Below are 144,179 nucleotides of genomic sequence, written 5' to 3'. Positions count from 1 at the left end.
CTACTTTACTTAAAAACAACTTTTGGGAAATAAATATCAGTAAGTTTATCCAGCAGGATTGGCCCATGCAAGGAATCCATATTCAAAGTCTAAAGAAGTCTGTGAGACTCCTCATGTGCAAGTAGATTACCCACCAAAGTTATCAGCCTGCCAGGCTGCAGGCAAGCTGCCTGCCAGCTGCCTTGCCTCTCACTGTCCTGCCTGCCAGGTAACAGATCACGTCATGGGACTCTGGACCGTGTTGTGAAACCATCAGTGCCTCCTGTTTATTCTGCTGTAAGGCAAGCTCGTGCTTTGGCGAAGGGGTTGCCCAGAGTTTCATGCTGCCTCTATCCTGCAGCATAGGTTTTATTTGTTTGAAATGGTGCTCTTTCCTGTCAAGGGGAGGTTTTCAGTGATTGCCCATGCAGCATAAGGAGAGCTCCGCACTTCCAACCCAGCAGTGGCAAGCCAGAGTTATTCACGTTATGCCTTTGTACAACTCTTAACTACAGGGTTTTTTACGGGCCGAGCTTCCAGAGGACTCATTGACCTTTGAGGCATGCAGGAGAGTGGGTGACTTGAGACTTTATTTGCAGTTCATATCAACAGGGTGAACTTCCCTCCTTCATCGTTGTGGACCAAAAAAAAAAAAAAAGCAGCATGGCAATGAGAAGGTGGTTTCGTCTCTTCTCGTTACTTAATTTATCAACCCATCAATCCCAGACTCTTAAAAGCTACTGAATCCACACGGCCTTTCTCCTAGCTAGGGTACAAACAACTGTCTCCAAACAAAATTATGTTAAGAGAGCATGAGATGCAGAAGGTCAGACATGGGTAGTCTTGGGCAGCAGAACCAAGCGGAGTTAGCTGCAAACTGTGGAAAATACAGTCACGGTCCATGCAGCTGACAGTCGGTCATTTTGGTCATTCATCTAGGTTGACAATTTGGCGTGCAGTAACCTGGTTATTACTGCGGCTTGAAGTTCTGCGTGCAGCTTCGTATTATTGAATCCTGGCAATCCACTCAGAGCTGGACAAAGTCACCCTGGAGTGAGTTTTTAGGAAGGGTTTGAAGGGGGAAAAGCCTGGTGGTTTGGCAAGCTAGGACCGGGTTGATATTTCATGCAGTTGGTTCTGCGTTGGGACAAGACTGAAGGCAGGAAACAAAAAAGCTGCTGATGCAGGCAATTCTCTGCAGTATAGAGAGCTTGCGATGGGATGAACTGGAAAGCGTACAGGGCCTCCAAGGAGGACTCTTGTCTGCACAGCACTGGCCTTGATGTCGGTCAGGCTTGCAAGCGATGGCCTTGCTTTCCTCTTTCTCTCCATTTTGCCTTCCTTTGGCTCAACTCAAGTTAAAATGAGGTACACAGAGGCTGTATGGCAGCTAATGAATAATATTTACCTGCTGCAGGATCAGAGCAGGAGGCTGTGCTTGATAACTGAGGAAGTGTTCTTGCTGCTCAAGGACACTATTTCTAGCGTATTCCTAGTATTCCCCCATTTGCTAGTAACTAATTTGGACTTTTTTGTCCTTCCAGTCTGTAACGCGTTTGTGAATATTTTGTTCTCATTTTCTCCAAACTTTCTTCTTGCTTCTCTTATTTTTTTACCCCTCTACTTTTTGCCTCCTCCTCCATTTTTCTTATGCTGGCACAAAGTTCCCCCAGCTCCTACAAATCTCAGCCATCCCACAGCCTCCAAAATCGACGGTGAGCGGAAGCAGAGCAGGGCTGTCTACATTCCTGCAAGCCCAGGGCTTGGGAGACAGCATGGATATGTGCCAGTGCTAATAAATAGGGAGCTGTTAGTGACTGTGTAAAGCAGGAAAATTGCAGAACAAGATAAGACTCACAGAATTCCCATAAGCTGATTTTGGATAAGGATATTTACCAAGTGGAAAAAATAGGTTATCCTTCAATGCGTATCTCTCTATCCAGCCATATGGGTGTTGGCGCAGGCGCTACTCTGTGTGTAAAAGGCAGCAGGATCGTGTGTTGAAGTGTATCTCTGACACACGCTCGCCTCCTTTGCACCCTGCCCAGCACAGAAGTTGCTTTGCAGTTTTGCAGCCAGGCTAGGGTTGGGGATGACTGTTCCCAGCTCTGGGGCTGGGGCTGCACCACGCCTGCCAGACTAAACACCCTTGTAGCTCCAGCTGGGCCCAGCGCGCACAAAATCCAGTGCAGTGGCCAGGAGAGACTAAGTGGAGTGGTTTCCCTTGCAGGTCTAGTAACTGCAAGGCTTTATTGCCTCCTCTTGCGTCCTGCAGAGCAGAGATCAGGTGCCGTGATCTTACAGGCTTGCATTGCAGCACGGCAGATCTCCTGGGCTGGACGGCATCTCCAGGTAGCTGAGTGCTGTTGGGGCAGGGCTGATCCTGCTGCATCAAAACTGGGAGGCTCTAGTGAGCGCCAGCCTCCCCAGTACAGGTGGGGTGCATCGACTGGTGCTGGCACATCAGCCAACATTTACATATCGGCGCTTTGCATTCCCTAAGCTTTATTGCTATGGTCACAGCAGGAAAGAGGACTGGCTGAAAATAATGTGACTTTTGTGGTAATTGATGTGCAGGTCTGGGCAGAGAGCAGAGGAACTGCTTGTGATGGATGAGAAGAACGCGAGGAACTGCAGAGACAGGGCAAACAAAAATCAGTCTTGGGCGGTTCAGGTCATCCTGCTGTAGGACATGGGACAGACTAGCTACCTTCTCCAAGGCCCTCCAGCCTTACCTCCTGCTATTGCAGTTCCTGTTTGTTGTAGGAAACCACCTCTTACTGCCAGTCACACTTGGATTTTGCTCTTTCCCATCTGCGCAGGACCCCAAGCAGCACACAGAGTACAGTTACAGTGCACGGAGCAGCTGCAGGATGTAGGTGCAGCGGGGTTAGCCGCATCCCCAGCCCCAGAAGTGGTGCTCAGCTCCATCCCCCTGGCACAGGAGTGGGGATCAGTCCTCAGGGCAGCAGCATGCGGAGTGCTGGATCCAGCTGGCAGCAATGCTTCCTCCTTCCTGACTCACCACTGTACTCCCTGTGCTTAGCTCTTGCTGTTCTAGTTGTTGCTGATCTACACGTGTTAAAATTAATTTTTCTCTTGGTGCCTGACTCTAGGCAAGGTTATTAGGTAGCTGGGTCATTGCAGTATGTGACTGTCAGCTGCTGAAATCATTTGCATCGGGCTGCGGGTTGGTAACCCACTAAAGACCTCGTTTGGAATGATGACTAATCAGCATCAAAACTCCTGCAAGCTTCATTTTAAACACAGGGAATATTGCCTTCAAAAAGAACAAGAAAACTGCATTTCCGTGTTGTAAAATGATTGGCCTTCATGTGGCAAGAGCCCAGCTCATTTCCCCTCTGGTCTGCATTCTGGAATCATTACCACACTTATTTCCAGTGGTGCAGAAAGCCTTTTCCATATGCCTCCTCTTCAGCCAGTAGTCTGTAGCTAATGTTTAATGTTCCCTAGGCAGGAGGAGATGAGGAGAAACCAGCACCTCTACTGTGATGACAACCACCTCAGAAAACATAAAACCTTTCTGCAAAAGCAGTCGCCAGGTCTGAGAGCAAATCCAGTCCTGCAGACAGTACTTCAACAATGCCTCCGAGGAGTCTGCAGCCTTGGGACAGTCTGTGCAAGGAGTTCACAGAAAGCTCCAGCGTCCCAAAAAACCTCTTCAGTCAGAGTAGGATTGTACATTGTCCTGGCTGAGGGGACAGTGCTCAGCACTGAAGAAGCTGCATAAAGTTAAAAATCCATCTGGACAAGCAATTGTTTATGAATTCATAACAAAACATGCTTTGCATGGATATTTGTTTTCACTCACATTGAAGAGCATTTGTGCCTATTAAGACGGGTGAGCAGAAGCCTCATCTTCTGCACTCACATAACTTCCACCACAGCAACTTTTAACTGGATGCTGTCCTGGCATTTCGCATTCCAGCCTGACAACAGTCTGCAGGTTTTGACCAACATGTTCTAAAAAAAAAAAGTCATTTACTGGAAAAGGACAGTAAGCAGCTCATAAAAACTGTTTCTCAGCATCAGCTCCAGAAAGGAATCCCTCCCAGAAGCCCGTCTTGCTCTCTTTGTTAGAGCTGATAGGGACGTGCGGGTTGGAAGGGTATTCATAGCTGCAACGTGGCTTAAAAGCAGAAGAAAATAATACTCTTGTGGGAAAAAAACGTTCTCTAGTGGGCTGGGCACAGGCAGAATTAGGAAACAGGCTGTGTTGTCCTCAAACAAGGGCACTCCATGTCCTCCTGCTTCTGCAGCACTCACTGAAGGTCTTTTAAGGATGACAGATCATACCAGTGAGAGGTATTGCTCAGCTTGCACATGTGGAGGATACCTGAGATGACCAGGCCCTGGTCATACTGACCTATACAGAAATGGCAGACTGGTTCTCAGAAGGGCACTGTGGGTTCCTGCTCCAAGCCTCACCAAGCCAAGGATATTCCCCAAAGCATCTGCCCCAGGCGTTTTATCACTCCGAGGTTTAAGTCTCTGCCCCACTTTTGTGTCTCTGCCCCAGCAGGCACTCCAATGGAAGAGCCCAAAGCTGCATTTCTTTAGAGATGCAGTTTTTTGGACAAGGGGTGGATGGTCAAAGAGGCAGGAGAGGTGGCCATGTGCTCACCAGCGTGCAGCCCAGCTGCCTGCCTCCAGGCACTGGAGCTGGCTTGGGCGGGTGGTGTCTGCAGTTGCAGCTCTCCTGACTTCAGCATCTCCTGTGCTCCAGATGGAGACAAAACACAGTGTTAAGAGCTACCAGCACCAAATGCTCCAGATGGAGTAAGAAGCTCCTCTGATGAACAGAGTAACACATACCTGGCCCACAGAGACCTCATCTCGTGTTTCAACTTGGCAGTGTGAAGAGTTTTGATCTCTTCCTACACTTTTTGTTGCTGTTTTAGCATTATCTGTCCTCACTTTTCATATTTTTGGTGTTGGCCTTGTTTTAAAGGCCTGTACTGCAGGTTTCATTTCTTTATTAATGCAATTATTTAAAGATTATATTGAAAGAGCTGTTTTACAAAGAGTCGGAAATCGCACAATGTGAAAAGTCCTGATGAGCTCCCTTGCGAGGCTGGCTCCTCACCATCCCGCTGATCCAGACGTGCTCTGCCCACGGGGACATGACACCGAACGCTGGCAGATGTATCCCCGCTCTCCTTCCCCAGGCCCACAGCTATACCTTCCCGATTTCTTTTTTCACCCCTGAGGCCCCACGGTGAGGGCGGCTGCTGTGAGCCCAGAGGCCCTGCTCATACATGCTGACTTGCTGCAAAAAGGAATGCTGACCCCTCTGAGCTGAGGTGTTGCGGTGAGTTGACCCAGGCTGGACACCAGGTGCCCACCAAACCGTTCTATCGCTCCCCTCCTCAGCTGGACAGGGGAGAGAAGATATATCGAAAGGCTCGTGGGTCGAGATACGGACAGAGAGAGATCAGTCAGCAATTACTGTCACAGGCAAGACAGACTCAGGATGGGGAAATTAGTTTAATTCATTGCCAGTCAAAATCAGGGTAGGGTAATGAGAAAGAAAAACACCTTCCCCCCACCCCTCCCTTCTTCCCAGGCTCAACTTCACTCCCGATTCTCTCCCTCCTCCCCGCCAGTGGCGCAGGGGGACGGGGAATGGGGGTTGTGGTCAGTTCATCACACCTTGTCTCTGCCGCTCCTTCCTCCTCAGGGGGAGGCTCCTCACACTCCTCCCCTGCTCCAGCGTGGGGTCCCTCCCACGGCAGACAGTCCTCCACCAACTTCTCCAACGTGAGTCCTTCCCACGGGCTGCAGTTCTTCACGAGCTGCTCCAGCCCGGGTCCCCCCACGGGTGCCGTCCTTTGGGAACAGGCTGCTCCAGCCTGGGTCCCCCCACGGGTGCCGTCCTTCAGGAACAGGCTGCTCCAGCCCGGCCCCCGTGGGGTCCCAGGTCCTGCCAGCAAACCTGCTCCAGCCGGGGCTCCTCTCTCTCCCCACGGGGCCACAGGCCCTGCCAGGAGCCGGCCCCAGCGCGGGCTGCCCACGGGGTCACGGCCTCCTTCGGGCAACCCCCTGCCCCGGCGTGGGGCCCTCCCCGGGTGCGGGTGCAGATCTGCTCCCCCGTGGAGCTCCATGGCCGCAGGGGCACAGCCGGCCTCCCCGTGGGCTTCCCCCGGGGCTGCCGAGCATCCTCTGCTCTGGCGCCCGGAGCCCTCCTGCCCCTCCTGCTCCGCCCTGGGGGTCTGCAGTTGTTCCTCTCGCACATTCTCGCTCCTCTCTCCCGATGCAGTTGCTACGTGCTGTCTTTTTTTCCCTTCTTCACTCCGTCACCCCAGAGGCGCTGCCGCCATCGCTGATGGGCTCGGCCTTGGCCAGCGGCGGGTCCGTCTCGGAGCCGGCCGGCACTGGCTCTGCCGGACACGGGGGAAGCTTCTGGCAGCTTCTGAACTCCTGCAGCCCCCCCAGCACCAGCACCTGGCCACGCAAACCCAGTACGGGTGTAGAGTTGTGGTTCTGTTTCACAGCCCGTGGGTTCTGGCTCGCCCTTCTGTGCTGCCCTGCTATTGCCTCTGGGCTCCGACTCAACCACAAACAGCATCAGATCAGCCCTTCTCATCAAAGCCAGGTGTAAGCTGTACAGTGGATAACAAACTTCCCCTAAAAGGTCAGCTCTGGTGAGCAACAGAAAGTGTGTGGAGTCAGGTCAAACTCAGCAAATCGCCCCCAAATCCTGGGGAATACAACTCGTAACAACAGATTCGAGTGCAACATTTTAAAGCAACATCACTTGACGCTTCATTTTGAATGTGAAGTTAAACAATAAAAGGAGGCTGCAAGTGTTGAAAGTGTTCAAGTCAATGCAAAATTAAACATTTATTTTTGCTCCACCTATAACTGATCCTTTTCCTGTTCTGTTTCACCAGCCAAACCTTTATTTTCCCGTCCTGTAACTGGGAAAAAGAATCTAACTCCCCCCCTGGGGATCAGCTTCACAGACCTGGGAGCTGGAAGCTGCACTGTGTGTAGCACATACCAAATAAACCCTTTGCCCTGCGATGCAAATAAGCCTGTAATGGTTTTACATCCCCAGCTGGGAGGAAGGTTTTTCCACATACATCCATCTTCCTGGTGCACAGTTCCTCGGGTTTAAATCTCAGCTTGAGACCCTGGCATCATGATGATAACCTCTGAGTGAGCAAAACAGGATTCTTAAAGCTTCTCCTACCAAGTCCCACCCTAGCTAATGCCACCCAGCTGCTGAATCCTTCAGGCCTGTGAGTTGGATAATTCCCCTTAGCACAGCCCAACTTGTTTTGTTAAGACTTGTAATATTTTGCACGATTTTTTAAATTTTCAACCCTCCTCCACAGTGTCACCTCCTTGAATACACCGCTGTGTGTTTATCTGTTGCCTTTCACTCTTTATTGGGAGTATTTAGATGCTTTGGGATATAGATGCTCGGTGCTCATGTGCCATCTAGCATGGTGGGGTGCTGGTCCTCACAGGGGATTTCTCAGAGCCGTGATTACGGACGCAGTAGTGGTATCACCAAGGGACACAGGAGAGTGACAAGCTGGGAAAGGCCATGGCAATGCAAACCCAGGTTTTCCACAGGCAAGCCCTTGGGTGACACATATGCTGTGAACCGAGTGACCTTCAACGACAGCTTTACCTTCCGGACACAGATTCGCCGGGGGCTGACAGTGCCTCTGTCCCAACCCGCCCTTGGGATTCGCCCTTGGCGCCACATGGGTGGCATGGGTGCGGTGGCTGCCTTCACCGCAGGACGGACGACCCCATTCTCAAGCAAGACCTCTTCCCCAGCCGGGAACTGGTTGAAGCCATCCAGAGGAGAACTTTGATCTTTATCAGCATGAAAATAAAGACTTCTTGGAGGCCGCCCTTCCCCAGGCTCCCAGCTGCTTCAGCCAAGCAGAGCTGCAGCCATCGCCGGTCGCGCTGAGCATGCCGAGGGAGCGCGAACACGTGGTGGTGGGGATTAGGAAGACACAACTGCTAAAGCAACAGCCTGTGCAGGTCAAGCCCTGGGTGTAGGCAGCTGCCTGCGGTGTGGGCAGCCCGGGCGGCTTATGGAATCACCTGTTGCATGGGGGGCAGCTCCTGTCGCACTCTTGCACACCCACGCGTTGTGCAAAACTGACTCTCAGCTTCACTGCTATTATTAAAAGCATAATTTATTCGGTGGCACACATGCAAGAGTGTAGTATTTCCTCACTTGCCGTATGAACAGCATGATTCAGCTGGGGACGGTCCACACTCCTGCTTACACCTTCATCTGCTTTCTCTTCCCTTTTCCTTGTAAAATGCTCAGCGTGGAAGAAAACGGGCAGAGGGGGAAGTCACACATGGTCGGTCCATGATCTGTTTAATCAGGATGGTTGGGACCAGAGGGCTGCAGCTGTCTCTAAGGGACCACAAATGCAGATCTACCTAACAGGGTCCCAGCTGTCAGCAGATCATCGCTGAGTTCTTCTTTACTGCTTGTCTGGCCTTGACCATGAAGTAGTTGATAGGAGCTGTTCCCTGCTTCCTCCAGCAGCCTCCTGCGAGTTCACAAGCTGCTGGGCAAACACTCATTGTTTGAATGTTATTGTCTGTGCTAGCTCTCTCCTAGCAGCGCAGTTATCTGCAGCACGTACAATATGCCAGCTTTCCCATAAAGCTGCCCATGTTTATGGTTTTGTCAATGAAGACTCTCTCCTACGACATTTCTGTACCTTAAGCGTGTATTGGCAGAAGGATCATGGATGGCAATATTCCATACTGGGGGATCGGGAAGGAGAATTAGACAAGCCACCAATGCAGACATTGAAACATCCACACATCGAACTGCTGGTCTGGATAAAGCGGCTGTCCCTGATGAGTTGGAGACAGGCTTTAAGAGTGTGATAAATACCCATCCTAAAGTGAACAGTCTTGGGAGTCCGTGTGAAATGAAGTGCAGAAAGCAAAGGAACCACAAACCAAGGAATCTTATTGTGCCACGATGCATCTCTGAAATGCTTTGCCAAGCTCAAAATCCTCTGAATCCTCATGTCTTGCAAAGCAAGGATGCTTTCAGCCGTGGCAGCTGACCTGCAGCCACCCGTGCAGCCAGGTGGAGCAGCTCCCTGCTGCCTCTCCATGTGGGAGGATGGGGATGGGGCCACTTCTGCCGCTGCCCACCCAGTCAGGGTGACAGCAGAGATTGCTCTGACAGAGCAGATAAATAGATGATACCAAACGCACAATGAAAGAGGACTGTGTCCCTGTCTGCTGCTGGAGTACTCGCAAGAAAGGTATGAAGGGTAATGTAGGTCCACGGCCTTGGCTCTGCCCAAAGCAAGATGTGCAAGAGGACCTGTTGAGGTCAGATTGGCTCTTTCACAAATAAAAATATCCATCAAGGGAAAGTGTAAGCATCCTTTCTTTCTCGTAAGAGAAACCTTGATGCTGGCACTCAGAGACACAGCAGGTTTCTGCAGCTCCATGAGTCTGCTCTGCTGCAGCCCTTGCCTGCAGGGCTCAGCATGGCTGCCTCCACCATCACAGTGCTGAACATGCCTTTTCTCTGCTGGCAGAGAAGAAAGTGTGCTGAAAAGCAGAGATGAAGGCTTCAAATTCGAAGAGCTCAAGGCAAATGAGAATGTCGGGGGAAACTCAAAACATACTACAAGGTGCACCTACTGCACTGGTGTTACAGCTACCCTCAAGCAGGCACAGAAAGGGGATCATCTGCCAGCTCAGAGGTCAAAACAAACCAAAAAGAGAAAAGGTCTGGGTTAGCAAGACAGGGAGGAGAAAAGTATTTAATCTTGAGCAATCAAAAGCACTTAGTTCAACCTGAACATTGCTATGTTTCCTAACCCTATATTTAACTCCCCTTACACCTAAGGTCACTTGTCATGGAAAAAATGCGTTTTAAAAACTTCAGTTGGAAATTCAAAAAGTTACAGAAAGCCTAAGGTGAAACAAAGGGGAAAGTAAAAGATGTTGAAACAAACATGTTTTTCAGCTGTTTCCGTTGTCAAAATCGTGAGTAATTTCAGTTTTCCCCAGACGCATTTGCACATTCATTTTGTGGAGGGGACATGTGTGGGCTACTCATGGGCAGCAGCTCAGGGGCTATCCAGCAGAAGAGAAAATCATTAAAGAGTTTAAGAAGGAGGAGGCAGCTCAAGCCTGTACCTGTGCCTTGGTGCACGTGATGAAACAGGTTCCTGACTGCACTTGAACTGATTGCATATTTGTTATGAACTTATAATCACCCGACTGCAAATAGCAGTGGGTGCCGTGGTTCATCAGCCCTTGAGCGCGGCATCTGGCTTGCACCCGATAAGCCCCCTCCGGCTTAGCTTTTGGAGTATCCAGCACCGGAGGCAGTGATAAGAAAAAGGAGCCTCCTTGCCATGGAGCAAGGCAGGCTCAGCAGCTCAGAGGCTGTTGGTACCAGGGGCAGCCAAGGGTGATACCAAGCAGGGGAGCCTGGGTTTTTTGGCTCCTATGTTTTTTAGGGCAGGATGGTGCCAGGTACACCTTTTGGGGCCAAATCTCCTGAGTGTTTATGTGGGACTTGTCCCTTGGCACTGGCAAAGTCAGGGGTGGCTCAGCTCGCAGACAGCAGTGCATCGAGGGGGCAAAGGGTGCGATGTACGGCACCCTTTCTTCCCACCTCCCTGCCAGGACGCCTCCCAGCCTGCGGACTTTGTAGCGGTGTTTTGCAGGCTCCCTGTATGGGAGCATTTGGACCTCAGTGTACAGTACTTTGCCCCCGGTTCTGAAACGGGATATAACCTTTCCGACAGCTAAAGCATGAAGCAAGCAACTGGTTTAAGGGGGATCTTTGGTTATGAAGAGTTTTGGAGAGCAGCTTTTTGATTCACGAGTTAATTACTGAGAGGACGGATGAGAAGAGCAAGCGTGGCCATGCAGAAAGGCTGCTCTCCTGGGCTCTGGCATGCCAGATCCTGGCATAATATGCTTTTTCTGTTTCCCTTCCCAGAGGCATCGCCGCTGCCAGCCGTGCATCCCTGGACTCTGGGTGCCTGGTGGCGAGCACTCAGGAAAGATCCCGTCCCACGCTGTGACAGCAGCAGTGGTGGTGACTCATTTTTCAGAGTTAGCATCTACCCCCACAGCAAAGCTTCAGATGCATTAGAAAAGCGGTGTCAGCAATTAGCAAAAAGCGTCTCTCATCTAGTGTGACAGTCTCAGGTATGGACTTTACCTTGGACTGTATCCACTGCAGAGCAAAAGAAGTCAAGACCTTAAAAAAAAAAGTAATGGCTTTTTATATCAGAGGCATTTTGATCCTGGTAAGATTTTAAGTTATCGTACACTAAATGCCAGAAGTTCTTTGAAACATTATCTTTCAGCTTCAGCAACACTATTCAGTAGGACTAACTCCTGCCCATGGTACCGAAGTGGCAGAGAGGAGAAGTCACTGGCAGCAGCGTCTGTCTCTTCCCTCCGTCTGACACAGCGATCCTGGGAGCACAACCCACAGGCTGGCTCCCACACAGCGGGGAGCTCCCACGCTCCCGTCCTGCTGCTGGAAAACCCTCCCCCAAAACCCATTACATGCACAAACCTGGGACACAACCCAAGCGCTGCCACCCAGTTTCCCCTTGTGCAGTCTGAGAAGCTTTTTCTGCCGTGTCCCCTCCTTAGCTCTACAGAAGGCACTATGCGGTGACCGTGGCTCCTATCACACATAAGGTGTCTGATCCCCAAAATAACATGCATGTGTCAGCTAAATAAGGATGCACTCTGTGCTGTTTAAGGTGGATCTTCCTGATACTGTAGGTTGGTTTTTGGGTCAGAAATACAGGTGAGCAATGCCCTGCCTAGCACCCAGTACCGAAGCAGATGAGCCCCTTGCAGTCTTTACTGTGCTGCGCTCCTGATGCTGCCAGACAGTAGGCGAAGGCAGCGTGTTCAAGGGGTGTGTAGGCTGATGCTGTGATGCCATTTGGACATGGGCCACAGCACCAAGAACCTGCACAGTCCCTATTCAGAGTATCACTCGCATCCAGCATCATCCCTGCAGCACAGCAGGGGCCACCCCGGGCTGGGGGACGAGAGCCGGTGAGCGCTGCCTTCTCCTCTTTAACTCTTGCAAAGATCTCCCACAGCACAGCAGGGAAAGCTGGTGGTCAAGCAGCACTGCTTGGCCTGATGTTCTGCAGAAATGCCACACGACTTTCAGGCTGCTGAGGCTGAAGTTATCACAGCAGTGATGATGCTCTCTCCCTTTTTCTTTCTTTTTTTATACTGTACTTACTGTTTCCATTTAAATAATAACCCCCCTGTTACCGAGCATAGCCAGAAAAATCAAACACTTCGCTGAGAAGCGAAGGCCTGATTCTGCCGTAGGATTTGGGATGTCAATAGCAGTAAATCAGTGGCGTTTCCCTAAAATGAGCTGCCAGAACGAAGACTGGGCGTTTCAGCTGCGTCTGTGATTCCTTTGTTATGATTCACCTTCCACAAATATCCAAATAAACAAGTTTGCTGGCAGCAATATTCTGATGAGAGGAAAAAAGCTGCAAAAAAGTCACTGAACTCTGATTTCGAACAGAGAAACCTCCTCTTGACAGTTTGATCATTGAAGATGCCCTGGCTCGTGCCCTGCGACCCTCTGCGCCGGAGGCAGGTACCCGCAGCGTGCGCTTGGCGCGGCGCACAGTCACACCGGGAGCATTCACAGCGCGCTTTTGGCACGTCTCAAGGAAATGCATATTTCTGCCCTGCGCTGTCTTTTTGAATCTGTGTGTAGAAAAGTATCATGAAATGCTCTTCCAATATTCTCCTTCATGAAATGCTCTTCCAATATTCTCCTTGTTTTTCCTGATCCTGGTATCTGGAAGCAGAGGATGTTGTTAGCAGGACTTCACCACTGCAATAAAGATTTCTCCCTTATCAGAGACTTCCACAGACTCTTTTATTTCTTGATAGATTCTATGTTCCTAAAAAAGATAGCTAATTTCCCAATTATAGTGTCCAATGTATCAATAGATCTAGTGATTTCAGTAGATCAAGGGATATCTACTGTTGCTTTTCAGTTATGCGGACAAAATCCTTAGAATTTTTGTGCATGTTACATAAATCAAAATTATTATTTTTATGCGTATTGAACATGTCTCTGCCTGCCGTCACGTTTTTAAGAATCAATAATGATCATCTGAACTGGCAAAGAGCTATTTTTGGAGGAGGGAGAAGTAAATCACAAAAAATGTTCACTAATATATACGGTTATAATATACATATATTTCCCTCTCTGTTCCAAGAAAAACAGACATTAACTAAACTCTTCACTTAGCTCATCTCTATAATTGGCCACATATAGTTTCTGGCTTTGGTGTCAACAGGATCGTCAAGACAAGGTACAGAGTCCCTCCCCAGGATTTCGGCGCGTGCGGCAGTGCCAGGCTTACAGTGTGACAGTAACGAAGCGTAATGCGGCCTCTCCACCCGCAGCGAAGCCACCACGGTGGTGTCTGCGCAAACGTAGCACAGTTGCGTGAGACAGCAGCTCGCAGAATATTTGAGATGCTGAAATATATCCAGAAGACAACTGCTTTGGACAGGCTGACAAATGAGCCTGGTATCTGTCCTTCAGCAGATCTCGTGCCATATATTAACTCCTGTCAGAAATGGCTCAGGGCTGATCCCCTGGGTGCAATGCTCTGATTTTTTGGGGTTACGCATTTGGGTCACGCGGGAAGTCCGAGGCCTGGAGCACGCACAGCCTGAGGTGCGCAGCTCGCTGCACCGCAGCGGTCTGCTGGCTCTGCAGCTGCCTACCGGAGAGGGGGTCCGTGGAGGGGTGAAAAGACAGCGGAGAGATAACTCTCTCCCAAATTCAGAGCTATAGTTTTTCTCCTTTTTCTCCCTCTTAAGAAAGAATCCACTGGGCATTTCTGGGCTTGGGCTGTTCATTTGCATTTATACATGGTTAAGTTGCTACTTAATAGGCATTTCAGAAAAAGACAAGAAACTACAGGTACTTTGAAATGTACTTAGCTGTCTCAATCCTTTCACTAAAGCTAAGCTCAAAACTAAAACTATTCCTTCCCATTTTTTCCAGACAGTGCACACTTTCAGGATACAGAAATAGCCCAGCATCCCTTTTCAATACTTTATGAGTTGCCAATTGATGCTGACTGTATTCTGTGTTTAGAAATCTTCCAGAGCAGCAGGATGTATGTACCAAGCCCAAGAAGTCTGTTTGTATTTCATACACATAGTTATTTAGACCAGCTGTGCTTGTGAGATTTCCTCGTATTACTGCTCTTGTGCAAAGAGACGCAGAAATAGTGTATTTCAGAAGGCTACTAAATGGCAGTGTTTGAAGTCTTGACGGGGGAGCAAAGCTGCTCTAATTTGGATTTCTGGAGCTTTTCCTGGAGCCCTGTGGATATTTCGGGAAGTCATTCAAAGGAGCAGTTTTTGGGAAGGGAGATGGTTCACGGGAGGATCTTTTCCTCCCAAACCAGTCCAGGTCTTGCAGTTCTGAAGAAAGAGCAGTGTGTTATCTTAGAGTTGTGTGCCGACTATTTCTGTACTGTTTCAGAAGGTACGTGCCCCGAGGAGTGCCGTGAGAAGCCGATGCGCTCGGGGAAGGGGTTCGCAGGAGCCCACACGCTGGCCTGGTCCCACCCAGCGGGGAAACGCAGCATCCTTCCCTGCTGACACATGGCACCAGGAGATAACGTGCAGAAATAACAGCCACGAAAGAAGCTGGAGAAGGGGCAGGAGCAGATAAACGTGCAGAGACTCCGCACAACACCATCCTTTCCCTAACAGAAGAGAAGTTCGCATGGAAATGTGCTATTCCCTGCTGTTCACCTTCCTCTAATTTATACGATGTCAGCTTTGCTGCCTGCATAAGGGCAGAAACGCACAATGAAAATATTACAATAGCCATTATAGACTAATGCAGAAATGATTATTAATTGGTTGTGGACCTGCTGTTGAGGCATGCAGCCCCAGGCTGTGGAGCTCAGCCGTGCTGCTGGCTGCCCTGAAGGTCAAATCCTGCTCCAGCTGCAGCTCCCCAGCCACGAGCCGTGCCTGCTGCTGTGAAGAGCAAAGGAATTTGTCTCTTCCAAAGCTCTTGAAACTAGAAACTCATCTTCTACAGTGATTCAAAATATTCCAGGAAACTTATTTTTGCGTACATAATTATTCTTTGCTTTTTAAAAAAAAAATCAATTAAAGTGGTCAGCATTTTTCAGAAATGTAATTGCAAAGGATACTAAAAATGTTGGTCTCTTTTCTCTAAATCTTCAGATTTGCTCCAATACAACCGTGTTCATTTGGCCAGACATCAAAAGATTTTGATTTCCCTAATCTTGCAAATTTAGTGAATTTTGCCTGTTTAAACAGCAAATTATTTTTTTTTCTTGTTCTTTGTTGGGCAAGCAAGGGATGAGCAGAGAGGCTTATCATGCCCTGTATCCTGCCTGCTGCAGTCAGCAAGCTGCAGATGACCTGCTGAAGTGGAAGCAGAGGGACGCAGGCGTATGTGCGAGGGAGTCGGAGCTGCCCCATGAATGCTGTCGCTGTATGAGCCGTTGCCTGCGAGCAGCTCTGCCTGCTGCATTCCTAAGACACAGAAAGGAGGTGGAGCGGGGCCTTTCCATGCGGGTATGGCCAGGCGACTCCCCAGGTTGCTCCCTCGGTGTGTAGGAGATGTGGCAACGTCTGCGTGTATCTCGGCGCAGAAAGCGGCCGCCTGGACCAGAGGAAAGATGCTCCCCAGGGCATTGCCTTTCACCTCCAGCGCTCTGCAGCCAGCACTGGTGCAGATAATAACCTCCAGGCAGGCAGGAACTTTCCAAGTGGGGCAGAGTGTGCCTGGAAATGCCCATCGGGCTCAGGGTCCAGGTGCGGAGCTGTGCTTGGGGATGGAGTCATCGCAGCCCTCCTGGGACTTGCTTTGAGAGACCTTTTAAACCCTCAAAGCAAATAGGATCCTCACTTTCACGTCTCTGTGAAAGGATGGCGGGAGGTGAGCTCTCCTTCCTTGCCAAATAGGTATATTTAGGAGACCAAACCCCATCCAGTCTGGGGTGGGAGCGCAAGCCAAGCTGTTCACGAAGTGATGCCCTGTGTCATTTGTGACGCGTTATGATTATGAGTTACTAAACCGAGCTCGACTGAGTAACTAAACTAAGCTCGACTGAGTTAACGGTTACCCACATACCTTTCCTTCCGCCGTTCCCTGAACAGCCATTTCCCCTTCGCGCTGCAGACCTGCCCTCCACAACCCAGAGGCGTTCGAGGTGAGGAAGAAGAGGCCATGCCCGTCCCAGTCCCGCGGCGTATCTCGGCGCACGCCATCACTGCTTCTCCCCCGCTTCCCTTCGGGGCGGCTCTGCTGACCTGAGAGCAGCCCGCGGGCAGCGCGGGCAGCGAGCGGCTGCCCGGACCGGCAGCACAGCACTGCTTCTGCTGCTGCCCAGCTGCCTTCGCGGGCTGACCTACCCCGTGCTCTGTGCCGTCTCATGGCCTTTTTTTTTTTCCTTCCCGAACACCTCCTGGGCAGGAGTAGATGGGGTGCATGTGAGAACGAGACAGCGAGGCAGGCTGATGTTATGGAAAGGCAGTGCTCTAACCCAGGAGGGGCAAAGGAAAACTTCTTTTGTTGTTTTTGGATTAGTTCACCCAGAGTTTCTGTTTGTTTTTCTGCCAAGGCTCCTCTTAAATGTCTGACTATACACTTTTCAGTGGTTATTGAAAGATCATTGCTTCCCACAGCTCAACATTTTTTCCACCCAGCTCGTTAGCACTCAAGTGCCATGCAGCTCTGACAAACTCCTCTGCCTCTCCGCAGCCTGCGTGCCGGGCCCCAGGGCGGCTCATGGATGTGGAGAGGGGGCCAGCGAGAAGGAGGGCATCCCTGCAAAAAGCATCCTTTTCCATTTTTTCCAGGTACAAAGCTGGGAAAGTTCACAGGAGAAATCAGGAACAGCATGAGGGGCTAACGGCACTGAACGCTGTGCTAACCGCTGGCCGGGCTGCGTGTGAGGGAGCTGCTTCCAGCTGGGAAATTGCCGTGGGGTTAATGGAAGGAAATAGCAGAGCAGAGGTGGTGTCGGGAGCAGGGGAACACCGTGTGCTTGTCCTGCCGGCAGTCCTGGCGCGCGGCTGTGGCGCGCTTACCCGTGGGACGTCAGCTCCGCAGTCCGCACTGCCGCAGCGAGCCGCTGCCGTCCTGCTGCCCCAGTGCTGGATGTCGGGGTGCTGGGTGTCGGGGTGCTACGCTGTCGCTACCGATTCCTGGTGCACATCAGCCTCTTCGCAGTAGCCTTGTCCTCAGGCTCAGGTTAGGCAAGTGGCTCAGGCCGGCAGCTTCTCCTGAGCTGCGAGTTTGGGGCAGTAAGTTATGATGCTCTGGGAAGAGTCTGCTTCACTGGGCTGTCTCAAAGGCAAAGAGGGACAAGATATTTTGCAGGCCTGGAGGGAAGATGCTGTCCTGCTATAGTTTCTTCCTTAGCCAATATAATAGATGCTGAACGCTCTCTTCTTTGCTGTCAGCCTCACAGGTCCCTTAATTTTAATGGTGACAAAGAAAGCAGAGGCCAAGCAACGAGCATGCCAGGTACATAAATCCTGACTGAGAGCAAGTGCAACATAGCACGGTTTGAAATCTTATTACAGCAGACCCCCCTGACCCTCATCTGTCTGCAAGGAGCACCAGCAGTGCGGAAAGGCAGCTGGGGAAATGGGATGCTATGGGTGGAGGGAGCCGAGCAACCCAGTCCTCCGAGCTGGCTACCATGCCCTGTGCTGCAAGGTCAGGGCTGGCCCCAAATGGGGCTGGTGAGACACTGACTCTTGCGAGACATGAGCCAGGATCTACTGCCCATCTCCTGGAGGCAGCTGGATTGACAGCCTGGCGTAGCACGCAAGGCTGATGTCCCTTTTCTTGCCTCTGACTGCAATTTCAAAAGTGCTTTGTTATTTCTGGCTTTCACAACAGCAACCTATGTTCAGTCACCAAATGAACTGGCCTCCTTTTGTTGCGCTCAAGTGCTTTCAATCCCTGTGCCCTGCAAGGAAAAAGGCTGGCTCCCGTAAGAAAAGAAATACACACAGTAAATTCAGAAGCATTTTAGGCATCCCGGCAGTGCACTAAGATGTTTAAGATGCTTTTGAGGAAAGCTGCCCTCGTCGAACTGTTTCACCACACTCTGTTTAATGCAATTTCTGTCTTCCCTTGAATAACGTAATAACCACCGTTAGTCTTGGTCTCTGGTGTGTGAATAACAAACAGCAGCGATGGTCGGAGGCCGGCTCTGGTGAGGAGGCACAGTGCTTCCACTCTCATCTCCGCAGGAGAGGAAGTCAGCAAGCACTGCCAGCCCTCATAAAATAAAGAATTCATGCACCCCACTGTGCACACACTGCATTACTCATTGGACAGACATATATGCATCCCCTGCCCAAAACAGTCAGCAGTCGATATTACCCCCCATGTGCTGAAATGCACCGTCAGCTGTGAGAGGGGCTGCAGCATTCGGGAATGGGGCAGCAAGAAACACAGCAAAGGAGTTTCTTCCCTGGGGAAGGCGAACAGAATTGCTCCAGCCATCGCTGCGTATCAGGATGAGAACTGGAGGAGAAGAGGTCTTTTCCCAAGCAATATTTTGTTCTAGTGGTCCCCGGAGCAAGGATCATCTAGGAAAAAATAACCATATGGTTAGGTGGCCCACGCAGTATATAGGTAACAGTGAACCATGGTGGTAGGTGACAGGAGACTAGAGCATGAGGGGAAGGGTATTAAAGCAAGCACCCGGGGCTGTGGCAGAGCAGCCAAGAGAAGAAAGAGTCATTAATAAACATTTTTTCCGCTATGTTGCAAAGCAGGGTTTGGAAACAGTCATGGAGGAATGTAAAATGTTTTAATAACAGCCTCTCATCTTATCAAGGGGATTTCCCCAATGAATCCCAAACTCTTTACCAACAAGGTTAATACCCCTTGTGCCCGAAGAACAGATAAGAAGACTGAGGCTCGGCTAGGGAAAAACACCTAGCCGTCCGCTACGGAGAGAGCTCTGCCTGAACTGCTGTCTGCCCCGTATCACACTCCCCATTGCAGAGGTCCATGTAGCAAAATCCTCCTTCTCAGCGCATAGGGCCCAAAGTGCGATGAAAATAGCAGCATTCCTCAGCTACACAGTCCTACTGTTCCCTGCAGCCCGGCTGCCACCGCCCTCAGCACCGCGAGCCGTGACAGTGGAAGCACAGTGTCACGAGGAAGGCGACAGGGCAGCACATTGCATACCCAAAGATTATTCTTTGCGTCTTTTGAGACTAACATGCACACAGAAATGTCCCTTCTGACTCATCGGAAATGTCCACTGAATTATCTGATTATCCTTAATATTACAGCTCAGGTGAAAGTTGAAAAGAGGTAAAAGAAAATCCTGGAAGCTTTTCTGTAAAACTGTCAGCTTTCCACACCGCTTTCTTCACAGGCCAGGCATGCCGTCCCGCAGATGCCCAGCCAGTTTTGCCAATAGTCATTTCCAAGCAGAGGCAGCACCTTGACCAGCACTGGGGCGAAAACGCGCAGCATCCCTGATGCTAACACAACCTTGGCCGATTCAGCTGGCGGGCAACGTGCTGCGTCCGGCTAATAATGTCACGCAGGGCAGTAAGAAACCTGTTGTGATAATTCCAGCTCCTTAATCACCAGCTGCTTCTAAATTTCTCTGGATCATGTCTGAAATCAGTTAGTGTTTGCATAATCCTGCTGCTGGGCTGGAACTTGACAGCTGCAGAGAGGGCAGGTCTCACCAGCTGCTGGTGCGCGCAGCCGTCACGTTCACCCGTCACCCTTAGCCCCAGTGGCTTCGGGGAAGATGCTGCTCAGCCGCTCACGCAGCGTGAGCCAGCCCCACCGGAGCCTTCGGGCACCCTCTCAACGGAAATGGGCAATACGAGAGATGCTGTGCTTGCTCCGGAATCCCAAGGAAGGAACGGTATGACCCAGTGCCCTCTCTTTTATTTCTGGGGTTTCCTGACGGAGTGCAAAACTCTTAGGCTTTCAAAGGGTCTAAACTTGCTTGGGTGTTAATGCAGGGGAGAGAGGGAAGGCAGCAAAGTGCCCTACTTCTCGCTTTCATTTTCTTCTTGGCCTGACAACACACTGCTGCCACTAGCCCATCTCCTTTCCCATTCTCTTCTATTAGCAAATGCACTTTGACTGGTTGAATTATTCATTGCAAACAATTTACCAGGCCACATAAGGCCAGCTTTTCTCTGCCTGTGAGTTATCCACAAATGAAAATGTACTTTTTTATTGACGTATTTGTTGTCGGTAACTGTTCAGTAAAAAGCCTGTACTTGAGGTGGTGAGTTGTTTGTGAGCTGCCGTTTGCTTGGACTGGCCTGTCTCTGGGTAAGAGGTTTCTGGGAGAGAAGAGAAGGGAGCAGCCAGGCATGGAGCAAACATGGAGCAGTGACCCATTTCTACAGGAAGACATCTAATAACCATGGTCCCTTCTGTCTCAGGAGTGCCCTGATTTGTCAGAGCAGCAGCCGCTGTGAACGTTAATGCTAGCAAAGCCCCGTGTGCACGAACGTTTGCACAAATGGGACAAGACGAGGTGACGCACTTTGTTGAACGTATCATCTCAAGTGAACATTTTGCAGCATTAGGCCAGGCCAATTGCTCATACGCATCAGTTTATGCTGTAAGAGAGATTTGAGTCGCATGAAATTCCCAAACTCGCTAGACTCATTCTGCAATATCCATAGCAGACCTATCACAAGTTTAGACAGTCTTAATCTGTTACCAAATCAACTGGATTTTCTCCAAGTGACACGTTTTACTAGCAGCTCAGCCATCCACTATGACATTTTTTATTTTTAAGATGAGACTCAGTGCTGGTTGTGCAAATTTTAACCATGTCATCAGGTCTGGAGGCTCTTTGTGGTATAAAAGTATAAAACATTCATCTGCTGTAAAAGAGAAAAAATTTCCTTGAGGCAATGAAGCAGCCCCAGTTTACACCAGGGAAACATTTCCAGTATATGCCACAATATCATCCAGCTATTTCTTTTATGGAGATGTCATAAGTCTTGGTTGCTGGAATACAGTGTACTGTAAAGAGCATTTCTCACCAAGGAGGGTGCCATGCTCCAGGAGATCAAGACAATGCAGCCTGCAGTGGCTGCTAGGTCCACCTGTATCACTGCAAACAACTAGACGCCATCAAGGATGCTTCTGTGACTGACAGCCTGAGAACAAACTGTGTTATGTTGTTGGAAAAAAAAAAAAGATGCATTATGAGAAGAGCTCTTTGCACTTCAAACTCTGTCCTGGTTTGGCTTAATGTAATGAAACTGTTCCAGTTTTTCCTATTCTTACCATATTTTTGTAACCATGCTGCTTGTCACCTTGCAGAAGGACTTCATTGTCTTTGTACATTTTCCTCCTTACACAGAAAAAAAGTTGAGGGCAGAGAGAGAGGAGGAGCTACAGTGGGTTGCTCGCCATGGCCCGCATGCACTACAGACAGGCTTGCTACCTTCCTAATTCTGCTGTGTCGCTGTAAATCCTGCTGGACGTCACGTTTTATTCACGAATTCAGGGTCAGCCTTGAGCATTAAGCTTTCATAGGCATATCTCATCCTGACATCTCCAAGTGGAGGAAAAAAAATCATTGCTGTGCAACTCTGTTCTGCAGCAAGATAAATGTGAGCTTTCAATTTACAGTTGCTCACAACCCTGCCCACAGCTGCACGCTGCCCGTTTCCTGCCTCCACCGCCTTTGAAGAAAAATCTCCTCATTTGCTGCATGAACAGGCCCAAGGGTTGAAATTGGGCTGCTGACTGCCTGAAGTTCCATCTCCATGACCTTGAGAGTGCAAAGGAAAAAATGTTATCATACTGGAATTTATCCCCCAAACAAGCTGAAGTATCCTCAAAAATGGAGAATTACTGCAGAAAAACTATAGGGAAGGTACCATACTACCACTGCAAGGAATTTCTATGGATTTTTGCTAAAAAGTGAAATGAAATGAGATTTTAAAGTGATGGTAGATCAGTATTAACTAATTCTGCAGATGCCAGTATGGTCATCTTCTCACTAATGAGCTGAAAAGCTTTAAAATAGACTGCCAAGTAGTGAAGATTCTTTTTTTTTTTTTTTTTGGTCTCAGTGAAGCCCTTTTGCTGAAAACTTATCAACCTCTTGACTAGTTTCACTTTCCCTCAAGAACATGGACTGTTGGAAATGACCAGAACTGTCTCCTCTCCAGTTTACCCTCTCCATGTGCTTGTACTAGGCAGCCGTGCAAAAAAGCAATACAGGGAGACTAACAAAGTACTCAATCAGCATTCCTAATTCCTGAAATCCAGGAATGAAATAACAAAGGGACTCTGAGTCATCGGCCCCATTCAGCTTGGGGCAGTCACTCCCTACCCACTGCCACCAGTCCCACCAGTGGGCTGAGGCTGGAGGAGCTGAGCTTTCCCCGTCGCTGATGGTTCGTGGCTGCCTGACCAGCTCCATCACCGGCGTAATTGAGAACAGGTTATTAGTAAAGCAGGGAAATGACAGCGGAGCTGACAAATGGCTCTCAAGGCAGGTGATTTGTTAGACCTGGGTAAATTTCATTGTTCCGAAAAATTTCCTTGGATAATGGGACAAAAAAAAAAAAGTCGAATTGTTGACTGCTGGTGGCTCGCTCTGGTTTGAGGGCACGGTACTTTCCAGCCACCCTCGCAAGATGTGGCAGCCTCTGTCTAGACTGCTGCAAACCCAGACTTTGTGCTGGCGCAGTCTGAAATCTCGTTGTCAGCCTCAGGTCCTGCTTTAAAATACTTTTCTCCTTTTTCCGTGGAAACTCCTTAGAAAACAAAATGGCTCCCTGCTAGGCCTACGAGTGACTCAGATCATGCTCAGACAGCTTTTCTCACCTTACACAAATGAATTCATGGTAACTTGAACTTGAGATCCATACAGGATCGTCACTTGTGCATACGAAGCAGAAGTTTGCTCTAGAAAGCTGAGGGAGTGGAAGGGGGAGAAACAAGCAAACAAAATCCAGCACCTCTCATTCTGATGTAAATATATTCCAGGATGCTCAATGCTTGGAAGAGGTTCAATGGAGAGCCACAAAAATTACTTGCAATCTAGAAACATACCTTCAGCATGAGAGCATGGAGCTGAGCAGTCTACTTATCCAGGAGAAGAAAGGAGGGTGACTCCATCACAGTCTGCCTACATGAGGACTCATTTTCAAGAACACGCACTTTCAAAATTGACCTAAAATGGGAAAATTGAAACTAAGATGCAAATATCTAGTAATGAAGCTTGGTCATCATGCAGACAATTCAGAAAGAAGGTAAATTTTTCCATCACATTAATAGCAAGAGCAAGAGTGGCTGTTGGCCTTTTACAAAATATTCTGCAGCACAATCAGCAGTGACAGGATGCAGGATCTGCTCAATAAGGATGTAGAGCCCACATTAATGTCTTCCAAGGGATGTCATCCTGTATCCTTTCCTTTTGCTTGCAATATATCCATGCGCAGCATTACCGGCTGTGAGTGATGCCGTCTATTTGGCTCAGGGAGTTCTTGTCCATTCAGCGTCCTCCTTTTAATAGCAATAAGACTTGCATAATTTATTATTATTAACAGTAATGAGACTTTTCTTCACATGCCCCAGAGAGCAAGCCTTTAAAACTGCCCCTTTGAAACTCCTGGAGCCTTTAAAACTGCCCAGGAGACTATGCAGTTCTTAGATTTACACCCTTCTCCTGCCGGAGGTCAGAAAAAGGTACCTTTACGTTTCACTTGCTGTTGCTTATTGCTGTACCTCGTCTTTATGCTGGGGCTGATCTGGATGATCTGCAGCACTGATGACAGATTTTTACTGTAACACTGTGAGCAAGGACTTCTCAGGAGCCAGGCCATCACAGGCAGGCTGATGGTACGAGCCTGTGCAGGTAGTAACCACCCCTAGGTAAAATGTGCCAAGTCTGAAAATAGGAACAACTCATTGTGTTCATCAGAACATCCCAGAACTTTGGGAGTGACTCTGGACCTTATTTGGGGTTGAAGCAAGTCATACAAGACTAGAGAGAGTGTTTATTCCAGCAACCTTTCCAAGATGGTTGCATCAGATGAATTTTTCTTCAAATTCACTGTTCCTAGGACCTGGAGCCCAAAAACTACACGATAGTGACATAGCAATTTCTGGGATGAAATGTTACAAGCGGGAGAAAAATTGTTCACATCCTATTGCAAAATGATGCAGCATCTCTAGTAATGTTGAACTGTGCTTTTGCTATACAGCTCTGAGCTGCTTTTCCAACCCACATTCTCTGGAAAATCTCTCTGCTCAAACATCTTAGTTTGTGGTGACATTCTTTGCTGGACCTGCTCTGTCTTGACAAGGATACAGCACCGGCCAGGAATCAATTGGCTGAGACGAGCACTTGGTGGCTATCTTAGATCTTGCCAATACAATTCTTCTTTGTTGAATTCAGCTCTTTAAAACTGGGTTTTATATTGACTTCATGCAGTAGCTATAAGACCTGAAGAAGAAGTGTGTGGGATGATGGTGCTACAGAGAAAAGAAGATAGCAATCTGCTGTCTGGTGGGTCTTGGAGCCAGCACAGGCCTCACCGTGGCATTAGTGGGACCAGGAGGTGGTGGCCAGGGTACACAGTCTCACTTTAGCCCAGCACCCACAGAATGGCACAGAAGCCCGTGGAGCATGTGGGCTGGGATGTGGCACAGGGAGCTCTCGGTGGCTTATCCCTCCTTCCCATTTGTGGTTCTCCACAAGCAGAGCTGCCGGGTCAGTGCCAGGCAGTGTTGGCCACGATCCCATGTGCTCCTCTACCTGAAGGCGGTTCGTCTCACTGGTCTGGATGTGGCTCAGGGTATATTTAGCTCTGTCACAGCCACAGGCATCCCTGAGACCCATCACTCTGAGCCTCAGGCTCAGCAAGATCTTCCTGTCACTACTCTTCCTGCACAACATCAGCTTTTCCTCTAGGACTTGCCATCGCAAGTGATGCTGATGTGGCGGTTCAGGCTGCAAGCGCCAGCCATGGTGCTGGCCTCTCTGCAAGCCAGCTTGTTTCCCATGCCTGGATTGATCCCTGAGATACCTTCCCAGAGCACTGAGGGACTATTCGTGCAAAAACCAGAAGTGTTTTAACACTTACGGTCTTGGTATGTGCGATGGCAAAGGCACAAAGACAGTATTACTGTTATGCATTACACAGACTTACACTAACCAAATTATAACAGCTAAACACAGACCTAGCTGGTAACTGGACTAAAGTGTCTCCATTGTGAAAAAGAAGGTTCAGATATAAAAACTTACATTTTGGTTTTAAAATTTGAAATAAAGTTCTTAGGTTGCAGTTTGTTGCTACATGATTTGGTTCTTTTATGTTCTTTTTAAAAAGGAAAAAGGAGTCTAAGATGCAAATAACATCTCCTGATATGGAAAGCAGAAAATACTCCTAACACATTTGCCAAGGTCAGCTCAGAAAAGGAAGCTGCTTCTAGACTATAGCGACAAAAATTAATACGCCAAAAGGTAGAAGCCTCCTTCTATAGTTAGTCTGTTTATAAAAAAGACTGAGCATCTTGGTCCTCTCTTCAGCCCGGAAACATCCCATCTGACCTCAGTGGGAGATTCTGGGTATTCGGTACCCTTAAAACCTGAGCGAATGTCTAAATACGGACTCAGGAGCCACTGTTTGAACCTGTTATGTAAAAAACCCCTTGAGGTCTGTCATTTCAAGCAATGAGACAGCAGAACAGTAATCTACAGTTTCCATGTCTTCACGTAAATGAAGTCTGAATCTATTCTCCCTCTTCTTTGTTTACCGTGCAAACTGCTCCCCCACAAAAAGAAATGAGCTTCTCAATCCCAGTGTCACTTTATTTAAAGCAGTGGGCAAGGAGTTTAGCCTGGGAGGTGGTGAGCACGCTGCAGTGCTCACCGACCTCCCAACAGGCTCCTAAACAAACAGAAACCCAAGTGCTGATCACGGCAATGCACCCACGAAGTGATTCAGCAGCAAGCTATGTATGTTCAAGGATCAGCAGCCGGGCAAAGCACCATAATGAGTTTTACTTTGTGTTTGCTGAGGGCCAAGAGCACACACAGCTACTTGCGGTAACTCAGCAGAGCTGCAGGATATCAAGAAGCTGCAAGATGCGTCCAAGTATTTACATTTGCAATGGATGAGTAAAGGACGTGTGCCCATGAACACTTGCAGCTCCCCAAATGGGAGTCCACCTTACTCAGGATGGGTCAAACACGCTGGTTATCTTCCCGTTGCCGCTTAGAGCAGCCCTAATGACAGGCTCCAAACCAGATCATCTCCATAGTCTTGTCTGCAGAGATACCTACGAGGGCAGCCAGCGGCTGCTCTGGAGGCAGAAGGGGCAGGTAGCTGCTCTGTGGCTGGGCCTGGCATGTTGTGCACCTGCAAATCGGAGCATTACCTCATCTGTTTTCTGGGTGACAGCGTCAGGCAGAACGCCTGTGCTCCGAGGGTCTCTGAGGATCTTCCACTTACAACAAGGTAGAGACATTAAGAGGCAGGACAACACAGGCAAGGATGCATTAAAAATAACCAAAAAAATACAAAAGCAGAAGTGTGACTTCTTTGTGTATTTTTGTTGTCCTGTGATCATCCTGAAATAGCACGTGTGATTCAGAAGCAAGCCAAAGCCACAGTCGCTCTCCTGACACCTCCCTACCAACCTGCTAATCTAATCTAAAGGCAAGTTATACTCACAGCCTAATCCAGTTACAGCTTTAATTTGCACGTTTCCTCTTTGAAAGCAGCTCTTTTATTTTCTATATAGAGCTGAACCTCTCCCAGATGCCATTTGCAAGCCAGGGGAGGTGCTTTGCGTCAGAGCCAAGGCAACGCGGAGACCTGCAGGAGCCCTCCTGACCCACCGCCACGCTCTCCACGGGAGGTGCAGGACAGAGTCCTCCCACCAGCTCTGTTCGTCAGCAGTTCCTCAGCCTTCCCCAGCCTTCCAGTTAGCTCTGGGTCCAGATGGGGCAAAAACTCCAGAGCTTAACAACGGTCCTTAGCTGAGCTTCCCGCTCCGCAGGCAGCTGTAGCACAAAGCAGGAGTAGCTACAAGGAGCTGGGTGTTACTGAGGCAGTGCTGTGGCTCTCAGTTTATAGAACTTGCTCCTCATTTGCATCCCCGGCACCTCATTATAAAACACAACAGTCTACCAGCGACTCTCTTCTCCCAGTTCCTTCCCCAACCCTTCGCTGCTTTCCAGGTCAGTGGCATGGCTGTAGGCGTGCTTGCGTAGCTCCCTCAGGGCAGAGCAGCAGCATGCCATGGAGCAGAGCTGCATTTCTCATTCTCTGTGCAGCAGGAAGGAGGTATGTGCATAGAGATGGCTGGTGATCCATTCTGAACCTGGGCTAAAAAAATCCCGACTCTTTGAAAAGCATCAGGTTAAGTAGCTCAGCTCTGTGTTGTCTGCTCATCCCGGGAAAAAGATGTGGGTGTTTCCAGTTTCTGTGGATGGCTCTCTTATCGTGTTATCACCTTCTTTGATGTTATTTGTTATGCTGCTGTAGAAACTGGTGTCATCCCAGCAATCACGGGCACCCAGCCCCTGTGAGGACGTGCCGTTGGGGCTGTGATAGCCTGGGCACATACTCTCGGACTTTTGTCTCTGTTTACAGATCTTCGGCTGTGCTTGTCAAACAGCGAAGTATCACAGAAGCGTACTATTTAAGAGACCTTGTAGATGAGGTCTGCCAGCTGCAGACAATGACAGAGACAGAGCACGGCATACAGCCTGCTTTTATGAAAATATTTATTATTTACCATTCCAGCATTTCCTGCAGTTTTGGGCTGTTACGGCAGAAAAGTTTCATTAACGAACAGCTCTTTCATGAGACTGTTCTGTTCTCTAAGAATTCTCGTATGTATAAAAACACGTAAAATACGAGGAATATCTGCTGGAGACCTGGCTGGGCCTTTGATACACCTAAAACTAACTGCGGAGCAAAGCCGTGTTTGTGTAGTCTCTACCGGCTACAGTGCTCTGAGAGCCCAGGTGCCCGCTGAGCTGGCTCTGTCCCTGCAGCCCTGCCCTTACCCCACTCCTGCCCACGCGGCAGGGTCTACCTGCCACCGCCTTCCCACCCGCGGGAGGAAGCCTAAGCAAGGCTTCTGCCGCAGCAGTCGGGGCTTTAATCCCCAAGTGAAGCTATTTGCATCTCTTTGGTGGGGTGACACAAGCTTACAGCCAGGCGTAGGGGTGTTATCCGGGACGAGAGGGTCCGGCTTGTCAGCAGCGAAGCGAGGAGAAATGCCAGCGCCGGCCGGTGACTCCGTTAGAGCTGCAGACGGAGGGCTGGGAGCGGCTGCAAAAGCCACTGCAGACATCTCGGGTCCTGCTGCTCCACCTGCGTGGCCCCCGAGGCACAGCTTACTGGAGGGGAAAGCGTCATCTCACGCCAGAGCTCCTCCGTTCGGCAGCAGCTTGGGTTGAGCAGTGCTTTACAGCTAACGATGCTCTTTCCTGGTGGCAGAATCAAAAATGACCATTACCCACGGAAAAGAGATTTTTTACCAACTGAGGAGAAGCTTGTATTTTCCTGTGCAGAAAAATGGAAGGGTTTCATATTCACAAGTAGAAAAAAGGCAAAACAAAAACCTGGAAGTGACAGTTCTGTCAAAGAACCATAAGCTTGGCTTGGCAAGAAAGTTCAGCAACAAAATTTGAATCTCAAACTCCTGTGCTAAGATGACGTTTAGTAAGTCTATTGTTTAGAATAATGACTTTAGCTTCCTTTTCGAAAGCAAATGCCAGCCAAGACTGGGGAAAAGGGTTTGGTAGGAAAAGTAACAGGATAATTCAGTCATGGCCTCCCAGCAAAACATGTTTGTGTTTACTCAATAGAAGCAAGTCGTTTTCTGGATCAATATTTGGACTAGATCCAGTTATTCACCGTTTAGCCAAGACATGGGACAAATCCACTAAGAACTGTTATTTATTTGGAAATTGGTAGCGGTTGTTATAAATCAGCTTCAACTGGCCCAGATTCAGGTTAACATTTAGCCTCTGGGCTTTTTTATTTATTCTCCTGAATTCCTTAAACCCATTCAGTCCCAGCTCTGTGCTTCCAAGGCCTGACCTGCTGTACCTTTCTCCACCAGGTAACTGTGAGTGTTGCTGGGTGGCAGATGCAGGTCTTGGAGGAGCAGGAGGTCAGTAAGCTCAGGACACTGGTGGTGGTGGTGGGTGTTGCTGTGAGACACACTGACTTCTCTGAGGAAAATATTCTCAGCGACTCAGCTCTGATCTTTAAAGTCCCTCCAGCTATTATATCAGAGACTTGGCATACGTCTCTGGTTAGAAGTATTTGCCACAAGAGATTAACCCTTTCCTACTCAGCTTGTGTATAATATGTCAGCTAAAAATTATTCTGTAGTTTGCAGCAGCAGCAAAATGATAAGTGTAGTTAATACAGCATCTAAAACCATACATTTAATAGAGATTCACACGGCATGGCCAAAATCTTCAAGAGGCTTTACACAGATGGAGCTGCCTCCCTGGAGGAGCTGCTGGTCTGGAATAAAAGCAATGGTATTTATTTGGTCTTTCGCAGAAGTGAGTGGCACGGGGGAAAGGAGCACACCGTCTAATCCCAAGTGATTAGTTGCCTGGGTTTGATGTGAAGTCGTCCTTAACGAGCCTGTTCAGGACATGGATGTCAGAAAGAACATGCTGTCTGGAGCACTACACTGAGCCTGCTTTATTCTGTGTCGATCACAAGGCAGAGCAGCAAGCCCAAATGGCTCTGCCTCCTGAAACCTCAAACACGATGATTCACATGTGTTGGGAAACCAGAGTTTTGCGCAGTGGTAAGAGGCTGCACTGCAGCTTGTACAGAGGTAATGGGCAGAGTTAGGAAAGTTTCTCTCCCACAGGAATTTGACATTTCAACCTTTCCAGTCTTTCTGTTTAGGGGAAGACTTACTGGCTTTAAACAAACCTTTCACACTAATGATGCATTTAATATTGTGCATCTCTGCTCATGCAGTGTTTCCTTATCATTCACAGAATCATAGAACAGTTTGGGTTGGAAGGGACCTTTACAGGTCCAACCATCTAGTCCAAGCCCCCTGCAATGGGCAGGGACATCTTCAACTAGATCAGGTTGCTCAGAGCCCCGTCCAACCTGACCTGGAATGTTTCCAGGGATGGGACATCTACCACCTCTCTGGGCAACCTGGGCCAGGGTTTCACCATCCTCATTGTCAAAAATTTCTTCCTTAGATCTAGTCGAAATCTGCCCTCTTTTAGTTTAAAACCATTACCCCTTGTTCTATCGCAACAGGCCCTGCTAAAAAGTCTGTCCCCGTCTTCCTCATAAGCCCTCTTTAAGTGCTGGCAGCTGCAATAAAGTCTCCCTGGAGTCTTCTCTTCTCCAGGATGAACAACCCCAGCTCGCCCAGCCTGTCCTCACAGCAGAGCTGTTCCACCCCTTGGACCCTTTTTGTGGCCTCCTCTGGCCCCGTTCCAACAGGTCCATGTCTCTCCTGTGCTGAGGGCTCCAGAGCTGGACGCAGGACTCCAGGTGGGGTCTCACCAGAGTGGAGTAGAGGGGCAGACTCCCCTCCCTCAACCTGGTGGCCACGCTGCTTTGGATGCAGCCCAGGATATGGGTGGCCTTCTGGGCTGTGAGCGCACATTGCTGGCTCATGTCCAACTTTTCATCCACCAGTACCCCCAAGTCCTTCTCAGCAGGGCTGCTCTCCATCCCTTCATCCCCCAGCCTGTGTTGATACCAGGAGTTGCCCGGACCCAGGACCCAGTACTTGGCCTTGTTGAACCTCATGAGGTTCACATGGGCCCATTCCTCAAGCTTGTCCAGGTCCCTCTGGATGGCATCCTGTCCCTCAGGCGTGTCAACCGCACCACTCAGCTTGGTGTCATCTGCAAACTTGCTGAGGGTGCACTCGATCCCACTGTCTGTGTCGTTGATGAAGATATTAAAGAGTACTGGTCCCAGTACAGACCCCTGAGGGACACCGCTCGTCACTGATCTCCATCTGGACATTGAGCCATTGACCACTACTGTCTGGATGCGACCATCCAACCAATTCCTCATCCACCAAACATTCCACCTATCAAATCCATCTCTCTCCAATTTAGAGAGAAGGATGTTATGGGAGACTGTGCCATATTGCCTCCTTTCAAGTTACATTCATGCAACTGCAAACTGTGGGACTCTGAGGGTGGCTCTGAGCACCACCTGATCAATTAGATGTCATCTTCCTTGTGGCAAAGGACTGAGCTCTGCCTAGCAGTTCCATGCCATAAGCTGTAGCTCCATGGGTCTCAGATGCCATTTGCAACCCGGGAGAGGTGCTTTGCATCAGAGTCAAGGCAACACAGCCCCGCAGCTCGTGCATGATTTTCTGCCCCGGGTGCTACAGCGACTGAAACCACTCCTGGCAGACCCGACTTCCTTCCATTGATTAGATGAAACAAATAAAGTTAGGCAACTGCTGTAACAAGGTATCTGAAGGCAAACAGGGCTGCCAAGCAATTAGTGTCCAACCCATGACTAATTAGTCCCTTGGGTACATCTTATTACAGAACAAAGCAGGAGGTGTCTCTGTCTGGGGATTATATTGGGAGCGTGTGATTCCGAGCCGATCCGGGCTGGCGCGAGGCGGGAGGCGCAGGGCTGTTAGATGGTCATTTCCAGGGCACGTCTGGGGAGACACCATCTCCTGCTCCCACTGCAGTGATGACGGTTCTGGCTCATGCAGGCAGTTTGTGCTGGAGGGGAGGGCAGGAGAAGGGCGCTCCGTGTGTCCATGGTGCAATATGGAGAGCTGCGGTTCTTATTCTGGATTAGCTGTAGAAGATAGAACACAGGACTAAAGGCAGCTTTGTGTAGACTGTTAGACACGCTCTCTAGATCTTAAAGACACTGATACACAGTAAATTTTACAATATAAATACTGCAAAACACTTACATGTTGGTTTGGGGGGTAGTCATGAGAAATACATGGTCTGCTTCTAATAGATAACATAAGACATTTCTTAGCTAAAATCAGCCAGACGTTCAAAGCTGACCAAATGTTACCATTAAATTCTGGATGCAAAAATAGGCAGAATCTGAATGGGGACCGAAATCCTGCTCAGTAACTGTTGGTAAATCCCAGCAAACCACGCTGCTTCTGTGTTGAAAGGAAAATGCAGGCGTGCATTGGTTGGCTTTGGTAAAGCAGAAACAAATTTGCTTTCTCAAATCTGCTGACATGTTTATCAGAGTAACGTGAATGAATGCACTGCACTCGACAGCACAGCACGCAGTGGCAGCAGAAGATAGAAAATGATCTGGAAAGAGATGACAAACTATTTGGCTGCACACGGGGCTGTTACTGGCCCTTCCTGCACAAGGAATTCTGAGGAAGATGCGACCCAGCAGCAAAGCTGGCCGCTGACTGCGGCACTGGGAAAAGAGCAGCAGGGGAAGTTTGGGGGAAGAGACCGGTCACCCAAGCCCTGCAGCACCCAGTGCACCGCTTCTGCTGTCCACGTGGCCCTGCACCTCTGCAGAAGCAGAGAGGGTCTTTGGCCTTAATGGGTATTTATTTTTTAAAAGCCTGAAAAATCTTTTCATCCCATTTGCTTTATTGCTTATGTAGAGTTTGGCCTCCGTATCGCCTGGGTGGAACAGAGAACATGCAACAAAAGGGGCGGGAGCTAATGATGAAAAATACCCTTTGCTTTCAGCTTTCTGCCTCTGTGTTTGCGGGAAAATAACAGATTTTCTTGGCAAATATCAAGATAATATTTGTGACTGAGCTTGCTCTGGTAGACATGAACTGTGCTGTGCCTCTTAGGCCTGTTGCCCTTTCAGATGATTTCACCACTTTACAATTCAGCTCTTACGATAACATTTAACACACACTTGTTAAACCATTCAGTGCAAAGGCGGCATAAAGTCCGGCGAAGGGTAGCACTGTGCACAATCTGGTTCTAGATAGTCTCCCTCTTACAAAAGTGAAAACACAAAAGGCTGAGGTGGTGTAACTTTTTAGGGTAGGGAGTAGAAATTTATTGACAGTGCTAATGTGATTTAGCAAATTGAGCAAAATAACATGTGGAACTATTTTTTAGTTCTCTTGCGTTGTGTGGGTTTTACTTCGTCAGTTGTTTTAAAAAGCAAGCAGCGATTTCTGGGAATGCTGAGTTTAAAAAAAAAAAGTGGCGGGGGGAGGAAAAAAACTTATCAAGCATTTCTATAGCTTAGTAAACATGATTAATCTGACTCAGCAAGGCTGAACCAAAGATAATTCATTGGCCAGTTGATATTCAGAAACGTTTTTGTTTAAATATGGCTTGAAATGCCACAAAAATTGGATCGAGTTCTGAAACCCTGACACCTGCGAACTTCTTATTGTCTGTACATCTGGGCTTATGGTCAGATCTATATTTAACGTCTTAAAAAAAATAAAAAGTGCTGGTAGAAAAGCAGAGAGTCATCAGGGCTTTTGCAGGGCTTAAAGGAATGCGGAGCAAAAACCAGTTTAAAATTAAAGTGCCTGGCCCAAAATATGTTCTTCACATTCCCTTTTACCAGCTCCTCTGCATAGTTGCATGGTCTTTCACAGATCCACTGCTGGCAGGGTGAAGGATGGGACTCCCCTCGGGTATCTCTTAAACCTACCTTTAGACGAAGGAGTTGAACAAAGGATATCCATCAGTATAAGACACCACGCGGCTCTCGGGAGCAGCAGGCACAGGGGCAGGTTGCTGCTGCCGTAAGCGTGACGTGTCACCCGAATCCGCGGAAGTGGGGTTTGGCAGGTGAGTGACGTTCCTTGGCCCCGCAGCCCACCCGCAGCGGTACCCCCCATCCCTCCCCTGCGCCAGGGCGGCCCCCGCTGCAGCGCGGCGATGCCGCAGCTCGGCCAAAGGGCCAGCCGGCACTCAGCAGCGCATGCTCGGGTCTGAATTCTGGAAAATGCAAGGCTTACGTAGCTGTGGGCAGAACCATTGGTCATTTTTGCGCTACCCAAGGTGTTCATCCAAGTTCGGGCAGGGTGAACTTCATTGCCGCTGCAAAATGATGGAGCACCTCCAAGCAAAGCCTCTGTCAGCCCATCTGACCCTGACACCCAGGTCACTAACTCCTATAGTTTACTGAATATCCTTTGAAAACCTTTTAAAGATTTTCCTTCACCGTGTCCAGAGTTACAGCTCACAGTTCCCAGCAGCTATTGGGGAGGAGAGGGCAGATGGGCGCAGACAATAGCAGCTGTTGGAAGGGAGACCTGTTATAAGGGCACCTGTGGAGATGGATACGATGTGGAAAGGAGCCCATAAATTGCTGAATGGTTCTGAGACTTGATTTAATGTGTACAAAAGAACCTGAAAAAGGACTGAATATCCCCTGTCTTCTCAGGACACTGGTACATAATAAATAACTCCTATAAAAATGTTTATCTCTATACCCAGCAGTAAGAGCTTCTTGATGAAACAGCATTTTCATGAAAACATTTCTGGTTCTCCTCAAGAGCTAGGGGGAGGTTCACCTGAACAGCTGAAAATGTAATTTGTCCCTCTTTGCCACCAAAATGGTCAGTTTTAATATTTGAATGAAATCCAGAATTCCCTTTCCTGGTTCTAACTGCCATCTGTAAGGATTTTATATGTAGATGATGGCTGCTTTCTAGCTGCTCCTAGAGACCCACATGAGGGCATTCAAGGAAAAACACTGTTTTGTTGGCAGTTTATTGCAAGTTATCAAGTAGTGATCCCAAGATCTGGGATGCAGTAACCTCCCACAGCCGTCTGTCTCCAACAGAAACATCTTTGGGAATCATGAATGACTGTGAGCTGGTTTTTAGCAACTCCAGGCTCTTTCTCAGCTCTACCTCCCTCCAGCTTTCCGTGGCGGTTGGAAGTTGCTGACGTGCGTGGCTGAGCAGAGCAGGATGCCAGCAGCTGAGATAACAGAGGATCTGCCCCTGGCCCCGAGGTAGACAAGGTCCTCAGCAGCCCAGATGAGCTATAAATCAGCAACCAGGCAAATATACCAAAGATTTCTGGTTAAGTGGAGCGAGCGCTGGACTGGAGACTTCTGCGAGGGTTTTCTGCACAGGGGTCCAGGATGGAGCTGGGCTCTGACAGCTCCAGCACAGTAAAACCCTCCATGGCAGCAGTCGGGCTGGTGGAACATGGGCCTGACAAGTCCAGGATGAGCAGCCCCCACGGGCACTTTTACGCTATAAGCTTGCTTCTGCCTTTGCCAGGACACTGGCAAGCAACGTGCCGGAGCAGGGACTGCACTCTGCCCAGGACCGAGGAGCTGCTGCACAGCAGCTAAAGAGGTCAAGGTCCTCACAGCACGGACGGGGATAGATCAAAGGCAAAGGAGAAGGTGGGAAGCTCGTTAGGAGGTGAAGTGTGGCCAGCAGCTGCGTGCACGGCAGTCGCTGCGCACCACGGTCCGTGCAGAGCTCTTTTCTAACACCGACGGCTCAGAGGGGGAAAAGCTCTGCCCTGGCCCTGCCTGAGGAAATGTCTGCGTGGCTGTCTGAGGAAACCCTGCCTACCCCACCAGTATACCAGTTAGCCCTCAATTCATGACATTTTGAGTATTTTTTTCTGGCTGGCCCTAGTAAGAGAGCATCCCAGCAGAGAACCGGCTTGTAATTTTAAACGGATATAAAAATGCACTTCTCTAAATACATATGATCTGTACCACCTAGCCTATTTTCAAGCAAAGACAACCACACATAGAAAGATGTGACCAGGATCTCTAATTAGAAGATAAAACCTTGCATTAAAGCTAGGTGCTGGGTGGAAATTGCTACAGTTTCACATTCTGTTTGTGGCTACCTTCTGTTATCGCCCTGCTTTAAAGTGCTGCAATTACTGTCTATTTTAATGAACACTGCCAGAGCTGATATAAATACATCACCAGAACATCTTGTGTGCAGTACACTGAAGTCCCTGTTCCTTCCAGAAGTGCTGTGGTGTTCATTTGCATCACAGATTCGTGACCAGGCACATCTAACAGCATGCATCAAAGTGCTTCTAAACGCGGAGTCAGATCCATTGCGCCCAATGAGGCTCTGCAGGCAACTCTGCAAACCCCGGGCAACTCCAGAATCAGACCAGGCGCAGCTGTACCTGGGGCTGTCGGTGCGTCTCGGGATTGCTGTGGAAACACAACCACTCAAACCGCTCCATTTTTCCCCACCGGGGCTGCTCAGCCTGGGCGGTGCTGGGGACCCCTGCCCGAGGAGACCCTGGGGACAAGGGTGTCTCTGGCGCTTGCTGACACTAGGATGCACCCCCCAGCCTTTCATGGCTGAGGTGGCTGCAAAATGCCGCTGTCTCACCAGCTTCCTTCCCACTGCCAGGGTTTCCTAGCCCTGGAGGAGGCGATCGGGGAGCAGAGATGAGCTTTGCGCCAGCAGCTGGAGGGTCCCCCCTCGAGCAAATGAGATCTCCGCAGTTCCCACAGGGCTTTATCTCCTTTTTGTTTCCTCCTGCAGTCTCTCCATCTTCCTGAGGTGTTTGATGCCGAGGTCCAAGCAGGGCACGTTCCTGATGGTCGTTTCCCTTTTCACCACTATCAGCAAGGGGAAAAAAACGTGTGGGTTTTTTCCCCTTGTGTAGACCTGGTGAACTCTTAAAAGGCTTTTTTTTTTTTTCTCCAGGAATGGAAATCCCTGAGGAATCTGCCTCACCTGCATCATTCTTGTGTTGAGGCAGAATTAGTCAAATTTTTTGCAGCTGATAGCAGTTTCTCAGAAAAAGGAGCACGTTCTGGACAATTTATAGGCTTATACAGAAAAAAGTAAATCAGTCCTTGTTCTAGTCTCTAGCTGTTTGGAATGTGTTCTCTTTTCATCGCATACAAACAACTTCCATCACCGCTAATATGCAAATAAAGATATTTGACCTCAGCCTTTCCTACAAGGAGAAAACTCTCAGCCATGCCACATATCCTCCAGCCAAGGCTTGTTGCATGTCAGACCGTATTTTCTTCCTTAGCCTGAATCCTTGCAGGCTAAGAAACCCACAGGCTCCTGCATACCCACACTTATTAGAGAAGGGCCAGACCTCTAAGGATGTTTCAGCTCGGCCTTTCCTCAGGTGAGTTTTTTCACAAGTTATTTTCCGTATCACGGAAGGATTATAACTACAAAATTGTAGTGATAGAAACCGGGACTCAACCGTCGAGAGCTGTTTAGTCTGTTGTTAATATATAGCAGGCAGCTCGCAGACTCCGAAACTGCTGCTAGATTCCTGTCTTTACCCAGGCATTTTCTGCATACCAAAATTAACTGTGGTCAACAAAAAACCCTGGATTGGTCGACAGTGAAATCCTTTAAGCAAATGCACAGATGAATCATTGTGCCGGGTCTAGGGCAGGGGGGAAATCTGAATTTAGGATGTCTGCAGGCCCGGAGGAGGTGTGGAACCTGGGAGCTCTGCAGATACCTCCTTGGCAAGGCCAATGGTGCTAAAGTGGCTGGTATTAAATCTTGCTGTCTCGACTGTATGATGTGGCTGTGCTCCCCAGCAGAGCTGCACTCCATGGTATGACACAGAAGAGATGTGAGGTCCCTGCGAGGCAGCGGGAGAGCCGTTCGGTGAGTGAAGCTCTCGGTGCTCTGCCACAGAGCATCCATGGGGTGGGTTTTTGCATGAAGCTATGAAAAATTAAAAAATTAAAGGGCTGTCCATCTACAGCAGTACCCTTTCTCATACCTCATAGGTAAGACAACTTACTCAGCTATGGTGCATTTGAGAATGGGATGTTGGGACTGGGAACTTTCCATCTGTGGGCTTTGAGAAGGGCTCTTAATAGGGCTGGGGGAACTGTGCTGGAAGAGGTAACTGCAAGTGCTCAGCAAAATGCAGGCTGGGAAAGGACTTCTGCCTATATACACTCATGGCGGGACACAGCACAGCGGGGAGGGGAAAGCCATTTCAGCAGAGGATAAGGCTGACTCAAGAACAGGCAGAGATGGCCACAAACTCATTTAGGCTGGAAAGCAGAAGCTAGGAAGGGTCTTCAGAGCAGGAGGTGCTGGATGCCCTCCAGCAAAAGCGGAGGGAAAGCCTGCCTGCCCCAGGTCCTGTGGGTGCCTGTGTGTTGCCAGACCCCTTGGCTCTGCAGCCTCTTATTTCTCCAATGACAGTCACTGGGAGAAGAAAACATGTGCGGAGCTTCACCTGTTCCTGGCATTGCTAGTAATGCAGTAGGCGCCACAGGGTTTTTGAATGTTCCTGTCAAGAATGACAAAAAGCTTTGTTCCTGGAGCAGCTGGGGGAGACATTACCATTGACAACAAGCATCGCTCTATGGCACTTGGCTTCACTTCCCACCCCAGCCTGGGTTCCCCTCCGGGGTCCTGCCAGTCACCACACTCCATCTTCACCCCACTGTACTCCTCCTCGATCCACAGCCAGGGTCAGGGACATCCTCAGCCTCCATGGATGGGTGGCCGCAGAGCGACAGTGGCATTGCCCATCTGAGGGCACAGGGTGGGGAGCCCGCACCCTGTCACCTTCCACCTGGAGGCCGGCAAGAAGAAGGTTAATAGTTGCAGCCTGGTGTGATTTAGAGATGAACATCCTCTTCTCCAGTCTTGACCTATGGAAAGAGGAAATCTCATGTTTCTCAGGCATAGGTGCTCATGCAACAAGCTGGGGCTATTACTGCAGTGCAACGAAGTGCTGCCGCAATGGGGGATGTGGGGACAAAGGTCTCCAAATGCTGGCGGTGGCACAGAGATTCCTATTCGCAGTGAAACGTGACTGTGGATTAATTCTGGTCCAGCAGCGTGCTCTGAGCATTTCAGAGTCATGAGTCAAGCTCCAAACATCATCAGGTTGACTTAGAAACACGGCATTCAAAAAAATAATTAAGAGGTTCTTTGGTTTTTTGGCATCTGATGCCCAAGCTTTTAAGTTACTCTTGGGTCACAGTCTTCCCTGCAAAGCCACAGCATTGCAAATTGACTTTTTAATACAGTCAAGCTGAGATTTTCACCTCCTGTCCTGCCTCCAGGAACCGGGGTTTTAACTGCACCATTAAACATCACAGGACTTTCAGTAAAATCATGAGAGCTGGCAGCAGTCCTGACAAAGCTATAAAGGATATGCTTTAGAATGTGGCTTAATACTAAATCCTAAACCTCTGATCTTGAGTGGATAAAGCCCAAATCTGATTTTTCTATTCCTCTTGCCTCCACGTTTTAGCACTTTATGTTATGTTGCCTGTAAAAGTGGTCAGAGCTGATCCAGATGAACAAGTGGGAATAAGACTTCAGTGAATGAAACCTGCAATGGGGAAGAATAACTCTGTCTTGCAAATGGAAGCAAAAGGCCCATTAGTTGAGCTCTGGAAGAGGCTCTCCCTTTTCCAGGGTACAAAGCGGAGCCAAGTTTCTGCACTGAGCATGGGGTGCGGGTTCCTGACAAAGCCAACGCTGGCTTCGAGCAGGGGCAGGGGCTATGAAAGCTGAGCATCCTGCCCATTGCAGCGCCTCGACTAGAGGGGCTGGGATTGCCCGGTGCTGTCTGGGAGGACGCCGTTAGTTTTTCTGTTCCTGTAGGAGATTGTGGTAAATCCTTCAGGTTTGTAGCACTTTCCTACATCCCTTTCTCACCTAGCACTGTGCTGGGGTAGCACGCTGGTTTGTTCAGAAGTAAGATGAGATTTCTGGAAATAAGTTAGTTGATAAAGTACCATTTGACCTTCCACAGACTGTTTCCCCCCTCCCAGGCTGTTTTGCTTTCTGGGGTCCTGTTTGGGGCACCCCTCGCATTTCAGTCTAGAGGTTTGCATGCGTTTTCTCAGCTTATTTTGACTCTTTTCTACTGGGGTGCTGCCTGGCAAATGCTCTGTTTGTAACTCTGTTTATCCCAAGCCCCTGAGGGAACTGCAGTGCCCGAGATGCTGTTTGGACTCAGGTTTCTGTTCAAATATTTTGCCTGTGGTTTCTGGCTGTCTGAACCCCTCCAAGGACCCCTAAAAACCACCAACTCCAGCTGCTGACAGTGGGATGCACCAACACTTCCCCCTGCACTTTTGAGTCCAGGCAGCAAGTTCATGCCCTGTCTGCCTCCGTTTTGCAGCCAGTCTGACAAATGCCAGCACAAGGGCCCTCGAGCAACGCAGGAGAGCCTGCCAGCCCCTGTGTGTGGTGCCTTGGCTGCTGCTTTGTTACCAGGATGAATTTGACCAACAGCTCTGCCCCAAAGCACTTATTTTTATTCTTGAGGCCCCTACTGCCATCCCGCTCCTGGGGCACCACTTTGGGACCCTGCCCTGTGCTAGCTTGGCAGTACACATGCCCCAAAATACTGGGGAGCAACCCGATGCACATCTCCTCCTGGTCATACGACACTAAAATCGGCAAGAACTGACAAACAGGGGAATTCGCAGGGAAAGCTGTCCCCCTACCCCCTATCTGTTAAGCTCATTAAAGGTGGCTTTTAGCATCAAACTAGACATCCCGTGAACAGCTAAGAAAATACTGAATGTCAGCGTGAGTACTTGGGTGCGAAAGTGGGACCTTTGGGGACACCCTCTTGCAGCCAGCCTTTCCAGGTGCCTCCTCTACCCCTGATACCTGGGCTGCGAGACCAGCTTCTGTGGAAAATGTTACCCGGAAAGCTGTTCCATTAAACCGATACAAATGTGCCTTACCATTTCCTGCTCCAAGCGGCTATTCTGTGTTAAAAAGCAACTGGAATGTTAGGAATTACTAGGAGAGGAACAGAAAACAAAGCAAAGCCTCCCTACAAATCCATCTCAAATATCATGTCTGCTTCAGGCTTGCTGTCTCGGGCAGGTGTAGCAGAGCTAGAAAAGGTACAAAGGTGGCCAGGGAGATGATCAGCTTCCAGGCAGTGCACAAGTAGACGCACCGAGGCTCTTCTGCTAGAAAGGAGAAGCAAGGGAGACCACACGGGTCTATGAATTGCAAAGGGCGTAAAGGAATGAATATTCACTCATAGTACGGGCCTTTGGAGGCATAGACAAAGAGACAGAAAGCAAACAGCAAAAAGCAATAGCGGAAGAAAGGATGAAGGAAGAAATCACTGGTGCTGTGGGGACGGTGCCGTGACCGAGCGGGGCCACACGCCCGTGCCGGCGTCTCCCCTCCCCGGGATGCGCTGCGGGGACTCTCTTCGGACCCCGTACGGCCGCTCCTACATTTGGCTCAGACGCCACCGGAGGAGCTGTTCCGGAGGAGCTGTTCCGGAGGTGGCTTCGGCCGGCCTCAGGCACAGCAAAACCCTTTTCCCGGCTGCACAAGGCCGAGAGCAGCCCGGTGGCCTCGGCCGGCAGCCGGCTGCTGCCACCTCCCGGGCAGGGGAGCGCCGGGCGGCGCCGGGCGGCACCGTGGGCCGGAGGGGCGGCGCGGCCGGGCGGGCGCCTCTCCCGGCGGGGCGGCACGAGCGCCCGCCCCGAGGCGCAGCCGGGCTCCGCGCCGCAGCTCGCCCTACGCGCGGGCCTTACGGGTACTTAATCCCGCGGGCTTAGTGCTGTGGCGGAAAGCGGGGTTTATGCCTGTTGGAGTGAACGGGCTCCGCGCCTTCCCCCAGCCTGTGCTCAGCGCCATGCTTAGGAGTTTCCGCTACTCCTAAATTCAGCGCCCTTCGGTGCGAAGCCTCTTCCGTCTCTTGCTGCATGCAAAGTCACCCAGCCCTGTGCAGGAATCAAGCTAGAAAAAGTGTCGTTTTTATCATTAAGCCCTCGGTTTTAATGTAAGGAGTACTTAAACATAAGGTACAGATTGCTGAAAAACGTCTATTTGGAGAATAGTATCAAGGTGTGCTCTGAACACCAAGGGGATGCTGCACGCTCAGCTGTTCTTTCAGGACTGAACGGCTCCATCCCTTTGCAACCTGGTTTAAGAAGTTTTCTTAGTGAGTCTACCATCTTTTGTCAGCATTTATAGTGAAGGTGCAACTGAAATCAGGCATAGTGCCATTTGTGACAGTGTTCCTTGTTAATCTTCCATGGCATCCGGATTATTTGCACAAAGGGCTGATGTCTTCTCCGGAGTTCATTAACCTGGAAGTCAGTTTGCATTCGTTTCCCTTTGGACATACTCAGACCCAGGTCTGCTCTGACAATTTTGCCTATAATGTTAAAGGCAAAAGAGATCACAGCAAAGATTTTAAAAAATATCTGCTGAAAACCTCCTGCTGTTTTGGCTGTGCTTTGGAGCCAGCTTTGTGAGCAGCAAACTGCCTGCACGGCCAGGCCGCTGCCCCACTGCCTGTGGCGACTGACGGGGACCACAGCCTCCCCCAAAATGCCGAGTTGGCAGCCCACACAGCCGCACAGTGCCACACCGAGAGGCTGAACTTGCGCCAAAAATCTGTTGAAGGAAGGGAAATAACCAGAGGTGACATTTGACAGGTTAGTTTTTTATTCAATGCATTGGACTCGTACATCACCACTTCGTTAACTAACAACATTTCACACATTCCTATAAAACCAACGCTAAGTCCAGTCTCTTGTTAAAGACACTCGGTGTAAAATGTAAAGCAGTCTATCAAATATTTACTTTAATAAGTATAGCCTAGAGCCCAGTAACAGGCTGTGTCCAGTGTGTTCGGTGCTGGGTTGCAGCAGTGGGTGGAGAATGGATCAGTGACACACGGTTGGTGCAGGGCTTCGTTAACAAATGTCCAGACCCAGCTCATTAACACCTCAGCCACGTTTATCGGACTGCTGTAGTGCCCAGCCTCCCTCCTGCAGCTGCTAGTTCGATAATGCTGGTGCTCTGAGCATGGGTGGAGCTGCCCCTACGAAATCCCTAACACAGAGCTACTGCAGCACTGGAAAACCCGATTTGGGCAGGGGCAGCCTGTCTGTGCTCCACACTGAGGACAGCCGCTCCGGCGGCATGGCACGCCTCACCCCGTCCCCGCAACTGGGCCGGCAGCAGCAGTCAGAACAGCACAGCAAACCAAAGAGAAATGCCAGGTACTCAGGCCTGACTATCGGGGCAGAGCGAGAAGTTTTCAAGATGGAGGGGCCTTACACTGCAAACCTGCAGGCAGGGATGCCTGCACACACAACAAATCGAGCAGTTGGGTGGGGAACATGGGCAGCTGGAGCATCCCTGCTGGTGCCACTGCTGGGGCATGACCCTCAGCCCCACACATGTTCCGCTCCCCACTCTGTCTCCTGCATGGGCAGGCACAATGCCCTCACCCCTGTCCCACCCGTGGGACAATGCAGGGCAGGCTCCATGGTTGCGGCTTGGAGCTGGTCCCCCCTCCCTCTTGGAGTCAACCCAGGCAGCACAGGGTGCCCCAATAGTGGGACAGGGCTGATGCCAGCCCCACAGCTCCCCGGCAGAGCGCTCCCAGCAAATCCATCTCCACTCACCCCTCTCCACCACCCCGCTCACATCCCGCCTGCCCTGTGCTCTGGCCCTAGCCCTCATCTGCCTCGTCCCTGCCCTCAATCGCTCATTCATTCTGTGTGTAAGGAAGGAGACGGCACATTGCCGAAGTAGCTATCTCAGGGGAAATCTATCGAGCTTTATTGAGCTGCCCGTTACGGGGCCTGGACTCTTATGGGCAGTCCCCGTGACGAGCATGCGGCGCTAAGGCATGGTGACTGTCCGGCCGGCGCTCCTGGCTGCTGTAAAGCGCCTCTTATTCCTCAGACCAGAGAACCGCTCATCCAGCGTCAGGCTGGTCTGCAGGGGAAAGGGAGAGCGAGTCAGTCCCGCGTCTCGTGGCAAAGCACGGCCAAACTTTTAGCAGGGTATCGATTAGAGCCCATCAGTCAGGATGGCGCTTCACAGCCAGTTAGTCAATTAAACCACTCAGCACATGGAGACACGGAGCTCGACAGACTGTGTGCGGCTGGAAAACCTCCAAGCAGCGCCCAGCCCCAAGACACCAGGCATCCTCGGCAAGAGCAGGAGCAAGCAGATGGCATTTGAGCACAAGGCATCAAGTAAAACCAAACCGTCCAGACAAGAAATGCCAGCAATGAAGAAGGTGGAGCAGGATTTCTGATCTGCGCCAGGGCTCCTGGACCGTATTTCAGCATAAAATGTGGCACTGAGAAGGTCACCAAAGCAAAGAGAGAGGAAAGCCCAGAAGTGCTGTGTGTCTGTGAGGAGTGGGGAGCACCAACAGTGAAACGATGGCCCCTGGCCAGGCCTGCCCACAGGAAGCATCTCCCCACTCCGAGCAAGCACATGGACAGGCCAAGAGGGGCCAACAGCGTGGGGAAAATTGGGCTGAGCCAGTAGTTGCTGAACAGTCTTCTCAGGTGCCTTCGGTTTTGAGAGCAACCTAGCCAACATGGCTACAGGAGTCTCCTCCTGGGTCATGCTACATAAACCCAGCTGGCAGCCCCAAAAACCTGAGCATGGCGTTAACAGCTTAATGGCAGGGCTGCGGCAGGGTGCAAGGCACCACCGGTCCCGTCGACGGTCCTCTACCTGGTTGGCCATCGCACGGAAGTTAAATCTCAGCAGCACTCCCTTGGGCTGGGGCTTGGCCACCCGCGGCGGGGGCCTCTGGCTTCGCAGGAACGGGCGCTTGGATCCGGGCCTGGGGAAAGCACAGACCTGCAGTCACTCAGGGTGCTAAGGCAGCTCGCTTCCTACCATCTGCAGAGTAGCAAGCAGTAAAGAAGACACCCGCACACCCCGTACACCTCATGGCATGTCTCACAGCAGCCTGGGCAAGTCTGAGGGTGCCAGGAGAGCTGCCCTGCAGGCAGAGTTCCAGCATGGGGACGGTGTCACGTCAAGGCTATCACAGAGTGCCCTCGGCGCCCAGGACATGCCAAGGGCCCTCACCCACCCTTCTTTCTGTCCCTAGCTAGGTGTCGGGTCCTGCAGCTCCACCGGCTCAGCCCAGGGGCGAAGCTGCCCGCCTCCAGCCCCTGCGCTCCGCTTTACATAGCGAGTGTCCGGTGTCCCTTCGGGGCGCGCGGCGCTTCCCCACACAACACCCCACAGCGAGCACAACCGGCCTGCTACCTCCCGTGCGCTGCCGGCGCTTCCATTTCTCCTTACTCTGGATAACAAACGAGCTGCACGGTAATTACCGTCTCCTTTCAGATACACCGGGAAGGGAACGAGACATCATTTGCAAACCATTTTGGGTCTGAACCATTCATTGCACACTCGTTATAGAAGCAGCAAAGCTGCAATAATGCTAAAGGGATTTGCAATGGCTTTTGTAGGGCTCCCATCCTAACAAATCACCTCATTTACTTACGCGCCGGTCTGGCCCGCCTGGGGATTAGCCACAGAAACCGTCAGAACTGCTCCGGGGCTGGGTTTCACTTGCCACCTGCCAAGACAGGGAGATGTATCCAGCTTCGATTCAAGCGTGAAAGAGCATGTTGTGTTTGCAGCATGCCTTTGTTCACCAATTACCTTCTCATCCTTGGTGGTTTCCCTTCTCCATTAGCATCCATCTGCTGTGAAATATATTTAAAAAAAAAAAGACTTAAAGAATTAGTTCTCAGAAACAATGATTCCTTTTCCAGTATTTAATTTTGTGATCTGAATAGCTCTTTACTTGCATGTTGTCAAGCAACTTGGTAATTTTGGGTTTCCCGCTGGCACAGAAATATGTACGGGGTGTATGGGGTGGCTTTACTTTGCCCTGCTTATGCTGCTGTATAAGCTGCAAGGTTTACTCTTATCCACCTGCCCAGGTTTTATTTTCCAGCTGCCAGAATATTAAGCTGCATCAAAAATGGCCTGTCCTGCCTGTCCTAGGAATATATTAATTGCTAAAGTCTCCCAGTTACTTTTGGAAGCAAAGACACAACTGGGCAAAGGCTGGTAAAACTGAAGCTTGTCACCATCAGCAGGTTGCAGAAAAAAGTCTCGATACTGACCCCTCTCTGAAAGTTGGCTTTGGAGAATCGCTGCTGCATCCGCTTCTGCTGGAAGGCTGGTCCCCTATTTAGCAGGAAAGGCCTGCTGGTAAAGGAGACAGAAAAGAACGTAGGTGAGTATGATGCCAGGTCTCTCCTAAAGTTTAATGCTGAAATACCTAACCTAGTGTGGTATTAAAAACCAGTATGAGAAGCCAATGAGGCTGTGTGTTACCAAGTTCAGCCCAACAGGTTTTTCTGCCAGCAAAGGATTTCAGAGGAACTCGTTTTTCTGCTCAAATGAAACAGCAGCTTGTGTTTGTTCCGAACTCTGCTCATTAAAAAAAAAAAGTAAAAAATCACAGAAGAAAATTGTAGGAAAAAATCTGGTCAGAAGGGACCTCTGGAGGTCATTCAGTCCCTGCTATACTCAGAGCAGAGAAAGACGGGATTGCAACGGGGCTTCCTTTCAAGCTCGGAGAACACAAGGACCGCACTGAGACAGGCACCGAGACTGCGCCCAGCGCCTGGCAGCCTGCCTTCGGCACAGCTCCTGGGGCGCAGCGTCTGCTCCTGCAGCCCGTCACGGGGACAGACTCCTTCTCCCTGCCTGTCCCTTACGGCTGGAATCCGTACTTCCTGCCTTTGTGAAAATAAATGTTATTTCACCCTTCAAAAGTTTTTTCCAAGTGACAGAGGAAAAGTTTAATAAAAATACAAAGGTCACATTTTCCGTGCTTTCTAAAATAGAATGACAGATCTAATACCTGAATTATTAACTATCAGCATGAGGTTGTTTTATTTCCAGGTGCTTGCCTAACATATCCCTAACGTTGCATGAGCCCATGGCTGTAGCCACTCCCAGCTTGCACAGATTGGGAGCAGAGCCCCAGGAACTGCACAGGAAATCGCTGAAAACCAAAAAAGGCTGGAGTTACCAAAGATTTTACCTTCTCCCCAGGGCGTGGGTGCTGGCAGCAGCTGCTCTGAATCTCTTGGGGCCTGGGGGTGGCCGGCGCCGTCCGTCCGGCTGCCCGTTGCTGCTGGTTTTGGCGAAAGCATCATTGTTCTTGTTGCCCTGAAAAGGCAGTGAGAGCTCAGCAGTTGCCACCCGTGCCGCAATCTCAGCGTGCAAAGAGGGAACGAGCATGAGGGGCAGCACGCGACCGTCCTTCCTCCGCCGACCGCTGCTGCCTGAAAAGCCAGTGTATTTATTTGGCATTTTCTTCAGCTCTATCTAGGGGGAATCCAGCCTGCTCCGAAGTGCAGGCGGTGATTGCTGACACCGCAGCGGTTCCCTCACCGCTCTCGGATGAGTTCACCGCCACCTGCAGTTGCTTCAAAGGGGGCTCAGCCCCCCGCCGTGTGCTCTGCATTCCCCCCATTCTCATTCCCAACTGTTTTTCCTTTGCAACTTTTGCAGTCTTGCAACAGATCAACCCTGCTCTGCAAGTGCTTTTTTTTTTTTCTCCTTTGGTATTTTCTTGATAAGAAACCAATCCCTCACTAAATCTATCAAAATCTGGTCTCCTCCATGGTCTTTTGTCTCTACAGCACAAATATTTCTACCCAGCAGTGTTGCTGTAGTCTGAACATTTGGACTTAGTTGACACTGTTGTCAACAACCAGTACGTGTGTCTCAGTTCCTGGGCAAGAAACTACAAGTACCAGGAGGAATGTTTCATTCTAATGGTGCAGGAATACCAAAAAAAATTAGTCCATAGAGGGCAAATCTCGCACAAGCCAAGCGTTATAGCTTCGCTCAGGTTTCTTTTAGGTCATTGACTCTTTCTTGTTTGGACACGTACGTTGTCCAGTCCAAGAAGCATGAAGCACATCAGAAGACCCCTCAGCAGTGTAGGTCCTCCTGCAGGTACTTGCACAAATGGCCACAGACTCGATGCCATTTATTTCTGTGGGACAACCACCATCACTGTTACTACCCACTAACTGAGGTGTGTTTCCATGTTCTTCCCTCTTGGTTTATTTCTGCAAAATGGAAGCTACTGTAGAATTATGCCTCCTAGCAACTGCTTATTACTTTCTGTTAATACCCAGCCACACTCAGTATCTGAGTCATCACAGTCTTTATTTTCAGCAATAAACCACCCTCCATGCACATGCATGCTTAGTTTAGGGCTCTCTTATTTATGCCCCCAGGACACAGCCATTTAATGTGCCATCATATTCACCACTTCGGTGTTTTTTTAAAAGCCTTGTGAGTATAAGTGACCTCCTAATTGAGTGGATTTCCATCAGTGTGGAAAAAAACAACCCCCTCTCACAGAGGACACTATCTATCCGCTTGATTTCCACCTTTTACACCAAACCAGTTTAATATTAGTGACACTCAGAAGAAAGCTGTAAGAATTACTTTAATGGTGAACATATACCTTCCTTACCATCTCTTGAGTCTTAAAAATAACTCAAAAACCAAATGAAAATACTTCCATCTTTTTTTAAAGTGTTTTTGAGCACAGACAAGACCTCAACATTTAGACGTTAAAAAGGGGAAGCTATGAATGAAAAAACACACATTTTACACTGAAACACATGGGCAATCTGACCCATGGCTGTCACAGGACTGGGAATCGGTGTCTTGGGCGGGGGGATACCCACTTGCTAGTGAAAAGTATGTCTCTGAACCAAAGCCACCTGAAGTCAACAACAGTCCTTTGACTTCACTGAGCCTTGGAAAGTGCTCTGGGTGGAGAAAAAATTATGGTGAATCTTAACATACCTCCTCTAAATGATAACAGTAAGATGAGATGACATGGAATTTTTTTTATGGAAATATTTTAAAATCTTTCAAGAACACATTTTTTAAAAATCTTTTTTGTAAAACCCATGGGAACTGATTCTGTAAAATTATGCCAAGTCATAAGCCTATAAAACCAACTGGAAAATTGCAATTTTATATGCATATGTGTCTGTACTCACCTATGCATACAAATGCTGTGCACAGGCATATGAAAGATGATGCCTGTAATTTTTTTATGTAGATTGCTCTTTGGGGTGATCCAGGATCATAAAATCCATCAGATTTCTACATGACGTTTGGAAACAACTGTACCTTCCTTACTCCCCTACCTCTTGAGCTGATGCCTGGCGATTTAAAGGGCTCACTCCATTTAATGCAGCAGCTGCTCTTCTCCTGGGACCAGGCACAGTATTCCTGAATTGTCTCCGATTGTACTGTTGTTGTCCGAACCCTCTTCTAAAACGGTTAGGTCCTGCAAAAATAAACTGTTATTTTAGCATCCTTCAAAACTCGATTTATGATTACAGTTTTACAAATGGATTACAAGGTTAACTTAATATGATATAGGAATATCTATATAAATAGTGATGCAAGAATCATATTCATTTATTCCAGAAAAGTAAATTCATTTTGCAGAATATTAAATAATTTCTCTTTCCAGTGTCTCACTAACATTCTTGTTACGTGTAGGACTGACAAACACATTATCTGATTTGAAAGAGTATAGAAGAGAAAAGCCTTCCACAATCCTGGTTCCTAATAAAGGCAGGAACACTCGCATCAGGAAACCTGTCAATCTATTGTCAGAGCTCACATTGCTATGAATTAACCGTGAAATGGAAAAAGCCTTTTGATACAGATACACAAGTGACTCAAGCATCTAGAAGCCAACCCCACAGCAGCCTGGAATAGCTCTGAGTGCCCACATTATAGCACTTGATAAGTGAGGACTGGACCATAACTTTATTCTAATTTTTTTTAGCTTGATATATCCTTACTTACTGCATATATATTGAAGGGGGCACCTTCTGCTGCTGTTTTATGTAACTGCAGAGTACATACACACCAACAACCCATCTCGCATTTAACGCCTTCCCCTAAGCCTGTTTATGACTTGGAAGTGTGCTGAAGTGTCGAGCGAGAGGGAAGCACTTCGCCAGATGGAAGTGCACTGCATTAAAGCCTAATTCCTCCTCGTGATAAACTTCTGCACTCATCACATTTCTCCGAGTCGCTATGCCAGTGAAACGTGCACCCATACTCAGAGGGTGTCTAAATCAGGCACGAAGCGGTGCTCGGCGGAGGGCAGCAAGAGCGCGGTTAAACCCTGGACCATGTAGCAGAACCTCACTGGTACAAACCACAGAGCAGTTAGACACATGTATTGATCCTATACCATCGATTCCTTCATCACGGCAATTTATAATGACTTGGAGCAATTAGAAATGAAGTGTTCTGCGGCAGCGGTGACGCTGCTGTCAGGGGCCACCACCGCAGTGATTAACAAAGGCTCCAGCCCCAGGGTGTAACACCGGTCGGCGCCAGCGTGGGCTGGTTATGCTGGAATACGAGGGAAGATGATTTGAGCTGCTCTGGCTCTAAAACAAAAGGGCACCAGGGCACGCCCGTGGGAAGCACCTCCCGAACAGCACGTCGGGTGCTCTGCTCCCTGCGGCCGGAGGTGCTGGGCGGGAGCGCCCACAGAAATGCAATGCTGTTCACAGGCTCTGTGGGGCCATTCCCTCTGCAAACGATGCCCTCTCACCGCAGAAATGCAAGTGTGTAAATGCTCCGCTCCTGACAAACACCTGAATTTTGGCAACTGGTGTCTTTTTGACCAGACGTGGTCTCGCTGTGTTTAATGGTCCTTTTTTTTCCCCCTGGTTCTGTCCCCACACTTTGTTTTCTCCTTTCTTGTTCCCTTCAACAACCACCCTGGGCTTACCCCTCTCTCTCGCCTCTTTGCCTGACCACTCTCCTGCGGGCCACCAAGCCTTGCAACACAGCCCTCCTGCGCCCTGGAGAGGGCATCTCCTCTGCAGCAACACAGACCGAGCTCAGCTGCCTTGCCTGGGTATTTCGGCGGTGCGGTGGGAGGGACTGATGCAAAAGGCAGCCCCGAGTAGAAAATCATGCCCCCGTCAGTCAGTTCACATTAGCGAGCCTCTGCTCAGCGGTGCGCTTAGGCACACCTCAGCCAGCGTAAATAACGAACGCGGAGCCATCAGCCGCCGAGGGGTACCCCATGCACGCCAGCTGGGGACCAAGGCCTCGGTCTGTCATCTGTACCCTGAAGTGTGACACACGGGAGGCTCCATCTCTGCAAAAAGTCTGGCAGGTATTTATGAAATGAAAGAGCATTTGAATGAACCCACAGCATCAGCAGCTGGGGAAGACCCCCGCTGTGTTTGGGCACACGCTCAGAGCCTGATGCTGAGCACATGGGGGTTTGCCAAGAGGCACCTCTGCCCAGCGAGTCCAGTTTGGGGAGAAGCCCTGATATCTGACAGGCTCTTTTTCTGAGGAGATTTGAATTTCAAATTTCATGTCATTAAAAATAATCTTTCCCCCTCCGGGGAGATGGTTTAAGCCATATTCCAGGAGGGATAACAGCACTTCGCTTGCACGGATTCTCTTGCTGGTTTAATCAGCATAATACCCTTCTCCATCCTCTGTCATTACAGTGCTGGGCTGTTCTGATTGTCATTTTGATAATGGTTATCACGTCTCAGCCCAGAAGGGACTGCATTTCAGCAGGGATGGAAGTGAAATGGGCCCCTGAAGAATTATGGGCTAAATTCCCAGTCATGCTGAGCTTCCCAAAATTGCTACTGACATCAGCTCCACACAGCATGGTGGGTCTCTGTCCTTGGCAGGACTGAATTCAGATTCAGTTAAAACCTACGAAATACTAAGACTAGCAGAAATAATTCTATAAATGAACAGAAAAGTTCTCCTTTCTAAGAAACAGCTAAAAAAATATATTTTGTTCCACTTATTTGACTCCACATGCGGTATTGCTTGAGTGTGGAAGAATATCAAAGCCTGTATTTTTGACAGAAAAATCAATTTGCAAAGGGTAATTATCATCATTCTGTTTTGAACCGGAACGATTCTCAGTAAGGCAATATGTGGTGGACAAGAATATGAGAGTGAGAGGCAGATCAGAAAGAAGCAGGATTGCTCCCAGCTATCCCACTGTCCTGGTGTGCCACTGGCTCTCCAAGGGAAGACTGCAAAGACATTGCTGCAAAATGTCACTAAAACCTTCAATGAAGTGATTTAGCAGTAATTTTTTTAAAAAAGCAAAATTTTTATAAAGATGGATTTCACGCAGCAGATCATTTTGGTTTTGTAGATAAAACCTAGTGGCACCAAACATAGATTAGTGTGTGATCACATGGTATTACAAAAAAAATCATCATAAAAATAGCATGGTTGGCAAAAGTGACAAATTAGCTCCAATAACTGAGCTATCAAAGACAGTTACTGAAGGGATAATTTAAGTGTGTTCTGGGAGAAAGAGGATTAGGAAGAGGCATAATTAAAATATGCAAAGTCAAAAGGGAATAGAGAATAGATATTAAGTCACTTTGAATTAGTAATTCATGAGAGGATGGAAGGGAGAGAACTGGATGAATTTATGCTCTGAAAGGGCCCTGATATTCTATTGTTGCAGGGAGAAAAGCTACTCAGAGCCCAAGTACATCTTATACGCGCAGAGGAATTAGATAGGAGAAGGATTTAAGAGCTGTATTTTGTTACACAAATGTGTTTCCAGCTTGGCAGGGCTCCACCGTCCCAAGGCGCTCACCTACCTTGCAAATTCCTCTGCATCCAGGCACGGAAACGGGGCCGCCCGTACCCATACGCAGAATTCCTGTTCTTGACCTGCTGCCTTCGCCTGTCCCCCGCAGCGCTGGCATCTGTTTGCTCTTTCCTGTGGCGTTTTATGATGTCATCTAGATCGAAATGGCAAAGGGGAAACCCATAAAACCTGCACTCTCTATCAACAGCGATTCCCAGTTTTGCTGCTTGCAATTGTCTGCAGTAAAAATGGAGCTTGTGGTTCTGTGAGCTATGCTGGCCGGACAATAAAAGATTAAGCTCAGCTCAGAAAGTATAGGATCAATTTACTTGGCTCCTGCGGGCTGGAGATTAGAGTGCAACAAATTATTTAAAAATGTGCTACCATCCAGCACGTATCCACCACGCGCAGGACAGAGATTTCAGAGCCACGTCCCACTGAGGGATCCAGTCCTGCAGTTATCCCACAAGCGTAAGGGAGCATGTTTTTGCTGGGGCACCAGGAGCTCAGAGCTGGGCAGAGAACATTTTTTGAGAAAGTCTGACTTGGGAGGCTGCGGGAGAGGTGGTCAAAGGGAGGAGAATGGGCACAAGAACCCATGGGTGCACCCACGCTGTGATGGGTGCTCCAAGGGCTTCCCCCACCATGTGTGGGACAGGGGCACTGCCCCATGCAGAGGACATGTCCCTGATGTATAAACACCACAAACGCTGTTCAAGTGTCATGCAAACACCAGTGGGATGAATGTCCCTTAGCCCCTGAAGTTGTGAAGGGGTAAATTGAAGCTTGGTGCAGCGAAGACTGTGACGTGAGGGCTGCAGCAAAGGAACCTCATTTCTACAGGGCGACTGTCAAGAAAGTGGACATCATGGTCCTGCAAATACTCATGGTTCACCAGGTAGTTGTAGGATGGTTTCCTTTCAATTCCCATCTCCTGGAGTCAGCTACCAGTTGTAAAGCTGGTTTTAAAGCTACCACTAACTGTCTTTTGTCAGTGCTTTACAAAGACGAAGCAAGTTTCTAGCTCTTGGTGGTATGAGATGAAGCTTAAAGCCATAAAGCTCTATGGCTCAAAACCCAGTAAGCAAATAGATGCAACATGCACAATGAGTATCAGCAGTACTTTGTATTTTAAGTTCCACAATCTTCAGGACCTGACTCTTGATTTTCTTACTATCTGAGGTAGATGCTCCTGCTTAATTACTCAATATAGCTAACCTAGAAAGAGCTGGATAAGGATGTTATCAACCACAGAAGCAAGAACCTCTTAGCTTCTGCCGTTGTCCGGTGTGAAGCAGAAAGGAAGACTATCCCAAATACAAGAGGACTGCGCAGCAGATGCCTGCTCTCCCTTGCAAAACTTGGGTTCTCCCGTATAGACCTGTCTGCACCACACTAAGGGAACCAGCTCTCGTGCTTCATATTGAACACATCAATTCAATCTCCATGCTTGCCCCGCTGCCAGAGCAGCAAGATATTTTGGGAACCCTCCACAGCTCTCTGCAGACAGGAGGGAGAGCAACCAGCCAGTTCCTGCGCTGCTGTGGTACAAGTGATGGGACCAGGCACAGCTGCCTCTCACCTCTGCGTCCTCATCGCCACCCCACCACAGAAGGGGTATAGAACAGCCTGAATGCAGCAAAATGGACCCGGGATGTCCTGCCAATGTCCCAGGACTCCCCTCACCCAAACTTCTTATTAGGCAGCTCTGAAAATGTACTCTACTGAGCTCTTCCAAGAACTGCGAGATGTTTCTCGCTTTCTTTGCAAGACACCATCCAAATGCAGTACCTAAGGTGCAGAGCCTGTATGAAAAAACCAATTATTTTCCCTGTTAGACAGTTTTGGTTTAAAACTGTGTTAGTAGCACTGAGAAGATGACACAAAATTTCTCCCAATGACATTTTGCCACTGTGCTTCACCAGTCTGGACCCAGCCAAGCATCCTGGGTGCTTCCCTAGGCACTGCTGCTGTAACCAAGCTGCACATCCCCTGAGCTGCACTGACGTGCTGCGCTTTACAACAGAGACAGAACAAGGGACACAAAGGAAAGTGATGATCCACCTGCAGTATCCAGAGTACACCTGACAGGGTTTTGAAAGCTCATGCCCATCCCGAACAAGTGCTTTTAACTCTTCAAAAGGCAGCACTGGAAGTTGAGGTATCTGGACTATGCACAAACTACTTTCAGATGCAGAGCTCTATCAAGAAACAGCGGAAAGCCCCTCAGTTCTCAATGAGTTGGTCTGAAATCAAGGGGATCATCTTAATTCAAGCTGTTCTGATGAAGAGGAAAGATAAAGGCAAAGGTAGACCTCCTCATTAGTTTATATTTTTCAACAACTTCTTCTTTTAACCTCAAACCTTCCAGAACAGCTTTAGCAAGTAATACAGGCACATCTGTTAAGCTCCAAGCAGAATGTTTTAACTTTACTTTAACAAATTAGCAGGGAAGGAAGTATCCAAATCAGGCCTCTTCCAAGGCAGTGGCTACTCCAGCTCCTTAATGAATCACTGGAGTGGAAGCACAGAAGTGCCATTAGGCTTTCAATGGGTGATTATCACGAACAGCACACCATACCTCCAGCGCTTGTCACTTGTCATTTTTTATCATGAAACGCCTGTGTCCAAATTAATACAAAGCCCAGGGAAAACAAATGAGAGCAGATGTAATAGGCTGTGTGACTGCTTTTGTGATTTCTCTATCGGGTCTGCCAGGAAGACAGCATGCTTGGAGAGGCTGGGCAATGCTCTTGGTATGAATGCACTAATGTTCTCAGCTAAGTGTGCCTTTGGGACATGTGCTATTTGGGGCACAGACTGCTTTGGAGTGTATCGACAGCATCCCTGCTTGCTCTGCAGGGAGATGGACACAGGCATCCAAAGATGGGCTATCTACAGTGCAAGGAAGAGCTCGCTAGGAACAGAGAGAAGGTGCTCAGGTGCCCGATCTGTCACCTTTCTGTGTCTTTTTTTGTTTGGGTATGAGTTGTTACCCTGTCTCTTGCACTCATAAATATGATGGGGTTAACAGTACATAAGGCTGGAAGGGATCCTGAAAGGTCATTTAAGGTACCTCTATGCCCTCAAGACAGAATTAAATCTATCAGGGTGGCTTTAGAGTAACTCCTGCAGTTTCCTGTGACTACTAACTCCAGTAAAGGCCAAATGTATCTGAAAGCACAGAAACAAGCACCTGATGGTAAAAGTATCAGTTCTTCACCAGGGCTCTTGTTTTCCAGTTCCCTCTTCTGCCCTGTGTAAGGTATATTCTGGATTGAACATAGAGGTGGACCACAGGAGGTCTGACCAAGGGAGAGCTAAGCGAAAGCAAACAAAGGGAGTATCGCACGTCAGTAAACAGAAAAACGGTGTGCAGCACCATGGGGAAAAATGAAATGAAAAATTAGGGACCCACTATTGCTGTAAATCCTCACAGCACCATTAAAACAAGGGTGCATCAGCCAAGGGATCAGTTTGAGTTTGCAGTGGAAAATATTCTGCTATTTCTGACAAGGGGCTCATTGCTGGGAAGAAATGACACAAGGTTTCAGTTAGGAAGCTGACCCAATAATAAAAGGTGCTGGTGGGCTTTCCTTCCACAGCAGCGACGTCAACAGGATAATCCACCAAGATCTATCATCCAAACTTCGGAGTCCAGGCCTTCGGAGTTAATAAAAGGGCAGTTGTTTATGCGCCGGCCACATATCCAGTGCCAGAGGAATGGCGAGCATCACGAGCAAGCAGCTATAAATAGCCCGCACGCCCGAGGATCTGTCTCCTGTCTGTTCTGCGGCAGAGGGCCCGTGCTCGTAAGCCTCCCCCGACCCGCGGCGCTCGACGCTCCCCCCTCGGCCGCGGGGCGCTGCCAGCAAAGCGCGGAGGTGGCTCTGAAGCCGAGATTCCTGCCCCCGGCGACTGCTTCGCCTTCTCCCGCCCGGCCCCCCTCCACGGCAACCGGCTGCAGGCGTACCGGGGGGCACCGGCGCTGCAGGGCCACACCACGCTGCTCTGCCCGTCCCTACCTACCCCGCCACGACGCGTACAAGCACAAACCAAACCCCCGGGCCCCGCGGGCGCACAGAGTCCCGCGTCGGGACCGGCCCCGGGGGCGCACGGAGCCCCGCGCCGAGCCCCTCCGAGCGCCCTCGGCCCGGCTCCGCCGCCCGTCGGCCCCCGCCCGGGAGGGACCCTCGCACCGCCGGACCTACCCAGGGACATGTCAATCTCCTCGGCTCCCGGCTGCGGCCCCGCCGCGGGGCCCGGCCCCGGCTGCGGCCCCGCCGCCTCCATGGGCTCCGAGCGCGCGCTGCCGCCGCCGCCGCCCAGTGCGCCTGCCCGGAATGTGCCGGCACCCGCCGGCGGCACCGCCAGCGGCACCCCGCCCCGGCACCCCCGCGGCCAGCCCTGCCCCGGCGCTCACCCACCAGCACCCTGCGCTCTGTGCCCCGACACCCCCTCCCTCCGCAAGCTGGCCGTCCAGCCCCCCCAAGCGTCCCCCCACCCCCCGCTCCGGGCAGCGCTGCCCTCCGCGCCGCGGGGCTCCCTCTCGGCCCAGCCCTGCCCCGGCTCTCTGCCCTTCCGCACCCCGACTCGCCTCCACAGGCATTCGGGGGATCCTTTTCACCCGCGCGTCCGCTCTGGCCCTCTCCCAAGCGCTGTTCCCAGCCTCTGCGCTAACACCCTTCATCCTCTCCCTCCCGTGCCCCTCTCCTCTGGGGTTTATGCCAGGAGCAGATACATCTTAAAGACTCATCAGCCATATCTGCAAAAGAAGGAGTGACTTAGGCTCATCTTGAAGACTAGAAAAACGAGGTAACTTTACAAAAGGAGGCACTCTTGCATTGTATTCAGGCATGAAGTCTGTTGTTTGTATCGGTGAGCTTCGTGGGGAGCAAGCATCCATTTGGGATTGATCTCAGCACCATCCCGATCCCTGGCAGAAGCCAGACTCTTCAGTGGATCTTTCAGTCTCAGTGTCACATTGGTTGTGGCCCTGGTGCTATTCTGCAGTTTTAATATAAAATGTTATCCAAACCATCTTCCTCTACTTTTAAAGACAGATTAAAAAAACCCCAAACACCTCAACAAAAAACAATCAAAGTTGAAGAGAACTGGGAGAACAATTACTCCTCTTCCAAAGGGCCGCTGTGCATGAGGTGAATAGCATGTTCTTTTCTAAAGTTTCTATACAATAAATGCTCTGAAATAACCTGCCACACCACATACATAATAAAGGCCACATAAATCTCAGAACAAAGTCTCCATGTTCTGTGTTTTCAAGGCAGGTCCTTGTGTTTTCAAGACAATTTCTTTTTCCCAGCTTGCACTTCAAATGGGAGAGAAATTTCTACAGGCAAATAAACAGGGCAAAGATTGCCTCCTGGTATGTGTATAGTTCTTAGCAAGATCAAGTCCTTCTGAAAGTGTTGGTTTAGGGAACTGTTCTTTCAAGAAAGAAAAGAACAGAACAGTGTTGGAAGAAATAACCTCAGCTGTCTTTTGCAATGACACTGCAGGATGATTATTAAAGCATTTTAATGTGAAATGTTAAGAACTAAGGTCATTGTACCCCGTTTGCAATTGTCTGTGACATGCAAGGTGTCCCAGGGATGCTGCTGCTCTTTGGGGAGCCCTGGCTTTAATGCCCCCCTAGTCCAAGAGCTTTCCTTTAAAGGGAATCATTAAAATTTCCCAGCAATTTAGTGAGACCAGCCAGGGAAGCTGTGGTTGCTGGGAAAGGGCTGGAAGTATCCATATAAGTGTGGTGGGTTGACCTTGGATAGACACCAGATGCCCACCAAAGCCACTGTATCACTCCCCTCCTCAGCTGGACAGGGGAGAGAAAATATAACGAGAAGCTTGTGGGTCGAAATAAGGACAGAGAGAGATCAGTCAGCAATTACTGTCATGGGCAAGACAGACTCGACCTGGGGAAATTAGTTTAATTCATTGCCAGTCAAAATCAGGGTAGGGTAATGAGAAAGAAAACCAAATCTTAAAACACCTTCCCCCCACCCCTCCCTTCTTCCCAGGCTCAACTTCACTCCTGATTCTCTCCCTCCTCCCCGCCAGTGGCGCAGGGGGACGGGGAATGGGGGTTGTGGTCAGTTCATCACACCTTGTCTCTGCCGCTCCTTCCTCCTCAGGGGGAGGCTCCTCACACTCCTCCCCTGCTCCAGCGTGGGGTCCCTCCCACGGCAGACAGTCCTCCACCAACTTCTCCAACGTGAGTCCTTCCCACGGGCTGCAGTTCTTCACGAGCCGCTCCAGCCTGGGTCCCCCCACGGGTGCCGTCCTTCAGGAACAGGCTGCTCCAGCCTGGGTCCCCCCACAGGTGCCGTCCTTCAGGAACAGGCTGCTCCAGCCCGGCCCCCGTGGGGTCCCAGGTCCTGCCAGCAAACCTGCTCCAGCCGGGGCTCCTCTCTCTCCCCATGGGGCCACAGGCCCTGCCAGGAGCCGGCCCCAGCACGGGCTGCCCACGGGGTCACGGCCTCCTTCGGGCATCCCCCTGCCCCGGCGTGGGGCCCTCCCCGGGTGCGGGTGCAGATCTGCTCCCCCGTGGAGCTCCATGGCCGCAGAGGCACAGCCGGCCTCCCCGTGGGCTTCCCCAGGAGCTGCCAGGGACCCTCTGCTCCGGCGCCCGGAGCCCTCCTGCCCCTCCTGCTCCGCCCTGGGGGTCTGCAGTTGTTCCTCTCGCACATTCTCGCTCCCCTCTCCCGATGCAGTTGCTACATGCCATCTTTTTTTGCCTTCTTCACTCCGTCACCCCAGAGGCGCTGCCGCCATCGCTGATAGGCTCGGCCTTGGCCAGCGGCGGGTCCGTCTCGGAGCCGGCCGGCACTGGCTCTGCCGGACACGGGGGAAGCTTCTGGCAGCTTCTGACAGAAGCCACCCCTGCAGCCCCCACCCCTGCTACCAAAACCTGGCCACGCAAACCCAACACGATAGCAATGGACAGGGAGAGAGAGGTCTGTGGAAGTGTCATTTTCTAGCCCCCAGTGAGGTGCTGGAGAAGGGCTCTGGGAGGTGTCCTGGAGCCAGTGGTGGAGCAGCAGCTGCCGGGAGCCAGGAGGGAAGGACCGCAGGAGGGCTCGGGGGCCTCCTTCGGGCACAGGCCCGCCGTCTGCTGAGTGACCCACGCTGGGAAGAAGCTGGAGCTGGTCCCACTGTGAGGACAGTGTCATGAAAGGTTTTGTGACTTTCTGCAAAATCGTATGTGCTTGTATCTTCAGAAAATCTGAAAGTAACAGCTGAGAGATTTCCAGTGGTGTTTCCATTTGATCACGTTTCGTGAAACAAACATTTGAGACAAAACAAGACAAAGGCAGAGTTTAGAAATACGGAGCCCAACTTCTAAAACAGTAGGTATTTTCAGATGACAGTTTTTCTGTTGAATTACAACATAGCATTTGCAGCACATTCCACCAGGTGAGAGGTTTAATTATCTGTTTTTCTCTGCACGCTTAGCTTTGAAGGCAGTGACAAAACCTTTCTGAGCCATGTTTCTGCATCTGGGAAGCACGAGCTTTGTTATCTCTCAGCTGCCAGTCTGACCTCTTAATGTCTTGGCAAGTGTCCCATTTGCTTAGTATGTTTAAGTACTGCCATTAACTCAGTTCTGAGTAATTTCTCACATTAACAGTGTAGGTGACACATGCTGGAGTTGGTGAAAAGGCCTTAAGAGCCAGAACCTCCTCTAAAGCACAATGCCCCTGCACTGGAGAGGACTGCAGGTGTCTGGCAGACAGACTTGACCCTGCATCCTAAGAAAGGAATGTCAGTAATGTGACTTTCTAAAGGTTAAAGCAGGATTATTTTTAAAAAAAAAAAAAAAAGGAACACTGGAAAAAAAGGATTTTTGTTGTGCTTTCCTCTAGAACTGGTTTGTGTTGACTAAATGATACTGCGGCAACAAGCTGTCAAGCTAAGCCCTCAGAGAAAACTGGGGCACCTCTGCCAAAGGTGCCAGGTATTCCCCCCCTGGAGGGCACAAGCATAATGGACTTTTTCACAAAGAGCAAGTGTTATGTTGGGGCACTGAGCCTTTCGATTTATCAGCTGCTCTTCTTGTCATATAATCACACCCCAAGGAACCTTGGAAGGCTCTTAGCTAAAAACAAATAAAAATAGAAGTCAGTGGGAGAAGGGAACACATGCCAGCATTCAAACATTCACATTATCTGAAATGCTTTCTCAGTTTCTTAGTAGATCTACTGAATCTTCTGCGTGTTAAATAACTTGTGATGATTTGTTGTTGTAATAAATCTTATGATATAAAAATATGTATCTTAAAATTAATGCTGACCACTTTGTCTCTTGTTCCCAGGGGTACCTCATATCACAGTTATCTAATACAAATTTACAAAAAATATGACTGTTCGTTTTCAGTGAAATGGACCCAAAACTACATGATGCAATTGCAAATAATTTTTTTTCTAGGGAAGTAAGCCTGAGTGGCTGTAGAAATATATGTCAAGGAAATGTTTAACATGTGCATGCATACATTTTTACCTGTGGGTATGGAAGCACTCCACTCTATATCAGAATTGCTCAAAGGATAAACAATTACTTATCTCAATGGGCCAAAAATCCAATCGCTTTTGTGATGTTTTGTATTTTGCCCACAAGGGGGGGTGTTTAGGCCTTTTAATTGGTGAGAACTACAGGATCATAATTCTTAGCTCTTAATGAGGAACGCTGGTAGCAGTACAGCTTCGTTAGCTTGCTCTGAAACTGGTGCACCACTACTGAAGAGCTTATGTTTTATTGTTAGATGCTGAACATGGCCTTTTAACCATATGTGGCTACTTGAAAATCATCTTCTTGAGAAGATGGAAGAGAACAAAACTGTTCTTCAGGCTTTTTGAGAAAACTCCAGACGATGCCAATATTTCTCTACATTACCCATTCCTCGAATATGAGCTACGTTCATGATAATACTTCAGTTTTTATGCAGAAGTTCTGACTGGATGCAATAAAGTGGCTGACGTGCACATATCATTGAGTTCTGCTCGGTGAAAACAACTGTTCACACAACCACTTCTTGTTAACAGTTAATGACAAATTCCATGATTTGCTTCTTACACATTCAGCAGATGCAGCCTGTTGATATTTAGAGACTGCAAGGTATTTAGAGAAGGGTTGTTGGGGGTTTTTTTCTCTCAGCCTGGTACATGCAAAAGTACTCTTACAGTACCCATTAGCTATACCTCTGGACTATGCAGAACATCCTTAAAGCCATCCCATAAAAATGCATGTCTAGATTTGGAGGTCTGCAGGATGATTTAACATTTGTATTAAAGCACAGTACAACTGATCATCCCGTGTGCAGTTATCTAGGACAAGGTGACAATAGTTACCTCTTATCTTAGACTGTCTTTTGTGTATCAGGGACATGGCTTGTGAAATGCATGGCATACCTGATAAAGATAATTGCAATGGCACGGGCTTGGACTCTATACAGCATGTGCAGGATGACTGGGGAGTTGGTAGCTTCAGTGCAATCTGTAACCAGCCTAGCTACATCCCAGTAAACCGAGAGACACGGACACACCACGCCGCTGCGCTTCTGATTGCAGCATAGGAGTAGTTTTAGTTCATGTTGCTTCTCAGGGTCCCTCAATATTAAAGTAAGCCTTCACTGAAAGGGCTACATTTCTAATTTTACCAAGAAACAAGCAAGGCAAGTACGCTACCGCATGGCAAACAAGTTATTCAAAACAGACTAAAAGGAAAAACCCTGTTAGAAATCACACTAGAATGATCAGTTAAGGATAAAGGCCTTTGCAGCAGCACGAGGGGGGTATTTGTAGTACATGTAATTGGAATAAGTGGTACCTGAAATCACATCTTTAAGGGTAGAGGCTGCCTTCCCCCCTGCTTTCAGAAGGGTGGTGCTCAATGCTCAATGAAGCATTGCTAGCTGTAGGATTAATCAGATGCTCCCAATGGAAAAGGTACCAGGAATCTTCTCATTAATGGATCTGCTGTCTTACTGTGGTCTATACAAAAAGACTTCTAAGAACAGATATTGCTCACCAAAGCAGCTAGACAGAATCTTGCTTGCTTCTTTTCTATTCAGGCATCAGGTGCTGGAGAATTTTGAGCTGTTTCTAGGTCTTTAAATATGGTTTCAGATAAATCACTACCCTTTAGCATGGGCAGTGTGGCATTTGCCTTTTGACCTAACTAGGAATATAGGGTTTGCTTGCTTTGCTTTCAAAACGGGGCAGGTGATGCCATTTTAGTATGACTCTTTAATCCGGTTATTTGGAGATTATTTTAACTCCCTGTGTGAGGCTGTGGACACCTGCCAGTCTTGAAGAAGAAAAGCAGTATCAATTAGGAATAGAGCATGCACTGATATACAAAGTAAGTGAGAAGGAATTGAAGAGTAATCAAGGAGATGGCACAAGGATCATGTGAGTGCTGAAGTAACAGTGAATGTGTTATGTCAGTACTTCACATGTGTAGGAGGACTGAGGCTACTCATGAAGAAGCATAGTAAGAGCATTATGAATGCTTGGATGTTTAATTGCTTAAAGCAAGAAAGTTTCTAAAGGATGCAAAAAAGGGTCAGTGCTGACATCTCAGGAGGATTTAATTTCTCACAGCAAACAGCAATCTAGAGTGACAAAGATCTGCTTTGTATTCAGCTCAAGTATTTAATTCAGGAACACTAAAAGCTTCAGGGGTGTCTCTGCTTTTGGCAATCCCTGTTGCTTGGCGTTAGGTGCCCAGAGCTTGTGTTGCCTGGCAGAGGTCTGCAAGTCTGCTGGAGTTGTCAAGGGAGCGTTGCACCGCATGACACCCCGGGCAGCATCTCAGCTTTGTTACTGTGCTTTGATGTTCTTACCACATGCACTGACCTGACCTGGGACACAGGCTGCAGTATACTCTGGAGAATTACAGAATCACAGAATCGTTAGGGTTGGAAAAGACCTTTAAGATCATCAAGTCCAACCATCAACCCAACACCACCATGCCCACTAAACTATGTCCTGAAGTGCCACGTCCACATGTTTTTTTAATACTTCCAGTGATGGTGACTCTACCACCTCCCTGGGCAGCCTGTTCCAATGTTTGACCACTCTCTCAGTAAAGAAATTTTTCCTAACATCCAGTCTAAACCACACCTGGCGCAACTTGAGGCCATTTCCTAGTTCTTTTTTCCTAGTTCATTTTCCATAGTTCTATCGCTAATTACTTGGGAGAAGAGACCATCACCCACCTCACAACCTCCTTTCAGGTAGTTGTAGAGAGCAATAAGGTCTCCCCTCAGCCTCCTCTTCTTCAGACTGAACAACCCCAGTTGCCTCAGCCGTTCCTTATAAGACTTGTTCTCTAGACCCCTCACCAGCTTCGTTGTCCTTCTCCATTATGAAGGTACGGGAGAGATAAGGGACCCCACTCTTGCTTTGCCTACTGTCATAATAAATTTTATACCGACGTTTCCAGTACAGATAAATCTGTCTGGCTCTCTCGAGAAGGCAGTGCTCTGGGGGAAATTCGGAGCTGTGAGCAATGACGCAGAATAGGTGTGGGAGCAGCAGAGGCAGAGCAGCAGGATGGGCACGCAGCTCTCACACTCGCTCTGCCCATGGCTTGTGCTAACCATGCTAAGGACTACGTCATTGCAAGACTTGTGAGTAACCACATCTTGCAATCCATGTTGAAAGTTAGATGGATCAAAGCCTTATCTAGATCTCATTCCTCTAGGCATTAATACTACCTCTTGAAGTTTGTTGATGTCATATCTTTATGAGTTTTTATCTCATCTAGAGCGGATGTGGGTTACCACAAAGATTTTCAAAGTGGAAGCTCTTCATGGAAGTGGGGGATTTTCAGTGGTTTTGGGCTCCTGATACATAGACTCTGTCTGTGGCGTGACAGCAGGAAAATACGTTTGTCTTGTGCAGTCTCATTACAACGTCTGAGTGTTTCCACCTCATCCTGTACTCATCTTAAGTGCCTCAATAAATAAGAAAATGCTATCATCTCTGTTTTATAGAAGAAACTGAGGGATGGCACAGCTATGACTTACTACTCATTATGACAAGAAGGTTGGTTTTGGGAGCCTTCTGCCACTAGTGACTCTGGTTTTGCTTGCGAAATGAGAAAGAAAGGGCAGCGGGGAGTGTGGGGAGAGTGAACTGTTGAAACGCTGTGAAATACAATATAAATAAAATGAATTAGAATTCAGCATTCCAGACATCTGTTCTCATTGTGCAGCTATTTGAGGTGATAAATGACCCCCACAGGTAAAACTCCATGTAACTATACCATAGGAACCTGCAATCAATTCCCAAGCTTTTGCCTGAGTAAGCAGCAATTTGCTCAAGACAGTTTGCAAATTGGGGATTTTGGGTTAGCTGTTAGAAAAAGTCTCAGGCGCTGCTTCTAGCCTATTGTATTGGAGACTTCAGTGCATTCGAAGATGTAAGCATGTGCCTGAGCAGACTGAGCGTGCTTGGCTTGCTTCTCAGTAGGAACACCTGCAGACACAGTGAGTATTTTGTTAAAGATAAAAAGGCCCCTCATACGTGAGAACTCCAGCATGATTAAATGGTGTTTGGAGTCCTCTGACAATTTGTCAGACCTATTTCTTACAAAGTGAGCTGAACCCCTTTCTCTAAGGTCGCAGAGATGAGTTAGGCTCTAAATAGCAAGCGGCTGTATGATGTGGCTTAGAGGGAGGACAGCAGAGCTACGTTTCTGAGCTGGCCCTGTGCCAAGCCACCCGCTTTGTAAACTTGGAGCAACTATTTCTAACAGTTAGTAACATTTAGTTAACGGGGCTGGTCCTGGCCGCTGCTCTGCTTCACTCCTGCCAGCTGCAGAGCCACTGTACCTCCTGCTCCAGGAAAAATCATGGTACACACTTGGCCCAACATCAGTCTGTGAGTTCGTTCAACCTCTACCCTCCCTGGCTGGCGGCTCGACCACGGGCGGCAGTCAGCAGCGTTCATGCAGGTTTGTCTGATGCTGTGAATCCAGGGAACAATTATTTTTTTTCAGGGCAAGAGCAGAGGCTCTGCCCCAGGCAGGCTGATCGGTAGGTATTTGTTTGTAAGCTTTAATCCCACAGCCCACGAAAGCATCCACAGCTAAGCTAAACGAAGCAGGCAGCCACAATATTTGGAGGTGACAATGGGAGCCCTTCCCCCACCCCACAGGCATTTTGCACATAGGCCTCTTTTGCTGAAAAGCCAGTGTATTTGCAAGGACACAGTGATCCCGAAGTCCACACAATACTGCACCGAAGGATTAAACCCTTCGCTCTTCAGTACCTTCTCACTGATCCTGGCTAATTTGGTTCTATTGAATTTCAGCCAGAGATCACCCACAGAATATTACAGAGCTGTTCCTCTTTTGACTAATAATGGCTCAGCTGTCTCCCACTGACATATTGCTGACTGAAGGCTAGTCTCTCCCATACTGCTTATAGAAGGAATTTCCCTTAGATCCCCAAATTAGTCGTGATACATGCATGCATGCATGCAAAAAAAAAATCCATTTAAGGACCTTCAGGAGGATCAAAGAATAAAAGCAGATTCTGCTTATCAAACCCACAGCAATTGCATTAAGATGTGGGTCTATGAGCCTTTCTTTAGCACTTCTTAATTATGGCTCCAGAGACATTTTTTGTCAGATAAATATGCAGCACCTATCACGTACAGATTACATGGTAATAATTATTCATCCATACAGTATTCCAGCAATCGTGTAACATTTTATTAATACAACAGGGCCTCGGACATTGCAGCCAGCTTCTGATTTATGTTTCACCACTCCCCTTTCACATTCTGAGTCAAGAGCATCAGTATTTTCGAGGGTTTTGTTTCTTAACCCATTTTAGGGTGACAGCCCTACTCCTATTCCCCTTTGTTCTGCTGCGGGAGATCCCCCACTCATTTTTTTACACGCCACTAATGAGGATCTGCAGTTATTGACAGGCACTACTCGCTATTAGCTTTCAACGCAGAGGTGATGCTCTGATGCATCTGGTTTAGGTGACTTTTTAACCTGAGGAGCCATCGAAAATCTCTGTTGCCATAGATACGAGAGTAAACCTGAACGGTGCCACTGGAGTGAAAGTAGCCCATTTGCCACGCCACCGACTGGCGAGGCTGCTCCGCGACCGGGAAAGGACGCCGTGTCACCGGCGCTGTGGTCGCCGAGCAGTTGTTTCCTGTGTCACATAAACGTCGCCTCTGTTTTGCGGGGCGGCCCCTGCCCCGAACCCCTCCCGCAGCTGTGTTCTCCCGAAACAGAGTGACCCGGGCCCGCTCCCGGCCCGGCTGCAAGAGGCACCCTGCTCCCACAGGCTCCCCGCCAGGCCCCGCTCCCCATGGTGGCGGGACGTCCCGGCACTGCGCCCGCCCCGCGCCCTCCCGGTCCCGCTGCAGCCCCACGGGCGGCGGCATGTAGCTCCCCACATCGCCCGCGCGCGGCCTCCGGTGCCACCAACCGCCCCGCCCCCTGGCGCGCGCGCGGCCCCTCATTGGCGAGCACCGCCTCGGTCACCACACCCCATTGCGCCCGGCACCGCGGATTGGTGAGGGAGGCCGCAGGGGAGCAGCGGAGCCACGCCCCTTCGCTCCACACCGCCGCGGATTGGTGAGGGCGGCCGAGGGGCGCGCGGGAGCCACGCCCCCTCCGCCAGCGGCCCCTCCGTCCCACTCCCGCGGCCCCCCCTACCCCTTTGCGTGCCCGGCAGCGCCTGCGCAGTGGCGGCGGGGCGGTGGGGCGGCGCTGGCTGTTGTTATTGTGGGGCTGGTTTGCACCGCGCGAAGATGGCGGCCGGGCAGGGGGGCGGTGGCGGCAACGGCAACGGCAGCGGTGCGGGGGGGCTGGGGATCCCCGCTCACCTCACTCTCTCCTTCTCGGCCGGGCCGCACTGGGGCGCGGCGACTCTGCCGCAGCCGCACACGGTGCGCAGCCTGGACCGGGCCCTAGAGGAGGCGGGCAGCTCGGGCATCCTCTGCCTCAGCGGGAGGAAGCTGCGCGACTTCCCCGGCAGCGGCTACGACCTCAGCGACACCACGCAAGCAGGTGGGGGGGCTCCGGCTGTAAGGGGTGATGGGGCATCCTGCCGAAGGGGCCCGGCTGCGGTGGTAACGCGGGACGGATGGGCGCCCGGCGGGGAGGGCGTCCCCATGGTCGTGGCAGTTGGGGGCGAGCAGTGGGAAGGGGGCGGGGGGAGCGTGTGGTGCCAATGGGGGTGCGAGGTCTCTGCTGCGGTGGCGGTGATGCAGCGAGGGGGTCTTCTGTGGTGGCAAAGGAGGGCTGCGGGCGTTGGGGCTGTAGTGGCAGTTGCGGTGGGATGGCATGGGAGCGGCCTGCTCTGGTGGCATTAGGGGGCCTGGGGGTCCCCAGTGGGGGCAATGGGGAGGCTCTAGCGGGGGGATCCGTTGTGACTGGGGGAAGCAGTGGGGCGCATATGCTGTGGTGGCAATGGGGAAGATGTAGTGGGGGGTGCTGGTGTGGTGGCAACGGGGAGAAGCACTAAGGAGCCCCCGCTGTGGTGGCATTGGGGGTCTCGGAGCGTGTGTGGGCTGCCGTGGTGGCAGTGGGGAGGAGAGGGGCCCGCGCTGTGTGGGGGCAATGGCAGATAGTGGAGAGGCTCCAGGTTGGGGGGGGGGCGGGACAATGGGGGGGCTCCCCCCGCATGCAGTGCGACGGGAGGGCTGGAGGAGCGGGGTGTGCACTGGCGGCGTGCTCCCCCTCTGCGTGCATTGAGGGGTCGCTTCTGCTCTCTGTGCTTGCGGGGGGCGTTCCTGCTGTGTGTGTGTGCGGTGGCGTGCTGTGCACGGGGGGGAACCTTGTGTCTCTTGAGTGCGTGCCAAGGTAGGGGTGCTGCTGCGGTGTGCCGGGGGGGGGTGTGAGGAGCGAGGGTACCCCAGCAGCGTGCGCCTGCGCGGAGTGCTGCCGTTGTGTGCGTGTGCGGGGGTAGGGCTCTGCGGGGAGCGGGGCTCCCGCTGAACCTCATCCTTGCGTGCGTGTACGCAGCGGGGTGTTGTGCCAGGTGCGTGTGTGCAGCGCGAGGGTTATTGTGCTCTGTGTGTGTGTCTGCGATGGGGAGGGGCGCCGGCGCTGCGGGGCGAGGGGTTCCCCTCTGTTCGTGCTTGTGCAGCGGGGAGGGGTTGAGCTTTCTGCGTGCGTGCGGGGCGGCGGGTGGCACTCGCGGGGAGTCCGGCGTTGTGTGTGTCTATACGTGTCCTAAGGACGAGGACTTGCAATTTGCGTGCCCGCACACGGTGCCTGGAGGAGGGGGGGTAAGATGGGGGAGCTGCTCAGTTCGCGCGCTGGGGAAGGAGAGCTCCTTGCTGTGGCTGGTGTGTACCTTCAAGGGTGTCGCATCCCTCGCAGTGAAGCTTTATTACCGGGAGTAGTCCGGTCGGTCCTTCCCAGCTCAGCAGCAGGATGGTTAGAACGGGTGAGAGCGATGTGTGTGCATCTAGCAGAGCGCCTGTCGGAGCTTGATGTATTCCCCGTGTTGGTAAATGCTTGGGTGCCATGCAGGCAAGCCGGAATTTACCCAGGCTCTTGGGTGAAGTAAACTTGGAGACATTTTTCTATACGGTTCCTAGAAAACAAAACTACATTTTCGGCGGGGGTTCTGTTACATTTTGGCTCATCCCTGATATACTTCTGGATTTATTTGCTGCTGGAGGAGCTGCTGAAAAAGGATCATTTTGAGTAATGTGCTAGAGCAAAATATTAATGAGAGGTCTAGCATCTTTTGTTCACAGGTAGTAGTGGCTTTCCAAAATGATTTTTGGGTGAATTAATTCCATGTTTGGGTTTTGGTTTTATTTTGTTTTGGGCTTTTCTTTCCCCATGGATTATGAATAGCTGGCTTATTGTTTTGAATATGAGACTGCCCATTGTGGTACCTTATCCATCTCTGACAATCCTGTACTCCTGATCTATCAAATACTCATTCTGTTGCTCTTTGTTGTGGGCTGCATCTGTGCAGAGGGTTAAATGATGATGTACTCATTCTTCTGTGATATATTAGGTGGTGTAGGGTGTAGAATTTGTGAAGGACTGATTTTTAAAATCCAATTTCTGTATCCAGTACCAAGCCTGCTAATGATTTGTGGGATATTAGCTTTTTTCCCTGACACATGTGATGCATTCTTATGTGCAATGGAGAATAGGGATAGGTAAAAGTGGGTTAGTTAATTCATCATGGAGGCACAAAATTAAAATAAAATTTTTCAGGTTCCATGAACTAATAGCTCTTTTTTTTTTTTTTCTTATAGTAGCATGAAACTATATTCAGCAACATAGTAGATCACTTCTGTGTATAATTACTCAGTAACTAAAGCACTAAAAATGGAGCCTCATATAGGCAATTTATTATTAAAAAGACTTTTTCTGTAACCTGAAGCAGGTGCATCAAGGATCCATATTTTGTGTTTGCTTCTAATTATTGCTAATTGCATTTTAGGTTTAGGCTTTTTGTTGTTTTATTTTGAATCTCAGCGTATTTGAGTAAAAGCTGTCTGCAGTGCTCGTCTTTATCTTTTAGGATGTACTAGAGCCCAGTCACTACACAGGATTGAATTTTCATCATGAAAGATCATATGAAAATGTTTACGGGCAGTCTGACAGAAATAGCCATATTGCTTGCTGCTCTAAAAGTACTTGCTTTATGTGGGTCTATGTGAGTACCATCTCATAATAATCCTGATTTAATGTAGCACTGATTTATTAATTAAGCCTGTGAAATACAAATTTCAGATGTCTTTCAAAACGTGCTTGTAAACAAAATATTTGTAGTCTTCATTTTGACTTAATCTGTGGAATTTTTTTGATAAGTGGGTAAATGGTATTCTACTGGTGAATCATGGACATCCTTTACAGAGTATCAGTATGACACAGAGCTCAAAGGAAGATCAGCAACTGCCTCAGAGGCTATGGTCATTTACTTATTTATAGCAATTATAATTTTACAATTATTATTTGTACATTTTTGTAGCAACTATCACTGTTTCACATTATAGTATACCCATGAATAAGGTTCTAGATTTAGGGTGAGGTATGGGAGATGGGGGTTGGGTCAAAAATCTTTGCTGTGTTTCGCTTTCTGTTCTACGTCAGGAACTTCTCCAAAATTTGGTTATGTGGTACTTGGAGAAAACATTTAAGACAACAACCTCTTAACAAATCTGGATGTAAACAATTTATTTTCCATATCACAAACCCTTATGCAGTAGGATCTACTGTGTCACTGTACATCCAGCATATTCTGCCTTAACGTAAATAAAATCAGCAACGCAAAGTTATTTGTAGGATTGAAGTAAAACCACTACAGTTCTCAGTAAGGTTCAGATAGATAGATAGATAGATATGTGTTAAAGCACAACTGCGGTTGATTTATGAAAAATACTCTGGGATTTTTTTGCTTAAGGTCTGGCCATATTTTACATCTGATTTATGTAATGGCTTGCCAATCCATAATTTGAAAATACTGTAGCATGTTTTGAGCACCTTAAATTATGTGACAAAAATTACCGCTGAGCTAAAAGTATAATTACAATATCTGATTGTTTAGCTCTGGTCGTATGTATGTCATATTTTTTCTTTTTAACCGTGAATTGTCATCGCAGCTCTTTGGTCAAAAACACCTTATTTTATTATTTCCCTGAATTTGTCTTCTGGCTGTTGAAGCTGATCTTGGGCTGCTGTTAAATGAAATTCTGGAAAAAAAATTATAGGTCATGAGATATCAAGAGGTATATTGAATATTCCAATCATTTTATTAATGTGTGTAATTTTGCTTCTCTCTGCTTGAGAAACATTAGGCCCCCTGGCAGTTAAGTAATTGAGTATATCATATCAATGTAATCACTGTCTGCTTAGCTGAAGAGTTGTTTTTTGTTTTCTTTTTTTAAAGACAGGTTCCTGTGCTATATTGCCATGCTGGACTAAGTCAACCTATGAATTTAGCAATTTGCCCCCTTTTTTGTGAGCACTTCTTAAAACGTGACTTTAGTAAATATGAAAGGTACTGGATCAAGAAACTATTTGCTCTGCGTAAATATAGTGGTGCCATCAAGCTTACTTGTCTATGACTTTGTCACAACAAACTTGATTCCCAATTTTTAATTCTGAGGGAACCTCCAATCAATTATAAGTAGGCAATTGATTGCCTGTAAAAATATTAATTTTGAAATTTCTCCTTTCTCACCACCTGCTACCTTCATACCCAGCTGAGAAGTAACACCATTGTATTCCTGATAGGACTTCAGGATGAGCCCTCCTGGCATGGCCAACACCAGTCTCTGCACCACAGGGAGAGTTCCCACATTGTGATTCCTGCATGTGTCTGTTGAGGGGATGGGATGGGAGGAGACATGCTTGTTGTTCAAGATACTGTTGCGTAGCATTTCTTGCATGACTTTGACTTTTTACATCTTATTTCTGGCTCTTCTAAGGTATATAGTCAGCCACATGATTATGGATTAAAAACAAAACCTACAACTTAATATTGAGTGTGAACTGCATGAGGATGCTAATTTATTATTTGAAATTTTAAAATTCTCTTCTGCCTTTATACTATATACTTCTAAACCAATTATATTTTCCTGTCTGGATAAAGTTGTTTTTGGTGGTATACCAATGTTGGTTAAAGTGATGGCAGGTAGCTGAATAGCAACACCAAATCCAATTTTCAGCTTAAGAAAATAACATTCATATATGATGTATATTCTAAATCTAGATTACATTCTAGAAATTAAACATGTTGAAAAACGTGGTTCTTCAGTAGCGACTTACTCAGATTTGAATGAAAAGAGACACTCAGATTATACACTTTTTCGGGGGGAGCGGGTAATGTTTGTGCTCAGAAATGCATCAGATGTAAAATATGGAAGTGACCCAGTTCATAAGCAAGTAATTGTGGAAATTTCCCACAGTGGTTTCTTAGTCTATCCAGCATTTGGGCTAAGGGAAAGTGAGTTATGTACGTCATCTGAAGCCTTCTTGCTGAAGGCCAGTAACAAAGGTACTTGTTAAGGTATTGTAGACAAGTTAGGAAAAGTCTCAGTTCAGTGAGTTGAAGTTAAAACAACTGATTATTCGTTTGCCTGCATAAAAGGATCGCGTTATGGAGAATATCATTAATATCTTAATCTAATAATTCAGTGTTGTAGCCTTATCTGAAATACAGAACTACAAGAAATGTGCAATTTTTTGACTTTTTGTATTCTCCATGCATCAAAACTAAATTTGCCACCACGTTGACTATTTTTATGCCTTGGAATACAAAGAAGATTTAACCTCTCAGATACTTCTGCACTTCATAGGTCTGAAGAACTTCTTGTGATACATATTTCTGCTTTGTTACTTATTATGAGACCCCGTTCACTCTGTGCTCATTGACTGTTAGTTTACCCATTTTCTTCAGGGTTCTTTCTGCTTCGCTTTTACTTTACTCGCCTTGCTTTCCAGTTTTCTTTGTCTTCCAGCAGTCTAGTTTACTTTAAAAATGTTTCTGCTTAGTTTATCCAGTGTCAAATTTTATCCTCACAAAAGATAAGTCATATAGTAAACACTGGTTACAGCTGACTGGTTGTAGCCTTTTGTCTCCGCCTCATGTCTGTTTAGATTGTAAGCTCTTCAGGGCAAAGGCCTTGGATGTGTATAACTGAGCATACAGAGACTAACATAAAAAGCTTTACTTGGGAGTTTTGTGTGCATTTTAGATGATCCTTAACAAACACAGACTTTGCTTCATTTATGAATGATGATGACTTTCCCTTATATTACTTTTCTGTGAAAGAATTAAAATAATTTGCAACTGAAACTTGGAATTTAAAAATTTCAAAAATAAAAAAGAAAATGACAGAATTAAACCAAGAAGTAGTGGCCAGTTTAAGTGGGAGGAAGATGCCCTCTGCTATAATACACGAGCTTAATAAGTTTTGCTGACTTGTCAGGAAAACACATTTCATTCTTTCTGGTAGTAAACCGTTTTAAGAATTATAGTCTAGACTCAATACTGTGGTGTGTTGTTTAGGGAAACAAGCTTCCTGTGGGATTTGCTGCTTACCATTTCAAACTACAAAAGATTTGTGGTGACAAGACATCTGCAGAAGTAGAGAGGAAGATAATCCTTGACATGCAGTAATGTCCTTTTGACTGTATAGCCAACTGGTGTGCCAATTTACCCCTTCCTATGCCAATTTGAGGAATGAATTATTCCCTCCTCTTGGTGGTGTGTTCTTTATTTTTTCATTTTAATCATGCTATGCTACAATAACTGAACACATACATTCAAGAATTGGAGCAGTGTGTTGGAAGTGCCTGGATCCTTCTCACGTGGTAACATGGTGAGGAATTTACTGAATTAATCTGTTGGTTTCATCCCTGCATTGGTGTGCACTGGCATGCTCCCCGTTTGTTCCAACCTTTAGATCAGAGCTTCTGGTTTAGTTTTTGATGAGTGCAAATTTTGGGAAAAACCTCATGTACCTGGGCCAGTGTGTGGCAGGAGGAGATGACTTGCATGAAAAACAAGAACTGCTTGAACCAAACTACAAATTTAGACATAATCAATGTAGATGCGTCCGGTGTAGACTAGGAGACTAGGTTCAGCGAGGATGAGCCGGAATAGTGGGTTCCTCAAGGCTACATTGATTTCAAAGCCAGTGTGCTAGATCTCAATCCTTCCTTCTTGGTAGTAGAAGTCTGAGAGAAACAACTGTTGGTCTGTTCCAGCTACAGAAACATGTATTTCACATGGAAGAACTGTGGTTTGATCTGATGGGATGCTTTTTGTTTAAGTCCCTTAAGTAATAAGAGTATATTTTTTTAAAAAAGGATTTTTTCGTTAGTAGTGCTGTTTAATTTGAAAAGCCAAGAACGCAGAATCTGTAAAATACAATTTCTGCTTGCATATAATTTCTGCTTCCTTTCTTTCTCATAACAATTTCTGCTTCCCTCTGTGCTCAATGAGAAACTTTAATTACATGGTTGTGTACAGTTTCTTCATGTGTCACTTAAGCACACAGACTGAGTATGTAACTAAAATTAGTGACATGGATAACCATAAAGCAGGTATTTCCTAGCTCTTCAGTTGTTGAATTTAGAACCCAAACACCACTTTGTAATATCTCTTTGTAATAAATCTTTCACAAAAATAGAAGCTATTCTATGCTCTGTCAAACGCCCAGTTAAAAAAAAAGTAAAAGCTGCTTGTAGCCGCCTACAGTCTTGGGAGTGTTTTTCTTTTAAACAGTTTGAAGAAGAAACAGAAGCGGAGGAGTATAAAACTGAGAAGCAATGTGAAAAGATGGTTAGATTCTCTTTAATATGGAACAGCCCTGTGCTAAAATATTTGATAGTGTATTGCTATGAGAAATGTGGTCACACACATTAGCACAGTCCAGTACCCTGTGGTTCACTTCAGTAGCATATAAGGAGACATTGCATGTGTTAGAAGACTGAATAAATCATTAAACATGCAGTGGAAGCTGTTAAGCCAGTCAAAGTAATTAATTTTCCTGGAAGGTTTTTTCATCTCTCCCTAGCTATTAAACAGTGATCATGTTGGTGGCAAGGAAACACCTCCTTTACACTTTTTCTGAACTTGCTCAGTAGTCCTGAGTTTCTCATCCATGCATGCTGCAATTTTGTGACTGCATAAAAGCTACAACTCTACCAGTGCTCTTTCTCCTTTCAGTTTCAGAAACTTCTCACTATGATTTCCTTACTGTCAAATTACTGTCACATCACTTGCAAAGGGTCACACATCACTTTCTATCTTTGTTGTCTCCCACTTTATTCCCTGGTGTAGTAGGTGCTCAGGAAGGGGTGCTGGTCCTTATTTATGCGCAGTCTCTCTGATCATGGTTATGTGTAGGATTATATAACTAAAAAAATATAGAAAATTATTTATATACACTGTATATTAGATGAGTAGTTTTCTAATAAATAAATTTTAGACATAACTGTATTGATACAAAAGGTGTGTCTAGCCCAGGGTTCTCTATTAAAAGCTAATAATAATAATCTTTTTAACCTTTTAGTTAAAACTTCTTTTGCAGCCTTGTATGTTTACTGAAAATAATGAAAATCGATTGAGTCCTCAGTTGTCAATTCCAGGCTGATGAAATCTGTTCTGTATAATCTCCTCTTATACTGAAAAATTCTCATGCGTGTGCATGTACTCTTTGTATATGTTGTACTGTATCTTTTTTGAGATAAGCCAGGAACTGCACGCAGTATCAAGATATGGGTATGCAACGAAATAACCTTCTATTCACTGTTCCTAGCACTGTTTTGTGCCTTTGACTTGAGTTGCCATTTTCAAAAAAATCAAGAATTGAGTAATGAGGCTGGATGAATCTCAGTTTTGAAATAACATATTCACTTATGAGTTGCTAATTAAATACAATACATAAAGCTAGAGAAGTATGTGAAAGTGAAATTGTCACAAAATTGTGCCTAAGATAAATAGGAAGCAACACTGGAAACAGAGAAGTAGAACTAGCTGCACATGTAACGTTGCTGAAAATGCAAAGTGCGTGTAAGACTTTTCCTTACATTTTTTTTTAATCGTAAGCTACTGCAATAGTAATCGTGAAGGGAAGATGAAGTTCTGGCTGACATTATTGAAGTTTATTTAAATGTGAAAATTCTCACCATACAGTGTCTAAAGTAAGCCTTTCTGAGCAGAGACACCATAAAGCTTAGTTCTTAAAATGATCTTTTGCTTCTGTAGAAACTTTAAGTGATTTGCTCTTTCTGCACATTGACTCCATGCTCAGATTAAAAAGGCTTATATTCTTCTACAAGCTTAATTGGTTTGAGGGAGCTTTACTAGATACAGGTTTTACAGTTAATATTCCAGGTGATTGGGAATTAAATTTCAACAGTGATAATGTTGTATTAAAAAAAATATTTGGAGAGTGATCTTTTACATGGCATTAAATACTTAGATATGAAATCTTATTTTCCACAAGTGCCTAATGTTTTTTGAAAGTAAAACATCATCAGTGTTAAATGCTCAGGTGTAACTTCATAACACATTGCGTCTGTGTCTTCTGTTAAAAAAGTTGCTTCCCATTTGTGGGAAGACTGCTGCCGAGTGCAAATCCTGCTGTTTGTGATTCCATAATAAATGCTTATGGGGCTTATGAACTAGTTCTGAGGTTTTGTCTGTTCTTTGGAATTTTGATATGTCAGTAAAAATCCATAGCAGGCACACGGATTAGATGAAGACAGACTATCCTTCTATGTTACTTAAGAGTATACACAACAGATAAAAATAAATTTGAATATTACTACTTAAACCTTTAAGAATAGACTGTAAATGTATTTAACTGTCCTTGTGACAAGGAAATTCCATTGGTCAACTTAGTTTCCTGAGTGCTATGGGTGTCTGACAGGTATATTGGAGTTTTCTTATTGTGCATAAGAGCTGATGGGTGCTTAGTGTGTTCTGCGTAGTCCTTCACCATAGCTCTTAATGTTGGAGAGGAAACATATATTTGTGTGTGAAATATGTAGTTACATGCAAAAATTATTTTGCTGTAATTCTTGAACATTCCTTGCAAGTAAATTGTAAAAATTTTTTGTCTGTTTTGCAGCTGAAGTGGTTGCTATTTATATTCAGTATGCATGATCGTTCTACGTTTGGACATATTGTTCAATGCTTAATTTGGCAACCTAAGTAAATATTAAGAATTCTGATATTAGTTATTTAATTAACCAGGCTTCTTTTTTCTTTTTCAGAGGAAAATTTTAAAACATTTCTATGTGTAACAACACTAGTCATGCATTAAGATTTGAACTCTGGACCTGCAAGCAGGATGTGTAGAGTTTGAGGGGAATGCTAAAGATGCTAGAGGACATTCCTTTTGAAGTAAGCTGGGCAAGCTTAAGAGTTCCTTTCTTCAGAAGTTCCTGAAAATCGGGGTGAATTAGTAGTTTCAGAAACCTGGTTCTGTTTCAATTGTAATGGAAAGTGCTAGGTAGCTTATGCAAAGGACTTGTGATCAGAATCTATGGGGGAAAAAAAAAATCTTGAATAGTCTGTCTTTCTCCCACCAAATCTAGCTTTCAGTTTCTAGATTAGTCTTTTTTCTTTTTCCTTCTCCCTGTACCAGATAACAGCATAGGAGAAAGTTGTTTAAAGCTGTAGTGTGGACACAGGGTACCCATTGGGGTTTTTTTGTTGTTCTTTGGTTGGGGGTTTGGGGGGAGGGGTGTGAATGTAACTGTTGTTTTAGGGGCGGATTTTTGTGTTGGGTTTTTTTTTTTTTCTTCTCCTTCCATAACTGTGTATTGGGAGGTTCCAGATGAATATTTGTGTTTTATTACTGCTGCCATCAAAATTCATGGCTGGCAGAATTAAGGCCCTTTATCGGAAGCAGATAAAAAAAGCAAACTTACCTTTTTTGATGCATCTTTAGTTTTCCTCTTCACCATCATAAGAAACTCATACTTGAAATACCCAAACAGTGCTCAGATGTTTGTACTCCTGTAATAGAAACTACAGTTTTATATGTTGTAATTACATAGGTTGAAAGAGATCTTTGTAGATCGTTTGGGACGGTTTCCTGCCCAGAACAGGTCCGGTTAGGGCAGATTGGTAGGAGCCTTGTCCAGTTGAGTTTTGAGCATCTCCAGTGATATTTCAGTCACTTGGTGAAGTGTGTGTTCTGGATTCTCCTAGAAACCTCAGATAATGTCATTTTCCTGACTGAAGAAAGTGTTGTTACATAAACAATGGAATTGGCTTATTCCTGTGAAGTAATGAAAGCCAGATCTCTTACTTCCTTTCTTAGTTTCTCAGCAAACTGGGCAAGAAGTCTTAAGCTTTACTAGGCTTTGAAATACACTATTTTCTTAATTTTTACTTTTTTTTAACATACATAATTTGTCACTTTTAATACTGGGTTTATAGACTTTGGCTTAAGATCAGTAAATTCAAAAAGTGCCTTTGAACACCTGCTGACTCATGAATCCATTTTCCCCAGTCTTAGAATCATCATGTCATTTATATAGTTCTTAGGTGACTCTCTTGAAGATTAAAACAAGATAGAAAACAATTATATTCTTAGTGATTACACTAAAGACTAATCATATACTTAGATTATGTAGAAATTTACTACTGAAATATCACAACAGAAGCTGTCATCTTCAGTTTGCTAATAAACAACTACTATTTCCATGGATTTTGTTACCTTTTTACCTCTCGAAGCAGGATTGCTAAAGCAAGGAAAGAGGAAAACGTAACACACTTGGGTTTATTTTCAAAACTGTTTTGTTCAAACAGTTGTATGTTGTTAGCAGCTCTTCAAGGTCTTTGGAAGCTTGATACTGAGAGAGTAGTAAAATGAAGGACGGTGTTTTCAGATGTGGATAATTCAAGTTTAGTGTTAGGTCATCGATGTTTCTTTTTAATAAAAATTCTGAGTGTCTGCATTTAATTATTCCCAGTAAAGAAAATGGCAAGACTAACAATAGTGTAAAAATACGGTTTTTGTAGCATTACAAACATATCTGAATGGGAGATGGACAGGCTTGGAACATTCTCCTGAGGACTAAGCTAGCACTTTTTCATGGTGTGGCCATGAAAACTCTGCTAGTATAACATAAAATAGGATGGGAGCTAATGAACTTATGCAACTACTGAGGAACTACTTGAGCCACAGCCACGAGCAATAACCGCACTCCAACTGAGAGATTTGGAGTGTCTTTTTCTACTGAGCTTTGAGTTTCTGTGACTAATTCTGCAGCCCTGTTGGTTGCTCATCTGCAGTAGATGAGAGATTCCCTCCACTATATGTATTAAAGCTATGTAGTAACATTGCAGGGCTCTGGAATTTGACCCTAGCATGCCAGGAGTCCATGGTGGGCATAGGGCAGGTGAAGCATTGGCCTGCTTTTGGCAAGCTGAACTGTTCTTAGTTTTGAATTCATACTTTTCGTTCTATGCTATGCTGGAATCTCCATTCTTGGTAGAACATGGACAACTCGTGCTCATAGGAGCTTAAGGTATTAGGCTTTTATAGTATGACTTAGTTTTTGGGTTTTTTTTTTTTTGAGATGAGTTTCACTATATTTCATGCATGAATCTTTGCTTTATGGTTAATCTTAAATGCTTGGCAGCTTGAATTTAACTTTCCTTCATCTTCTGTAGGGAGATAGGGAAATGCATATATTTACTAGCTAATTCCTTTAAATTATTTTGACATTTCAGGAGTATCTTTGTGCAACAGAACTTCATTTCTTAAATTTTATATTGTCTCCTGTTCCTTGAATGCTGTGGTACAAATAACGTCCATCACTTACCATGGTTGATTGTGAAGTTAAAGGTGTTTGAAGTCTAATGCCCTTGTGGAAGAAGGTGACACATTAATAAAGCCTTAGTCTTGTCTGTGTTGCTGATGCCGCTTTTGGAACTCCTATCAGGTAGAAGGCAAATCTGATAATTTTCTCTTTATAGAACCCTCCTCAAGGAGTGAGACCGGGCTTTCTGTTTGAGATTGGAGAAAAAGAAAGATGGGATATTTGTGTAACAGAAGAATAGTTAGTAGGACGTGCGGTCATAAGGTGGTTTTGGAGTGTTAGGCTAAGTTAGAACATCTGCCTGCCTGTGTCTCTTCAGTACTGCTGGCTTGTCAAGTGAATTAATAATTGCTGTGTGAAATATAATTAAACTCAATTTTTTTTTAACGCTGTGTATTGGGTTTGTGTGACAAGGTTTTGGTAGCAGTGGGGGTTGCATGGGTGGCTTCTGCAAGAAGCTGCTAGAAGCTTCCCTTGTGTCCAACAGAGTCAGTGCCAGCCGGCTCCAAGACAGACCCACCACTGGCCAATGCCAAGCCCATCAGCGATGGTGGCAGCACCTCTGGGGTAACAGTTAAAAAGGGGGGGGGAAAAAAAATGGCATGTGACATTTGCAGCCAGAGAGAGGAGTGAGAATATGTGAGAGCAACAACTCTGCAGACACCAAGGTCAGTGAAGAAGGAGGGGGATGAGGTGCTTCAGGCTGGAGCAGGTTTGCTGGCAGGACTTGTGACCCTGTGGAGGGACCCAGGCTGGAGCAGCCTGTTCCTGAAGGACGGCACCCGTGGGGGGACCCGGGCTGGAGCAGCTCGTGGAGAACTGCAGCCCGTGGGAAGGACTCACACTGGAGAAGTTGGTGGAGGACTGTCTGCCGTGGGAGGGACCCCACGCTGGAGCAGGGGAGGAGTGTGAGGAGCCTCCCCCCGAGGAGGAAGGAGCGGCAGAGACAAGGTGTGATGAACTGACCACAACCCCCATTCCCTGTCCCCCTGCGCTGCTGGCGGGGAGGAGGGAGAGAATTGGGAGTGAAGTTGAGCCTGGGAAGAAGGGAGGGGTGGGGGGAAGGTGTTCTTCTTTCTCATTACCCTACCCTGATTTTGATTGGCAATGAATTAAACTAATTTCCCCAAGTCGAGTCTGTCTTGCCTGTGACAGTAATTGCTGACTGATCTCTCTCTGTCCGTATCTCGACCCACGAGCCTTTCGATATATCTTCTCTCCCCTGTCCAGCTGAGGAGGGGAGCGAAAGGGGACTTTGGTGGGCACCTAGTGTCCAGCCAGAGTCAACCCACCACATGCTGTTACTGTTCAATATAAATTTTAACCACCACAGGATTTGAATTATAAGGTGACTGAATGTTTTGTGGACATGGAAAACTTCTACCTCCTGGAATCACCATATGCAGGTGTTTCTGAAGTGTGTGAGCCTTTTTTTTTTTTCTGCAGCATCATCTTGCATCTGACAGACTAATAAATTCTACCCATGTTCTGTGTGTTTATTTCAGATTTGTGTTTAGATTGGGTGGAAGTGTATCTTTAGGATCAGGTCTGAACAGTTTTAATTTTATACATTCATTGACTTCTGGAGGACTAATTATATAGTTAATGTCATGCTTAGATTTTTTTTTTGGCTTAGACTTGGCTAAAGCATTAGTAGAAAAACTATCTGGGAAAATCTGTACGTATTACAAGTTAGAGCAAGTCTTGGTTTGGGGTGGGGGGTGGGTTTTATTTTCTATCTAGTTTCTAAATGAAATTTTGGAACACACTGAGCAAGCAAGTCTAACACCAATATCATCATATTTTTATGGATCAGCATATTTTTATGAAAAACGTTATAACATCAAGATGAGGTTCAAATGTAAATTTCCCAACTAAGCCTTGTACTTCAAATTCAACATGTAGTGCATGCAAAGTGGGAATATAAAAATGATTGTACTGGATGAAATAAAAGGCCAGCCTGTTCTAGCAGCATGCCTCTGATAGTAAGCTGTAATGAATGCTTAGGGAAAAGTGCAAAAAAAAGGCAAACATGATGTTAATGCTATTTGACTACCTTACTGCACACTGCTGTAACCTGACAGCTTGAGCTTTTTGTTTTTCCTTTTGATCATGGCTTAACTTTGTACAAGATACGTTCTTACTTCTAATAGCTTCCTCTCCAAACTCTGATTTTCAAAAATACTTTCCTTTTGAACTTTCAATATATTGTCTTTTAATCGTTGTCTTACAGTCTGTAAAGACTTTAATCTTTCTGTTAAAAAGAAACTAAGCTGCAACCAACTTCTTCATATTTTTGTAGTTCCTCTTTTAAATTTAACCTTAGTAATAGTGTACTTCCCACTTTTATTGTTTCTGCAGAGGTAGTGAATTGAAATCCCTGTGATTCATAAGCAGGCATGGATAGTGTCTTCTATCTAGTCTTCACAGAACACCCCCAACTTAGTTTTTCAGTCTAAACTGACTAAGCAAAGAATTCCTATAATCTCACTTTTAGAGTAGTTGTCATTTTAAATCATCTGTGGTTCTGCATTTAGTGGCTTTCCGTGGTTCTGCATTTAGTGGCTTTCCTTGCTTCTGCAGTATATTAACCTTTACAAAACCATTATCATTTTAAGTGCTACCAACGTGCTTCCATTTTGATTGAGATGAAGTCTATCTTGTTTATAGAGGAAGACTCTATTCCACAAGTTTCCTCCTTTTTTCTTACAATATTTTCTCAGTCATACGTTGGGTTATTAGTCTTCAAAAGTTACCTAAATTGCATAAACTTCACATCTACATTTTATTTATCATAATAGATGAACTCAGATTTTTTGCTTGTTGTGAAAACGTTTCTGGAGTAGAAGTAATTTTTCGATTTGGATAAAGAATAGCATTACTTGTTTTTAAAAAGCTGTAAGTACATTTGATTCACTTTCATTTCACTTTACGTTTCATTCACTTCACATTTCATTCACTTCATTAAGAATCCCAGTCCTGCAATGTAAATCTTTCTCTTTCTTCCTCTTGCAGCTAGAGTTTGCAGAAGTCAGTGTCAGCAGTGAATGCCCTGATCGAAAGGAAGGCTTTGTGATACTTTAGCTTGAGAATGTTTCTTAGAAATGATGGAACACGGAGTGACAGTGATGGAGTGACAGCCAGTTAGCTCACAAATACCACATATTCTAGACTACAGGAAGCATACTTGAGGCTACTTCCAAAAATAATGCTACTGAGAAGTGATGTTTCATTGTACCAGACCATTTTAGTTGATGGGCATCTGCAGTGCACTGTGTGGATGGCCTTCCACACTGCTAGGAACACTGGTGACTTGCATTCGGCCTGTTGTGTACCGGCATCATGTGGTGTTCTCTGAAAAGCTATCTTCCACCCTTTTGTCCTCCAGCCCACGCTTGTGTGAGGAGTTACTCTGCCATAGGTGCAAGTCTCTGCATTTGTCTTTATTAAACTGGATTTGGCATCTGCCAGTCAAAGTCCCTCTGACTGGCATCTCATCACTCCAGTGTGTGAGTTGCATCTTCACTGCCTCCAACTTGGTTTTGTCTGTGCACTTCCTGAGGGTATTCTATCCTGTTTTCCAGGTTGTTGATGAAGATACTAAACGATGTTGATTCACGTATTGGCCCTGACAAATGCTGCTGATAGCTGATTTGCCAGTTATATTTCTTCTTTGAGCCTGACGGTGACTTTGAGCCACTTTTCCAGCCACTTCCTAGTCTGTTTTTTCAGTCTAACGTAAAACAAACTATATGTTTGTTCCAGTGATAATGTGGTGGGAGCTATGCAAAAACACAGTTATTTCATGCAAGCGTTAAAAACTGAGAACTAAAGCCTGAAATAGCAAGAGATCTGTATTGCCGTTTTGTTAAAAGAGTTTGTTCAGCATTTCTGAGAAACCACATCCTTTTGAAATATCTTGGGTTGGGAACTAGAGTTATTTTCGAAAGAGTAGACAGTCATTCTCAAGTAAATACCTGTTTCTTCCAAGGTAGTTTTGTGGTCTTTCTAGGACACAGGTTTTGGTAGTTAACTGGTAATTTCCAGGATTCTTGGGTCACATCCCACTTGTTCTGGTCTTTAAAGATCTCATGTAGTCAGAGATGGTGTGTACTGGTTTTTCATATCTTCTGCATGAAGATTTGCATAATGCAGTCATGCATTGTCAACTAACTCTAGTTCAAGTATTATGTTTCCTTTGTCAAAGATACCTCCTTTTTCTGCTCTTAGGCCAGGCTAAACTGCATACTTATTTTTATAGCTAAATGAGTTTTGCATTGGTTTTTGTGACTTTATCTTTTTAGCTGAGTTATAAATGTGTAACTGGAGAACGTCTCAGTTACTGTGCTTACAATAAAGAATATTTTTTACATGAGATTGTAGTTTTAGATTGTAGTTCTTTAGCAAAATAAACATGTAGGGTGTTTTGCATACTTGGCCTTAGCATTGCAGATATTTTGTACAATGAAATTATATTCTAATGTAGCTGTCAAACAGGAAAAGTAATGTTTATTGGGTTTGTACCTTGACTTACTGTTGTGCCTAGAATTGGAGGAAAAAATTCCAACAGTTGCTCAGAACAAAGACTTATAGAGGAGGGACAATCATAATTGCTATTCAGTTGCATTTAAAATGTTCTTAATTATGTAATGGGTAATATATTTTGAATTAATGTCGTTTTTCTATTTTCTGTTATAATTGCATATCAAACAATAACCTTTGGTATTTTTAAGTCTTTTTTTGGTGTATTAATTATATGCAGTAGCATCTGGTAAAACTGAATTATTTTACACTTCTTGTAGCACCTTAATTTTTAGGACCATGACAAGAATAACAGTGGTTACTTTTATCTCCTCTTACTGCAGGGAAATTTTTGACTAAAAGGATTTTAAAAAATTTTTTTCTTTTGCTTCTAGATCTTTCAAAGAACAGATTTACTGAAATTCCTCCTGATGTCTGGCTATTTGCACCACTGGAAACGTTAAATTTGTATCATAACTGTATCAAATCCATTCCAGAATCTATTAAAAACCTGCAAATGCTTACCTACCTTAACATTAGGTGAGTAATGCTTGTTGGTTTTGGTCTTTATATAATTTACCTCATTGGAGAGGTGGCATTCTGCTTCATCAGGTCACTGAGTGTCTTTGTGCCCTCATTTTGCCCAGATAAATAAAATTATTCTGTTTGTTTGTTTGTCTTGTCCTTGGTGTTTTAGGGCAAACAGCTTTTGCTTCCTTTGTGGGAAGGAATTGACTGCATTACAAAATTTCGATCACTAAACTGTGGTAGCTGAGGATAAGGAGAGTTTACAAAGTTTTCTTTGTTATTAATGTTATGCAGACAGACGATGTTTAGAAACAACACATGTAAAAACTTGTTGGTCCCAAGAGGGTAGATTACTCTGGCCAGAAGGCCCTACTCATTTTGCACATTATTTGCATCCATTGCTGTGTTGCTGTTCTTAAACTTGGAAAACATATGCTTGGATCATCTCAGAAGAACAGAAGATGAATATGAGCTCTGGAAGGACAGGGAATATAGAAGAACTATTCCATAAAGAGCTGAGACCCTGTTTTCCACAATATTCCTTGTTTTTTATATTGACTATATCAAGTCCAAAACAGTCTTCTTAGCCAAGAGCTATTTAACATGTTGAGAGTTGGTTCTAGAATTTATGTTGAAAAGACTTTGTGAATTGATTCTTGGAAAAGAGAAAAGTTTATTTAAAAAAACCCCAAAAAACCAACACCCCCCCCCCCCCCCAAACCCACACAGAAAACCCCAAAACACCCCACTGTCTCAAAATCTGCAAATATCAGTACTTGGAGTGGTAATTTGACTGGTCTGTTCCATGGCAGTTCTAAAGAGGATTAATGGTACGATAAAACTGTTTTCTGAAAGAAATTTGACCTAACTTTCTTCACAGAGCAGCAACAGCCCGTTTCTCTTTTGATGGTAATTGAGGTGCTGAATAAAATTCTATACACCGAAATAAAGTAGTGTGTCATTCTAACTGGCCATTGCGTGTTACTTCGAGTCGACTCTTCTAATCATCATTTGCCTTGCTGTGCTTTGTCTTCATTTTTGTGCTAATGTCTGAGGACTGTTTTTCACAATGCATGAACATGTGGACTACAGTAGTTGAAGAACAGGCTAAAATCCTGGCTTACTAGTTTCAATATTTTGTACAGGAGACAACCACATGATCTCAGATTCTAATTTTGGATTCAGATGACTGAAGACATATTGTGCAATTCATAGTAAAGTAGGCAGCTCGTTTAAAAAAAAACAACAACAAACCACAAACAAAAAAAACAGGGAATTTATTTAAGGGATGCAGAGAATGAATGTTTCATTTCCATGTTTTTTATAATCAGTTAAAAAAATTTTACTTGCACATTATATTTTTGCTTCTTAAGCTCTCCAAACAAAAAAGCCTGTCATATCTGCCTGAAACACAACATCAAAAAGGGCCTTACTGCATACCTACACGCAAAACTTACTTGTATTGTTCACTTAGGATTAACAGAATAAATACATTACTTTTATAAAGATATGAATAGAAGTTTAATTTCATTTCATGGTGTTAAAATTGCATTACTACCTTGAAGCTGAAATGTTGCTAGGCCGTAAATCTATTTTTTTTGGCTTTGCAGAAAAAATAATGTAAAAACCTGTGGTTTACATATGAAAAACAGTACTCTGATATATATCAATTAAACAGAACTTCTGGGTTTTTCTTAATATCGTGTGAACACAAATGTCAACACTTAAAAGTTTGGGGTTTGTTTTGTTGTTGCTGTGTTTTTTTTTTTTTAATAGAACTTCTGGCCTCTACACAGTTCTACTTAAAGCAACAGCAATTACTGGTGTGGTTTTGGTTTTTCTTTTTTTTTTTTTTAATTTTATGTATGAAAGGAATTGCTTTCATGCCACATCTGAACAAGCTGGTTTTCCAATGGCTTTTTTAAATGTACAGGTACCTTATTAGAAAAATTTTATGTGTTTCTGGCAGTGGCAGTCTGCAGTTGGTAGTTTTTTCCAATATGGATTTAAATCAAATTGTCAGTACCACTATATTTCTTGTGTACAAAGCAGACATATGTGCATGCAGTTGGAAAATTATATACACAAAAGAAATCCATTTTAATTAAAACTTACCTTCCAGACTGTTGCTCAGCAAACTAATAAATAGCTGTTAAGGGCTTTTTGTGGTAGCTCAAGAGTGACATGATCACGCGACGTGAGAAGCAATGGCCTTGTATAAAGTTCTGGTTCGCTGAGAACATATGGTCCTTCTGAAGGTATCAGAAAGCAGCATAAAAGCAAACATCAAACATATTTCTTTTAACACATTTCTCTGTACATCTTGGTGTTAGATTCAATTGTAGTACGTACTCATTTCATCAAGCGCGACGGGTACCTAAAATTCACATATCTGCGAGAGGCTTTATCTGGTAAGGAATTCATGATGGAGATTATAGCTTAAATTTAGACGAAATTGTAATAAGTGGAGAATATCTTCTGGGATAGGAGAAGGGTTGTACAGTGTGCATCTCAGACTCCCCATCAGGCTTAAGAAGATTATAATGTAGCCTTGCTTGTTCATTTTTCTTTCTTTCAAGTCGAAATCTTTTATCAACGTTGCCAAAATACCTGTTTGATCTTCCACTTAAAGTTCTGGTTGTCAGTAATAATAAGCTCGTCTCCATTCCAGAAGAAATTGGAAAGTTGAGAGACCTAATGGAGTTGGTAAGTACAGTTGTGAACGGTTTTACTAAGTAAACTGAAAACTATAAGCAGTTTATTTACAGTATAAGAAAAATATAAATTAATAATCTTCTAAATACAGAACTTCAAAATGTAAATTCAGTTGCTGCTTTTCTTAGTGTCTGAGCTCAAATTACAGGTGTAGTATATTGTAGAATTTCAAAAATGGGTTTAAACACAAATCAGTATGTTGGGTTAACTAAAGCTTAAGGGGTTCACAAATAAAATTGCTCGCCAGTTTATTTCATTTGAGTCCCTCACTTTCATGTTGTTAAAAATGGTAAATTTTTCTGTTTACATTCCTTACGGCAATCATAATTCTGTTTCTTTTTCTTATATGTTATCAGGAATCTTTTCAGCCGAAGAGTTCATCTCTTTTTACTCTGTACTCTTCAAGTTATGCCATTCAGTCATTGTTGTCTTGTTCTGTGGTGGTGGGTGTGTTTTTTCTTGGTGGTTGTTCCCCCCCCCCCCCCCCCCCATTTTTGCTATGCCTGTTATTTTGGCTGGGCTGAACAGAACGATGTGTGATATTCACCATTTATGTGTCTGTGCAACATCATTTTATCCTATGGCATACTAAAGTTTTGTGCTTTTTCATCCATTACTTTATATTTGTTAATATTTTGGACTTTTCTGATCATTACTCCATGTTAAACTCCTATTTTGGAGAACTATGCACAATTATTCACCAACCTGGCACTTGGATTAGGTCTGATTTCCCCCCCCCCCCCCCCAGTTTCTTTGGTCTTTGCAAGCAAGCAGTCCTTACCCTGTTTCTAGAGTAGCTGTGTATGCCCTGGAGATTTCTTTTAACATGTCCTAATTTCTGAGCTATGAATCAACATTCTTTTTTAATTTACAAGTAATATGAGGTATTCTGAATGTTTGTGAGGCTTTTCTAATGTCCTCTATTCTTTGGTGAGAATTTCTTTATGCTCACTTTAATGTCATAGGATTTCAAGGTAGGGTCACTGCTGTTGTTTATAGGAAGTGAATGTTTTTCAGAATTGCAGTTGTGGGGTTTTTGGCTTATTTTTCAAAATTGTCAAACCTGGAACGTGTGCTTGATGACACAGATTAAGTACAGTTTCATTCCAGTATCTCTGTTACACCGGTTTAGAACGTAAATAATATATACCCATTCTTAAAAACGTTGATAACTAAGCTACGTGCTAGAAAGATGCTTCTAGGAAGGGAATCCCGTCTTGAATTTGGTGATGTGGACAGAGAAGAACCTGCAGTAATACACAACAGTTGATCCCAAGCAGCTTGTACTTTCTGAGACATACAGCTATGTGCAGACATTGTGGTTGTCAAAAGTAGTTGAGCAGTGCCTAAGCTGAAGATCTGGAAGCGTGTAGTGGAGAAGGAGGCTGGATTCATCTGGTTAGGACCTGGCTTCTGGTTACTGACTCAGCTTGCTTTTATAATCAGCTTCCAGTTTTTCATCAGCTAGATGTCTGCTATTGTTATCTAGTCTGGGAAACTAGTCTCTGAAGTCAGTTTTATTGAATCAGGAATAAAAAAGGTTAGAAATGGTCTTTTATCAGTGTGATTGTTGACTCAGTCTGAACTACATAAATAAATGTTAAATTAGTGGCAGAAATAGCTGGAGTTTGTATTCACTTGGTGCAGCTTTGTCACCCTCTAGTGCGTGTACCCAAAAAGTTGGTGAGCCTGCTATTGCACTTTGTAAATTTTTAGTTTCGTGGATTGGCTCAAGGTTTTTTGAGGAAGAAGAACTTTTATAAAAGGAGCAGAAATGCAAATCATTTGCCAGCAGTAGCATAGTTTTTAACTGATACAGGAACTACACCAGGAACTCCTGATTCCTAGGGAACAGTTTTAATGTTGAAACCAGTCTTTTGTCATTCTTTGGTCTAACCTTTTGAATTGAGTTTCCGAAACATCAGTCACTAAGTACTGAAGAAACCAAGAGATCTTTTATGGTACTTCTTCCCTTTGTGGAAAAACCGAGAAAGATAGGATTTCTTTTTTTTTTTTAATAGGATGCTTTATAGTAGTTTTGATGGCAGTTTTTCTTTGTTTAATTTAATTTGAGATGTTAAGTTAATGTATTAATTATATCTTTCTTAGGATATTAGCTGCAATGAACTTCAGGTTCTTCCTCAGCAGATAGGAAAATTGCAGTCACTTAGAGAATTAAACATAAGAAGAAATAATCTCCATATGTTGCCAGATGGTAAGCTACTACTCTTCATTTCTTTGTTGTAGATAAATTAGGTAAAGTGTTAAGAAGATGTCTGATTTTTGTTTGTTTGTTTCCTCCAATGCAGAGTTAGGAGACCTTCCCTTGGTAAAGCTGGATTTTTCTTGTAATAAAATTACAGAAATCCCAATTTGTTACAGAAAGTTACGTCACTTACAAGTTATAGTTTTGGATAACAATCCAATGCAGATACCACCAGCACAGGTCAGTATTAAAGCATTCTAGGATCTTGAGAAAGCGGAAGCTGTTCTAATTTACACCAATCAGTTTTAATTTTTTGTAGCTGTATTTCTCCTAGTGGGAAGTTCCAGGTACAAACACATTGTAGAAAGTATTTATTAGGGTGCATTTTCAAAAGGCATGTTATGTAACTAAGATTTTTTTTTGTTTGTTTCCCAACAGATATGTTTAAAGGGTAAAGTACATATATTTAAATTCCTCAGCATTCAGGCATGCCTCAGAATAGATAAAAAACCGGATTCTTTGGATCTTCCATCATTAGGTAAACGAATCCCCTCCCAGCCACTCACAGACAGGTGAGTAGTGGGGTTATTGTTTTATTTTACTTTAGCATTTGCTATGAAGTGATCTGTTCATTACAGATAATAGCTGTAATTTCACTACTTTAATTGTTCTTTATTTAGGAGTCATAGTATTTATTTTCTAAGGTTGTGTTACTGGAAGCTTAATTGGCTCATCTGCGTTGCTATGAAAAATTTTCCTTGTACTTGCTAAAGATTTGGAAATCAGAACAACGATGTATTTTAAGTTTATTTATTGGAAAACTCAGCTATTTATTTCACAAACAAATATGTCAAAACAGTAGATGAGAACCTCCCATAAATGTCTTGAATATAGAGTTAGTATGTTGGATGGGAAGTCTGTGTCCCATGTATATATTAAAGGAAACAAACAACAGTGAAATACCATAGATTTTTTTATTAGATTAATCAAGGTCAAAAAGTGCGGAATATTTTGTTGGACTCTGTACTGACTACCCTTGAATAATTAAATGGGCATGCTTTTGTATTTTCTGTCATCACTTGGCTTGCCATTGGAAACCATACGGAACAATACTCTCTTTTTGTCTGTTTTCTTAAAATGTCACATGCAACTTCTGCCTCTCTGTGTTCAAGGCTGAAAGGAAGATGAAAGTTACAAATAAAGCTTACACAGAACAATCTGGACTGTTGGATTCAGTGTGTGGTCTTAGGCAACTGTGCCATAGGGAATTAGTCCACAGTGTCTGGAGATAGCTTCTAAATGCTCCTAAAAACTGCAGTCCACAACTGCTCTCCAAAAGCCTCCACTGAACTTAAGGCCTACAACTAAAATGTATTGCAAAGGAACAAGAGGGTATTACCATTGTACCTCATATTTGTAGCAGTGAGAACTTGTTTAACAAAATTTTGCAGATAATCGTATGATGTAAAACAAGCTCCAGTGCACAGTTGCAAAACACATCCTGCTGATGCTGCTAATTTTATGTCTTTGAAAGACATAAATTTGAAGGAAATATTTCATAGATACTCAGACTTAAACCATTATAATATGCAGTCTGTTAGGGAATATATATTTGCTACTGGTAGAAACCCATGTCTGTCAAGAGAATTCAAGGAATTGCAGTTTTTCAGAGGAAGCCTTCTTTTCCAGAGATGGTACTTTTGAATGAAATAGACCAATTCTAAATTTGCATAGATACAGAGTGAGTACCATAATTCATAGTTCCACTTTAACATTTCTTTGATACTTTTTTCTTGAACATCTCCTGTAGTAGATGAAGAATTTGTTCTCTGCACACAGGGCATTGTGCAAAAATTCTGTATTGGCAGCTGTAGATGAGTATAGAGAATGTATTTTTAGAAGAAACTACTGTTTCTTTCATTTCTGTGTGGTTGTTTGTGTGTATTTTTTTTTTTTCTTGACATAGCATGGAGGACTTTTATCCCAATAAAAATCATGGACCAGACTCTGGCATCGGAAGTGATAATGGGGATAAAAGGTTGTCCACAACAGAAGTGAGTATTTTTTGCTGTTGAATTTGTGTAATTTCTGGGTTTTAGAATTTATTTTCCTTTGTATTTTGTGGAATGACACTGAACTAAGTTGCGTTTAACATTCTTTGAATAGCTGGACAGTTGAGTTGAAACCATTAGACTGCAGTATCAGACAGAAATTATTTACATATTGCCTTGACTTTTCTGGTTAAGGTTCATTCCAGTCCAAATTTCATACATTTTAAAACTGAATTCTGACCTAAGAAATTGTTTGAATCTTTTAATGTGTGAAGTGCATAATCATTTTCTAAACAAAAGACAAAATGGATTTGAAACTTTCTTTTGGTATCAATGAAATTAATATACTTAAGAAAATTAAAGTTTATGTGGACTAAATTTGAGTGTTATATATGTTAGTAATCCTCACTCTTTAAATTTTAACAAACTTCTGGGTAATCGGCTAGGTTTAAAGTGATGAACAAAAATCCCTACAAGTTATCTGTGTATTTGTAGAAATCTAGATTGAGGAGCTGTAACTAATAACAGTAATGTCAAAACTGAATAATATAGAACAAAAGATTTTTGAAACCTGGGAAGAGACCTGTTACAAAGGCAGAGTGATTGTTAGTGGAAAAACTGTAGAATGAGGAGTATTACTAGTTGGTGTTTTTTTAAGAAAATTCCAACTGATTAGAAGTTGTAATGATTATTTTTTTTTTTTTCCCCCAGTGGCCTAAACAAGGGGCAAAGTAGTCGGAGGCTTTTAGATAAGAAAGTACCTAAGTACAGTTTTCTTAGTCCATTCCCCAGGGCTAGACTGGACATCTCTGAACAAAATACTGTATTTCAGTATTGCCTACTGAGCAGTTGTCTGTCACTCTCTAAACAATGAATGTCAAACCCCCTTCCCATACTCCCTCCCACCCCACGAAAAAAACCCAAACAAACAAACAAAAAAACCCAACCAAAACCATCACCCACAAAAAACTCCACGTGATGATGTTTTCTCTGTCCTGGGAGCCATCTCTCATGATAGGGTCAGTTGCAGTATAGTTTTTGAGTTCTTAGCAAGTCGTATAATAATGTAATATATGTGTAAGTTCTGTATTAAATGTGACTGTCTTTGCAGCCATCTGATGATGATACAATCAGCCTTCACTCCCAGGTATCAGAATCAACTAGGGAACAGACATTAAGAAATGACAATCATGTAATGGGAAGTAAACTCGATCCACAGAAAGGTAAGATCTGTTGTGTAGCTGTCATTTTAGGTAACAGAAATACTTTTGCTTAAGTAATGTAGTATAAGAAAGCTGAACAAAATGGTATGATCACATGTTGGCATTGTGTTTTCATCATTTCAGAAAACAGTGTAATAATCACAAATAGACAAGGCCAGAAAGAAAGAAAAAAGATTATTTCTGGCTCAAGGAGATATAATTTCATTGTTTTATCTTTATCTGACATTTTTCATAGTACTTATCTCTCTCAGGAATAATATTTGGTTGGGAGAACTGTTTAATATCATCTTTTCCGTTCTTCATCAATCCTCACTAGACCAGGAGGTATATGATTACATTGATCCAAATGCAGAAGAAGGAGCCGTTCCTGAGCAAGATGTACAGATTGGACCATTGCTGTCTTATATTAAGGTAGCATAACTTGAGAAAAGAAAAACTGTTCATCAGGCTTGCTTTTATTTTTTTAATTCAAGTCTAAGTGTATTTTTCATTCTGTGTAAGGAACGGGGAAAACATCCTGAGAAATCCCAGAAAATAGAACAGAATGAGGACTGGGGAGAGGAAAAAAGGTAAGTTTTCATGATTTCTTCTTTAGGGGGGAAGGTTTTACTGACAGTGGGGGATTATGGTGGTTTTGTTTTAAGCTCCTTGCATATGGAGGAAAGAAATCTTGTATTGAACACATAGGCTGTTCCTTCTTGGACAGAAAATGAGATTATAAGAAGTGCTTCTTAGTTATTGTCCAGTAATGTAGCCATTTCTGTGTCTTGCTTTACTGAAGTCAGGCAAGTCACTAATGTTTAATTTTTCAGACTTCAGAAAGAACAGCTACTGACTGAAGACGATGATGAACTCAAAGAAGTGACTGACTTGAGAAAAATAGCAGCTCAGTTACTGCAGCAAGAACAAAAACACAGGTACTACAACACTAGTAAACATAACGTGTGTTACAGTTAATTTATTCTTTAACCTCTTATACCCCAAAGCTCTTGACATCTTATAATATTGAGAACAGTTCTGTCCAGCTGTTAAACAGTTGATGTGACAGATTCTTTCAAGATACTTGTCCTGTGTTTCTCTTCATAAAGTTGCTGTCTAGAGAAGCAGTGATACACCTCCTATGGAGAGGAAGAGATGAATGTGAAAGTGTCTTGATTTCCTGGTTTGATGTATGTTAACTTTTTTATACTTTCTTTTTCCAAAGTGGTATACTGAAGTAGGCATGGTAAATGCTTATATAAGTAGACAATTGGTAACATCTTAAAATGACTTTGTCTTAGTTTGTATGAATTACAGAACCTGCATATGGTTTGTTTGTGACTGGTTATTTTTATTTGAATACAAAGTAAATTAGATGGTACTTCCTCCGTTCAGTCTGATGCGAGATATACCTGTGTACTGAAGGGGAAATCCCTGTTCAAACGTTATTCTATCAAATGACAGAGCATATATATATTTTAAATACATATAAAAACAAATAATTTGAATAGTGCAAGTTCATCCCAATGAACTGCGTGACTTTCTCTACTTCATGTTGGGTATCAGAACAGAAGGATTCTTGAAAAGGAGCTGTAGAACCAGCAGCAGATGAAAGGAATGTAACAGAACAACTTAACAACTCTGTAAAAGGAAGAGCATGAAGGAATACCTGGAGTCACATAAGATGCGGACAGGCTAGGATAGGAACCGTGTTCTCTCTGGTTCCTTTACCAAGCAGGCAAATAACCAGTGAGGTACTTTGAGAGTAATCTCTTTCCTTAAAGGTAAAAGTTGTAGTTAATAGTAGTTAATTAACTAAAATGGTCTGTTATCCTGCAGTAATGGATTTAACATCATACCAGCTTAAATACTATTTCTGTGTCTTTTGAATTCCTGTATAATGATGAGATTCTGCAGTGCTGTTTTTCTTTTGAGATAGTTAAAATTCAGAGGAGGCCCTTAGAGAAATTAGTGTCTTGATACTATGAATTGCAGAGCTTTAAAAATTCACTAGTGTGTTGTATTAGCTGAATATAATAGCAGTAGTGTGTGTGCAGGGAAAAGATAAAATAAGTTTTACTTATAACTCCATGCAGTGTATTTCATAATTGGTTCACATTGGGAAGGGAAGAGTAAGAATGAAATCTTAACAGTAATACATTATTATTGCCAAAAGTATTGCCAGAAAGACTAGGAAAGTGAAATTTATTAATAAAGAGAGAATAAGTGTGTTTGTCTTATATTAGGTTTTTATATGATGGTTATTTATATTGCATGTGGGTCTTGTTGGATTAGTTTTAATATTACCTGTTTATCTAATAATTTGAAATACCAAGCCACTCCTCTTCTGAAGTACTGCAGTTTAAGTTTTACTAGTCAGATGTTGTATCTTAATGCAGTGATCTTGCTAATAGTTCTGCTTTGCTCTTGAATTGTTGAGACATATGCAATCTTGTTAAGTTTTACTTCTCAGTTTAGCATTTCCATTTTAAAGCTTGCTTATGTATCTTTAAGTACGAGGGCAAAATCACCTCTGATACATAAAATTTAGCCCTGATTTTCAATCCATAGTTTTATGTATTTATAATTTCTTGCCATAAACAGCAATAAGAATAATATTTAGAAGTTTAGTGAAAATATTTATGTATTTATTTGTGGAAAACATGTCCAATCTGAGTAACAAAATCCTCAGAAAAGTAAGCATCACAAAATAATTTCTTACTAATCATATTTCTGTTCATCCAGTGTTCTTTTTTTTGTTTGTTTTAAATACTATGCAGTCTCTTTTCTTTTTGCTTGCTATGCTAATGACTTCGCTGTCCTCTCCCATCAACCTGTTCTGCTTCCTTCTTCCGTCTTTGGCTTTGGTGTACATGAAATATGAATACAGACGAAGGCCATTAAGCTATAGAACTTCATTCAGTGAAAAACTCTTCCAGAGGACAAGGGCGGCAGGACGTGCATCAAGGTATAAATTGCTTGTAGAGCTTCAGATTTCCAAAGTTAAAATGTGGACAAAAGAAATAGTTTGGGCCATTTCTTGAACAAATCAGAATAAATGGATTGGCTAAGTTAGCCTAAGATATTTTGTTACTAAAAATAGATTGCAATGCATTTATTGTTCTTAAAGATAAATTCTACTCAAGGAAAATATTTAATTAGGCAACTCTCCAAAAAACATATAAATGAGTCCAAACCTAGAAGCATAATTTCCTGTACCTGTGGTGTGCTTTCTCTTCAATTTTTTGAATATATAGAACATCAGGCAAAAGTTTTTTTTTAATTTTATTTAAGATATGTTCGTTTTAAAGTGATCACTTTCAAATTAGCATGACCAGTGACAATTTGTTTTGCATTTGACAACCATGAGGGAAGCATTTGCAGATACAGAAACCTCACAGGTAACAAGAAGTCTGGAGTGGGCTGTGTAGACTCTACTCAGACATATAAACGATGAATCAAGTGACTCGCTCTGGATACTCCTGGCCTGTTTCAAAAGAAAGTAGGATAGCTTAGATTCAGTAATCTTCATTAATGCCAAATGAGTCTGTTCCAGTTTGCATCGAAGTATAGTATGGGTTCTTACCTGACAGCAGTGACTTCCCAAAACTGTCTAAATCCCTAAGAGCACAGCTTATGGTCACAAAGCAGAGACATATGTGAAGACAGTAGACTGCTCCTGAATCAGTTTAAAATCCATCATTTTTTTTGTCTCACTGTAAAAGATTTCTTGTGTCTTTATACATGCTATAGGTCCTAGGGAGTGCTTGATTGTTTAAACTTGAAGATAGCTAACCCTAAAATAGTATTACCATAATTCACTTCATTTGTGTCCCTTAATCATAGAATCACAGAATCTTTGGGTTGGAAGGGACCTTTAAAGGTCATCTAGTCCAACCCCCCTGGCAGTGAGCACTTGGCCTTGTTGAAACTCATGAAGTTCACACAGGCCCATTCCTCAAGCTAGTCCAGGTCCCTCTGGATGGCATCCTGTCCCTCAGACGTGTCAACCGCACCACTCAGCTTGGTGTCATCTGCAAACTTGCTGAGGGTGCACTCAATCCCACTGTCTATGTCAGTGATGAAGGTATTAAACAGTACTGATCCCATTACAGACCTCTGAGGGACACTGCTCATCACCAGTCTCCATCTGGACATTGAGCCATTGACCACTACCTTCTGGATGCGACCATCCAACCAATTCCTCATCCACTGAACATTCCACCCATCAAATCTATATCTCTCCAATTTAGAGAGAAGGATGTTGTGGGGGACCATGTCAAAGGCCTTGCAGAAGTCTAGGTAGATGACATCGGTAGCTCTTCCCTTGTCCGCTGATGTAGTCACTCCATCATAGAAGGCCACTAGGTTGATCTGGCAGGACATGCCCTTGGTGAAGCCATGCTGACTCTGTCGAATCACCTCCCTGTCCTCCATGTGCCTTAGCATAGCTTCCAGGAGGATCTGTTCCATGATCTGCCCAGGCACAGAGGTGAGGCTGACGGGTCGGTAGTTCCCAGGGTCCTCCTTGCTACCTTTTTTAAAAATGAGTGCGATGTTACTCTTTTTCTAGTCTCTAGGGACTTTACCCGATTGCCAGGACTTTTCAAATATCATGGAGAATGGCTTGGCAAGTACATCAGCCAGTTCCCTCAGGACTCTGGGGTGTATCTCATCAGGTCCCACAGACTTGTGCATGTTCAGGTTCCTGTGGCGGTCTTGAATCTGATCTTCATGTACAGTGGGAGGAACTTTGCTTCTCCAGTCCCCATCTTGCAGGCTGTCCCCTGAAGAGGTGTGGGAAGGGACACTGCCAGTGAACTGAGGCAAAGTCGTTGAGTACCTCAGCCTTCTCCTCATCCGTTGTTACCAGTTTGACAGTCTTGCTCATCAAGGGGGGTACGCTTTCTTTGACCTTCCTTTTCTGGTTGACATACTTATTATTCATTGTGTCCGTTGCCAAGTTCAACTTCAGCCGTGCCTTGGCCCTCCTGACCTCATCCCTACACAACCAGGCAGTGTCCCTGTACTTTTCCCAGGATACCTGTCCCTGCTTCCACTGCCTGTGCATTTCCTTCTTGCCCTTTAGTTTGCCCATCAGGTCTCCACTCAGCCATGATGTTATGTTTGCTGAAAGTATGAAAGTATAAGTGACTGAGAAGAGATTCTACTTTTTAAATTCTCAAACTTTAGAAAATATTTTCCAGTATCATAATTGGTCTTGCCATCGCCTTTCTCTCTCTTCTAGTCAGCAGTATGGAGTAGCTGTTACGCTTGCATGATATAAAACTAGGAAAAAATTCACAATGTTGTGTTTTGAGTTTAATGTATATAAATAGGTGTCATTGTGTATGTGCTGTTGAGTAAATTACATTTCAAAGTTTGTACGAGTTTTAGAACCCTTTCAAAGTAAGAGGTTGTATGCTACCTCTGTAACAACAGAATTTGTGTGGTTAGTAGGAACCATAAGTAGGAAATTAATTGCAGTACTAACACAAGTGTCTTATGCAAGTTCTTATCTAGTGATTCAGTATGACCATCAGGAAGTAATTGGCCTGGTAATTGATCTGTCTAATAAACTCATTAAAACCAAAACTTTTTTTTATAGTATGAATGGAAACAGTTGCTGGAATCTTTGCACCGTTAACACCACACTTAAGAGCATGATTTCTGAATATGAGCTACTTGTACTTTCACTTTGCATCCTCAATTTTGAATTTTATTTCCTGGAAGACAGTTCTTAACACAACTACAGTGATTTTTTTTTTTTGCCTCTTCCAGCTGAGTAAATTATTTTGCAATTAATTCCTTAGTTTGCAATTTAGGAAATTCAGATTAATTTTTTTCAACATTTTCCTTAACTAAAAACTTTCAAGTTCCTTATTCCACAGGAAATTCACATTTCTCTGTCTGCACTAGTAACTGCTAACCTGACAGATAGAGAACTTGCTGTTATTTTCCCATCAATATTCTTCAGTTTTTAAACAGGAAGTACAAAGTATAAAAATACACTTTATTGTAAACTAAGTTTGTTATAGACAAACTGAAACATTTATGATATGTATATAATTAAAACAGTGTAACTGAAAAGTATGTGTGTGTATATGTTTGAATTAGCTTGAATAGTTTTCCTTACATTTCATATAATGAGTATAAAAAAGAAATGGCCTATGTTACATACAATCATTGAATATACACTGATACTGTCAGTTTTGGTTCAAGTGTTGACATGACTGGGATTTCTTTTTTTTTTTTTTTTAAAGCTCATTCTGTTGTAATGGTCACAGCTTGCTACAGAGTCTCTCTGAATTTCTCATTCCTTTCAGTTGAAGACATAAGGCTAACTTAAATGGGAAGTCTCTCTAATAATTAATGACTTTAAAATAGCATGTTTAAATTATAGTTTGATAATCAATGCTCTGAATATTAATGTTTTGTAACACTTCTTTCAGGCTATAGTATAATTTAATTCTGGAATGAACCCTCAAAATTAAGTTTCTGAAGACAAAATGTAGAGAGCAGATGTTGCACACTGTGAATGCTGCAGACGGTATTGGTTTACGGGCTTAACTTCTCATAATCCCATTAAATTGAGGTTCACACAGTGAGAGATTTAAACTATAAATGAGATTACTGAGCTCAAAGTTATCCTAGTGAAAGAAGTATGATTGAAAATCATCAATCATTTAAAGATAATGGTTGTACTGCCCTGTGTAATGATAATGAAATATAAAAAGGTGCCTACTGTTTTACTTCCATTGAATAGTTGGTGTTCTAATTCTTTCCAATTCTTAATACATTCTAGTTCTCTATATAATTCAACATAAATAAACTGTTGATCACAGTTCTGCACATGAAGTCAGTGTCGAAGTGTAATAGTACTACCTCCAAGAATTCAGAATTACTCTAGTTACTGGTCAACATGGCACTTACTTGAAAACATTTCTTTTTAAGTGTTACTGATTGTTTTTTATTTTTAACAGTTTAAACATCCATAATAGCTCATATCTTCTTCCTCTGTGTGTGTACATGTCTGGTATGTGATTGTTCCAGCTGAAAACATCTCTGAATCTCTATGTAAGTTTAGGCTTTGACTGTTTACCATTTAGAAAAATGGAATTTTCACTTTTCATTTCTGCATTGAGTTTTCATTTAGTTCTTAGCCTGTGTTTCTCCATTTTCCAGCTCTCTTTTTTTCCCTGCATTTCCTTTGCACTTTCAGTGTTTCTTATTCAGCTACCTTCTTACCTGCTTCTGCTGACTGACTTCTTGTGCTCAATCTGTGTATCACTTCTTGTCTGCTTTAGCCTGACTATCTTCTGTCTTCTAATTTTAGTGAACAGTGGGGCCTTTTGTATCGAGGGCAGCATAACTTTACAAAAGTGTGAGATCACTTGAAATAGTATGTATCTAGGGAGAAAAAATAAGAGGAGATTTCATTTTTGGTTTGAATTACCAAGTTTTACTTCCTTAAAATTCAGAACTTGAAATATTTCAAGAGCTGGAAACAATATTGTTGATTTAAATGGAAGCAGGATTGGGCTTGGATTTCACATGTGTACACACGTACATTTTCTAATTTTATGGAAAATGTCACCTTAATGTTAAAATTTTTTTATTTACAGGAAATATTGCATAGTGAAAGTAACATATTCTAAGAAAAACATTTAGCTACAAACCTGTTGAATAAATATGTATGTTTTTCTTTCTAGGCTTCTTAATCATTCAGTTTCAGTAAGCACAAGGAACAGGCCGAAGCAGCCAATGGAATCTGAAAAATGGTATTGATATTAAAAGTATCACAGTTTTCAATATTAATTATATATAATGTTAAATATTAATTTATTTTTATATTTATTTTGTGTTGCTACTGCCATCTTCTGTCATACTGTTTTTAGCTCAAGATGCTACACAATAATCTGTTCTTGAACTTTTTTCTTTCAAATAAAAAAAAAAATCTGTTCTTTTGAGCCGTTAGGAAAGTTGATGTCATCCAGAAACTAATTTGTGATTCTGATTATGGCAGCAATTCATGTGCCTGAAGACAGGCATTCAATGATGTTTTAGACACCCATTTCCAGTCCAGAAGGTTATGTCTCCCATAGGTAACAGTCCTGTGCAGATGTGTTAGATCCTGTGTTACATAAAATGGCACAGTATCTGTGCTTAGGCATCTAAATTTTCCTCCCTGGCAGTCCTTTTGTGCTCTTAAGAGCTGTTGGAAAAGCATTGCTGTGAGTTCAGCCTGCAAAACCTTCACTATTTGTGGAAGATGTGTCAATGAGGAATCCATTGTCTTCAGGAGCTGTACTCTTGTGCTCTTTCTTTGAATTTAAAACAACAACAACAAAAACAAACCAGCAAAAACCAAAACCCACAAACCAACAACAAACGAAAATACCCAGAGCCTTGTCTTTAGGAAATTGGGAAATCACAGCTTCCCATTTCTGATACATGGGTGAGAGGGAACTTAGCAAGTTTTCAGCCCTCCCACCCTTAAGGAATCCTAGATCAGTCCTTTTAATCAGTTCGGTCAACAAATAGTCTGTTTTAATTTTTAAGCTAAAGAGGGACAGCTTACTGGCAGCCTCCTAACGAGAACTCCATTTGAACAGTGGCTTTTGTGATTTTTGTCAGCCCCGTAGTCTTCTAAAATTTATATCTACAAAAGAACATGTATGTGCTTGTGTCCAGACCCTAGTTTTGCTGTGAATCTTGGAGACAAAAGCCACTACTGATGGCTCAAGCAGCAGTAATGACACAAAAAAGACAAAAGCAATATGGAGAGCACTGGGGGTGGTAACAGCGTTCTGCCATTCAGGTAGGCGTGAGGAAAGCATTTCCTCGAACACAGTGTGTATATTTCAATCTGATACATTCTATTTTGGCTATTTTCTCTCTCATTGGTATCTGCAGTTTTAAGGAGCTAGTTGTGCACAGGTCCTGCGGTTACATGAACCATGCTGCAACTATTACTCGTTTGCATTTGGAACTTTCCAGTCCTTGGTTACTTAACATACAGTTTCTGTTCTTTGGGATGCTGTCACCTAGCATGTCACCCAGCTGTAGTGTACAGCTATGTTAGGCCTTCATATAGGGTAACCAAGGAAAGGTTACCTTTCCCTTTTTTGTTAATGAAACAGAAACAGTTCTGAGACTTAAAAGAAAAAACCCTACCCCTTCACCCCCTTAATGTTGAGGGTGTAGATAAGGTAAGATATTGCACAAGATAAGGTAGATATTGCAGACTGGTTTATTGCACTGGTACATAGGAACCCAAATCACACACTGCATAAGGAACATACAAAGAGAGTAGTAGAAAGACTGTCATATCCCTAAATAATTTACACTTACAGAACACGTCATAGTTAATGGATACATATGTATCAACAGCAAAACTCAATTATTTATTGCAGCAGTTCCTGCAATTCCCAACTGGATTGCTTGTCAAGCTATTGGGCATGATTCAGATGCCTAACAGCTTTAAAAAGTAGCATTACTGGTTTGAGGCAAACAGAAAGGAAGGAAAAGGAATATAAAGTATCAGAAGCTAAGTGCCTAGTTGTTTTCCCTTTAGGTTTTATTATAATTGCTCATGGTGTTACATCCTTCTTGCATTCAATCCCCAGCTGTTATCCTTTTGGTATGCTGCACAGCTTCTTCAGCCAGCTGTCAGAATGTGAATGAAGTGGTTGCTGGTAAGACGATAGAAGTGGATTTCACAGAAAGATTTAGAAAGAAAAATTTGAAGTGACACCAAATCTAAACATTTTTATTTTCCTGAGAAAATTTCCTTTTATTTTCCTTTTCTCGGACCTTCCATGTTCCAGAGTGTATTTTTTCAGATTTTGCAGTTTCACTGTCCCATCTTAAAGTGTTTTTCCCTTCCCTACTAGTATAAGCTTCTACTTTACTGTATAGAGCTAACAGTGAAATGAAGCATGTGAGTCTTCCCAGAGTTTAAGAATAGACATTTTGTCATCTTGGAACAAAATATTTCATCAGTTGCTTTGAGAAACAAAACAGTGAAGGTGCATTAATAATCTCTAAGGATCAACACGCTTCAAAAAAAAGCTTTATCTGAATGAAGTACTGTAGTGTGCAAGACCTATTGTCAGCATATGGTAAAGGAGAGTTGAATATGATTTGAGATTTTAGTCAAATGGGAGAACTTTTTAGCCACATTGTGACATCCTTATACAGGTAGCCAAAAAATACTGTACTGTTGCAGGGAGGCTGCTTGGTATAGTGTTCACTAATTTTGGTACTTTAAAGTAACTTGGTGCTTAAAGCACACAAAACAGTAGTGAATTTATGCTTCTCATCTTAATTTTTAGTGTCTCAACAGATGAAGTGAGTTCCCCAGTGTCCCCATACAGCTGGCAGGTAAATATTCAAATGAAAATGTGATGGCTTCATATTTGGGTGATTTGGTTTGGTTTTTGGTTTTGTTTTTCTGTCAGAAAACTTCTATATGTTCGTATGGTTGCTTACTTAATGGGCCTTCCATTCCCCATATCTTACTGGGAAGCTTACGTGATATGATAAAATTGCAGTGAAACTATTGAGAGTACCTTTTTATTATCTTAGATTTTAGTCCATCAGGTATTTATAATTATGTTAAATGACCTGATACTCTTTAATATGAAGAAGCAGTTGGAGATGTAGTTTTAGCCTTATTATGAAATGGTCCCTTCACATTGTCTGCTTTCAGTTTTCGTAACTTACGTGTATTCGTTGTTACTTTAAGAACAGATCTACTTTAGCTGTCTCTTCAGAGTACGTTGTATAATACAATACTCTGAAAGAGAGATTTCTTTTACAGCTAGTTGATGTGTATAATCTTTTCGATAGGAACAGTAGACAAATACTTCAATTGTCTTGTAGCCATCCTTTTCCTGTGCAATGACTATTCACATTGAGAAATTAGACGTGCTAGTGGCTAACCACACTTCTACCTGGTCTTTTGAAGTTATTTATGGCAGCCTTAGATGGCTTCCTAACATACCTGCAAAACTTAGGCTCAATGCAGAAAAGGGTGTTAATTTCTTAAGAATTATTTCATAGATTCTTTTTCTTCTGTGAAATTGTCCTGGTTTCAGCCAGGATAGAGCTGGTTTTCCTCACAGAAGCTAGTGTGAGACTGTGTTTTGGATTTGGGATGAGGAACTGTTGATAATGTGCTGATGTTTTGGGTTGTTGCTGAGCCGTCAAGGACAGTCCAGCTTCTTGTGCTGGCCTGCCAGCGAGCAGGCTGGGGGTGCACGGGGAGCTGGGAGGGGACACAGCCGGGACAGCTGACCCAGACTGGCCAAAGAGATATTCCCTACCATACGACGTCATGCCCAGTACATAAACTGGAGTTGGCCAGGGGGGCGGAAATCGCTGCTCGGGGACGGGCTGTCGATCACGGGGTGGTGAGCAATTTCTGTATTGGGCATCACTTGTTCTTATACATTCCTTTGTTGGTATTATCATTATTGTTCCCTTCTTTCTTTCTGTCCTATTAAACCGTGTTTATCTCAACCCACGAGGTTTTTCCTAATTCTCTCCCCCGTCCCGCTGTGGGAGGGAGAGTGAGCGAGCGGCTGCGTGGTGCTTAGTTGCCGGCTGGGGCTAAACCACGACAGAAATATGCTTTAGGATTCGAAAGGAAATAGGTGCTTTTTACCAGAATCTGACTGCTAACACTGTCACGTCATAAAGCTAGACTATGAGAGAGGCAAACAATTCATAATTGTAGTTCACAATAATTTGTGCTAATGCACATGAGGTATATTTACCTTTTACATAAAAATATTTCTAAACCTTATAGCCACTGGAAAACCAGAAAGATTCAATGAATGAGCAGCATTGGCCAGAAACACAGCCAGTGATTTGGCAGAATGAAGAAAGAAGGAGAAGTAAACAAATTAGAAAAGAGTATTTCAAGGTAATGGGGGGGTGAGGTAATGGGGGGGTGTGTGTGTGTGTAACTTCTTTCTTTTAATGGGAGTAGAAGAAACTATATAACTAAGTAAAGGTAAGAAATCCTCAAAGGTTGTCATGCTTTTAATTTTGCACGTAACCTGTAATTTTTTTATTGAGCTCTTTTGAGTTAAATCATGTATATATATGTAATTAGGGTAATGTGAGAGTGCAGGAAAATCAGGAGGAACCAAAGATTTTGTTTATCTTTAAATAAAAGTAATTTACAATTGTCTTCTGGTAAAGCCAGAAACCAATCTTTGGTCATTGGTCCTTCCCCATCCATTTTGAGGGATTTTTTTTTTTTCTTTAGTGCAAGGAAAATATGCATTACCTTTTTGTGCAGCATGGTTATAGCAATGTTTTATGCATTTTGGTTCTCACTGTATTAGTTTGCATTTTAAAGAGGAAATTTTCTCTTGCTTAGCTTTCTGTAGTGTGTACCATTGGTCACCAGATGTCAGTGTCTGCTTATTGCAAAACAGATACAAAGTTATAGCAGCATTAGATAAAATTTGTTTTGGGGTATGGTAGAGAAATAGGAGAATTCTGACCAGTGCTAGGTTGAGTTAAAATTAAATTTGTCACTTAGGAAATTAGTTTCTTGGGTCTTTGCCATCAAACATCTTCACTAAATGCTAGGGAACTTCAAAGAAATTAAATTCCAGGAAAAACAGAGCATGCCATACGGCTCAGATACATTCTTGTGACTATAGAAGTTAGTAATTTTTTTTTCCTGCAGAATTTATGGTGCTGTATCCTAACTTGAATTCTACTGACCTTTTTCTGGGGTTTTCATCCCTAAATTAATTTTGCCCTGCAGCCTTTGAGGGGAAAGGGAGAAACTTCTAAGTAAAACAGAATTCAGTCATTTGACTCATTAAACAGCTGTGCTGTCGATACGCAAGACCTGCATTAGTGATTCCTTGTAACTTTAAAGGATGTCTTTAAATGCTGATACAGATTGCAGTTTTGAGCTCTGTGATGGCACATAACATACAGCTATAGACATGTCTCAAAGTGAATTAAGCAGGCTGTAGCAGTAACAAAAAATACTGTGTCATTGATAGTTTAATTTGCAAGAACAAGGCAATAAACAAGTGAAACGACGTCTGTCTTCCATTGCAAACTTGGCGGGGGGGGGGAAACGAGGTACCACTGCTGTTCTGAGAAACTAGTGAAAATACAATTCATACTGTGTCCATGTTTTCTTGGCAGGAATGCTCACTGAATAATCACAGCTGTACTGCCAAACATTAATATCTTCAGAGTACACACCAAATGACTGCAATGGGCATCATTAGAACAGGGAAAATTTACTTGGATCAGCATCCAGAAGTATTTATAGAGAGTCTTTATTATACATACTATATATTTTTATTGTACAATTGTACTGTGCAGCAGAAGGGTAGCAAAATGCCCGTGAGAATCAAAGTCCCTTACTTATGGTATTGCACTGAAGTCTCGCTGGAACCTGAAATCATTGTTGCCTTAAATATGTAAAAGGAATTTTACCACTGAAGAGAATTCTATCAACCAAAATGCCTTTTTTTTTTTTCCCCTCCCTGCAACAGTTTGTAGTTGTTTTGGATCCTAGCTACATCCAGGCTGAAATTCTTGTTAACATATCCACAATGGAAAAGAGTTACTACATGCTAGCTTTGATACGGTTACTTATGGTGGTAAAATGTGAACACACAATTGGCCAAAGGCGTGTGTGAACAAAAGTCATTGGCACAGGTCTGCAGGGCATGGAAGATCAGGCTTTGTTTGCCTTATCGAGTTCCAAAGCAATATATTCCCTTGCACTGCAAACATACAGGATATAAACCAAAGAAGAGAAATATTCAGTCATGGATCTATGTAATAGGTCTCTGTCCGACCCCAGAACAACCTATACTCTGTGCATAGTTAAAAAAAAAAAACACCCACCCCCCCCAAAACCAACCAACAACAAACCACAACCAAAAGAAGCAAACAAAAATACACACATACCCAAAACCCCTCAAAACAAACAAAAAACCCCAAACCACCAAAAAACTAAAACAATAAAAGAATGCCATAAACCAACAACTGACAGTTTATTCAATCACTCTTCAAAACACGTGTTTAATTTGCACAGAAAATGAACGGCGGTAGGATACCTAGCAAAGTCTATGTTGGTCCTAGACTTTGATTTTCAAGAGAGATGCTGTTCACCATTGTTGTTGGCATTGTTCAGCATGTAGTTCAAAAGCTATTGAAAATTCAACTCTGTAAAACTGTTCAATTTTACAGCCCAACAGTGCTCAGTTATAACTTTGAAGATGACGAGCATCTTCTATGCATAACTAATAAATACAACATTCTCTAACAGAGCTATGTAAGTTTGTGTGTTTTTTAATGTTAAAGAACATAGCTGCAAGTCAGGTTTTTCTTCCTTTTTAAGAAATTCTTCTAACTAAAACCTGTATGTATCCTGAAAAGTCAGATCTTTGAAGGAGGACCATCCTTCCATTTCCCAAATTAGTCTATTAATTTAGCCAGTGTTATGTATTATACTGTAAGTATGGGTAGGCTGGCCATATACACACAATGTCCTTACCTGTCTTTTGTAGTGATGGATCTTTTTAAAACAACAGCTGCATGTTGTTTTCTGGGGTTATTTTGTACACTTGCTCTGCAGACAATGAAATCTACTTCTTTTCTTAAATACCACTTTTGTAAATTGCTTCCTTCAATCCCTCCTTCATTTCCTGCACTTCTGGGATAATCAGGAAGGGGGACAGTGGTGAAGGCAGTGCGCAACAAGTCACAGAACTGGAAAAAGTGCTGGTCTTAAATAGATAAAAGGATGTGATCAGGCTTTGAAGTTGTAAAGGCAATACTGATTTTTTTTTTTTTTTAAGTTTTTACAAAGTCAAGTCAATCTCTCAACGTGTAAGCAATCTTAGAGTTACATAACAAAACATTGTAAAAGTGACTTTCATGGGTTGTGTAGTTTTTTCTAACAAATAATGGTTGAGTAGCAGTTGTTAAGGTCTTTTCACTTGGATCAACTGTCACAGGCAGTCAGTTTACATTATAAAAGTATTTAGTTTTAAAATGCTCTTATCCTCTCATCAGCATAACAAAGACCTTGACTAGCCTAGGAACTAGATGTTCCTTTTCTGTTTTGTGTCTTTTTTGCTCCTTTAATTCGGTAATGTGGTTTTTTTTTTCTCAGCAGCATCACCAGTAATAAGTAACATCTGAGTTATATCAAGCCATTTAGTTCAAATGAAAACCATAGTTCCATTTTAAAGTAATAATTGTGTGTGTTTTGCAGTATAAGTCTTCCAGAAAGAGTTCGAGTGGAAATGAAAATGATGAGGTGAGACATAGTAGTTGTGTAAAATGTTTAAGAAAATGTTTTATTCGTTTGTCTTTTATGAACACCTATGAGCCACAGTCACAGAACAGGAGAACATTGGCTAGAGTCCACACAAACTTACTTCACATTCCAAAGCCATAGCAGAAATAAATACTATACTCCTTTATTTGAAAAAAATCATCAAGATTGCGCCCTGGGGAAGAAAATAGTACATTTACTTTCTTCGGTAATAGGGAGGTTAATTCACCTATCAAGCAGAGGTAATGTAAAAGTAGTATTTGACATAAACAGTGAACAGTGTTTCCTTGACTTACATGTTTTTAAATTTAGTTGCTTCCAGTTTGTTGCACAGTTGACAAATCTTGCATGTCTCCATATACTGTATATTTCGTAACTTCATGTTTCTTGTTAAATCATAATTTTCATTTTTATAATTTCATCTCTTTGATTTCTTTTTAGCAAGACAGTGATAATACTAATGTGTCCCCACAGTCTCCTGTGTCGTCTGAGGTACAAGTTTGTGGTTCTGTTTTTCATTCAACAAACATTTCTGTGTGTGCATTACTTGTCACCAGGTTTTCCATGCAGATACAAACCTGTTAGTTTCCTTTGAAACTGCATATTAGAAATATTTTATCATAATAAAAATTCAAAAATAGGTAGAAACTAGAGACAGCTATTACAACTTGTTTTACCTTTGCAACTATCCAGTCTCCTGTAGATTTCTTCTTTTTGACTGGTGTTTAGAAAGGTGCATTGCTTTGTCTCCATTATCTTTTCTAATGAAAATAGCTAATAAAACAAAAATCAAATTTGCCACATTTTCTGTGTCCCCTGTGCACTAGCCATCCAGAAGATTTTAAGTAAAACTTGTGGTTTAGCATTTTTATGCAATATGGGAACCCAGAGGTACTGACACTTCTTGCAGAGTTTCGTCCTTTAAAGTTCTGGCTCTTGCCTTCGTGGTGCAGCCTTGCAGCTTCATTTGCTGGTTGCTTTCCTTTTTAAGGAACATCCATGTAGTCTCACTGTGGCTGCACTACACTGCTGAGCTCTGAATAAAGCATACCAAAAGCTATTAACATTTCCACCTCATGTTAATAAGGAACTTCAGGAAGCAGAATGAGAACATCTCCCAGATACAGTGAAATGAGTTGAAATAAAGATATCTCATGTACAAATTACTGAGTACTCTTTAGATGGTGAAATGAGAAAAATCAGATCTTCATAATTGGAAGTAAATAGTTCTTAAATATTTTGATGCTAAGTGTTGGGAGGATATTTGCATTTGCTTACAGCTGGCTTACAACTCTTCACAGAATGGTTTGCAGTAGTTTGAAATGGTTTAGAGTAGATTTTATTTAATCTGGTGCTGCTTTTCTTCCTCAGTAAGATAATTTTATCTGCATGTAGTGAGGTTACTTTCATTCCATTTAGTTTATACTGTCCTCTTCAAAAGAGTGTGCTACAGTTAAGCAGAAGGACTCACTTTTCTTAGGCAAGAATAATTTAAACACTATCTTGATGGGAACAACAGTTAATTCTTTTAATGAATGGAAGAAAATTGACTTTATCTCTGTTAACAGGATTATGAAAGGACAGATAGTAACACTCATGGTCCATTTGGTCTCAAACCAAGGTCAGGTAAGCTGCTGTTCTCTAACATAACATCATAGAACAGATGTTTATTTCCTGGACTGGAATGGACAGTAAGGATAGCAGATGCGTGAATTGGAATGAATATGAAGAGACGCCACAGTACAGCCACGCATTTGGTATATTTATCACAAGCATAGTGCTGGGAAGGTCATAGACAGCTGCTTTGGCAAATAAATAATTGAAAGTTCCCCAAGTTGCACAGTGATTGTTTCTTTTTTTAATTACTTTTAAAAATTTTTTCCCCCACTGATTTATTTTGTGCATATTTAGTCACTGTCAAAGAACAGGGAAACAGCAAGCAGTTGTTCTTGACACCTGATGGCTGACGCAGGAGGGTTTCAAGAGAACTAGATTTTTGTAATTTGTCCTATGAAAGGGTGCTTTGAGCAGAGCTTTGCCAGGAGTTTTATGGCTTAGTGCTTTGTTGCACCCTGACTCTTCCAAGACTCTGCCATACCCTCATAAGAAAGTTGTATTATCTAAAGCAGACCTTCAGTTCTCTGAAATCTAGGTATAAATAATACTTTTTTTGGTTATATTATTATTTTGTTGTCAGGTGTCTATGTGAATACTGGAACAGTGTAAAACACAGTTTGGAAAAGCCACTGTGCAATCTTTTTTCCAGTTAATACCACTCTTCTCTGTTTTTAAGGGAACAGTCTTTTGCAAATTCATTAAGGAAGAATCTCAACTCTTTAATTTAATTCAGTGTTTATAGTAGAAAAGCTTGACCTCCTTAATACCAGCCTGTGAGCCCCTCAGTAGTAGAGTATGTCTGGCTGAGGTCATGCAAGTGACTTCTTCAGTGCCCCTAAGCTACTTGAGATTTGTAAGTGGTTGCGTGAAACTTCTGTGCCAGAGATAGTTAGGTTAATTGCATGTACCAGGACATGCCTGGCTGTGATAATTTAGAGGCTTCTGAATTATCTACATCCTTGGCTGCAGGAAGGTGCAGATTTGATAGGAGGAAGCAGGCTTATTAGGACTTTTCAGCCCATCTTTTCTCAGTGCAGTAGTAGGCTTCCTAGGAGCCACTGCCAGCTCACGTCTGCACAACAGCAGCACCCCTTTCACTCAGTTCTAGGAAAGTGAATGGCATTTTGTTTCTTAGTTAGAAGCCAAAATCTTTGTGGTTTTAGATGCTTCCATAGATACTGTTGGTAACATGTAATTGTGTTTTTCTGAATACAAACTACATACTGTCATAATGTATAAGATCAGAGCAGTGATTTCAACAGTGTCTATAAAATTTCTGTTATTTTTGATTGTTGGATCTCTTGCTAAAATCCAACCTATTAGCAACAATATAGGAAGTTCTAAAGGTGTAAGTATTTTTTTTAGCTCAAAAGCATGGGGTAAAATACTTAAAGATACAGTGGTATTGCTACAGAAGAGTGTTTATTTGCCAGTGTTCTATAAAACAGAATTGTTATTTGGAAGGTTTTCTGACCATGAAAAATTAGTAAAGTGAATGTAATTATTTAACAGACCTCCTTTGTAAAGGAACCTTTAGATGAGACATTCCATATTTTTCAGTTAATTTTTTAAATAAGGAATCACTGTCTCTGCATATGCACAACTAACACGTGTGCGTGTGTGTAGGTATTTGTTCAAGTTTTTCATTTTAAGTTACATCAGAGAGTTCTGTCCCTTTTTTAGTCTTCATAAAGACTTTGTACTTAATTAAAACACAATGAAAATACTTTCAAAGCTAGGTTGCAAGGTATGCTTGGAAAAGTGCAAATGGAGTACATATCTCAAACAGATATTTGAATATTGAAGTAAACTCTGTCTCCAGTCTGTTTTCTGGTTATCCATTTGCACTTTAAGTAAGATGATCTGTGTATTTTATTTGAAAGGTAAGTTTCACAGACAGCATCTTTTACATCAGGATACTTAAACATATTCTGAAAAGTTCTGCAGCTTTTTTCCCATTTTTTAATATTTGTGGTAAATTTTTAGTCTGGGTTTTTTTTTTTAGTCTGAATTTTGAAAACTAACTTCACTAATGTTTAACAGCTTTCAGCCGTGCGTCTCGCCAGGACTATGGTGCAGTGGATCCTGGATTTACAATGAGGAGGAAAATGGAGCATTTAAGGGAAGAAAGGGAACAAATAAGACAGCTTCGCAATGTATGTACCATTATTTACTATATGGGTGCAGTGCATTTACTTTGCTGTGTACCACAGTTTAAACCTAAAGGCCTGCAGATCATTACCGTTGTACAGGGGCATCACTGCAGTGATATTTCCCCCTGAGGAATTTCATGTAACCAGCTACACTGGTACAATTTTTGGTCCAACCAAAATACCAACCAGGGATCAAATGTTTTTTTTAGCTGAAAACGAAGTAAAATGAAAAATGAAATTATTTTTTTTAGGTTTCTGAGGTTTTAGGTTTTCCTGGGGAGACAATAAGCCTACTTGTGTTTGCTGCTATTTAACCTGAGATTTGAGGAAAGATGGTCACAGTCTTCTGAACAGCCAAATGCTTTTTGAGTGTAGAAAGTTGCTAGAAATTATACAATAAAGAATGGGATCTAAATTTCAGACTTGCAGTAGGTTGTTTTCTGTATAGTTCTGTTCTCAAGATATTTTGCAGTTAACTATAGTTAACTGGAAGTCATAGCAGCTCTGCTTTCCAGGGCAGTACTGATTTGGGGTGTGACTTCTATGAAGGCTGTTTCTGTCTTGTCTGGTTCACTTCCTGAGCAGTGAAGGCTTGTTGCTGGGGTGGGAAAAAACACTCCCTGCTTCCCTTCTCTGTTTTGTAACACAAGTGTGGGCACTATTTAACCGTCATCTGCACAAGTGAAATTTCCATGCCCAAAGTGGTTGTGTTCCCTTCTTTTCTTCCCTCCATCTCCTAGTAAAATTGTGTATGATTTCAACCCACACATTCTGCACACTAACAGCTAATGAGGTACTCAGCATAACATTTCTGTCCTTAAATTCTAAGCTTTCCCATTATGCACAGAGAGTTCATCATATGGCTCTGAGAGCTACGTATCATGGTAATTATTGGCTGAATGTCTCTCTCAATGTTTGTAGCTGTGTCACTAAAAAAAAAAAAAAGCAAAGGGAATGTAAGGTTAATGATAAAGAGAAAAAGATATTTGTACTCAGTAAAGTGTGAGTTGACTCCATTTACTTCACTTTAGTATTAAAATGTCCCTTTTAAACTCAGTGCTTTAAAATTAAAAATTAGCTAATGTTGAAAGTAACTTACTTATGGACTCTTTAATAGAATCTTGAATCAAGGTTAAAAGTAATTTTGCCAGACGACATTGGAGCAGCACTGATGGATGGAGTAGTTCTTTGCCATTTAGCCAATCACATAAGGCCACGTTCTGTTGCCAGCATTCATGTACCATCGCCAGCAGTGGTAAGTCATTTATCTCACTTCTATTGCATCTTACATGAAAACAAACTTTTAAAGTTCAATATTAAACATCATGAGTCATTGGCTACATGCCTCACTTCAATTTTTCTGCAAGAAGCATTAAACAAGGCTCAGAAGTTTAGTTTAAGGGCTACTTTCATATACTGAGTCTTCATGGAATTTGTTTTGTGCTTTAGCAACTGTTACTGAACTTGCATCAGAAATACACAGTCCTTCGTGAATGTATGATGAAGATCTAACATCCTGTCTTTACAGCCTAAACTCAGTATGGCAAAGTGCCGAAGAAATGTTGAAAACTTTCTTGATGCTTGCAAAAAATTGGGCGTTCCACAGGTATACTGTTTGCTTTATTGACTTATTATTAACAACTACAGAAAATGTCAGCAAATGCTGAAGCTGACTGGGGGGAGGGACGGACGACTGATTTAAATTCAGGGGGCAATAGTAATTATAATGCTGACCAGGGAACATGAAGACAGAAGAAGTAGTCCCATTTCCGGCCTGTGGCATGAACTTGAGGAAGCTACTTTATGGGTTTCTAGTCGGTTCCTTATAGTAAAAATAATACTGACCTCCTTGTAAAATATATTGCCATCTAAACAAAAGAACTGATGTGAGAGGATGATGTTGTAATACTTAAAAGTCTTGAGTTTAGCAACTCACTGTGGCATGAATTTCAGCGTTTGCCTAGGAAAAATCCTGCAATTACAGAAATATGTAGCCTAACTTATCTGTCTTTTTTAGCATGGCTGTAGTTGTAGCCCATTATTCATGCTTCTGTTGCCCAAGTTCATCCTCTTACTTCCCTGTATGTGGGGAGGATCAAATGAATGATATGAAGATCAAATCATTTCCTGTATATTACAAGAGACAAAAAAACTCCCTTGACCCTCTTTAGTGGAACAAGAACGTTAGTTCATGGATTTAGAAGCCTGGATTACTGTTCCGCCACAGCTTCTGTCTAGCGCGGAGCCATAGGCCATTCAGAAGTTAGAGATGCTAAGATTTACCTCCTGAATTACATGTAACACCAACTAGCAGTTGGGAAAATTGTCCAGCTTGTGCTGAATTTTGAAACTGAAAGATGACTTTCTTGGAGAATGGCTCATTACCGAGGACCCTGACTATCAGCACTTCTGAGTGTTCCCGGGAAAAAATTGGTAATAAGTCTATAAAACAAGGGAAGGGGAAGTAGGCACTGAGCCAACAGCCTGTTTTTCTTGCTTGTTTCTTTTCAGAAGCAGGTCTTGGCTTTGAAATTGTCAGCCTTTTATGTATCTTCTGATGTTGTCATAGTTCAACACTTTAAACAGATCTTGGGTATAATTAGCTTCGGACCATTCTGTTACTGTAGAGAACCATATGTGACATTTAGGGCCAAAGACATTTTCTATGCAAGTGTCATATAGTGATGTATGTGTGACTTCAGAGAGAATGTGTTTGTTACTCACCTTGGGGGAAGAAAAAAGAATGAAACTTGATACGTACCGCTTTTTTTTTTTCAATGAAACTTGAAACGTACCGCTTTACTTTGCAGGAGAGACTTTGCTTGCCTCATCACATTCTGGAGGAAAGGGGTCTGGTGAAGGTTGGCCTCACAGTTCAAGCTCTGCTTGAATTGCCAACTTTGAAAGTATCTCAGCTTTCTTCCATGTGACATGACTTCTTGGAAGCTAGACAACTTACCATTCGATCTGCTGATTTGGATCGCTCCAAGGCAGTTCAGCTTCCTACATGGGAACATCCAAGCCATCAAAAACTAGTATCTGTCCAGATGCTGTAGAGAGCCTTACTTCAGAGTTGTACATGAAAACCTTGGAGTCAGCTGCCAGTTAAGAGAACAAAATTATTCCTTTTTTCTTTTGTAATTGTATGCACGAAGAGATTGTGGTAGCATCAGGTTCTCTTTCCAGTTAATTTAAGTTAAAAGCTGCCATTTAACATCTCTATGTTACAGTTAAATGCTGGATTTCTTTTCCTACATTGAAAATATTGTTTGAATTATTTTCAAAGTACAAAGCACACACATCACCCCCCCTTTAAACTTTCAAGTCAATCATTTGATTTAAAGGTAAGACAAAAATGTAGCGATGGTATGATGGTAAAAATGTGAGCGACTGATCACTTGTAATCCACTTTCACTCTCTCAGAAAGCTTAATATTTGTGTTCTTTATTTTTTGCACTCCTGATTGTAACTTACACACTTCTAACATTGCCAGTATTTAGTCTGAGTGTATGGTGATTACACAAAACAGTATACAATGGGAAAAGGACACATTTTATTGAGTTTTTTCCAGTCTTCTAGGTTGGTGCCAAATATTTTTTTCAGTTGTACTGTAGATTGTTTACATGTGAAGTGCCTGTGTAATTGATAACTCTTAATAGTCTTAAACATTTTTGAAATTTCTTTGTTTAAAATAGATAAAATGGAAATTTTTAAATATTTTAATAGTTTTTTGTAAAATCAGTACGTGAAGGTTTAAGTAATACTTCACATCTTTGATGTTGGGTGTTTTAAATTTGTTGCACAACTTAATTGGTTATTTTGTTGTTTAATAATTAGAAAATACTGTAAATACTTTTTATTTATGATATTTAATTTGATAATACCTGATCACTTTTCGTTTAATGTATTGTTGGACAAAAAAAAAAATTATCTACTTCTCTTTGTTTGGGACAAACAAATATACACGGTAAGACATGAGGACTAGTGATGCATACAGAGAAATTTAGGACATTTTGATAAAACTGCCAAAATCTCAGGTTTATGCTGTGACTTTCAGGATTTTGTGTAATATTGCTCCTGATCTCATATTACACTTTTACAACAGGTGTATCCATAATTTAGTTGAGAAATACCAGTGTTTATCTTTTCAGTGTTTACAGGATTTGCTCTGTAATTTACAAAAGTGTGGCATAGCACACTAATCAGTCTGTACAAATGTCACTGTGCTGAGACATTAGACTTTTCTGGATAAATGTGAAAAAGAAAAATTTCCACTGTGGTGGTTTTTTGAAACTTCTGAGTTTATGTATTAGTTGCACAAATTCTCGGTGTTTGGAGAACATTCTGAAACCATACACAGTTGAGTTCTCCCAACAAGTTGCAAATAATTTCATTATTTTAGTAATAAATCTGTTTGCATTAGTTTGTTCTTCATGAATAGGTAGCTCAATTGAAAGGAAAAAAGTTCTGACTGTCACAGATTTCCTATTTTAGGCTAAGTAAATGTTGATTGAGGGATATGTTTGCCAAGCATGTAACAAGATTTGATTCTGTTCTTTCCAATTGATCAAGACCCCATGTAATGTAATTCATAAAAGAATGAAGAGGGGTGTATTTTATAATCTATTGAAACAAGCAGATTCATGTGTGATGGTTAAAAACCACTATTATTTATATAGTGTTTTCTTAAAATACAGCTAATGGAGAGGCTGGTGTAAAACTTAATTTGCAAAGTCCTAAGGTATAAACCTAAGATATAAATCTTAGGTTACATATAACCTAAGATATAAATCTTAGGTTACATAAATACTTGTTTAAGGAAACTGGATTGTTTTGACCTTTGTAATATGGTATTTCCAATCTCTCTTAACTGTTTTTTAAATCATGCACATAATATTCTTTTTAACAACTTCAGTATCTATTTTTCATTAAAGGCAGTATCTGAAAAGTAATGCTAAGACTAAAATGAAAAAGTAATATAGTTCATTAAGCAAAAATGCTTGTGTGCTGTATTTGAAGAACACAATCATTCAAAAAGAATAAGTCATTGTCTTGCAATTCCTTGCTAGGTTATTTGACAGCAACAACAAACTTCTGCTTCAGTATGTTAGCTGTAGAATTGCTAACTGTAAATTGTCACTTTCAGTTAGCCTTCCTAAATTAATCTACACTGCTATTTCGTTGTCATATTTAAATGTGTTTCCTGATGTTTAACTTTTTCCTGCTAGAACTAAATTTATAAAGTTATATCACAGTGTAGACATTAAGAATTCCCTTGATGTAGCATGCCAGGTGCTTACCAGTTATTTTTAAGCTTAGCTTATTTCCTGAGAAACTTGATAACTGGATATGAAATTAATGTACTCATTTTAAACTGTTTCTCTAAAGTTGAATACTATTAAAACATTTTTTTTTTTAGTCGTCTGGATTTCTTCCCCACAAACTTGCTAGAAAGTCTTGCTTTGCCATTCATTGCAAATTATTATGGCCGCCTTCATGTTTATGGGGAAGGATAATCATGATTATTCCAGGGCTTCCTTTTTAGCACTGCAAAGATTAAGGCCTTCAAGCATCCTTAGGAGCAACTGGAGGAAAGGTCCACTGTGCCTGGATGAATCTTTTCTCATCTTTCTTTAGAGGCTTTTACAAATAATAATAATCTAAAGCCTCGCTAAAATTGGCTGTTCCCATTGTGATTTTTTTTTTTTTGAGGAGCACCTGCAAAAAGATGCTAAAAAGTTTGTAACTTCAAGTTTTAATTTTAAAGCAGCCTGTGGAAGTTGTTGCTGTCTTCCCTGTACAAGAATGCCTACTATCCCCTTTCTCCCTTTCTATGTGATTCCCAGCATCTTACTTTTGTTTGTTCGCAGACTAGTGACTTCACGTTGTTCATTACTGCGTGCCCCTTTCCTCCTTCTGCGTTAATTTTCTTTTTTAAGAAATTGCTCCAGTGGCATTGGTGAACTACTGTGATTCCAGAATCCCTGCTCCCTCCCCTCTCCCAGTACGTTTGAGAGATTCTTCTCCTATTTTGTTTAGGATGCTTTTGTTTGTTTAGATATCATTACTTAACACTTGGTACAGCTGATAGGACAGTTAAAAACAGAGGCCTGCCCGATTCCTATTGTAGTCGCTCAGTTTTTTACTTTGAATGTGAAGGAAAGTCCACATTAAAAGCTTTAGGAAACTGCATTAAGTTTTCCTAATAAATTTAAGAGGTAACCAGCATGCTTTTGTTATTGTGAATGCTATACAAATGCTATACAAAGTTACTGCAATAATGTGGTATGAACTGTAAATTAGAGTGAATCCACATACTGTGACAGGGCTTCTGGCCTTGTGTATTTCCTATTTTTTATGTCATTGGATGCATTATGTCACACATGAATGATCTTTCATTTAAGCAATAATGTCCCAGGTATTGTGAGATCTTAAAGCAGTAGCATTAAAATAATAGTTGTAAAGTGTGGTGACAACCCACACAGTATCTCAGAAGCACTTCACATCTATTATATAATGCTGTGCTAGCTGGGGCCCTGCTGGGCGTGCAGCAAACCACCTATACCCATGTGTCTGGAGGCTTTCCAAGTTATAACCAAGAACTAAAATTGTCATAAAATATGGAGGAATACATTTGAACCAAGAAATAACTATGAGATGAGTTGTAAGACTTTGTGGGTAAAATCCTAGCTTCACTGAAGTCAATGCAAGTTTTGGTCTTGACTTCAGTAAAGTTTTCACCTTTCTAATTTATGGAACATCTGAGCTGCAGACCATAACAAACATGGCTTAAGCTTCTTTGACACCAGCAAAGCTTTAGTGTCAAATTCTTGACTAAAAATAGTGATCTCTTAAGTCAAAGGAAGCTGTAAAATATTAACACTGATTCATTTATTTAATAAAAATTTTCTGGTACGCCACATGCAGTATTAAGATGGTAGGAAAAATTACATTGAAGCATAGCTTTCATGCTATGGAAAGGTGTGTCACCTCAATAAAATTGCAGGTGAGGTTTACCATCAGTTATTTACTGTAGTAAAAACTTAATTTCAAATCTCTTCTCAGATTTTGACATAAACCTGTAGCCAAATTCAAACAAAAAATGAAAAGGCATCTGTTTTCACTAAAACTGGATTTCTATGTGTCTTCTCAGTTTTGAAGAGAAGGACAAAGGTCTGGCACGTTTTCCTTCTGCTGATTTCTTAAATGCGTGTATGAAAGGTAGCTGTTGTATCTAATACAGCTGCAGTCTGCCTGTTTGTATTGGATTCAGTCTGTATACCAGTGCAGAGATAAAGCACATCAATTCAACTGATTTCAACTGAAAGCAACTTGTGGGAGTCTTTAGCCCTACCTGCAGATAGAAGGTGATCTTGTATTGCTAAATCAAATTTCTCTTTTTTTTTTTTTTCTCACTAAGTCAGGCTACTGTGTGTGTTTCATTCAAGAGGTACATCATATCAAACAGTGCCCTCTACTTGAAAAACAAAAGCAAATAAACAGAACACCAGCCCAACACACACAAAATTGGTGAAATATTTCCTGTTTACAGGTGACTCTTTGGAATTTTAAAAAAAGTCATTTAGACCAGGAATGGGAAAGTATAGTTGTCCAAGGAGAGGGGGCTCTTGATTTCTACATTGGTTCACTTCACAATGAAAAGCCTTTAGATTTAGTAGAGAAAAAAATAGATGTTTTGTAGCTACTTCATGCTGCAGGAGGCAGATCCTTAAGTGCATGGGGCTTTCCGTAGAGGTTGCAATAACGAGAAGCTTGGCATTTGTATTTTCCCAGAGACTGTATATTTTGGACAGCTCTGTCCCATTGCTGCATTGGTCATTGTGCAGAGAATGTTGGCTGTTCAGGCCCCGGGTAGGGTACCTGGCTGGTGCTGTTTGCATCTGGCTTGGTCATGATGAGACTGGCTTGTGTGGTGCAACTTCTGAAGGAAACACCTCCTTACTCCGTGCCGCTTGCTTCCTCCTGCATAGGCTGCAGAATTCTTCTAAGTAGATGTTTGCAATCTCGATAAAAACACTAAGGAAAGTGATTACTTGAGAGTAGTAGATAAGTAGATGTTTACCAATATTTAACTTCCACCAGCAAAGAATGATGATGTGAGACAGAGGAGGCTTGCTGTAGGCACTACGGAACTTCATTGATTGAAAATTCCACCATGACTCTCTTAACAGGTTAGTGTGTCACTTGTCCTCTCGCGCGAGTGAATCAAAACAGTAATACTGTTTCTTGTTCCATACGCGACACGCTGTGGGATTCATTTACAAATGGAGGGAAAGGTGAACTGTATTTTTTAATCGGGATTTTTATGGCGCAGATCTTTTTTGGTAAAATAAACATGAAGGTAGCAAATTCTTCTTTTCCTGTGAAGAAAATTTCTGCTGATCTTGACTGTTAAAATAGAGAACATCTGTGATTAACGGAATTTTAGTTTAAACTTGCCACTGCACGGACCAGTGTTGGCATCTGTGTTTCTTACATAATAAAATGCCGCTTTGCTTTATTTGTCTTTTAAGTATTTCACATAGTACAATTCTGACAACACATTATCTTAAAATTGTGGTTCTAGGCAGTATTTGTTCCCTCACTGGTTTTTACCTTTTTTTTTTTTAACGTGGTAGGCAAAATTGCTATAAGCTACTTGATTAATTTCTATGGGAGTAATAAAAGTTGTTATAAAAATGACAGAATCAGTCATTTTTAGTTCAAATGCTTTATAGCCAACTACATTTTCAAAGAATTTGTAATGTGCTTTTTCCATACACATTTTAGAATCCTAATCTTAAAAGAAACAAAACCAAAAAGTCTTTCCAGGGCTACTTTTAGTGTCGTAGCAAATACTGAAGGAGAAGAATAGCTCAAACTGACAGCAAATTTAATTGTTTTGGGAAGCTTTCCATTTTGCCAGTGTTAGGTTTACGGTTGGACTCAATGATCTTAAAGGTCTCTTCCAACCTAAATAATTCTATGATTCTGTGACTTCAGTGAAACCAGAATTTCCCTCAGTAGTGTTGTAACTGAGTTACAACGTGAAGTCAGTAATTTAAAATGAATTCTTGGCGCTAATGAGGATTTCCTCTTTCAAATTTGTGTGAAATAAGGCAAACATTACATTTTTTTTCACAATTGTTTTATGAAAGCAGATTGTGAAATAGAGAATATTTGGAAAAAATCTCAAGGATACGTGTTTTGTTTCATTTTAAAACATGAGCAAACCAGTGAAATCTTTCCAGAATTGCTATACTTTTTTAGGATTTGGTCATGCCGTCCCTGGCATGGGAACTCCCAGTGTTCAGTATTAATACGCTTTCCGGAGCACGTGCAAGATTGTGCTTCTCATGTGCACGTGTTAATACAGTTGTGTTTACTGAGTCGATTCGATGTGTTACATGAAGCTTTGCCGCACCTGCGGGAATTCCTAACCAGCTCCTCCTGCCTCTGCACCAGCAGGTAACGCAAGGCTTTGCTTCCCATGAGGCAGGGAATTGCAGAGGGGTGGTTCGGTGGATTACGCTGGGAATAATGTGAATACTTGTTACTATTATGTAATGTGTAGAACAAGGAAAATGTAATTGCTTTACGATTATCATTCAGTTGATATTCAGTTATTTTATTTTGTACCTCATGATTATAAAACTCAGAAAATGCAACGTAACCAAACGATCAAGATGTAAATGTGTGCAGGACATGACAGAAGTAGTTTTGAGGCACAGTTGGAGAGTGAGCATTTAAAAATAGATGCTTAAATTGTGTATATACTTGCAACATCTGTGATAGTGCATTTTAATTCATCTTGCATTTCATGTTGTTGTAAAGTGCATCTTCCACACTTCTGAAGATTGTCTACTTGTACAATACTGTATTAAGTCTTTTTTTCAGGACTTCCATTATTGCTGGAGCTTCCAACATATGTTTCTTTTGAAAAATGTTCCTACTGTTATTTTTTTGTAAATAGTTTTTTGTATTAAATTTGCATGGATAAAACCCACATTTCCAAAACCAGTGTACAGACTCTGTGTATAAAATACAAACTGTTTCATAACTTTCATGTAGTCAATTTATTCAGTTTGATTTCGGGTTTTTTGTATTCATAGTAAATAATGAGAATTTCTTGTATGTTCTTTCAAATATCTTTTGCCATTTTGATAGATAAGTGACCTGCCTCTTTACATATCAGGAATTTATAGTGACAAACAAAAGAAATGTGAACTCTTATTCCAGGGAGATACAGGACACTTTTACGTATGAGTGCGTTAGGACTTCGGTTTTGACGAGCAGGGACATCAGTGGTCAGAATACCTGAAGATACAGATGCCTTCACTTGTAGCAGGGTCTTTATCCGTTTACACACTTTACTGCTTCCACAATGTGAAGACTACCCCAATGTCTTATACCATATCTATTTGGAACAACATACTTTTTTGAATCTTGCTAATAATAAGCTTAATCCAGTAGGGAACCTTCTACTGACAGAGGTGATCTGCTTCCCTTCTGTTCCCTGGGCACTAGCCTGGATCACCTTTTGTGTGGTTTGCACTTATTAAGTGCTAGAGGCAGCATTAGGGAAACAGAACTGCCAGGTTTTGGAGCTGTAGTTAAGTTAGGTTATTCAAATGTAGGTTAAAATAGAATTCTGTATGCCGATTGATTTTACCTGAACTTCCTTCTGTTTATTTAAAGATCTGGGCAATTGTATTACTAGACATGAATATTGAAAGTAGAAGATTCTCTTTTGAGAGATTTTTTTTTCCCTGTGAGAGTTTCCGTTCTGCACCTGCTCACACCCAGCTGTTCTTTGTTTCCCTACGAAGCACAATTTGGGACTATAAAGCAGAAATTGAAGAACAGCATTACAAAGAAAGTGAACACCGTCCCTTGACAAAGGCATCTACACAGTTGGAATTTTTTTTTTTGCAGTTATCAATGAGGGATTTGTGGTTGAAATGTTCTGTTGAGTCTTGTTCAGTTTCCAGCTATAAAGAAAACTTAGTCCTCTTATGAAAAGGCCTTTTGGCTCTACAAGGGAAATAATACCATGTACAGAGGCCTCTGTTCCAGGCTGGACTCCGTGAACCATGATGTTCCTGTCTGTCCTTGGTCATCTTCATGGGGAAGGTCAATGCTGAATAAGGAAAGTGGTGTAAGCAAAAAAAAAATCTGTGATTTCCACATAAGATGTATTGAGAGAAATGTAAAATTCATGGAGCTTTGTAGTGTTGTGGGTTTTTTTATTTGCGCTTGGTACATTTGATCAGCATGCCCCAAACAAGTATCTTCCTCTATATTTAGATTATCAGCTGTGGGTAGTATGGCTCAGACATGGACTTTCTTGCACTGAATCATGGGGTGTTAAAAGTTTGGTAAATGGCAGGCTCCTGCTATAAACAAAATGTAGGTAGTTCACAACACCTGGCTTGGTTAAAGGTGTCTGCTGCTGGCAGGCTGCACTGATTCCAGCAGGATTTGAGAACTAATAGCACTGAATACATCTTACAGATCTTTATTGCACTGCCTTCTCCAGCCAGTGGTTCTTCAGGAGTAGTCCTGAGGTCCGTATAGGTCTTGCTGAGTGCAGCCACCTTTTCACATGTCGCACCAAGCTTATTCAGCTTCTATTTCCTAAATCAAAGCTGGTGAACTACTGCTAAATAGAACTTTCTTCTTTTCTGTTCAGGCTTGAAATCTGCATCTCCCTCCATAGCCTGTCAGATACCCGTGGTGTATGTTCTCATGCTGTGTCTGCTTTTACAGTCTCTCTTCAGCGTCCTGCTCGCAGGCCGGTTGTACATCTCGCTGTCTTCAGCTGCTGGTTGGCATTTGTTAAGATCCATTGTTATGCCTGCAGCCTTTTACCTTTCCTCTCTGATTAAGATACGTCTACACCACCGATGGATATAACTACAGTGCCCCGGCTAGCATCGCTGTTCTGGTATCTTAGTTTCTGGAAACTGAATGAGTGTTTAAAAAAAAATTAATAATAAAAAATTCAACTCCTCATCCATGGCTTCACAGAATTCTGGTTCTGTGTTCAAACACATTAATCAATTACGCTGAACGGCTACAAATATCACTCAAATGGCTGTTAGAGCCCTTCCAGGAATCTTTTTTTTTAAAGTTTGAAGGTTAACTTTAGCAGATTAAACCCATTTGCAACACGTGTATGTAATTATTTGTGTTTTTAATTAGTTAGGCCTCATTAATAATGGAAATTTATGCTAATAATATTCTGACTATATAGCCAAAGAGTAGATTATAATACAAATACCTAGTTTTTACAGCTTCAGAACTGAACGATGCGTAACTCGGCACAACAGCTCATAGCTACTAGTAAGGGCAATATAAGAAGAACTAGAACATTTTAACTTTTCTGAAATTCACGGGCGATTATTAAGGGTTTGACTTTGTATCATCTAAACATAGTTTTCATTATAGTGGGGAAGTGGAGCGACTAGACTGGGACTTCTGTAGGTTTTTTTAGCTAACATTTAAATGTGACAAACTTACTGGAATACTTGTATTTTTCAGCAACTCAATAAACATCTATCTTTGGAGTATTATAATTGTGCCTTTATTATAATTATTTCATTACCAGAATTCATACAACTTTTCATATATACATGCAGATCGATACAGTGTGTGTGTGATCTCTAGATCAATAATAGAAGTGATAAATGATTTACCCAGAGAAAACAGTGTTCTGTGTTAGCTGATCCTGTAGGGCCTCTGCTTACATACCTGGTTCTGTTGCGATGTCCATGATAAAGCGTCGCCTCTACTACTGTACCCGCAGGAGGAAGAAAAACTAAGCTCCTGTCCTCGAATGCATCTGTGGGACTATATGTTGTCGTCACCGCCCCGGCGCACGCGGCTCACATCAGCGTGGGGACTGCAGGAGGCCACCGCTTTCCCCATCTTCGTCTGGGTACCTTTCCCTCCCGCTTGCTCGGGGCGTTGCATTCCTCTGTATCTAAGAAAGTCTGTTGAAGCCGGTTGGCGGAGGTCTTGGGGCTCACTGCTGCGATGAGTTTGAATTCGTGAGCTGATGAGACATTGTTCATTTAAACCACTTAGATTATTTGGCCTTTCAGATATCGACAACATGGAGTTCTGTTTTAACTAAAAGCAAACTTGGAGTTGCCTTATCGTGCTTAAGGTGGCATCTGTAAAACACAGATCTTGCAACTTCTGTTCTTGCAGGTACAGATGGAGAAAGAAACCTCTCTCCCATCTTTTTTCTCACTTGGACTTCTATATAAACCAAGAAAGTCTTATGTATAGAAGGTTAGATTTGGTTTCTCTAAATAAGAATTTTTTAAACCAAAATTTGTTGTTGTCTTTTAAAAAACAGCAACAAATTCACGTCTAAATTGACAGGCATTCTGCTGTTTGTCACTGTTTGAGCTTTTTTATACAGAATGCCTTTCCTTGATGCCACCAAAGCTGTTACCCTTGCAAGCTTATACGCATGGAAAACAAAGGTAGTGGAAGCGACGTGCCTTAAAAACTCGCATCTGGGAAGGGTTCAGGGCCGCCTCGAGGGATGTCGGTTCTCCAGCAGCTTCCAGCAGCGTCGCCGAGTGGCGCGACAGTCTCGGCCCCCCTTCGCCCCTCCCCAGACCAGGTGAGCTCCATACCTGCCTCCTCTATAGCTCTTCTCTCAAAGTCTAGGGCTTGATCTAGAGCCAAAATGCATCTTGCTTAAATTTTAAACCAGTTGCCCAGCTGGTAGCGTGTTTGACCCATCTCTGCCCAGGTGGCCGGACCGGGCGATCCGCTGAAGTGCCTCCCAGCCCGGGCTCCGCGCTGCTCCGGCTGCCAGGCTTCCGCCCGCGCCGCAGCTGCGAGCTGTGCCCGCCATGCGGGGCCTGCGGCCTGCGGCCCTGCGTGCTGGTTCGCGGCTCCCGGGGATGGCGCCTGGGGAATTGCTGGCCGGCCAGCGGACGTCAGGCCCCTGTGGAGGGTGGTTTGTGCCAGATGCAGTGATTTTTTTTTTTAGTGAAATGGCTGGGGAGTACACGGGCGCTCCCGCCTGCTGGCAGAGCAGAGGGTGGGACGTTTCTTCACAAGCGTGTATGCTGTGACATTTCCAAAATGAACAGCTGGATTGATCTGAAAATGTGTCTCTATTGCTGGTTAATTTGTCAGGCGTGCTGTGATTTTGATGGACCGAAGGAATCCGAAGGCCCTTTTGCCCTGCCCCACACGCACTCTTCAGTTAAGCTCACGGTTTTGAGTGGACCGTTCACGTGTTGTGGTGCCATGACAAGCACCCACAAAAAGTGCTGCGGGCCAGAGATATTTTAAACAGTGTAGGAGACAAATTTCAAACCAAAACAAGGCATTTGAAACCGGGCTCTCCAAAGGGATTAAGGGTGGGGAGCATATTTACTTGCTGGGGTTTCTTGCCCCAGAGCAGCAGAAGATAGTGGCTAACTTGCATTCTGCTGAGCGGTCTTTCCTGGTGAGGAGGAATTTCTGATCTCTGATGGATGTTTTCTGTGCCAGACATTCACAGACAGAAAACATGAAAGTATGGGAACATTTGTTTTATGCTTGATATTCTCAGGCTATAAAATAGGGAGCCGATGAGGGACAGATGCTGTGGGCTGGAAGATAAGCCAAGGCAGTTTCCTGGGCAGCCGCCTCTCTTCTCCCTCCAGCTTTTCCTCTCCTCCAGCACAATACACAACCATTCCAGTATCCCCAGTGCTCTCCCCTTTCCCATGACCGCCCCTCCGCCCGAGGCAGGGCAGTCAGGGTGGACACCAGGCTGAACCGGCAGCTCTTGGCCCAGCAGCAACAGCGATAAACTCTGCGCGTTGCTACCTGCCATCCCAGCCTGGGTAATAAAAGGCAATGTCCTGGAGTAGTGAAGGCGTGACCATTTCAACGGTTGAATGTCTGTGAAGACCCTTCCTACTTACCCTGTTCCTGACAATACATGTGTTTTCTTCAAACCCTATTTATTTAAATACGATTTGGTTTATAATGAGCCACATCATACCATGGTTTGGGCTGAGCCAATGCACGGATCAAGGGACTTCATGTCTTGAAGGACTTTAGTGGGAAGTATGACTTCACTAAGAAAGCATCAGAGAGTTGCCTCCGTTCCCACAGCATGCTCCCAGGGGCTTTCTGCAGAGGCAGTTGGTGCAAGACTGGGAGATGTTTCAGAAAGCAACACTTCGAGATTCGGGGTTACAGTTGGGTTAAAAGTGTATTGTAAAGTCACTGCTCAGTCAACTTGTGAGGAATTTAGGAAAGCATAACTCATTTTCAGAAGAGTACATATTGCTGCACCAACAGGTTTAAGGAACGTTGTTTACAAGAGCAGGCAAACTACTGAGGTCCTTTCATTAAATATTTCCTTTTCTCTATTAAGAGAAATCTTCCTCTACCAGCTGAAATCCATCTTGTAAGAGGCAATTGATTAACATGTTGATGAAGGATTTATTGGTGTATTTCTTAAAGCCTGTTGAAATACTCTTTTCCTGTTGTTCATCTTTGTAGTATTACTCAAATGTACAGATTAAGTCAGTCAACTCTTAGTAATGTAGGGCAAGCCCCAACTGCAGAGCATAGCACCAGTGAAAGTCAGAAAAGGGAACAAGTAGCAAATAACATGATGATCTTTGGGCTTAATCCTACACACCCACAAGGATCTGTACCCTCCGGAGTTCTGTATTTCTCAAGCATTATACTTAAGACGTTAGGTGTTAGACAATATTTTTGTGTGCAACATGCCCAAGCAGTCTTTAAACAGGTTGAGCCCTGCCTGCAAGGTGAAACTGGGGCAAATGCTAGTTCTTTCCTACCAGTAACTGATCTGCTATTAAGCTATCCCAGCTTGGGTTTATTTTGGGAGGTGGCAGTGCCTCCAACAGTGCCCAAGAGTGAGAAATGCAGTAGGAGAACTGTATTGTTCTGATTAAGAACCACACTCCTGTTTTTCCTCACTTTGCATGTGGACATAACCTTTATCACAGCAAATGTGATAATCTACCTCATGGAGGGTAAACTATGAATTTGTTGCACAACCTGGCAGGGTGAGAACAACCTGTGATGGTGAGGTGCCACGCTCTGGTCTCCTGCTGAGAGCTGGAAGCGGGGGGCTTGCCAAAGCCCCGGCTTGCAGCATCCGTGTAACCTAAAATGACACATCAGGAAGTTCAGGCACTGATACCTGACAACGGTGTGCTTGAAGACCCAGATCTGCATCCAGCCATTACAGGGCTAGGGCCTTTATTCACGCAAACCGTGGACACTGGGGCACATCTGACTCTCAGTTTCAGGAGTCCTTGGAAGAAGTGGCTTGTTGGGTGTTGCGAGCTCTGCACGCTCAGCAGTTGCTGAGTGGGAACCCAGGCATTTGTTTGCTTATAAGGCTTTGCAGTAGTGTCTCTGCAAGGACGGAACCAATAAATCATTGCTTTATAGCTCTTCAGTAGTGCCTCGATCCATCTTTTCACTGGACTGCACATTCTCCATGACCTCGGATTTTGGCTCTGGCAATTTAGCACTCCTTCATCCATGGTGAATCAAACGTTGATTTTTGTCAGAGATGTTGTATTTCCTTAGATTTTTTTACCCCAAGGTAAAAGGCTGTGGTTGGTGCAAATGCTGCTCTGTGAGCTTCTCCAAAGGGCAAACCCAGTGCAGCTCCCATTGAAAAGGATCATGAGGAGACTTGTGTGGGAATGGCCCACCCAGGGCTCTGGCTTTGGAAAAAATCCACTGTGTTTTTGTAGACCTCTGAGCAGTGTTACCTTCAAGTCTGGTCATGTGGGCCTACTTCTTCATCAGTGTCATAAATTGTTGATAACAAAAAGGCAAAAACTTCTGTCCCTAACATTCCAGGGACACCACCGGCCAGAATCAGTCTCTCCCACAACCAGGTTGGCAGGGGACAGTTTTCAAAGCCTGGAGCTGCCTTTCCAAGCCCAGCTGAGCTGGATTAGCCAGACCACCCTGTCAAGAGGTTCCGTGTATCCTGTCCTTGCCCCCCCCGACACACCACGGTCCTGCAGCCGCCGCTGGAGGAAGGCGTCTTGCACAGTAACGCTTCGCAGAGCAGAGCTGCAAAGCAGCGCATCGGTCTCCCCCGGATTACCGTTCCTCTGCTTTTCTTTTCACTGTTACTTAACGTGTGCATGCTCCTGGGCGCACACAGGGATTTCCACACTGCCAAAAGAGGCTGGTCTACCCTTTTTCCCTAATCAAATTTCCTGTTGCAGAACAAACTGATGTAATAGTGTCCATAAGCCAAATCACACCGGTGAAATCGAACCTCTTCCTGATTTCACTGGCCAATAACCAAGACATCCCAGTCGGTGCTGGGGAAGACCAGCCAGCTGTACCTGCACCTCCATGGAGAGCCGTCCTGCCAGCAATTCCTCCTTCAGCACTGTAATTTGTAGCTGAATTGCCGCTCAGAACGTGAGGTCTGATCTCTCAGTGAATCAGCTCCATCCCGCCAGCGTCACTTCTGCCTGTAACTGCTTGGGGCAGTTTTTTCCATCTGCTGTGTTCTTCTCTGAAAGCAGCAGTCATCTGATCAGGACCTTGGTCAAAACATATTCATGGGAAAGAACAATGGTGAAAAGCTATTCCTTGATGAGAAGGAGCCTCATGCAGTTTGAAAGGACCCAGGGGAAGCAAAGACCAAAATTTCCCATTGGATAAAAACGTAAAGTGTTTTACTTTCAGACTTTTTTTTTTCTTTTTCCCACAGATGAAGCAGTCCAGCTGTCATCTGCCTGTGGAGACTTGCCCACCCATAGCTGGGATGCTGAGCGTTAGTTCAGGATGTGCAGAGCCGCAGCAGTCACCATGTTGCAGGTGACAGGAGCTGGGAGAACTGCGACCTCCAAGACCAGCTAGGATTTTCAGGGTTTTCCCATCTGCTGACCACAGAGCCCCTAGCCCAGACCTCCAAGACCAGAGCCTACAGCAAGCCAGTTGCTGCCGGGGTTTGCCGGTGACGCTGTCCCCGCGCCGGGATGGCTGCGTTACCAGCAGCCTCCCCGCGAGCTGGCCGGCAGCCAAGCACGTGTCTGTCAGAAGTTAGCTGGAACCAGAGTATTTCCACAAAACACTTCAGTTCACATTAACCAGGGTTTTCTGATCAGATTGCATCTTGTGGCAGGAAAACCCCTCAAATGCCGGTGTGGGGCTGTTTACTATATCCCATGTGTGTAATGTGCTTACTTTGCTATCTGGGAGGGTTGTTGAGCCAGACGCCTGCCGTGGGCAGTGAGCAGTGGTTATCTTCCCTTCCCGATTTCTTCATGTGCATCCTCTACACAAAACACTTTCAGGCTGGCTGTTTAGATGCGGCTGCTTGAAACTTGCTCTCCAGAAACAGGAACGTATGCAGGCCTTTTTCTTTCATCTTGCTGTTCCAGTTTTGTTTTTTTAGAGCTAGTAAGTATTTTCATCTGGCGCGTTACCTGGCTCAAAGGAAAATCCCGACACATTATGGTAAGCCGTAACTATGTGATCGGTATTAAATCTCAGCAACTCAATCTCTGCTGCACTGAGACAAATGGGGGTGGGAGAATTTGTCTGCTTTATATTATGATTTTATTTTGGGGCGTGTGTTCTTGAAATTCAATGTAGCTGTTCAGGTGTAATGCAGAATATGGATTTATGCATACCAGCATTTCTATATAAATTTGAAAGAGTTTTCCAGCGCTGCTTTTTTTTTTTTTTTTTTTTAGTGGTCCTGATGTTTGTGTTCTTGAAATAATTGTGGTTGCATCTGCTCAGATTTCACAGTGATGCTTGAATTGCAGATTTGCAGACAGGCATGTTTATACTTTTGTGTGTGTGTGTGTTTTTACACCGCTGTTCTTGAACTAATATGTGTCCCATTCCTGGCAAGCCACATTCTGGCCGTTCTGAAATCCCTCCTGTGGTGATTCTTAACTTAAATATCTTCTCATATTTTTCCTTTTATGGGAATATTTAAATAGATTTAAATTAAATAGATTTAAATTAAAAGATTTAAATCGCTTCAGGACATGGTTCACTTCAGGACATGGTTTAGGAAGCATGGTGGCATTGGGTTAATGGTTGGACTTGATGATCTTGAAGATCCTTTCCAACCTTAGTGATTTCCACCCGAAAAGGACAAAACCATTCAGCATATTTGAGATGTCTTTTTTAAAAAACAAAGAATTTCTTCTCAGTCTGTTCACCATCAGGCCAAACTTTGTACCTTTAATAAAATATTTAACGAAGCACTTTTCAACACCAGTAAGATGTTTACGTGAGACATAAAGGCTTGGGCTGGTGCTTGCGTTGGCGATCCCCGGTCACCGTACAGGACGTAGATGGCACGGGAGGGCAGCCCAGCACTGCTGTCCCCTCCAAAGGTGCCCCGAGCTCCAGGAAAGCCACTTGCCCCAGGGGAAATGCTATTTTATATCCCTCGGGGTTGCAGCTCGGGGTTCAAGGACCAGTCTGCGATAATGCTCTGGATCTCGCCCTCTCTCCTGTGTTTGCCAGCTGCCCTGCTCACGCACTGACCCTGTGCTCATCCCTCGGGACCCGGCTGCCAGGTCTTGCTCACGGCAGCAGAGGCAGGATCAGGCTCGAACTGCAAAGTGCCTCCAGGACTCACCGGCCGCAGTGTTACGGGGGAAGGACCCCTTCTCCCGGCCAGCCTCCTGGGGCTGCTCGGCCATCCTGGGCTCCCTGCGGGACGTACCTGCCCCACCTGTGCTGGGGACCCAGCAGTGACCGAGGGGGTGACGGCTGCCCAGCCCCTGGCAGCCCCTGCCCTGGCCAGGGCGCCGGCAGTGCCGCGTCCCCGCTGGAGATGAAGGCAGGAGGCAAAAATGAAGTGAGCCAGGTGCCCCGGCACCCTAGTTCAGGGCTTTTAGCTGTACAGAATATCTCGCTTTTACACTTGCTACTCCCACCGCACAGCGAGCGTGCCAGAAGGACCTCTGCCAACATCGCTGTAAACTCTCCAGTACAAGTCACTGGATGAAGTTTAAAGGAGCAGGAAAGGGAAATTTATTTTGCTTGCCCCAAGGGCTCGGAGGTTTGTGGATGAAAATTCAGTTTTAAAAAATTATGCAGAGAGGCAAAAGTCATGAGGTTACTCTTATTTTGAGATGGACTGAAAACTGAGATGGAGCGCTGGCTCCTTTTGCTGTCGGTGCTGGTGCCAGCAGAGGCAGCTGGTCTTTGCCCATCACATCTCCTTCCCCATCCATGCTCTCGGGGCCGATCTGCAGTGTGCTGCACTGCTGCCAGGCTTGTTTTCCAAGTTACCGTGGGAGCACTTCAGGTGAAATGGTTCTGCTTTCATAACAACTCTCCATACCTCTTTTTTTTTTTTTTTCCCCCATAATTCTGGAGTAACCTGAAAACAAGGTTGGAAGTAATTACCACTGTCCTGTGAAACTCGGCACGTTAAATTAGGAAGATTAAAACCCACAGGCAGAACACAAATCTGTTTTGGGGGCAAACGCTGCTGGGAAAAAAATCAGCACGAGGCAGGGCTGGTGGCTGGTGGGGAGTGGGATGCTGGTGCGACGCCTTCCAGCAGCGTCCTGCTGGAGGGAGGCCTGGGCTGAGACCTGGGCATTCGTCACAGGCAAAAGGCTGAGCGTGGCCTTGGCAGGGCTCAGCCATCCCAGCAGGAGACCCCCAAGGATACAGCAGGGTGAGATTTTTTTTCACCCTCGTATTTAGCACTGAAGTAGCTACTGAAAGCCTGGCTGCTGCCCGTCACGTCGTTCTGGTGACAAAGCTGCTTTTATGGAGATGTGCCAGGCCCTCGGCATGGTGCTGCACTCTCAGGTTTTCAACAGCCAGCCTGAGCGCTTGCTCTGCTTGCTCCCGTAACTGCAGCTCCAGCTGGGTCCCGGACGGCACGGAGATTTAAGACCTGTGCCATTCCAGGTAAACTAATTTTTGCAGCCAGGCTCAAAGCCACGTGGTGGGAAGACTTCGGTCTTCCCTAAGACAGCCTCTGGGCTGGCTGGGGGACCCACGTATCCACCTGTGGGAGCTGACGGATTTGGTGGGAGGAAGCAAACGGAGCTTGTTTTGTAACGCTTAATGAGCCACTACAGGGACGCAGCCTGGTGCCTTGGAGGTGCCTTGGAGGCACCTTGGATCCTGCCCGACCTGCAGGACAGGCAGGGGAGGGCAGTGTGGGTGGGAGCAATTTATCCTTGGACGTTTTCAGGTTCTCTGCTCCAGACAGGCTCATGGCTCAGTCTGATGGGTTCATACCTCATGGTGTTATTTCTGTCTACACTTGTCTGAGGAGCAGAAAGTGGTTCTGGAGCAGCCCTAGGTTTCCCAGCACCAGGCCAGCAGCTCCCACTGCCTCCAGGCAGCGCGAGTCCAAGACTGCAGACAGCGGGGAACAGGAGGAACAGGGGAAATGGCACCTTCCTGGGGACAAGGGATGCACAGATCTTCCCCATAAGCCCTACATCCCCTGGCAGAGCCTGCCGTAGCCATCCAGTGCTCATGGTGCTGGGACCAGCCAGGTCCACCAAGGGCAGCCGTGTCGCAGAGCTCGGCATGCACGCGTAGGGTGGCTCTTTGTCCCCCCAGCTCCTGCTGGGAGCTATGTCAGAGCCTTCCAGTTCTGGAGATAATTTTTAGCCTCTTTTGCATTTCTGTCTGGATGTGGCCCACTTATTAGCAGTCGTGGCTCTGCCAGCTTTGTGTCTTCATTTCAGTTCTTCCTGTAGGGCCCTGGTGAATTTAGCAGCAGAATTTGGGCTCCAGCATGCCAGGCTGTGCTCCTGATCCCCTTCCAGCTCACCAGTCCCCAGCATCCCCGTAGCCATCCCTGCACATCCCCGTCCCCTAGAGCCCATCTGTGGTGCAGGCTGGTTCCCAGATGCAGCTACACATGTTGGTCAATGCTGCCTAATTCCTCATCCTGCCTTGTACTTTTTTTCTACAAAAATTTTATGTGCCAGGGTAGAACCCAGTCACAGAGTTAAGAGCTGCCACTGTGCCACAACAAGAATGCTAAACACCCAGCCCAAGCCCAGCTGCATGGGAGGGAGAGTCAGAGCAAGTCCATGTGTGGGCAAAGGGCACGTGCACGTTGTGGAAGTCATTGCTCGAGGAGCAGAAGAAGATGACTCAGTGAAATGTGAAGACAGGAGCCAGCAGGTTGTGGACGATTTGGTCAGGGTGGAGACATTCTCCCCACAGACGCCGTTTCATTGGCAATTACAAGAAACTGAAATGGCCAGGATGAGTAACGGGTGCCTCTTATGCAGCCGGGAACCTGCTGAAGGGCAGAACGAGTGTGTGACATTTGGCTTTCAGCTGGATGGACCTTTGTGGGAACAGAATTGATTACAGAAAGCAAAGATTACAGTTGAGCCAGCTCCACGGCAGACACGTTTGTTGGCTTACATGATACAAGCACATTCACATAGCTGGTCCCTTCTTTGAGAAGCCATCTAAGCCAGGATTAGTCCTCAATAGTAGTCATCAGCAAAGAAATAGGGAACACTGATGTCTCCACTCACCACAAGAATAAATATTGACACGGGGCATTGCTAGAGAGTCTGGATTCCTTCCATCATTTCCTGAAGTCCCATGGAAGCCATAAGTGTTTAAATTATCAGTGCAAAGAAGGGATTTTTCTTGTAACAATCAGTCTGTTGCCACTGCCCCATGCTCCTCTTCCTAGCACATCTCCTTGCGGTGACATCCCCTTTCCAGTGCAATTCATAACACTGTGCTGGAGGCCACAGGTCTGTTTGGAACTGCTGAGTCTCTTATTCACGCAGCTCAGAAAGAGCTTGTTTAATGCAAGTTGTATAGAAGAGTTGTATGTGTATAATAAATATATATTTGGCTTCGCTGAAACATGAGGCAGTTAGGCTTTTACAAGTTATTGATTTTTCTTGCCGCTGGCAATTTCAAAACCATCCCTTTGTATCAAATGAAACATGCTGTTCGATACCAAATCGTCTGTTCATAGCTGGAGCCTTTTAGTTTTTTTGTTTTGTCAAATAGGAAGCTACTTCTGAACATGGAGCTGAATTGCAAAGTTGAAAGCCTTTATTCTGAACTATCAGATCCCAATATTTTAATATAGGAAGGCAACGGATGTCTTGACAGAACCAATTTAGCACAACTGGGATGAATGTATCAAATATATTTTAACCAAAAAGGATTTGGCCCATTTGTTGGACTTAGCTCCAGTAATGACCTTTGCCAACTGCTTTGCCATTTGCAATGAGATGGTTCAGCAATGATGCTGCTTCCTTTAATTCCTCAAACAACAGCAGATTGTTGCAAAAGTGCTTTTTAATTTCTGCATGCACCTGTGCAGCATATCTGTCAGAGGCCAAGGACCCAGCCCAGGGGCTTCTCTGCTCTTTGAAATCTCGTATTCAACTTGGAGGCACCTTTAGAATTTTGCCTTTCTTGGGCTTTAGCTCTTTTATTAAACTTGTTCCTGGAGAGCAGCTGTGAGGCTCTGGGACCTGGCCAGGCTCCTGGAGGAGGAGGAAGCTCCTCTGGGATGTTCATGAGCACATGGAGACTCCAGGAGTCACTCACCCGGCTGACAAATCCCAAAAAGTCTCATTCATGAGCAAACCGGACAAGTCAGTGGTGCTTCCAAATACAGTTGTAATGGGGAAGGCAGCCACACAGACAGGAACGCCCGCCCGGGGCTTTGCCCATTGCTGGGCGCAGGAGCGTCTTGCTGCCGATACCACGGGGCTCTGAGGAAAGGTGGGCAGCAGGCACAGCCGCGGTGCCTGAGCCCAGCCCGCAGCTACGCCCGCCGCAGTGCTGGGGGACGGCTTGGTGCACGGGGGGTTGCGGGGCACCCTCCCAGCTGCGTGCAGGGCTCGCTGGTGAGCCGGAGTCGGTATATTTTTATTACCCCCTTCTTCCATGAGCTTGTCATCACCTTGTGTAGGAGTTTTTTACAACTTAACCCCGCTTGCAGAGTAGTTAGCGGGATGGAAAAGGCCCGCCTGCCCCTGCCCCGAGCTCAAGGCCGTGAGGCTCTGGTCCAGCACGTGCAGGGGTCTGCCCTGCGCTTCCCCCAGCCTGCTGACCTTGGCATTGCTGACAGCTACAGCCTTGCGGTCAGCAGAGCCAAGGTCTGAGCTGGCTTTGCAGAGGCGTGCCCCGAGCCGCCGCTCGCTCCCCGGCCGCGGGCGCTGCCTTCCCTGCGCACGGCTGGAGCCGGGCACGGATACTCCCCAGCGGGCCCCCAGCCCATCTCCTGCTCCAGGGCCAGGGTGGGGATTGTGGTAACGCTGGCGGGGGGGAACACAGCACGAGCACCAGGTACCAGCGCGATGGTGCAAGAAGAGGGAAAACAAAAGCATCTGTAGTTTGCAGAGGTAGCTGGTTCGGGCAGGAGAGTGGCAGGAGGAGGCTGGGTGGGCAGGCACGGAGCTGCACTTGCTGCTCCTCCCCGGCTGCTCCAGCACTGCCGGCTGCATTAGGGAGCCCTATTGTTGCAAATCCCAACCATGCTATTTTCCAACCTAATTTTCTCAGGAACTGACCCAGTTCTAGCACTCGGGAACTGGCATTCATCCTACTGGCAAATGTTTCTCATCTGTTTCAAATGATCTGTCCTGTGTGACCTTTTCTGCTTAAGTAGCTTACACAATGAAAATACATGAATGTTAAATCCTAATCTTGCATAACTCTGAAAGGAGGGCCATACATTTACCAGCAGCAAGGGACCTTTTTGCCCCATCCTTTGCAGAAAGTAAGAAGGAAACAGCCAGTACTGTGCAATTGCAGTGAAGGGAGAACTCACCCGTAACTCTCTCAAACCCAAAATTCACAGGGCACTCAAGGCAACAGGTTTTGTACTACCCACTTCTGCCGCTTTTTGCTTTGGAAAGATGAAAAGCAAGGGGCTGTTCACCTGCTCATTGGTCTCCAACCACAGGTAAAGCCCCCATGGCCTTCTGGGGCTGTTTCCCAACCAAATGCCACCACAGATCAGGACAGTGGTGGTTCACGGGCTTCCTGGTTCCCCGCTTCAGAGTTCCCCTTGGCACCCATCAGGACTAACTGGCCCTCACAGCCCGAGTGCTTTTCCTCGCTCTCACCTCTGTTTTCAAAGCTGTGGTCTCACCCAGCACACAGCAGCTGGTGTCTGTTCTGGGAGGTAGCTGCTATAACCAGACATATGGGACCACTTTCTATCTTTAGCATAGCCAAAGGTAAAAAGGTCTGGAAATTCTGCTTCTAACTCCCTTGAAAGTTCAGAAGTGTGAAGGGTGGTCATGCTTTTTCCATTGGGATCTACCTTCACAGCATCTTACTAGAGCCAGAACCAAATAGCTATGATGTGATGGCAATGGCTTCACACCTGAATGGTGACTGTGCCGGCCGAGGGTCCGCACGGCCAACGTAGCAGGCTGGCAGCGCTGCCCTGCCTGAGCGCGTGTCTACCTGCATGCACACAGTGAAATGGAAAGGATAACTGGCAGTTGGGAAGAGGCCTGATCCTGCCTTTGCTACTCCAAAACATTCCCATTGACTCCAGCTGGGAAGCAGTAACACATTCATTCGGGCATCAATTCAAACAGCGATACAGTAAGTCTTGTACAGGTGCTTGGAGGGCACTTCCTTATGAGAAGCGCTCCTTCAGTTCCTGGTGTTGTTTCTCATGTTCTTAGTATGTCTGCACCGTTTCTCAATATGCCTAAATTTGGCCATGGGAAGATCCAGCCTCAGCCACAGCCCATTGCTTGCTGGGGCATGCACACCACAGCCCCACTCTTTCCAACACCATCTTTTATTGTCCCTCCTGGAGGGGAGTTGCTGCAACCAGCTTCCCTTGACTCATGCAAGGCAACATGGAGATGACCCACCCATGTATGGGTGGGTCACTCATGACCCAGCCAGGTCATGAGCCTGGCTGATCCTTTAGCACAGCAACAGGAATCATGAGATGTTTTTTCAGCAAGGTGTGTTTGATACCAGAGCGCTCAGCTGGGGCAAACCAGAGGCGGTTGAAGCACCCACTCCTTGCAAAGGGTGCTCCAGGCTGGGGGCGAGGGAGGGCTCGCAAGGTGATGCAGGGAGGGAGGGATGAAGTAAATGGTGACAGGCAGGGATGGATAATTTTATATATTTCCTGCAGAGCCCTAAGAGGCAGGAGCAGCTGGACTGGCTCTGGAGCCAGCTCGGCGGGGTGCTGCCGTGGGCCAAACCAGGGCTCGCCCTGGGGGACCACCGGCCGGAGCCACGTGGGCTGAGGTGCTGCATGGCGCCGGGGGTCCTAAGTGCCAGGGACAGCCGTGCACTGCTGCCGCAGCAGACAGCCTGCACTGATTACACCATTTGGTTTTCATTTTAATGAATCATTTAAATGTTTCAAACATACCTTTGACCTGCTTGAGCACAGTTACAGCAACAATTAACACCAACACCTCATAAATCCCGGCAATGTCCTCTCTGGTGCTAGCTTAGTAAAGCCTCTGATCATGTGGCAAGTGCCATAACATTGCAATGAGGCATGTGATCCCTGAAGAGAACCCACCTTTTTTTGAAAAACCTCTTCAAAACCCTCCAAATTTCTGCGAAATGCAAAGTTTTGAGCGTTTCTCTGAGGAGCTCGGCACTCCAGAGGCAGACAAGCTCCCATGCACTTAGAACTCCAGGTAAGAGCACTTTGCTGGTTTTAAATCTTTCTGTGTAAGCCTTTGTCTATTTTTACTTGCCTTGTGAAACCATGTGAATATGTTAAAATTAACTGTACTGGAAACAGAAAAAGCTTCCTACAGTAACATTAATGTGCAGTCCTTGGATGCTGCTACTCACCAGCTGTGAGTTATAGCTGCTGCTTTTCCCAGCTCTATAAGTTGACTCTTCTTATCACTGCATCCTTGTACTGAATTATGAGACCTTTCCAAGAAAGAAACTTCTGCATGCAGCCAGGTTTGTACTGACACAAGTTTTATGTCGCGTTCAATATGTTAAGAAGTAATTCTGGTAATTTCTTCTGACTGGAACTCCTCCATACCTTCTTATTTCATAGTGAAACAGTAAGATTACTGGTATTGCTTATACTTATGTGATGGACTTGGGGAGATTTTATATTAACTTAAATTGAAAATTAGCTGTTAAAATTGTTGTGTATTTGTAACTGCTGCCATGTGTTGCCAGTTAGAATTTCCAGTTAATTTAAACTCTCCTTGCACATTCAAGCACAACCTGTCACTGCTGGCTCCCCTGAGCCACTTCTTCAAATTATGGGGTTTTTGTTGGCCCCAACCCTCAGATTTCCTAGAATCATAGAATAGTTTGGGTTGGAAGGGACCTTTAAAGGCCATCTAATCCACCCCCCTGCAATGGGCAGGGACATCTTCAACTAGATCAGGTTGCTCAGAGCCCCATCCAACCTGACCTGGAATGTTTCCAGGGATGAGGCATCTACCACCTCTCTGGGCAACCTGGGCCAGGGTTTCACCACCCTCATTGTCAAAAATTTCTTCCTTAGATCTTGTTGAAATCTGCCCTCTTTTAGTTTAAAACCATTACCCCTTGTTGTATTGCTACAGGCCCTGCTAAAAAACCTGTCCCCGTCTTTCTTATCAGCCCCCTTTAAGCACTGGCAGCTGCAATAAGGTCTCCCTGGAGCCTTCTCTGCTCCAGGCTGAACAACCCCAACTCTCTCAGCCTGTCCTCCCAGCAGATCTGTTCCATCCCTCGAATCCTTTTTGTGGCCGCCTCTGGACCCACTCCAACAGGTCCATGTCCTCCTGTGCTGAGGAGCTGGACGCAGCACTGCAGGTGGGGTCTCCCCAGAGCAGAGCAGAGGGGAAGAATCCCCTCCCTTGAGCTGCTGGCCACGCTGCTTTGGGTGAAGCCCAGGATATGGGTGGCCTTCTGGGCTGCGAGTGCACATTGCCAGCTCATGTCCAGCTTTTCGTCCACCAGTACCCCCAAGTCCTTCTTGGCAGGGCTGCTCTCCATCTCTTCATCCCCCAGCCTGTACTGATATAGGGACTTGCCCCGACCCAGGAGCAGGACCCTGCACTTGGCCTTGTTGAAACTCATGAGGTTCATACGGGCCCATTCTTCAAGCTTGTCCACATCCCTCTGGATGGCATCCCGTTCCTCAGGTGTGTCAACCGCACCACTCAGCTTGGTGTCATCTGCAAACTTGCTGAGGGTGCACTCGATCCCACTATGTCAGTGATGAAGGTATTAAACAGTACTGGTCCCAATACGGACCCCTGAGGGACACCGCTCATCACCAATCTCCATCTGGACATTGAGCTGTTAACCACTACACTCTGGATGCAATGATCCAACTAATTCCTCATCCACTGAACATTCCACCCATCAAATCCATATCTCTCCAATTTAGAGAGAAGGATGTTGTGGGGGACCATGTCAAAGGCCTTACAGAAGTCTAGGTAGATGACATAGGTAGTTCTTCCCTTCTCCTCTGATGTGGTCACTCCATCATAGAAGGCCACTAGGTTGATCTGGCAGGACTTGCCCTTGGTGAAGCCATGCTGACTGTGTCGAATCACTTCCCTGTCCTCCATGTGCCTTAGCATAGCTTCCAGGAGGTTCTGTTCCATGATCTGCGCCGGCACAGAGGTGAGGCTGCCAGGTTGGTAGTTCCCAGAGTCCTCCTTGCTACCCTTTTTAAAATGGGTGCAATGTTACTCTTTTTATAGTCTCCGGGGACGAATTCTGACTGCCAGGACTTCCCAAGGTCCCTCTGACTTGAAGCTCTCCCATTCAGCAGACCCCTAATTTCGTACTGTCACACCATAGCCATGGGTGCTGAGGAGCAAGTAGCCGTGACAGAGTATGACCTGGGAGTCCACCTTTTGTAGCCAAGGTTGTGTGGACAATATAAAGCCAGTTTGTGAGCTGAAAGGAGCACAGTGAGCATCGCATGTTCACGTGGATGTTGCCATGTTCTTACGCAAGCAGAGCTCAAGCAGTGGCCTCAAGCTTTTAGAAAGATTGATATCTATATATCTATATCTATATGATATATATCTTTCTATCTATCTCCCTATCTCTGTCTAATCTATACCTATACCTGTATCTATATGTAAAAATTAAAGTATATGTATCTACATATACTTTTTACCTGTAATCCGTGTGCTTTCTGGCATAGGGAAGCAGGCTGGACTGGTATGTCCGTAGGCAGCAATTCCTACCCACCTTCGGCATGAAATCTGAAGGAAGGAGAAGCTACCCCTAGAAACTCTGCTCCTTTCTCCCTCCCAGTCCCCATCTTCCCTCCAGCAGACCTGCTCAGGAAGAGAAATTTGCCCACTTCAAAAATTATCATGACAGCTAAGAAGACAAGAATTCTTACCATTTCTTTTTCGTTGGAGGGTGAATTAGAAAGGAAATTCTCTCTCTGCATTTTTTTTTTTCTTTTTAGTTACCAAATCCTGAAACAGGAAACCCAAAAAGCACTGGTGACAGTTGCATAAGATGTGTCTGTTTCTTGGATAAGGCAAGGCTCAGGCATTCTGTATTTTTTTTTTTAATTAAAATGTCATTGGTCCAAGGCGCTTCCTATGGCAGGCGGATCACTTGCTCGTCTGCATCACTCTTTCCGCAGAAGATGTGCGGCAGACAGCTTGGTGACTGAAGTACAGGCTGACGTGCCTTCAGAGAACGTGCTTAGCTAGCCAGAAACTATTTCAAATGAAGCCAAAGTCATCCATGTGTTGCCATCCCCAAAAGTTACAAATAAGAGTCCTCTGGGAAATGATTAATCCGACTTGGTAAATGAGTAAAAAGGCGCTTGTTGTCGGTGCTCACCCTGCAGAGGGAATGCCAGGGCCCCACCGATGTGCTGAAGCCTTTCAACTCCACTTTGTTTCTCCAGCCTCCTTGCACGCGCGCCGCAGGACCGCTCTTCTGACGCCGTACGCCTTCCAGTGGGAACCCCGCATCCTCCCTCTGAATGGCTTTCCGGTGGCTTTATGCGCTCTCCGTGGCACTGGTGTGGGGTTGTGTGGTGTCCTCCTCCTCCCACCACACCGCAGGTAAAGCCCAGCACGTGCGTCACGTTAACTCCGGCCCTTTATGTGGTTAGTCCTTCAGCCGAGGCTTTTCTTGTGCGCGTGTTGCAGCGAGTGGCTGATTTATAAACCTGTAATCAATTGCGTAAATGTATTGTATGTTCAGCGGATATTTTTCTGAGTAACTTCAAAAGGAGAAGAAAGTGCCTTTGGTGCACAGCAGGTATATTATTTGATATAGAGTTATCAAATGCAAATACCACTTGGGTACAAAAAAGCTCCTGAGCGTGGTCCCAGACGTTCAGGCTGTGCAAGGTGCAAGGAGCACAAGGCTGATTCATAATTGGAGCATAATATTTTCTTCTAAAAAACTATTGCTGTGCAAGCTATCAATCATCCGCGGCGACGGCACTTCGAGCACCTTTTGCTTCAAGCCCGAGCACCTCTGCTGCACTGCACCCTGCAGCCCCGGCTCTTTTGGCCTCCGATAGTTGGGACGTTGCACCCAACAGCTTTCCTTCTTCAGAGAGATGGGGAGCATCTCCGGCCCTCCCTGCCGCAGCTGGCGCGCGGTGGAGGGGTGAGAACCTGGCCGGGAGGGCACCGAGAGGATCCCGGTCCCGCCAGCCAGCACGTGTGGAAAGCCGCCGGCAAACACGCCGCTGCCGCAGCAAGCAAAGCAGCATTGCCTTTGAAACGGGCTTCTCAAAACATGAAAAGTCGCCCGCACCTCTCTGACCAGCATGCAAGAGCACAGACATGGAAGATACGGGGGCTGTACCCGGCAGGCTGCCATTTTTCCACTGGCAAAATAGGTGGAAAGTTGCAAAACCTCCTGCTGCTTGCCCCACCGACGGCACCGCGTGATGTGGGGCGAGGCAGTGGGAGGCAGCCGGGGGTGAGCGAGCGGTTCATCGCCAAAGCTGCGACGTTCCAGCGAGCGTGCCCGCCAGCCGGCAGCGGTGGCCGTGAGGGCTGCGGCTGCCGGGCCAGCACATCGTGGCCTGAGCCACGGCCGTGCGAATCAGGTAGAGAGGTTGCTGGGTTTTTTTTTCAAGAAACGTTCAGGAGCAGCTTCCCTTGAAGACTGGGTAATGTAATAGAGTATTTTTAGTCCTGTGTTCTGGATGGATGATGGGAGTGAGACGGGTTTGCGATGTAATACTGTGAGAATGAGAAACTGCCAGAGGCAGTGCTGACATTTAAAAAACAGTCAAGTCCCAGAACCCAAGCCACACCCCAAAAAGAAGTTTTTCCATTCCCTCTGAAATCCAGTCGAAATTTATTTTGCAAGAATTGCTGTTTACAGTTGCAATTGTTTTGAAAAAATGTTCAGGCTCAGGATGGAAACAAATTGCAGAACATTATCGTTTCCAGTCAGAAATTCCGGTTTTGACCAATCTAATCCTCTCTTGACAGCTGATCACCAGGCTCATGACAAAGGCAAGTAGCTTTTTGCTTCGTTGTTTACATAGCTGCGAGGCTCAGCATTTCCCCACGCTGGGGCGGCTTCCTGAGCGCAGGAGAGCCCAGCCCGCAGCCGTGCCAGCGGACCTCGGCCAGCCCGTTACGGACACCACGCGTGCCGGCCGCCGTACCGGGGCTCGGCTCGAGGGCACGGTGCGCTGGCGATGTGGAAGCCCTCCCTCGCACCGGCGGGCTCTCAGCATGGCCTGTGGGAGGAACACCCCTTCACCTTCTCCCCGCTCCCTCCGCAGTGTGGCTATAACTGGCCGTTCTGGACGAGCCACTCCTTCATTTTTTAGCAGCTGCAGCCCTTCAAGCACCGCTCCCCGCGGACTTGTCGTCCCCCACGCTGCTTCTCCCTTTCCTGGAGCCTTTGCATGTTTGCCAAGCCCCAGGAGGCGGGCGAGGTGCCCCCACCTCGCCCCTGCTCCCACCTCTGATGCTCACCCGGAGCCCAGCCTGAGCACCCTCTGCACCGGCAGAGCTGCCTGTGCCCCCGGCCACCCTCCTCGGCTGGGAAACCTGTGCCTGCGGTAGCGTAGCGGTGCCAGACCCTCGCCTCCGGCGGGAACGCGGGGCTGCTGAAGAGCAGATCC

General features: G+C 44.8%; 3 protein-coding genes across 4 annotated transcripts in view; 2 read left to right on the top strand and 1 right to left on the bottom strand.

Annotated features, from left to right (window-relative positions):
• Positions 1-43,585: 43,585 nt before the first annotated feature.
• LOC309408254 (UAP56-interacting factor-like) lies at positions 43,586-56,753 on the bottom strand (the record flags this gene model as incomplete). Its single annotated transcript, XM_082004048.1, has 9 exons — positions 43,586-43,738; positions 44,495-44,606; positions 45,282-45,356; positions 45,443-45,486; positions 45,913-45,997; positions 46,842-46,969; positions 48,982-49,124; positions 52,471-52,614; positions 56,672-56,753. The coding sequence occupies 9 exons, from the start codon at positions 56,751-56,753 to the stop codon at positions 43,643-43,645; spliced, it is 909 nt and encodes a 302-aa protein (XP_081860174.1). The 3' UTR covers positions 43,586-43,642.
• Positions 56,754-67,195: 10,442 nt separating this feature from the next.
• Positions 67,196-115,035, top strand: LRCH2 (leucine rich repeats and calponin homology domain containing 2; the record flags this gene model as incomplete). Its single annotated transcript, XM_082004052.1, has 21 exons — positions 67,196-67,517; positions 84,692-84,836; positions 87,404-87,530; positions 89,649-89,754; positions 89,849-89,985; positions 90,184-90,317; positions 91,712-91,799; positions 92,908-93,019; positions 93,336-93,430; positions 93,521-93,588; positions 93,832-93,936; positions 100,711-100,779; positions 103,336-103,384; positions 104,814-104,930; positions 108,273-108,317; positions 108,777-108,827; positions 109,904-109,961; positions 111,996-112,108; positions 113,223-113,360; positions 113,634-113,711; positions 114,916-115,035. Exons 1-21 carry the CDS (start codon positions 67,259-67,261, stop codon positions 115,033-115,035), a joined length of 2,214 nt encoding a protein of 737 aa, XP_081860178.1. The 5' UTR covers positions 67,196-67,258.
• Positions 115,036-141,407: 26,372 nt separating this feature from the next.
• IL13RA2 (interleukin 13 receptor subunit alpha 2) overlaps positions 141,408-144,179 on the top strand; it is a gene marked incomplete at its 3' end in the record, with an annotated part of 12,628 nt that continues 9,856 nt past the window's right edge. For both annotated transcript variants that reach the window (XM_082004125.1, XM_082004124.1), the window contains exon 1: positions 141,408-142,140. In XM_082004125.1, the coding sequence (XP_081860251.1) occupies positions 142,059-142,140 (82 nt within the window). In that variant the 5' untranslated portion in view covers positions 141,408-142,058. The remainder of the gene's footprint in view (positions 142,141-144,179) is intronic.

Source organism: Phaethon aethereus (genome assembly GCF_964289735.1).
Source record: "Phaethon aethereus genome assembly, chromosome: 10".
In the NCBI taxonomy this organism is placed as follows: Eukaryota; Metazoa; Chordata; class Aves; order Phaethontiformes; family Phaethontidae; genus Phaethon; species Phaethon aethereus.
Note: the sequence above shows the minus strand (reverse complement) of the source record. Positions and strands in the feature narration are given on the sequence as shown.